Source organism: Phyllobates terribilis, unplaced genomic scaffold (genome assembly GCF_046119375.1).
Source record: "Phyllobates terribilis strain yellow unplaced genomic scaffold, ASM4611937v1 Scaffold_14__1_contigs__length_39327217, whole genome shotgun sequence".
NCBI lineage: Eukaryota > Metazoa > Chordata > Amphibia > Anura > Dendrobatidae > Phyllobates > Phyllobates terribilis.
Genome location: NW_027362774.1, coordinates 24,268,223 through 24,397,185, shown reverse-complemented (window position 1 = coordinate 24,397,185; position 128,963 = coordinate 24,268,223). Strand labels below are relative to the sequence as shown.

General features: G+C 46.1%; 1 protein-coding gene across 1 annotated transcript; it reads left to right on the top strand.

The window, feature by feature from the left end:
• Positions 1-18,039: 18,039 nt before the first annotated feature.
• LOC141175707 (DNA topoisomerase I, mitochondrial-like) lies at positions 18,040-122,145 on the top strand. The gene is made up of 19 exons (XM_073659628.1): positions 18,040-18,086; positions 32,818-33,031; positions 33,256-33,302; positions 34,022-34,138; positions 36,694-36,769; positions 47,857-47,984; positions 55,957-56,072; positions 61,163-61,284; positions 86,479-86,601; positions 89,938-90,125; positions 102,184-102,328; positions 111,022-111,165; positions 111,329-111,514; positions 117,341-117,409; positions 118,513-118,627; positions 119,415-119,542; positions 120,791-120,885; positions 121,200-121,349; positions 122,043-122,145. Exons 2-19 carry the CDS (start codon positions 32,822-32,824, stop codon positions 122,143-122,145), a joined length of 2,262 nt encoding a protein of 753 aa, XP_073515729.1. The 5' UTR covers positions 18,040-18,086; positions 32,818-32,821.
• The last annotated feature ends 6,818 nt before the right edge of the window (positions 122,146-128,963 follow it).

The following is a 128,963-nucleotide window of genomic DNA, read 5'->3' as shown; positions in this document are numbered from 1 at the left end:
CCAATGGGGACAGTGATGATAATGTATGTAAAGCACTGTGGAATATGTTTACAGTTGTTGTTTTTTTTTACCATTTGCCACTTGACCCATACAAAAAAAAGTCCTCTTACAGCTATGTTGAAGGAAAAAAAAAAAAAGTTATGGCTCCCTGAAAAAGGGAAGGACAAAAACAAAAAGCAAAGAAATGGAAAATGTCCCAGTTGTGAAGGGGCTAAATTCCCCCAAATATGAAGCCTTTTTAAAGTTCCCTAATGAAAACGTATGAAGATTTCTATGTTACATATGTTTTTTTTATGTTGTTTTTTTTTGTTCTTTTCTAGGTTGCTGCTGGTCGCCACCCTTCACCTACTTGGCAGAAATTACCACTAGGGTAAAAGTGATTACGAACTTCACAGTGAGATATTTTAGGCTGATGATTTATGGCCCCCAGCGCCTGATCTGAGGTTACGTGCTAATGTCATTAAAGTCGTAGCGACTGTTATTATAAGTGGAAAATTAGATTTTATAAAAAAATATTTTGATAAGAAAGCAAAGAATTGGCAGAGAATTAACAACCTAAGGGCCGGTTCACATGAGCGTATAAAAAGTCGTTCAGAGTTTCATCCAGAAATATCGGACAATTCTTTTTCTCACTTGTCATCTGTGTGCAATCTGTTCTATTAATCATTTACAGGACCATTTACAGTTTCCTATGTTACAGAATTGCAATGTATCTATAAAAAATAGACACTATACTGTGGCTCCATACAACATCTGATTTTTTGCGGGGGGAACCAGTGGTGTAACTAGAGTCTGATGGGCTCCGATGCAAGATTTGGATCGGGATCCCTCCCCTATCCTGGTATTTATGTCCCTCATCCTGGTATATATGTCCCCCATCCTGATATATACAGTATGTCTCCCATCCTGGTACATACAGTTATGCTCAAAAGTTTACATACCCCGCCAGAAATTTTTGCTTTCTTGGCCTTGTTTCAGAGAATATTAATGATAACAAAAAAGCTTTTTCTCCACTCATGGTTATTAGTTGGGTGAAGCCATTTATTGTCAAACTACTGTGTTTTCTCTTTTTAAATCTTAATGACAACCAAAAACATCCAAATGACCCTGATCAAAAGTTCACATACCCTGGTGATTTTAGCCTGATAACATGCACAGAATTTGACACAAATGGGTTTGAATGGCTACTAAAGGTAACATCCTCACCTGTGACCTGTTTGCTTGTAATCAGTGTGTGTGCATAAAAGTTGAGGAGTTTCTGGGATCCAGACAGACTCTTGCATCTTTCATCCAGCCTCTGACGTTTATGGATTGTGAGCCATGGGGAAAGCAAAAGAATGGTCAACGGATCTACAGGAAAAGGTAGTTGGACTGGAAAGGGATACAAAAAAATATCCAAGGAATTGATAATGCCAGTCAGCAGCGTTCAAACTGTGATTAACAAATGAAACATCAGGGGCTCTGTAAAAACCAAACCACGGTCAGGTAGACCAACAAAAATTTCGGCCACAACTGCCAGGAAAATTGTTCAGGAAGCAAAGAATAACCCACAAATAACATCAGCAGAAATTCAGGACTCTCTGAAAACTAGTGGTGTGGCTGTTTCAAGATGCACAATAAGGAGGCACTTGAAGAAAAATGGGCTGCATGGTCAAAGCGCCAAAAGAAAGCCATTACTGTGCAAATGCCACAAAGTATCTTGCCTACAATACGCCAAACAGCATAGAGACAAGACTCAAAACTTCTGGAACAAGGTAATTTGGAGTGATGAGACCAAAATTGAACTTTTTGGCCACAACCATAAACGTTACATTTGGAGAGAGGTCAACAAGGCCTATGATGAAAGAAACACCATTCCTACAGTAAAGCATGGAGGTGGATCGCTGATGTTTTGGGGATGTGTGAGCTACAAAGGCACAGGAAACTTGGTAAAAGTTGAAGGAAAGATAAATGCAGCACGTTATCAGCAAATACTGGAGGCAAATTTGCACTCATCAACCCGGAAGCTGCGCATGGGACGTGCTTGAACGTTCCAATATGACAACAATCTAAAACACAACACCAAGTCGACCTGTCATTGGCAACAGAAGAACAAAGTGAAGGTTCTGGAGTGGCCATCTCAGTCTCCTGACCTCAATATCATTGAGCCACTCAGTGGAGATCTCAAGTGCGTAGTTCATGCTAGACAGCCCAGGAATTTACAGGAACTGGAGGCTTTTTGCCAAGAAGAATGAACAGCTTTACCATCTGAGAAATTAAAGAACCTCATCCACAACTACCACAAAAGACTTCAAGCTGTCATTGATATTAGAGGGGGCAATACACGGTATTAAGAACTGGGGTATGTGAACTTTTGATCAGGGTCATTAAGATTTAAAAAGAGAAAGCATGGTAGTTTGACAATAAATGGCTTCACCCAACCAATAACCATGAGTGGAGAAAAAGTTTTTTGTTATCATTCAAATTCTTTCAAACAAGACCAAGAAAGCAAAAACTCTGCTGGGTATGTAATCTTTTGAGCACAACTGTATGTCCCTTATCCCCAGCCCCATCCTGGTATATATCCCTTATCCTTGCCCCATCCTGGTATATATCCCTTATCCTTGGCCCCATCCTCGTGTATATGTTCATTATCCTGGTATGTATGTTCCTTATATGTCCCCCGTATACTCACCTTCCCTCCGCTCCCCCGCCACCCGGCATCCTCTTCTGAAGCCGGAAGCTGACTTCAGTGTGCAAGCGACGGGAGCGCATGATGTCACTGCCATGTGACCCCTGTCATGTGCACACCGACCTCAGCTGCTAGATTCTGATTGGCCGGCAGCATGTGACTCGCCCCCTGGGCCGTGGGACACCCGGAACCGGGCTTCTATGCGATGATGGGGGTAGTAGTGGCAACCCGATTCCGTGGCTCAGGGTGGTCAGACCAAATGCTGTGGCAGTCTATTTGTAGACTTATGAATGTCCGACTACGCCACCCGTGGACTGGGTCAGGGATGACCGCCACTGCTAGGCAGACCGCTGAGGCTGATGTTGGTGTGCAGCACAGGGGTAGGATAACTCCCCACGGGAAGAGTGTAGCCTCAGGGCAGCGTATGTGAATGCTGGGGGTGATAGTGCAGGCCGCAGTAATAAGAGTGCAGAGTCCTCTTCAAACAGTCCAGGGTCTTTATTGTTGGTATTACTAATGACCCAACAGGAGTACTGGGTAGGAATGGGCCTGGGTGTCTGAGAGCATTCGGGTGAGCCCCACTGGTCAGGGTGAGTGTGAAGGCCTACCGTTCTCTCTCTGCCCTTGCTGACTATCCCCTGTTCGTGGTGTGATAGCCCACGTCCCTGAGCTGGCCGTGTACTTCGCCTGTATGGCTTGCGACTCGGGCCTTAGGTACCTTTTGCCTCTCCGTGCTGTACTGGTCCCTCTGTGTGGCGGAGCCTCCAGGCTTCTTAGGCCAAGGTACCTGAAATCCCTTGCGGGTTGGTTCTCTGCTGCTGGGCTTACAACCCTGACAGCCTCAAACCCCAATGTCCGGTAGTGTAGTTCTCTCAGCCAGGACCGGCTCTCGTCGCCTCTGTCCTTGGCTCGCAGCTTCTCCACTTCCTCACGGACTTCTTGGCTACAGCTGAACTGTCCCTCCTTCTCTGGGACTAGTCTCAGTCCTGAGCTAGGTCGTCCAGTTCTCTCTAACCCTGCCCCCAGTACCAGCTTTTATAGGGGCAGCCAGCTCCCCCTACTGGCCTGGGACAGGAGGTACTGTATGCTAATTGTCCCTGACCAGGGAACCTCCCTCCTGCTCTCAGACACAGCCTTTAATAATTTGTGGCATCCAGGCCTGGGGTGACGTGACACACATGCATTGCCGAGCACGGACCCGACAGGTCTCTGTGCTGCAATACACTTCAGCCGAATATACGTCAGAGAATGCACATCCAGTAGAAGTTTGCGCTGGCGTCAGTGGGCACCCACCCGCTTGGGCCAGGTCGCAGTTGTGACCGCTGCGACCGTGATTGTTACGCCCCTAGGGGGAACCCATAGTCTTAAATGGGCGAGTCTCATCTGATTTACAGAAAACTAGTGCAGACTGCAATTTTTTTCACACATAGATCGGGTCAGTGAAAACAAATCACTCATCTGCATTGCAGCATTGGTCTGTTTTTTTCACAGGTAGCACCGAAAACACTCTTGTGTGAACAAGCCCTAAGAGTGTATATGTGTGTGATCATCACCTCAATGAAGCATAGGTGTGTCATATAACATAACTTAAGAAAGGGCCCCCGGGCCATCATGGATGAATTCATCATAATGAATGTATCTATGTACTTCCACTGTCGCATGTAGCACTTAGACAACTATCCCACTTGGGAATAAGTACTGTTGCATTTTTCTCCATTGTGATTTTCACTTCTTATGACTATTAATCTTAACATATTTATACATGCTGCCCAATTTTTGATGCCGGGTTTTTCCTTGTTGTATGTATTGTGTCCTAAGTGTTTAATAAAATATTTGTCTACAAATTATTGCCAAAAAACTCCTGTTTTACGTGGTAGCATATACATTAGTTCCATGGAGTGGCATAAACTTCCACTTTTCCTATTTTTGGGACCTCACTTTGGTTAGAGTGGCTTTTCACAATGTTCCTTATGAATATATGGTTGTTTTTTCCCTCTTTTTTAGACCTAAAATACATTTTTTAAGGAGAAGCAGGGCGTGGATGTTCTCCCTGGGTTCCCAAGTTCTCTCCTCTGGGCCAAACCCCTTCCAATCCACCAGAAAAAAGTTTTTTCCTCTTACCCTCTTGGTGGCCAGAATGTTCTCTACCTCATAGACGTCCTCAGCGGAGACCGGAGCTGGGAAGGTATCTGGATCGTCGGAAAAAGAATTAAGAACAACTGGTTTGAGGAGAGATACTGTACGTGGAAGGAGGTGGGAATCTGTAAGGTGGCCGGGAGTCTTAACTTGTAGGCCACTGGATTGATTTGCTTGAGGACTTCAAATGGACCGATGAACCGAGGACCCAACTTATAGGAGGGTATTTTGAGACGAACATGTTTGGAGGAGAGCCAAATCTTGTCTCCCGGACGGAATTGAGGTGGGTCCAGACGTCTCTTGTCGGCATGTCTCTTCATCCGCTCGGAGGATTGAAGAAGTGCGGATCTAGTGTCCTCCCAAATGGTGGAAAATTCGCTGACCAGAGACTCCGCGGCAGGGTTGTCCACTGATGCGGAGATGGGAAACGGAATCCGGGGATGTTGACCGTAGACCACAAAGAACGGGGACTTGGAAGAAGATTCGCTCTCATGGTTGTTATAGGAGAACTCGGCCCATGGTAGGAGCTCTACCCAATCGGTATGGTGAGCTTTGACGAAGTGCCGGAGAAAGCTGGTAAGGATCTGGTTGATACGTTCCACTTGGCCATTGGACTGAGGATGATAAGCAGAGGAGAAATCCAGGGAGACATCTAGCAACTTACACGTAGCTTTCCAGAAGCGCAAAGTAAACTGCACCCCGCGATCAGACACAATGTGGAAGGGTAGGCCGTGGAGACGAAAGATGTGATGGATGAAGTCCTTTGCCAGCACAGATGCAGACGGGAGACCAGGCAGAGGGATGAAGTGGGCCATCTTAGAAAAGCGGTCAGCGACCACCCAAATGACAGTACAACCGGCAGAAACAGGGAGATCAGTAATAAAGTCCATAGCAATGTATTGCCACGGGGCAGCAGGTACGGGAAGAGGCAGGAGACGGCCGGCTGGAAGATGTCTGGGAACCTTGTTGCGGACACAGGATGAACAGGCTGTGACGAAGTCAACAACATCCTGCGCAGGGAAGACCACCAGTAATGCCGGGTAATGAGCAGGAAGGTCTTCCTCTGGCCAGCATGGCCGGCTAGTTTAGACGAATGACCCCAGTGAAGAACCTTCTTACGATCCGGAACCGCTACAAACGTCTTACTGGGTGGGAGACGAGACAGGTCCAAGGGAGCCACATTCATCACTTTGGATGGATCGATGATATGCATAGGCTCCTCCTCTTGATCGGAAGACAGGAAGGATCGGGACAAAGCGTCGGCTTTAACGTTCTTGTCCGCAGGGCGGTAATGTAGGGTAAAGTTGAAACGGGCGAAGAACAAAGACCACCGGTCCTGACGCGGATTGAGTCTTTGGGCATTTTGTAGATATGCCAGGTTTTTGTGGTCAGTGTAAATGACCACCGGGTGCAGAGCCCCCTCTAGCAGGTAACGCCACTCCTCCAGTGCCAATTTGATGGCTAGCAGTTCTCGGTCTCCTATGGAATAGTTGCGCTCAGACGAGGAGAAAGGCTTGGAGAGGAAGCAGCAGGTTACCCTTCTCCCGGATGGAGATTTCTGGGTGAGCACCGCTCGGGCTCTGGAAGAGGAAGCATCAACCTCCAGAAAGAACTGCAATCCGAACGGTGCAGCACCGGGGCAGAAGAGAAGGCTTGTTTTAAGGAGAGGAAGGCCTCCTCCGCTTCGGACGTCCATTCCTTAGGATTTGCTCCCTTACGGGTGAGCACAGAGATGGGTGCAGTCCGGGAAGAGAAATGTGGGATGAAGAGGCGGTAATAGTTAGCGAAGCCCAGGAATCGCTGAATCGCCTTCAACCCCTCCGGTCGGGGCCACTTTAAGACGGCAGAGACCTTCTAGGGGTCCATCTGTAGACCAGTCTTAGAGATAATATAGCCCTGGAACGGAAGAGAGGTCTGCTCGAAGAGGCATTTTTCAAATTTTGCGTATATGTGATTCTGTCTGAGCCTAAGCAGGACCTGATGAACATCCCTCCGGTGTGTGGGTAGATCTGGAGAGAAGACCAAGATGTCGTCCAGGTACACCACCACGCATGAATATAAGAGGTCACGGAAGATGTTGTTAACTTGTTCTTGGAAGACGGCTGGAGCATTACAGAGGCCGAAAGGGCATCACACGGTATTCATAGTGGCCGTCCCGGGTATTGAATGCCGTCTTCCACTCGTCTCCTTGGCGGATCCGGACCAAGTTATACGCCCCACGAAGATCGATCTTGGTGAAGATCTTCGCGCCTTTAAGGCAGTCGAATAGCTCAGAGATGAGCGGCAGGGTGTATTTATTCTTGATAGTAATCTGGTTGAGTCCCCTATAATCGATACAGGGGCGTAGTGAACCGTCTTTCTTTTTTACGAAGAAGAATCCAGCTCCAGCCGGGGAGGTAGATTTCTGGATGAATCCCCTAGCCAGATTTTCTTCGATGTACTCCGACATGGCCCGGGTTTCGGCCAACGACAAGGGGTAGATACGCTCACGGAGTGGAGTGGCACCGGGTACCAGGTCGATAGGGCAATCATATGGAGGTGGCAGTGTCTCTGCTTCCTTCTTGTCGAAGACATCTGCATAGGACCAGTAAGGTGCAGGTAGATCAGGTAAATTAGCCGGAGTAGACGGAGGTCGAGCAGGGCGAACCGGAACCAGGCAGGTCTCATGGCAATCCTGCCCCCAACGGAGCACCTCACCGGCTCGCCAATTCAGAATGGGTTCATGTCTCTGTAGCCAGGGTAGACCAAGCAAAAGGGAGTGAGAGAGTCCGGATAGCACATGGAAGGAGATCCTCTCCGAGTGCAGCATTCCCACCTGAAGGGTTACAGGCTCTGTGACGAGCAAGATGGTCACCGGAAGGAGTCTTCCATCCATGGAAGCGACTGCCAATGGTTCAGCCAGAGGTTTGCTGGGAATCTGATATTTCTCTACAAGGGACTGAGAAATGAGATTTCCAGCGGCTCCGGAATCCAGGTGGGCGGTTTCAAAGAAGCGGTTCTCTCCACAGGAAATAGAAATGGATAGAGTCAAGGACAGAGAGGATTTACTCTTGCCTAGGACGACCTCTCCGGGCGGTCCTAGACACTGGAGTTTCCCGGCTTCACCGGACAGAAACGGATCAGATGCTCCTTACTACCACAGTAGAAACAGCTCCCCTCGGCTCGGTGTGTTTCTTTGCGAGACTTGAGCATCTTGGTCTGGTCGAACTGCATGGACTCGGGCGAGCGTGCCCGGGCAGTTGCTGGTTGGGAGACAGGTTTCTGGAAAACAGGAGCAAGACGAGGAAATCTTCTCTCCCGGGTAGTCTCCTTAGCACGTTCCAGGAAACGGATGTCAATCCGGGTAGCTAGTGACACCAGGTCATCCAGGGTGGTAGGAATGTCCCGGCCGACTAGCTCGTCCTTGATCCGTCCGGAAAGACCCTCCCAGAAGGTGGACACCAGGGCCTCTTTGTTCCAGGCAAGCTCAGAAGCGAGGGTACGGAACTGTATGGCATACTGGCCCATGGTGAGACTCCCTTGGCGGAGACGGAGCAATGAGGAGGCAGTAGAAGTCTTTCGTCCGGGCTCATCGAAGACCTTCCAGAAGGCAGTGAGGAAAGCCGGAAGATTGGCCCCCTGAGAGGGTTTAGCCATGCTAATGCTTCCCCGGTGAGGTGAGACATGATGAACGCCACCTTGGCCCGGTCGGAGGGAAATTGATGTGCCAGTAGTTCAAAGTGCAGCGTGCACTGGTTCAGAAAACCCCGACATAAGACGGGGTCACCCCCAAAACGAGGAGGCGCAGAGAGCCGCGTTCCAGAGCAGGATGCCGTGGCACTGGTAGGCAAAGGCGCCGCCGGAGCGGGTGTCGCTCGGCTCGAGGCGGACACAGGTGGGACGGACAGCGTGTCCAGGCGAGAGTTGACAGACTGCAGGTAGGTCAGGATGGTTTCCTGTTGGGATCTCTGACGAGAAACCTCCTGGTACAGGTCAGCAAGCGAAGGAGCCTGGGGGCCACCGGGTTCCATGGCCCGTGCAAACTGTTACGGATCTGGGTGGTGGAATGACGCGCCCCCTGGGCCTGTGCTGCTGCTGCTGTGCAGGGGGAATACCCGGAGCCGGATCTGATAGGGGTAGTAGTCCTCGTGGCGGTGACCCGGTCCGTGCCCAGGGTGTCAAACCAAGTGGCAGAACTTAGAATAAGATGTTATATTGTTCGACTACGCCACCCGTTGATTGCGGCTATGAAGCCGCCGCTGCAGGGCAGACCGCTGAGGCCGGTGGTACGGGTGTGCAGCGTGGATAGTATAACCCCCAACGGGAGGGGTATGGCCTCAGGGCAGCGGACGTGGATGATGGGGATAGCAGAATTGCACGCAGGCACTAGGAACCACTCAGAGACGGTGCGGTGTAGTTCAGGGTCTTTACTGGTGGCAAAGGTAGACCCTCCCGGGAGTACTGGCTAGCGATCGGGGCCTGGTCAGTCTGTGAGCAGATAGGATCTCCCCCGGCCAGGCGGAGTTGTAGGCCTCCCCAACTTATTGTACTCTCCCTGGCTACCTTGCTAGAAGCGGGTAAAAGTAGCCCACGTCCCTGAGTGTACCGTGTGGTGCTCACCCGTATGGCCGGTGACTCGGGGCCTTCTGGTAGCCTCCGCTCCACAACGGAGGTGCTGGTCCCTTGCGTGTGACCGTGCCTTCGGGTTTCTTGGCCAGAGGACCTGAAATCCCCTGCCGGTCGGTTTCTGCTGCTGGGTATGGATCAGTCCCCACTGCCTCGGACTCCGTGTCCGGTGAGATCTCTTCAGTCAGGACGAGCTCTATAGCTTCCAGTCTCTGACCCCTTTTATCACTGCTCCCACATAGCTCCTGATCTTGCTCTCCCTGTATCTGCTCCACTCCAGACCAGACTGTGTCTCTGTCTGGGACTCCTCTTCTTCTCCTCTAACCCCGCCTCAGCCCCAGTTTATATAGGGGAAGTTCTTCCCCTCCCAGGACTGGGCAGGAAGTGTTGCATGCTTAGGGTTCCTGACCAGGAGACCTCCCACCTGCTCTCAGACGTAATATTGCTATTACTGTGGTAACCAGACCCCTGGGGTGCCACAGGAACATCTGTGCTGCGGTGCAAGGAAGGGCCAGAGGGGAGTAACTAGGTATCAACTCGGACTGAACAAGTTCGCACGGCGGCTCAATCGACTCCGTGAACCAGGGAAGGACCGAGCAGAGGGACCAGGTGCTACTCTGGACCAGTCCTTGTATGAGAGCAGGTGACTCCCACGGGTCAGAAGGCAGGGACTGACCGGTACAGCAGATGAGCACGGCAGGCAGGCTGACGGGTGATCCGGGTAGACAGAGTGGCAGACACCACAGGTAACTGGTAGGAGCCTCCAGGTAGGCTGGCTGGTAGGCACGGCAGGTAACTGGGACATTCTCCGGGTAGGCAGGCAAGCCTGGCCCATAGACAGAATAGCGGGTTTGGACCGTAGGCAGACCATCGGGCTGGAGAGTGTACTTGGCTGGTGGAGACAGGTAGACAGGCTGGCGGACTGGACTTGTAGTCAGGCTGGCGGACTGGACTTGTAGTCAGGCTGGCAGACTGGACTGCTAGTCAGGCTGGCGGACTGGACTGGTAGTCAGGCTGGCGGACTGGACTGGTAGTCAGGCTGGCGGACTGGACTAATAGTCAGGCTGGCGGACTGGACTGATAGTCAGGCTGGCGGACTGGACTGATAGTCAGACTAGCAGCGGGACCTGAGGGCTGAAGCAGAGTTAGAACACAGAGCTACAACCTTGCACGGGCACCTCCATTTTGGAGGACGTGCCTTATATATGAGAAGTCCTCCGGCCATTGGCCGGGGACTCCTTAGGACGGCGAGCGTGGCCCCTTTAAGAGGCAGGGAGCACACGCGCGCCCTAAGCAGAGTGTCCGGGAAGCTGTGTGCGCCGGCAGCAGCAGCAGGAGAGCCGGAAGACGCGGGGCCAGGAGCGCAGCGGTAAGGGGGACGGCGTCTCTGCCTGTCAGGGGGCAGAGACGCCGATGCTACACAACAAACCTGCAGAGAGAAGGAAAGTTATTTCCACCATGACTTTAGAAATACCTGTAAGTATTCTGAGGTTTTTTTTCCAGAGTTTGTCTCGGCATCTACTTTCCCGACTGTTCTTTTCACACTGGAACAACTTGTTTACAATAATTTTTCTTTAATTTCCAATAACTCCGCCGCATGTCCTTTGTTTTGATCATCCTGACATTTGTTAGGAACACAATTGTCAACAGGATCCAACAACCAGGGCAATTTACTGAGCGTTGTTCCCCTGCATACTCCTCAAACAACCGTCATTTTCGAAAATAGTCTTATTATTATACGTCGCTTTGCAATAAAGTGCCTGTCTTCGTGCATCCAGGAGAATGCCGCCCCATCTGCGCTCTGATGTTCCTTCTGTTGAAGATCTCCTTGGAAGAACGCTCAGACAGTATTAGGGGCAAAATGCTCAATAAAAGCAAAAGGAAAATGCTTTCTAATTTGCTGCAAATGTTTCCTTCTCTTAACAATCGAAATAACAGGGTTCGATATGGAAACTTATTTTCAGGACAAAGCGCCATGGGAAAAAAAAAATATTGAAAGTAACTCATATCAGCAAAACCAGAGACCCATCCATAGACAGGACAATCTTGAGGGTTCTGCCCCCTGGACTGGCCGGCAGGAGAACAGGAGAATCCTCCGGTGGGCCACCTTCCTCTTATATGAGCAGTACTTAGCACAATATACCAGTAGTAATGAATAGGAAAAGTTTTCCTTGAGTTTTGAAGCAGATTTTGTGGAGGATTTTGGAGTAGATCAGCTAAAAAAAACTATTTAAAAACTGTGTGTGAACATAGACGAATATAACATTTGGAAAATAAAAACTTCTCCATAAGCTGCCCAAAAATGAAACATTTATTGAAGCAATTTCGGCTGGAAAAACCTCATTATTTTTGAAGACTTCAAAAATTCCGGTGTTAATTTAAGTTTCCTGTACTTTTAAAAAACTTTTGCATCAGGCATATTCTAGAAGGCCCCCTTGTATTAGCCAGAGCATCTCCTTGACACATCGATGGTTTCACGCAAGGTGAGGGAAGGAACAAGTGTACAACGACAGGAAAAGGAGGAAGGGAGCCCAACAACTAGGAAAAGGGGGAGTGGAGACCCCTAGGCAGATCTAATAACACCCTGACTACCCTATCGTCCCTATATAGGTTCCACACCTATCACTGAGCAGGAAACCTAACCCCTGAATGTCCCTATAGCTAGGCCCTAGGTAGGGAGGGGACGGGGTGAGCGCTAGTCAGGCCCCACTGTAACTAAAGACAACAAGGTAAACAAACAAAGGGGATACACTTAGCTTGAGAAGACACCAGAGAGATCACCCCAACTGTCCTCCAAGGGCACCAAAGAAGAAACTGGTCGACTACTAGTGCTCCTAACCTGGACAGAGGAACATAAAACTATCACCGGCGACTCTCTGGAGAAACTGAGAGTTTTTAACTACCAAGCAAAGGTGTGTCAATTAGCAGCAGAAGGTGGAAGTCACTGCTACGTCCTAAAGGGAGAAGGATATCACTATACTACAGAGATGAGAGGATCAAGAAGGCATCTGTAATGCCAAGCGCAGTGACCTTCTACAGCCGAATAAAGTGCGACTGTCTGTCACCCTTGATACACCCGTGACAGATGGCCCATGTAATGCCTCCCTTGACCTGTAGTGTCACTAGTGAGTCTACTGCAGAGGAACAACCCCTTATTAAAGGTCCGGCAAGCAGCCCCTGATTACTGCAGTCATTGAATTTCTTGGTTTTGAGTAGAGTTGGACTGTAAATCAATGTTTATTCCAAAATCTGTTTTTCTTATAGTTTCTCCTTTAAGAATAATCTGCATTTTTGTGTATAGCTGATAATAGGATGCATCTTACAATATTCTTCCTGTCAAGACAACGAACACAAAGTCAGTTTGGGAGACAAGTCGTTTAATCACAAATTATAACTATTATTGGAAAGGCAGAAATGGTTGGAGACAGCGATGCATTAGCACAGCGGAATATCTTCATTGTATTAATCTGTCTAATTTGCAGGAGATTAGACTTTCACGCAATTTAAATTATAATGTGTGTCCCAATCATTCTTAACGACTATGAAATGCCATTATATTTCACCCTCTTCTGTGATATGGGACAGATTATTACAGACACTGAACGTGAAGGATTGTATTCTGCTAAGATCTCTGCTCAAGAGTGGACACAGACTGAAGAAGCCCCTGTGCAAGGACACGATACACTTGTGCTCAAAAGTTTACATACCCCGGCAGAATTTTTCCTTTCTTGGCCTTGTTTCAGAGAATATGAACGATAACAAAAAAAAAAATTCTCCACTCATGGTTATTGGATCAAAAGTTCACATACCCTGGTGATTTGGGCCTGATTAGATGCACAGAATTTCACACAAATGGGTTTGAATGGCTACTAAAGGTAACATCCTCACCTGTGACCTGTTTGCTTGTAATTGGTGTGTGTGCATAAAAGCTGAGTGAGTTTCTGGGATCCAGACAGACTCTTGCATCTTTCATCCAGCTACTGAAGTTTCTGGATTGTGAGTCATGGGGAAAGCAAAAGAATTGTCAACGGATCTACAGGAAAAGGTAGTTGAACTATGTAACACAGGGAAAGGGATGCAAAAAATATCCAAGGAATTGATAATGCCAGTCAGCAGCGTTCAAACTGATTAACAAATTGAAAATCAGGGGCTCTGTAAAAACCAAACCATGGTCAGATAGACCAACAAAAATTTCGGCCACAACTGCCAGGAAAATTGTTCGGGAAGCAAAGAAACCCACAGATAACATCAGCTGAAATTCAGGACTCTCTGAAAATTAGCGGTGTGGCTGTTTCGAGATGCATAATAAGGAGGCACTTGAAGAAAAATGGGCTGTATGGTCGAGTTGCCAGAAGAAAGCCATTACTGTGCAAATGCCACCAAGTATCTCGCCTACAATACGCCAAACACAGAGACCAGCCTCAAAACTTCTGGAACAAGGTAATTTGGAGTGATGAGACCAAAATTGAACTTTTTGGCCAAAACCATAAACGTTACATTTAGAGAGAGGTCAACAAGGCCTATGATGAAAGGAACACCATTCCTACAGTAAAACACGGAGGTGGATCGCTGATGTTTTGGGGATGTGTGAGCTACAAAGGCACAGGAAACTTGGTGAAAGTTGAAGGAAAGATGAATGCAGCATGTTATCAGCAGATACTGGAGGCAAATTTGCACTCATCAGCCCGGAAACTGCACATGGGACGTACTTGGACATTCCAACATGACAACGATCCAGAACACAAGGCCAAGTCGACCTGTCATTGGCTACAGAAGAACAAAGTGAATGTTCTGAAGTGGCCATCTCAGTCTCCTGACCTCAATATCATTGAGCCACTCTGGGGGGATCTCAAGCCGCAGTTCATGCTAGACAGCGCAGGAATTTACAGGAACTGGAGGCTTTTTGCCAAGAAGAATGGGCAGCTTTACCATCTAAGAAAATAAAGAACCTCATCCACAACTGTCACAAAAGACTTCAAGCTGTCATTGATGTTAGAGGGGGCAATACACTGTATTAAGAACTGGGGTATGTGAACTTTTGATCAGGGTCATTTGGATGTTTTTGGTTGTCATTAAGATTTAAAAAGAGAAAACACAGTAGTTTTCAATAAATGGCTTCACCCAACCAATAACCATAAGTGGAGAAAAAGTTTTTTTGTTATCATTCATATTCTCTGAAACAAGGCCAAGAAAGCAATCATTCTGCCAGGTTATGTAAACTTTTGAGCACAACTGTATGGGCCCTTTGCAGTCCAATCGCTCATCATAATGCACAATTCCCACTGCTTTGGAGGAACAAGTGGCCTCATTACCTCTGGTGTCCTTGTACGGCTGCACATGTTACACCGATGATATGTCCACCCCCTGTACAGTCTTGATCATTACAGTCTTTGAATACGTAGAGGTTATTCTCACACTTGCTGGGCACAGTCTATTAAATAACAAAACTGTTACTCGCCTGTCGCAGTTCGAGAGCCAAACTTTGCACCGCTTGCCCTTTATGCCTGGTCCTGTCTCTTCTTATGCACGTCGGGCTACAGCGGCAACCCAACGTTCACCAATTACATCATTCACTCGGGTCTTTTAAAAAGTATTCTGGTAGTGCTTTTCACTGCTGTTACGTTGAACAGATTCTTCATCTCTGCTACATCATAGTTCCACTATGCTACATCATAGTTCCATTCTGCTACATCATAGTTCCACTCTGCTACATCACACTTCCACTCTGCTACATCACACTTCCACTCTGCTACATCATAGTTCCAGTCTCCTACATCATAGTTCCACACTGATACATCATACTTTCTTTCTGCCAGATCATACTTCCACTCTGCTACATCATAGTTCCACTCTGCTATATCATAGTTCTGTTCTGGTGCACCATAGTTCTGTTCTGCTACATCACAGTTCCACTCTGCTACATCATAGTTCCACTCTGCTACATCATAGTTTCACTCTGCTACATCATACTTCCACTCTGCTACGTCATACTTCCACTCTGCTACATCATAGTTTCACTCTGCTACATCATACTTCCACTCTGCTACATCATTCTTCCACTCAGATACATCATAGTATCACTCTGCAACATCATACTTCCACTCTGCTACATCACAGTTCCACCCTTCTACATCATACTTCCACTCTGCTGCATCACAGTTCCACTCTGCTACATCAATGCTTTACTGCTGTAACTCTACTATACCAGTCATCGTTCCAGCACTTCTTCATCAGTCTCCACTGCTGCAACTCTGCTATACTGGTCATTTCTATCTTAGCGCAGTGCTATAATTCTACTACACTGTTATTTCAGCTCTCTGTTACCATGCTTCCAACTCTGCTGCATGTGTTGCCTTATTTCCAGCCCTGCAACATCATTTCCTGTGGTTCCAACTCTGCTACATCAGTTTCTATTGTTCCAACTCTGATACTGACAAAAAGCCGCACACTTTTTTTGCATATTTTTTCAACTTTAAGGTCATATTCACATGAAACAAATTTATTGCGGAAAATTTCTGCAACTTAAAATAATTTCCATTCATCTGCACGGCTTTGTTTCAGCAGTAAGAACATGGATTTCTGCAAACCCCAGTGAAATTGATGAAAATGAACAAATGTTTGCAATAAATCTAACGCATACCCCTTATGGCAGCACATGGAGCTGTTGGCATATTATACTTTTTACAGTGTCATATTATAGAGATATTCAACATCTGTTTTTCTTGTACAAGTGCTATTTGTGGTTTTCACTTAATACTTATTGTAGTCTATGGGGCCATATTCATGTCAATGATTTTTCGCGGGCCGAGCGTGTCCAATTTTGATCCAAATAGCAGATCAAAATTGACAATTCAAGTCTAAGGGTCAGTGAAAAAAATTGGACAGCAACTGGATGATGTGAAAAAACTGATGACAATCGGAACAAACTCTCATCAAACTCTAATCAAAGTCTGATTAAAAAAAATCAATCTATACTGACGTGTGAATGAGGCCTTACAAGTAACGGCAGGGAGAGGGCTGTACACAGATCTCCTATTGTGGAGAGAGGAGAAAGTATCTACAGTCTCAGAGAGGGCAGAAAGGATTAAAGCTGTGCTGATATATGAGCTAATGAAGACAGCAACACCCTAGTGACAAACAGACATCACATCCAGCCTATATTACTCGGAGTGAAACACAGAGCTCACAACCAGCCTATATTACTGGGAGAAACACAGAGCTTACATCCAGCCTATATTACTGGGAGAAACATACAGACCTCACATCCAGCCTATATTACTGAGAGAGACACAGACCTCACATCCAGCCTATATTACTGGGACAGACGTACAGATCTCACATGCAATCTATATTACTGGGAGAGACACACAGAACTCACATCCAACCTATATTACTGGGAGAGACACACAGATCTCACATCCAGCCTATATTACTAGGAGAGACAAGCAAAGCTCACATCCAGCCTATATTACTTGGAGAGACATACAGATCTCACATCCAGCCTATATTACTGAGAGAGACACAGAGCTCACATCCAGCCTATATTACTCAGAGTGACACACAGAACTCACATCCAGCCTATATTACTGAGAGAGACATACAGACCTCACATCAAGCCTATATTACTGGGAGAGACACACAGAGCTTACATCCAGCCGATATTACTGAGAGAGACATACAGACCTCACATCCAGCCTATATTACTGGGAGAGACACACAGAAGACCTTACATCCAGCCTATATTACTGGGAGAGGTACACAGAGCTTACATCCAGCCTATATTACTGGGAGAGGTACACAGAGCTCACATCCAGCCTATATTACTGGGGAAGACACAGACTTCACATCCAGCCTATATTACTGGGAGAGACACACAGAGCTCACATCCGACCTATGTTACTGGGAGAGACATACGGGCCTCCTTGGATTAGACGGAAAACTGCATATGAAGGGATCTAAAATAAATGAAGGAATGAAGATTGCACTAACTGAAACTTAGTACAATTGTATTAACTAAAAGTAGCTGCTAGTATACGTAAAAATATGTTTTTCCATGTCAAAGGTGTCCATAAGCTTTAAGGCTAGTGTTCTACATCCATTGATCATGCTCAACAATCACACGTGCGCATACCAGAAAAAAAACACATATTGTTTGCATGTAATTTATTCTTATGGCACCCCCATACAGATGTGTTATACAGCCGGCACCAGAGTCTAAGTTTAACCTGTTACCTTGTTCCCACTTGTGAAAATGCAGGGGTTTTTTTCCACTGCGCTTTTTCTGCAGTGTGCAACAGCAATTTGCTCTGATAATTGCATTTTGCTGCTTTTTTGTTTTTGGTGCAAATTTGTTGCAATATTTTTGGATGATTTTTTTTAAGTGAGAAACACTGGGATTCTGCATTTAAAAAGCCTACTGATGCCCATAACCCCCTCCAAATAATTATTGTCATGGCAGAAATTTCCATATAAAAATAAAACTTTTCATTCTAATATTATACAATTTATGGATGTGTTTGCTCTGAATTTAGATAATGATACAAGGAAATGGTTCAGTGAAATGGTTAAATAAGAGGCAAATTACCCAATGACTCAGGGCAGGAGGTTATAATAGGGCATCCTCCCACAAATACCCTCCTAATCAGTGACTCCAGGAGGGTCTTTGTTGGACCAGGTCAGTGAGAATTTGGAACTTTTTGTGAGTTTTTGAAGTTGCAGATTTTCTGCACCCATTAAGTAAAATTGGTTACTTGTATTTTTTCGAAAATACACAGCATACAAAAAACTCATAGTGGGAACATAGCCTTAAGGTATGTTGCTTTTTTTTACCATATAGGATTTATGTAAATGGGATTTATGTGAACACATATGCATTTGCTGCAGGAAATAGATATCTTGCATGTCGCTCTTTGCAGTTATTGATCATATAAAGCGCCATGGAATAAATGGCGCTATAATAATAATTAATAATAATTGTTCTCCTACTGTCCCATAATTGTGAGTCCTCCATGCACTAAGCATTTCTGTAGCATTTCTTAAAGTCTAGGGCTCTGTACACATTATACTTCGGCCATATGTGTAATATTTGTGCAAAAACTTTACAACTTTTTTAAAAAGTCGCAATTGATAAATCGGCTGAAAACTTACACAAACTCCAAACTTTGCCCAGAATGACGGACATGGTGAAAAAAAAAAAAAATTAAAAGCAAATATATATAAAATACTTGTACAAATTTAAAAGAAAAAGTCAAAAACTAGATAAAAAAGGGGGAAAATGCTATAATGAATCGTCCTTATGTGTCTTTAGTGTCTGATTCTGGCTGCTCGTGGCATAAATCTCACATCAAGTTCCCTTTAAAACAAAACTTTTCTCTTTGATTGACTTCTGGAACGCCTTGATTTTTGTAGGCTGAATTGGACGAGCCGATAATTCTACCGAATGGTCATTTCATTCGCGTCTGTTCCGAAAAAAAACAAGAAAATCCACTAACCTTTCTGACCGAATATGGATTTAATGAGAAAAATAGATTTTCTGTGCACTTCCAGGATATTACCGGTAATCAAGCGGCAGGAGCTCTGTTCTTAGGATGATTGCTGTAAAGTTAGACCGTTCTGATAATGCTATTTGGGATATTGCGGGGAGATCCGGGGTCATCACTCTGAAAGGATTGTGATTGGTGTCGGAAAGAAAAAAAATAACATATTTATATGAAAGGTTTATAAATGAAAGTCTCCGGCCTGCCGGGTCCTCTGACTGTCTTCGATCTCTGCATCGTCGTTCCTTTACTCCTGTGCAGTATTTTATCTGCAAAGCTAGTTTTCCAAATTTTTAGGGTTTTTTTCTTTACTTTTATTGTGCTCCTCAACTGCCAGTTCCAGTGGGGGGCGCCAGATGGACAGTTGAGCCAGCCATCAAAATATTGTTCCCCTCCCACCGCCACGGTCCATATTTCCCCTTAGTGTGAAGCAAGTATTCGCTTGATTCAGATTAAGGCGACTGCAGTACCTATGCAGAGCGCAGCAAAGATGAGTTTAATTTTATTTTGAGCGTTTCTGCCTATGCAGAGTTCAGCAAAGATGAGTTTAATTTTTATTCTGAGCGCTTTCAATTCAGTTTCTGCCTATGCAAAGCACAGCACAGATGAGCTTAATGATTATTCTGAACACTTTGTCATTTCAGTTGCTGCCTATGCAGAGTGCAGCAGCTGATTGCAAAGTCATCGCATACACTGTGTTGCATACGCTGCAACAGAGATACTGTATGACTGGCTGTGCATCTCTTAGTGAATAAACAATAAGGGATTGATACATTATTGCATTTGCTCCTTTTTGTGGTCTAGCTTTTGGTGTTTTTTGTATGTTTATCGCTTCTTTTTTTTTTATTTTCTCTTTTTTTGAAGTCTTTTGTGTTCACTGCTTCTTTATGGTCCAGCTGATTAAACAAAAAGTAGTTTTTTTTTTGTTCTTTTTTGCCATTTTGAAGAATCTGGTGTAAAACAAAAGAAGAAAAGACAACAAATTCCATAAGACAAAAAAAAGAAAAGTGACATTAGAAAGAACTGCATATGAGGAATGGGGTGCAAAGAGTGCAGATAGTAGAAAATATAGGATGGGCAGTGGGCACTATTCTCACACCAATCTGAGTATTCGTGTGATCTGCAGAAAGAGAGAGGCCATAATGCCTGGTGACAATACCAATAGTGGTTGTTCATTAGTATTTCCCACCTGCGCTGCCTCTGCCTGATGTCATTGGGGTCTGTCCAAATCCTGCAATATATCCATATTGTGACCAGGTATGTCGTCTTTCTTTGGGCTCGTGCACAGGACCCATTTCTTCGGACGAGTGCTATCCTTGGTTTTCACGGATGGCTCTCGTTCCTATGATATTCTATGGGTCTCTGCACATGTCTGTTTTTTTTTTCTTCTTCAGATTGAGTGGTCCCTGGAAAAAAATCAATCGGTGACATGTCCAATTTTGAACCGAAGGGCAAATCAAAATTATCAATGCAAGTCTATGGATCCGTGGAAAAAATCAAACCACACTCTGATATAGTAGCCCCACTGATGGGGTCCAAGTTCCATTTGTGCAAATGGATAAGGGTCCAAGTTCCATTTGTGCAAATGGATAAGGGTCCAAGTTCCATTTGTGCAAATGGATAAGGGTCCAAGTTCCATTTGTGCAAATGGATAAGGGTCCAAGTTCCGTTTGTGCAAATGGATAAGGGTCCAAGTTCCGTTTGTGCAAATGGATAAGGGTCCAAGTTCCGTTTGTGCAAATGGATAAGGGTCCAAGTTCCGTTTGTGCAAATGGATAAGGGTCCAAGTTCCGTTTGTGCAAATGGATAAGGGTCCAAGTTCCGTTTGTGCAAATGGATAAGGGTCCAAGTTCCGTTTGTGCAAATGGATAAGGGTCCAAGTTCCGTTTGTGCAAATGGATAAGGGTCCAAGTTCCGTTTGTGCAAATGGATAAGGGTCCAAGTTCCGTTTGTGCAAATGGATAAGGGTCCAAGTTCCGTTTGTGCAAATGGATAAGGGTCCAAGTTCCGTTTGTGCAAATGGATAAGGGTCCAAGTTCCGTTTGTGCAAATGGATAAGGGTCCAAGTTCCGTTTGTGCAAATGGATAAGGGTCCAAGTTCCGTTTGTGCAAATGGATAAGGGTCCAAGTTCCGTTTGTGCAAATGGATAAGGGTCCAAGTTCCGTTTGTGCAAATGGATAAGGGTCCAAGTTCCGTTTGTGCAAATGGATAAGGGTCCAAGTTCCGTTTGTGCAAATGGATAAGGGGCTAAGGGGTTCAATTAATGGACAGGTGAAAGAAGGGGTGGACATATCATTGGTGCAACTTGCACGGCCGCAAGAGGTAATGGTGCCACATCCACCTCCAAAACATCTGCAATTGTGCATTGTGATGAGCTATTGGACTGCAAAGGGCCCAAATATTGTTCTTGCACAGGGGCCTCTTCTGTCTGCCAGTGGGTGAAAGGGTCATGGTCCATGGATTAGAGGAAGTAAAATACTTTCCTTGCACCAGGCACTAGCCATGCACGCTACGCCACTGGCCATGTCACACGCGCACTTTGTATCACACGGACATTGAGCTTTCCTATCTGTGCTATAAAAACGGTTTTGTAAATGCGTCTTATCTCCAGATAATTTCCGCCTGGCATTTACACCATAATGACACCGCTTACTAAGCGACAGGTCTGTATGCCAGTGCTGGGCACTGTGCCAGCCCCAGGTGACATGAATAGCCCTGGTATTTGATTCCAGTATGCCATGTCTAATCTCCGAGATACAGTGAATAACAAATTTATTTTTTTGACCCTAAGCTAATTACCTTCAATTATGTTCCAGTTAATTCACCCTTTAATGATCGGCTCAGTTTCATTAATTTTTGGTTCAGGATCATAAGTGTGAGACTCCTGTATCACATGGCTGACTTGCGATGGCAAGTGAGGATTTCATTTGGACCCATTGAGTGTTTGCACCTGCATGGCTTTTTTTTTTCTTCATGTGGTTATATGGGCACTGCAGGATGGCTGTGATAAAGATGGACTATTCGGTCATTATTGTGTGGCTGGCATCAGAAAGCACTGTGACCGTAGGGTTAAATATTAATGGTGCTGTTGGGTAAGGGTCCTGCAACTAATTTTTCTTAACTCTTAAAAGCATTTAAAACATGTGGAGAACCTCCGGCCCGCAATGACCTTTTCTGTGGCCCCCAGGCAGATATATGGGAACCACAGTGCTCGAGCCGGTAGACGGGTTTTGCTGGGTGCCAGCCCTTTAAACCCTCACTAGCACTGCAAGCACGCGCATGCTCCGTTCACTACTGAGGACGTACTTTGTAGGTGGAGTTAGCAAGCGATGCGCTTCCGTCCCAGAGATGAAGAGGGCAGCTGTAGACACCCTGTCCCTAGGAATATCTATGCCCCACCAGTCCTCCCCAGTGATGTATAAACTGCAGTCCCAGCGTCTCCTAGGTGATGTATAAACTGCAGTCCCAGCGTCTCCTATGTGATGTATAGACTGCAGTCCCAGCGTCTCCTATGTGATGTATACATATGACATGCCCAGGGGATGGGGACGACTCGGCGCCCGGGCCTTGCTGTTAGTTATGGGGGATGCCGCGGTGGCCAGCTCCTGGGTCCGTACCCTGGGGTCACTCTTAAAAGCAAGGGATAATGGGGAAAATGTGTATGGGAAAGGGGAAAGTTCGTGACGCCACCCATGGTGTCTGGTGAGGATCACCAGCGCTGCTACAGTCCTCTGAGGCCGGTGATCAGGCAGCTTAGTTGGTGTGGCTCCGCACAGGTGGAGCGGGGCCTCAGGGCAGCGTAGGGAAAGGGATGCAGGACAGAGGGGACCCAGCCGGGTCAGAAGAAGAATAGGCACACTCACAACAGTTCACTTCAGTACTTTTTACTGGTGGTGTTTCAGGCACGATCCAGGGCACTGTAGGGTGAAGGGTGCATTTCAAGACTCTCCCCAATGAGCAGGTGTGGGGCCTCCTATTTCTTGCCATTTCCTGATAAGTTTATGACCTGCCTGAAGCTAGGCCTAACTCGGTCTCTGTCTTGCACCTGCTGACCTGGTGGTAGGGCCTTCCGTTGGAGATCACACTCCCTGGTCTCTTGGGCCTCTGTGATTCCTGACCCTGGTATAATGGTCAGATTCTGGTGTTCCTGGGACATGTAGTTTGCCAGGGGTTCCGGTTGTTTCTGCTGGTCCTAGAGATCCTTGCAGACACGGACCCGGTGTCCTGTATATGGTCTTGGGGTGAGCTGGCTAAGCTCCTCTGCCCCCTATGTAGCTAGCTTACTCCACTTGCCTTCGGACGCTCGGGGCCCTCACTTGGCTTCACACTGGCAGTCGGCCTCGCTACTCTTCACCGCTCTTATAGCGTCAGCACGCCGTTGGCTCACTAGTCTGAGCTTTGAGTCTGAACTCTCTCTAGAGTGACTGGGACTACCTCTGTCCCCTGAGGAAACTGTTCTCTAGACTGACTGCCTAGCTTCACCTTCCCTATTTATATCCCTAACGGGATCCCTCTGGTGTTCCGAGGTGGAAGGTGGAGGTGTGTGTATGCTGTGAGGGCCTCTTGTGGAGGAATCCGTCCATGCACCCCTCTAGGATCTGTGGCACCAATGTGCAGCAGGGTGCCACACATACAGCAGTCTCAGCGTCTCCTATGTGATGTGTATATACAGCAGTCCCAGCGTCTTTGTGATGTGTGTGTGTATATACAGCAGTCCCAGCGTCTCCTATGTGATGTGTGTGTATATAGCAGTCCCAGTGTCTCCTATGTGTGTGTATATACAGTGCCTGCAAGTAGTATTCAACCCCCTACAGATTTAGCTGGTTGACACATGCGGAATTAACTTGGCATTGTGACATTTGTACTGTAGATCAGCCTGGAAGTGGGAAATGCACTGCAGCAAATTTTGTTTTTGTTTTTTTTTTTTTTTTTTTTAAAAATGTTAAAAGTTAATTCAGAGTGTCATTTATTATTCAACCCCTCAAACCACAAGAATTCTGTTTGGTCCCCCTAAAGTATTAAGAAGTAGTTAAGGCACCAAGAATAATGAGCTTCACATGTGTGGATTAAAGATCTCTTTTGCCAGCCTTTTCTGACTATTTAAGACCCTCCCCAAACTTGTGAACAGCACTCAGACATGGTCAACATGGGAAAGACAAAGGAGCATTCCAAGGCCATCAGAGACAAGATCGTGGAGGGTCACAAGGCTGGCAAGGGGTACAAAACCCTTTCCAAGGAGTTGGGCCTACCTGTCTCCACTGTTGGGAGCATCATCCATAAGTGGAAGGCTTATGGAACTACTGTTAGCCTTCCACGGCCTGGACAGTCTTTGAAAGTGTCCTCCCGTGCCGAGGCCAGGCTTGTCCGAAGAGTCAAGGCTAACCCAAGGACAACAAGGAAGGAGCTCCGGGAAGATCTCATGGCAGTGGGGACATTGGTTTCAGTCAATACCATAAGTAACGTACTCCACCGCAATGGTCTCCGCTCCAGACGAGCCTGTATGGTACCTTTACTTTCAAAGCGTCATGTCAAGGCTCCTCTACAGTTTGCTCATGATCACTTGGAGGACTCTGAGACAGACTGGTTCAAGGTTCTATGGTCTGATGAGACCAAGATCGAGATCTTTGGTGCCAACCACACACGTGACGTTTGGAGACTGGATGGCACTGCATACGACCCCAAGAATACCATCCCTACAGTCAAGCATGGTGGTGGCAGCATCATGCTGTGGGGCTGTTTCTCAGCCAAGGGGCCTGGCCATCTGGTCCGCATCCATGGGAAGATGGATAGCATGGCCTACCTGGAGATTTTGGCCAAGAACCTCCGCTCCTCCATCAAGGATCTTAAGATGGGTCGTAATTTCATCTTCCAACAAGACAACGACCCAAAGCACACAGCCAAGAAAACAAAGGCCTGGTTCAAGAGGGAAAAAGTCAAGGTGTTGGAGTGGCCTAGTCAGTCTCCTGACCTTAACCCAATTGAAAACTTGTGGAAGGAGCTCAAGAATAAAGTCCACATGAGACACCCAAAGAACCTAGATAACTTGGAGAAGATCTGCATGGAGGAGTGGGCCAAGATAACTCCACAGACCTGTGCCGACCTGATCAGGTCTTATAAAAGACGATTATTAGCTGTAATTGCAAACAAGGGTTATTCCACAAAATATTAAACATAGGGGTTGTATAATAATTGACCCACACTTTTATGTTTAAAATTTAATAAAATTCAACTGAGCAACATAACTTTTTGGTTTGTAAGATTTATGCTTCTGTTCATAAAACCTACTCTCGTTTGCAGTTTGAAGGCTCTAACTTATTTGCATCTTATCAAACCAGCTAAATCTGCAGGGGGTTGAATACTACTTGTAGGCACTGTGTATGTGTGTGTGTATATAATATATATATATATATATATATATTATATAGCAGTCCAAGCATCTCCTATGTGATGTATATACAGCAGTCCCAGCATCTCCTAGGTGATGTATATTCAGCAGCCTGTGTCTCTTAGGTGATGTATATACAGCAGTCTGTGTATCCTAGGGGATGTACAGTATATACAGCAGTCCCAGCATCACATTTGTGATGTATATACAGCAGTCCCAGCGTCTTTTTTTGATGTATATACGGCAGTCCCAGTGTCTCCTATGTGATGTATATACAGCAGTCCCAGCATCTCCTAGGTGATGTATATTCAGCAGCCTGTGTCTCTTAGGTGATGTATATACAGCAGTCTGTGTATCCTAGGGGATGTACAGTATATACAGCAGTCCCAGCATCACATTTGTGATGTATATACAGCAGTCCCAGCGTCTCTTTTTTTGATGTATATACGGCAGTCCCAGTGTCTCCTATGTGATGTATATACAGCAGTCCCAGTGTTGCCTATGTGATGAATATACAACAGTCTTGGTGTCTCTTGTGTGATGTATATACAGCAGTCCCAGCATCTCCTATGTGATGTATATGCTTTACAAAACTTATTATCACAAAGAGTTGACTGTGCTCCAGTCCGACTAAAACCTGGAAAAGCAGTTGAGACTCAACATGCTCAATATCGCCTAACATCACAGCCACACCAAAGATAAGCAGCCCTAGCCGTCACATTGTGGGGGGTAATTAATTGTTTGACCACATATAGGTCATAATTTTGTGCAGCCCCCGAATGATGGTAGAAATTTCCAAATGTCCCTTTGCAAAAAATAAGGTTCCCCACCCCTGATTTAAAGTGACAAAGTATAGTCTGTTCCTTTACCTCATAGAAACAGTGCCACTCTTGTCCATTGGCTGCCTGTGGTATTGCAACTCCAAGCCAAAGTGAAATCTGTAGTGCTGATCTTTCTCTTTTTTTTTTTCCTCCGTCCCATTCTCTGTAGACAAGGCAGCGGCAATGGTTTCTAAAAGGACCAACAAGTTGTTTTACTCCCCGAAACTAAAGGTGGTGCTAGTTAAAGTGAATTGTTACCATTGTACCAGTGACAATCCAGGTAACTGTGGATGACGGATGTAATTGTAAAGGCTTTTAACGTATTGTCAATCTATATATGAAAATAGAAAATGGATTTCCTTTTAGCAACTGCATCAACGTCTAAAATAAGACACTGGAAGCTTTCAATATTGGACTTAATTCACGGGGAGCCGTATTTGCCATTATCTCTATATCTCGCTCATTCTTTACCCATTCATTTATTTTTTTTCTAATGTGAGGTAAGGAACGTTCATCCAGGAGGCTGAAGAGCAAACAATCCCCCCAATGCTCTGCCGGGATGATTAGATTATAATGCGGCTGTATGCTTTTAGCCATTGTGCACCAGTACAAATCATCCTGTACTGGGAGTGCTGGGTCACTGGCGATGGTGGTAGCTAATAGAAGAAAAGGAAAAATAACAGCTTGCCTTAGACTTGCCCTTTTTTTTATCGATTGAATAAATGGCTTCTGTGCTGTTTATATATTGTGAGACCTGAATGATAGCTCTTATTATTGTCCTAGATGGGACATTCTCAAAGAAGGAAGGGGTCTTCACCGTATTTAAAGGGTTTATTTCATCATTTTTTAAATTTGTAAAATTGCAAAGTGCTCGTAAAAACAAGTAACTTTGCAATATACATCTTGTTAAAAATTATTTCCGTTATCAAGAGCAGAGGCATTTATAAAGGGAATCTGGCAGCAAGTTTAACTCCCTTTAAATTGAATCTGTCAGCAAGTTTTTGCTATGTAATGTGAAGACAACATGCTGTAGGGATTAAAACACAGATTTCAGCCATTCCTCTCTTATCAAGCTCCTTGCAGTTTGGTTGCAATGATTGTTTTAGCACCAGGAGCTCCTGTGATAGGAACCTCACTGTCTATGGACGTTGTGCACTGAAAGCCTGGTGTGGGCGCGGTTAGCTTTCTCAGCTCTGCTTCATGCTAAATCTGAAAACTCTGTGCAAGAACGGCTGCACCCATTAATCGAAGTGATACATCATTGGATTCGGCTTCTCTTTGCCTACTTCAGATGAAGTAGCAAAAACCTGCTGACAGATTCCCTTTAACTGGCTATATAGCTCAATTGAAGTTGAATGCATTGATGCCTTTTCTATTTTTTTTTCGGTCTATTGCATTATTCCTGAGAAATCCACGGTTTTGTCAATATGCAAATGAGGCGTTGAGATCTTCATACCACCCAGAGCATTTAACAAAAGTCTCCGTTTATATCCTTAGCGCCTGCCTCCCTATATTGATAGAGGACATCAGGTGCTGGACAGGAAATCTTGCACCTGCTCTCATTTCCTCTGTCCTTGCTTCTGTGCCATAAGGTGCCCTTCTCATGGCAATGGCCTCAGAGTGCTCCTGCGCATGTGTCGGCTATGTATAAATGCAGGCACAAGATTTCCTGCCTGGTGCCTGATATCCGATCTCAATCAACATAAAGAGGCAGGCGCTAAGGATGTAAATGACCCGGGGAGGTCAACTTTCATTCAGTGCTTTGGGTGAGATGAAGCACCTAATGCCTCATTTGCATATTGTTAAAACTGTGGATTCCGCCGGAATAACAAAATGGTTAGCAAATATAAAGGTACTAATGCACCTACATGAGCTAATAAATGGTTAAGTGGGGGGTAGTAACATTGCTGACAGATTTCGTTTAAATCTGTTTTATCCAGTTTCCTTGGCATGGAGAGCGCTTACAAGCTTTTTGGTATACAGCCTACAATCGCTGCTCAACCAGTGGTTGGATTGCTGGATTTGGCCAACCTCAGTCCCCTTGTGCTTCTCCAATGCTAAAGAGGCCAAGCGGTTTCTGTTAGCAGCATCGTTAAATGCAGTCAATAAACAGGAGCATACTGCCCCCCTTGCAAGCAGGAAGCTGGGAGGCAGGGGAGCGATATGCTCCTGCAGACTGAAAGCAAGACAACCACTTGTAAAGAGACTCTGCGGAGACTCAAGTGAATGATGCCTACGGTACCTGAACAGCACAGCTCCATACACTGCTTAGTGGCCATTCTCAGGTACAGCAACTTAGCGCCTATTGAAATGAATGAGCTGAGCTTCAGTACCAGGGAACGGCCACTACGCAATGTACGGAGTTGGGCTGTTACAGGTTTGCACATCTGGCCACAACCGAAGCTGCAAAAAGCTCATCAGTGGGGTGCTGTTTTTTGGACTCCCACTGATTTTAACATTGAAGACCTTGTTTTTAGGCACCCTTTTTAACTTCAAAGTACTTTTTGTACAAGTTTCCCTAGAAGGATTGGCATTCTGATGCCATATTTAAATCCTATTATTAGGGATACAACATCCAGTCCTTCTATGGTTCTACTAAAGCAAATCTGAAGCTCAAAAAGTCTGGCAGGAGATCGAGGAGGTGGTGCCGCCACCCACAAGGTGCCGCCCTAGGCACTTGCACTCCAGTACCTAATGGTAAATACAGCCCTAACTAAAGGTTTGGATTAGTAGAAACTGGCGTTCAAGTGGTTAGATATGTAATATGGAAAGTTAAATACGGGTGCAATTAACCTGTCTGTAGTGAGGCAAATGTTTCAATGGGGATTTAAAGAAACCGACTGTCACAAGTGTGTCAGAGGTGACAGTCACCCTGCAGTTGGTTGCAGGAGATCTCTACGTTTGTCATTACAGACATCTTCTTAGAGGCTGGCTGTCTCCAGGACCCAGCGGCTACCTCCCTCTGGCTAATTAGCTCCCTGGCCTGGGTATATAAATACCTGGTGCGTCTGAGAGGGAGGTGCCGGCGATATTCATTACTACTTGTGAAGCTTTAGCAAGAGCAGTACTTCTTCCGCTCTGGAGCTTGAGGCCGTGTGCACATTTGTCTGGAGTCGTCTAAAGCTAAGCATTTCCCCCCTTGTTGTCTATAGAGTTTAGTGGAGATCAACTAATGCTCATCTCCTCCCTTCCCTAGCCTTAGCCATATGCTAGGGAAAGTCAGGGTGAGGCACGCGTGCGGTGATTGGTGAAAAGCCAATATAGGGATGGTAGTTGAGGCAGGGTGACACTAGACCAGACCAGGAGGTCTCCATTACCCCCTTTCCCTCTTCCCTCTGTGTTACATGAAGTCTTTCCCACACCTTGCATGACACTGACCCAGCTCTACAGGATTTATGGTCGCACTATATTCATAGGTATGATGAGCACCATGGAAAAGTGCATGAATCCAGGGTGGGCTCCAGATGCTGCGGTGGTATAAGGATATTGCACCATGCTGATATTGTGCCAAGCACATGCTGTGTAGTAGTGATTGACTGCGTTCTTCTTCAGTTCATCCCCTCTTTTCTTGTGAAGTCTGGAAGTGATTGGAATCAGGCAGATTAGGATCAAACACAATACAACTGTTCGCCTAATGACTTAATAATTGAGGCCAAATGGAAATTTGTTATGTATATATGAAAAGTGATAGCCGCCCAACCGCACCAACACCGCTTACTGCTCATGGTGAAGGGTGCCGGCCGGTGATACGCTAATCAATGCACAAGCTGCCCCCCCTCAAAAAAAAATATTGAGCTTTGATCTGAGAAATGCCACAGGGATGCGATCTGGGAACAAAGCCACAATCTGGAGCCGAAAATAATAAAAGATTGAGTTTAACGAGAGTATGACAGAGGAGCTGCGTCCGGATAGCAAAACCTTTGAAAAGCCTGACGATTTAATTAAAGTGCTCATCGGAATGGGACAATTATGTAAATTAATTTTTATGGTTGCAATTTGAAAAACAAGCCTTGTAATCAGTCTGGAAAGTGCTAGAATTAAGAGGGGAACACAACTTTTAAAATGCCCTTATGAATCTGAAATTGGTCCGTTTGTAGGCGTTGGACCTCGTGCACGTGGCTGATCCTTGGCTCTGTAGAAGCTTTGAGGCTAAATTCAGTGGGAATGACCAACTATCTTGTGTTTTGGGGTTATCCTGTCTTTCTCTGACTGCAGATACTGTCATAAAAAAGGGTCAGGCATATTTGTTTTTGACATACCCAATCTTTTATTCTCATGGTAGATAAGCCGATCCGCATCCTCGTCGATATATTATGGGCATGGAGGAGTATCAACGTAGTCGCTGAACCATGGTGCTGCTGTCACGTGTGTATCAAGTGTGACAGTCGTTCTGGATCCGGCTGTAGAAGGTCACTGCGCTTGGCATTGCAGACGCCTTCTTGATCCTCTCATCTCTGTAGTGTAGTGATATCCTTCTCCCTTTAGGACCCAGCAGTGACCTCCACCTTCCGCTGCTAATTGACACACCTTTGCTTGGTAGTTAAAAACTCTGTGTCTCCAGAGAGTTGCCGGTGATTGTTCTATGTTCCTCTGTCCAGGTTTGGAGTACTAGTAGTCAGCTAGTTTCTTCTTAGAATTCTCTTGGAGGACAGTTGGCATGATCTCTCTGGTGTCTTCGCAAGCTAAGTGTATTCCCTTTGTTTGTTTACCTTGTTGTCTTTAGTTACAGTGGGGCCTGACTAGTGCTCACCCCGTCCCCTCCCTACCTAGGGCCTAGCTCTAGGGACATTCAGGAATTAGGTTTCCTGCTCGGCGATACTTGCGAAACCTATTTAGGGATGATAGGGTAGTCAGGGTGACATTAGATCTGCCTAGGGGTCTCCACTCCCCCTTTCCCCAATTGTTGGGCTCCCTTCCCCTCTTCTCATCGTTGTACACTTGTTCCTTCCCTCACCTTCCAAGACAGCTGCAAATCTATTTGCTAATCTATAGGCCCCTTTATAAAGAAACATTTGATGCCCACAGAAGTCTATGAATCCATGGACTTTAGGGTCACACAGTCTTTTAAATGTTTTCCTTTATATTTATATGGGGCAAAAAAAGTGCATTCTTTGATTACAAATAAGGAGACTTTTGGGGACTTTAAGGGAACTGCTTGCATTTTTTGGCTTTAGAAATATATTCTCTTCTCCATATAACATTATTTTGGACCCTTTAAATTTATCTAAAAAGCTTGGTCTGCAATATGAATACTTTGCATTATTATTTTTTGTATTTCTGCAGATTAGTTGCATTACTTTGGGTCCTCCTGCACAACTCAAACGCTATCAACCTCGGAGACTGGATTCATTTTGTTCCATCCAGCAAATTGTAATTGCATATTGGAACCTTATCGACGTGCAATGTGTCGCCGGGCCGGCAAGGCTTGATAATATGATCTCCGTGCTACAATGCCAAAATGGTCGTTCACTAAATGGTTAGAAAATGAAAAGATTATAGTAGAGGATTATAGTGTGAAAACAAAGCATTACGGAAAGTCTGTAAAGTGGATCAGCGCAAAGGAATTAAAACTTGAAATCTAAAAATTGCATTGGTGCCAAGATAAATGACTTGGCTGAAAATGAAGCCAATATATGATGCAGGAAAATGTCAGATCTGCAGTAAAATGTATTGTGGGCATCATCCTTTAAGGGCTTGTCCACTACTCGGACAACCCCTTTTGAATCCCTATGTTTCATCCCCAAGTAAAATAACACTTATACTCCCCTCCGGTGCCGTTCCAGAAGTGTCTGCACTCGCTCTCCCAGGGCTCGCATGACATTGTGTCACACAATCCCTACCACCTTTCAGTGCTAGCTTCTCACTCCTATGGACGTAATTGACATCTGGAGGAAGTGCAAGCTCCAGGTGCCCTCACTTTCTCCAGATTTCTTTATTTATCTGAAAGAGGGGAGCGTAAAGTCAGCGCTGATTGACTATAGGGATTGCGTGATGTAACAATGTCAAGGAAGCCCCGGGAGAGCCAGTGCTGACACCACTGGAATGACACCGGAGGGGAGTATAGGTGTTATTATTTTACTGGCGGGGAAACCAAGAGATTCAGAAGGGGTTGCCTGAGTAGTGCACAACATTGAGTATTTGTAGCTGATTTCTCTACAGCAAATAAATAGTTTGGGCAGGAAAAAAGCTGCAAATTTTTTAAATGCATTTTTACGTGTGTTTTCCCCTTTTGTTTAAATGTTTGAAAAAAATCTGCAAAACCGCTGAGGTTAAAAAAATAAGCACCGTGTATATGAGATTTCAGAAATCTCATTCACTTTGCTGGTATTGTGAAATACAGTTTGTACTTTGTATACTGTGTAGTTGTTAACTCCAAAAAATGTTGCATAGGAAAAAAAAGTAGTAAAGAAAGTAAGACCTCATTCAGATGCACGTATTGTATGTGCGTCTTTACATCCATATTCCACATGTTTCACCTGGAACTGAAGTGACGGCATCATGGTTTCCTACTGCTTTATAGGGACAAGCTTCCGAATAACCACAGCCTATATAGTAGGTTGTTCCAAAATGGCATAAAGTTCCGCTAAGAACGTCTCTTGTGATTGTATCCAGCCTTGTATTAAAGTAGGTGACATTGTAACTTTTTACCGTTGCGTTCCCAGTGCAATGACTCAAGACACGACGAATCAGGATCTGAACCACCTTAAAGAAGTCTCTAAGAAAACCAAAGACAAGAAGAAAAAGAAAACCGCCCTGGAGCAGGAGGGAAAGGCAGCCAAAAAGAGAGCGAGAAAGGAAAAGGATGGAAATGGTGAAAACAGGAGCGATGAGGACAACAAAGACAAGACCAAGAAGGGCAAAGAGAAAAAGAACAAGGTCCGTGACCATCTTGAACTCATCCATAAAGGAGCCAGACAATTCTGCTATTTCTTTAGTGTCATTCACACTGGATAGATTAGATAGATGTGGAGACAACCCCAGAATTAATGTTTTTCGGTCATTGATGAACCGTTGATCGTAATCTCACGATGCTTCATTCTGACTCTGAAGATGTTGCCTTTCTCTAAGAAATTCATGACTTTTTATTTTTTGGTTTCTAGACAAAGAAGCAATCTGAATCCCAAAAACCTGATGATGGCTTCTCAAGGTACTGTGACATCTTTCTGTTCCCTGCTATTTATATAAATGTTGATGTGAAGGGGCTTCCAAGTCCACATCCCTACAGCTACCACTATAGCTTTATCTATGGCTGTTGTCGTCATAAACAGTCCATACTGTTAGGGTGTAGAAACTATTATCATGGGGTTGCCAGCAATTCCTAGTTGTATATAAGACCTCTTCATGCAGATTTGCTTTGCTGCTTTCCAAAAATTGTGTCCTCCAGTAAAGCCGTCACCTTATTAGGTGTAATCTACAATGGTGGAATACAGGAGCTCATAGTCCTCGCGACTGCAAATGAATAGGTAAACATTTAATATGTGAGCATGGCAAGTCAGAAGCCCAGATGGAGGGGTGAACCAAGTAGATTTTTAAGGAAACCCTTCTTTAGGTGCATATACCTTAATAGGCGTTTAATCTTCTTAGCACCTTTGTCAATCAGGATGTTACCTTCTTCAGGACTTTTAATAACAGTTTACTTTGCGGTTCTACTAACCTGATGCCATTTAAGGGCAAATGTTTTGGTAGCTTGTCATGGCATTCCCACCCAACACATGCACTTCCCGCCCTGACTTCCCGCCCTGACTTCCCGCCCTGACTTCCCGCCCTGACTTCCCGCCCTGACTTCCCGCCCTGACTTCCCGCCCTGACTTCCCGCCCTGACTTCCCGCCCTCACGTAATACTAGTATTGCCATTTTCATTCTTAGTTCCATTACTATAAAGATGGAGTATGAAGATGAAGACTTTGTGTCTGTAAAGAAAAATGTGGCTAAACACGGAAAAAAAAGGGCAAGAGAGGAGGCCAATCATGACTTCGCCATCAAGTAAGTGTAATCGGTGGTTTCCAGTAAAATCAATGTGGAATTTCAAAGTTTTTGTAAATGAAGCTCAAAGTTACCTGGCACCTTCTCCTCACTGGGACCTGAGTGTCCCTGATGAAGTCTCATTGACAGGCAGCTGGTAGCTTTGCAATTGTACTTGCAGGCACACGTCAGCAGAACGTCATCAGCGCCACACACCAGCCAATGCGAAAGTGAGCCGGCAGAGTGACCCTTTAATTACTAAGTGAAGACTGGTTATAGAGAGCACCTCCCATTCTGGAGGACCTTTCCTGTAGTGCATTATTCAATAGACAAGGTGTAATGTTACGCGCATGCCGCTAGGTTCAGATAGGGCGAGGCTGGTTTCATGAATTCTTTGGAATCCTGGGGGGAACAGTTACTCTAGGCGACCATAGACCATGTGCTGCAGCTTCTCTCAGGCACATGATAGATTCAGTTGCTGACCAGACACATCTGACAAGAGTCTTTTTCAACAGTTTAACAGTGGAATTTAATCTGAAGCACAGCAGTGCAATTCAGGGATATTACAGCACAATTTTCATTACAGTACAGTCTGAGTTTCTTGAGCAATCAGCTCCAGTAACAATACAGTAGTTTCTTCACAAGGCACAGTATTTGTCTCTTCAGTAGCATAATTCAGCATAGATTAGATCTCTTAGCAGCACACTTCTATGAATACACAACTACAGGATTTTCCTTCACAAGGACACAATAGTACACAGCATTCTTTATCCTGCATGGAGATGGAGGGGGGGGGGTTGATGAGGGAAATGATCCATGTGACACAATTACTTCCAGTCCTTATCTTCCTGTCCGATAATACTCTGCACTGTTAGTTCAGGGAGTTTATCTGACCTGTTTAGTTTCTCTCCTGATCTGAATCCTGTTCAGTTGTGTTCTGTCAGATCCAGATAACACACCACCTTTCTCTTCAGCTTCAGCCAGACTACAATAACAAGTTCCCCACAATCCCCCTGGGGCTCTGCTAAAACACTCCTTGTCTTCTATGACTGTGTTAACCCCTATAGTTGCTGGATGCTTCTGAAGCACAACACTTCCAGTTTTCCTGTGCTTTTGTTATTTGTAACAGTTGCTGGATGCTTTGGAAGCAACAGCACTACTTCTGCATGTCACAGTAATACCCAGGGTCAGACATACCATTGGTTCAACCTATGCTCAAGACTTGTGTGACCATTTACACCTCCAAAGCAATAAGCAGCTTCTGTCACAGATACATTATTGGATTGTTTTTGGAGAAGGGCCCTCTTCTTTTTTTTTTTATTTTTTTTTTATTTTGTTTTTCTGGTAATACCTCATTGCTCCTGTGGAGGTGCTGCAGAGAAACTGAGCACTTACTTCCAGGCTTCTTTACAGCTGATTGATGTGGTCCCTTAGTAAACCTCTCAATAACAAGTACATTTATGCAAGTAGGGATCGTGCAAAGTGCCCTTATCGTTTTGTGTACACAGCTCCAATGCAGACTTCTGGTTAAATTATGAACAAGCGCGGACTCTGCTGTAAACACTGAAAGCGGATTTGATTATGTGGCTATAGGCAGAGGTAAAGGCTGGCTTTCCTGCCTTAATTCTGTATCTAAATGCCCTGTGTAAGACCATATTTTGTGATCTGCATACGGACCACGATTTCCAGGCTGGTTGCGCCTGTGGGTTGGCCGGCCTGTGGGTTGGCCGGCCTGTGGGTTGGCCGGCCTGTGGGTTGGCCGGCCTGTGGGTTGGCCGGCCTGTGGGTTGGCCGGCCTGTGGGTTGGCCGGCCTGTGGGTTGGCCGGCCTGTGGGTTGGCCGGCCTCCGGGCTGGCCGGCCTCCGGGCTGGCTGGCCTCCGGGCTGGCCGGCCTTCGGGTCTTCTGACCCAAACTCTGCAGCCTCATGCGCTGCGGGTCGGGAAGAAACGTTCCGTACATGGATCCTGAAACTGACGCCTGGAGTCTGCCATAGGTTGCCCAATGGGCAACATTCCGAAGTATCAGAGCTACAATACGGACCCCTATAAGACTCATGGGTACAATATAGAAGATCCTTTCATTTGTAACATAACCCTGCAGGATAAAGTTGGGTTAATACACTAGCCCACACGGCTCGTATCGAAAAAAGTTTGTGTCTACTCTTTAAATCCACAGTTTTAATGACAAAAAGGCAATTGTAGTGATTGATTGCAATAACGCGGTATAAACACAGACTGGATTATCCGTCTAATAGCAGAAATATAATAATGTGAGATTGGAAAAAGAAAGGAAACAAGTGTCACCGCACAATACACAGCAAATCAATTCTAATATAACTTGGAAGTTCTGTTCGGAGAGAAATTCTGTCGTCAAACATCGGAAAACGGCTGAACGCGATTGAACGTCGCGCTCTGATTACAATTCACCCGATACATTCATCTTTTTAATTTAACAATATTACGGCGCGGGGTTTTTAATCCGTTCCATACGCTCTGCTAAAATGATATTGAACAGGAGAGAAAATATTACAAATTACCGACACAAAGAAAGAACACTTATTACATTTTCTCCACAGGTCGAAAAAGAAAAAAATAAAGACTGAGAAAGATGAAGAGCAGCCGGCGACGGAGGAGAGCGAACGAGACAGAAAGGTGGGAGGCTGCTTATTTCTGGAGTATATTCCCTACTAATAAAGATCTCAGAAGCTGGTGTTTACCCAACCTTTAAAGGGGTTTTCTGAGACTATATTATTCTATACCTGTACTGCAGGTGAATGGGGTCGCATTAGGGTCTGCAGGGCAGGTTGCACTGAGATCACATTCACTTGCATTATGCTACAATCCAGGGACCTGACGGCTCCCTGCAATGCAATACAAGTCACCGGCCAATCAGAGACTGGCAGAAGACGTCGGCTCGCCTAAGACGGGCGGTGCATGGCAGTGATGTCATGCGCTGCCTGTGTCGGCACACTGAAATGAACTGCCAGCTTCTGCTCCAGCTATAGCGGAGGACTTCGTGGGTAAGAATAAACTTTTGACTCTTTTTTTAAATGTGCTGGAAAATAAGAAAGGCGCCCAGGATGGGGGCGTTATACCAAGAAGGGGCCCTTAATGGGGGACAGTATACCAGGAAGGGGGCCCATGATGGGGGACAGTATACCAGGAAGGGGGCCCAGGATGCGGGACAGTATACCAGGAAGGGGGTCCAGGATGGGGGGACATTATACCAGGAAGGGGCCCAAGATGGGGGATGTTATACCGGGAAAGAGTCCACGATGGGGAGGGGCATTATACCAGGAAAGAGTCCACGATGTGGAGGGGCGTTATACCGGGAAAGAGTCCACGATGTGGAGGGGCGTTATACCTGGAGAGAGTCCACGATGGGGAGGGGCGTTATACCAGGAAAGAGTCCACGATGGGAAGGGGCGTTATACCGGGAAAGAGTCCACGATGGGGAGGGGCGTTATACCGGGAAAGAGTCCACGATGGGGAGGGGCGTTATACCGGGAAAGAGTCCACGATGGGGAGGGGCGTTATACCGGGAAAGAGTCCACGATGGGGAGGGGCGTTATACCGGGAAAGAGTCCAGGATGGGGAGGGGCGTTATACCGGGAAAGAGTCCAGGATGGGGAAGGTCGTTATACCGGGAAAGAGTCCAGGATGGGGAGGGGCGTTATACCGGGAAAGAGTCCAGGATGGGGAGGGGCGTTATACCGGGAAAGAGTCCAGGATGGGGAGGGGCGTTATACCGGGAAAGAGTCCAGGATGGGGAGGGGCGTTATACTGGGAAAGAGTCCAGGATGGGGAGGGGCGTTATACCGGGAAAGAGTCCAGGATGGGGAGGGGCGTTATACCGGGAAAGAGTCCAGGATGGGGAGGGGCGTTATACCGGGAAAGAGTCCAGGATGGGGAGGGGCGTTATACCGGGAAAGAGTCAAGGATGGGGAGGGGTGTTATACTGGGAAAGAGTCCTGGATGGGGAGGGGTGTTATACCGGGAAAGAGTCCAGGATGGGGAGGGGCGTTATACAGGGAAAGAGTCCAGGATGGAGAACATTATTACTGGAAGGGCCCAGGACGAGGATATTACTACAGGAAGGGATCAGGATGGGGGACTAACACATATATCGTTATAGGATCTAAATGCTAGAAGAGCCCAAACATTCAGGTTGGGGCCCAGGTCCAAATTTTGTATCAGGGCCCATGAGATCTAGTTAAGCCACTGGTTGTGTGGTTTTGCAGCTATGCTCCATTCACTCAACTAGAGCTTCAGCTGCAATACTACACACAACCTGTCTTCAAGGGTGGCGCTGTTTTTTGAAAGAAAGCAGCCATATTTTTCAATTCTTGTATGTTAGAATATTGATATTCTAAATTAAACACCCCCTTTTGTGCTTACCCTGGAACCTTGTAAGAATACTTACATTTACATCTTTCCAACTACTATAAATTACTTTTTTTTCTTTTAGTAGAAAAACTCTTCAATTCACACTGCAGTGTACGTGATTACCAATCTAACCCTATATCTATGTTCGTAACCCCTTTATAAAGCAGCGTTACAATTGTGCCCCAGGTAGAGCAATGCACAATTCGGGACGTTCAGTTAAATGGCTCCAAACCACATATTGTGTAAAGAGAAGGAAATGGTAAAGAGTCGCAGGTTAATGAAAGCGAACAATAGGCAAACAAGCGATTGTTTAGTGCCATCATGCGGAACAAAGGGAACGGACAAAAGACGAAAAATGGGAAGTTTGAAGGGTGATGAGAATTTACAAATACGGACATGTAATTGGGCGGGTGGCGGAGCACTTACCCCTTGCAAAAAGGCTTCCGTCCAGGGTAAATTGTGCATCTATTAACGCACAAGCTACGAGGCGCAGACATTACCGCTCTTGCATTGTTTGTTTGTGCAGAATATGCTTTATTTTTACCTTTTAAACTAATATTGTGTTTTGAGTTTTCAACACTTTCGATTTAATGGCGGAGTGTTTGCAGGTATTCATGTAACGAGTACAAGCCGGACCGGCTGCATTAGGGAAGCAATGTAGGGGAAAAAAAGATTGTAGCGCACAATAACTGTTTATACCCCCTAATGGATGGAAGCGTAGCGCTACAGGCGGGCGCTCGCCGTTTTTCCCCGTTTTAATGCTTTTCATTATTGAGCTCTTTAGCTGTTTGTTTCCGAGCTCTTAGACTGCAAAAAAAAAAAACATTTATGTTCACTAAAGCAGAATGTCTAAAGAACTCGTGTCTCCCGGGCAGAAATAGTTTTGTCATTTTTGATAATATTCCTATTAAAACAGACTGAGATTGGACCACAGCATACGGACTGGCCGGCTGCTCTCCTGACCCAGGCATGACCGTGTGCATTACAGTTCCCATAGACCCATAAATGATTGGGGTGGTCTCACATGTGCATTACTGCTCCCATAGATCCATAAATGATTGGGGAGGTCTCACATGTGCATTACTGCTCCCATAGATCCATAAATGATTGGGGTGGTCTCACATGTGCATTACAGCTCCCATAGACCCATAAATGATTGGGGTGGTCTCACATGTGCATTACCCCTCCCATAGACCCGTAAATGATTGGGGTGGTCTCACATGTGCATTACTGCTCCCGTAGACCCATAAATGATTGGGGTGGTCACACGTGTGCATTACCATTCCCATAGACCTGTAAATGATTGGGGTGGTCTCACATGTGCATTACCGCTCCCATAGACCCATAAATGATTGGGGTGGTCTCACATGTGCGTTACCGCTCCCATAGACCCATAGATGATTGGGGTGGTCACACGTGTGCATTACCGTTCCCATAGACCCATAAATGATTGGGATGGTCTCACGTGTGCATTACAGTTCCCATAGACCCATAAATGATTGGGGTGGTCTCACATGTGCATTACAGCTCCCATAGACCCATAAATGATTGGGGTGGTCTCACATGTGCATTACCCCTCCCATAGACCCGTAAATGATTGGGGTGGTCACACATGTGCACTACCGCTCCCATAGACCCATAAATGATTGGGGTGGTCTCACATGTGCATTACAGCTCCCATAGACCCATAAATGATTGGGGTGGTCTCACATGTGCATCACCCCTCTCATAGACCCGTAAATGATTGGGGTGGTCTCACATGTGCATTACTGCTCCCATAGACCCATAAATGATTGGGGTGGTCACACGTGTGCATTACCATTCCCATAGACCTGTAAATGATTGGGGTGGTCTCACATGTGCATTACCGCTCCCATAGACCCATAGATGATTGGGGTGGTCACACGTGTGCATTACCGTTCCCATAGACCCATAAATGATTGGGGAGGTCACACGTGTGCATTACCGTTCCCATAGACCCATAAATGATTGGGATGGTCTCACGTGTGCATTACAGTTCCCATAGACCCATAAATGATTGGGGTGGTCTCACATGTGCATTACAGCTCCCATAGACCCATAAATGATTGGGGTGGTCTCACATGTGCATTACCCCTCCCATAGACCCGTAAATGATTGGGGTGGTCTCACATGTGCATTACTGCTCCCATAGACCCATAAATGATTGGGGTGGTCTCACATGTGCGTTACCGCTCCCATAGACCCATAGATGATTGGGGTGGTCACACGTGTGCATTACCGTTCCCATAGACCCATAAATGATTGGGGTGGTCACACATGTGCACTACCGCTCCCATAGACCCATAAATGATTGGGGTGGTCTCACATGTGCATTACAGCTCCCATAGACCCATAAATGATTGGGGTGGTCTCACATGTGCATCACCCCTCCCATAGACCCGTAAATGATTGGGGTGGTCTCACATGTGCATTACTGCTCCCATAGACCCATAAATGATTGGGGTGGTCACACGTGTGCATTACCATTCCCATAGACCTGTAAATGATTGGGGTGGTCTCACATGTGCATTACCGCTCCCATAGACCCATAGATGATTGGGGTGGTCACACGTGTGCATTACCGTTCCCATAGACCCATAAATGATTGGGGAGGTCACACGTGTGCATTACCGCTCCCATAAATGATTGGGGTAGTCACACGTGTGCATTACCGTTCCCATAGACCCATAAATGATTGGGGTGGTCACACATGTGCACTACCGCTCCCATAGACCCATAAATGATTGGGGTGGTCACACATGTGCACTACCGCTCACATAGGCCTATAAATGATTGGGGTGGTCACACATGTGCACTACCGCCCCCATAGACCCATAAATGATTGGGGTGGTCACACATGAGCATTACCGCTCCGGACTCACCCCCTGGGCCGTGGGGCACTCTGAGCTGGGCAATAGGGAGACGCTGGGGGGTAGTGGTGGCGACCTGGTTCCGTGGCTCAGGGTGGTCAGACCAGTGGTAGTCTATGTGCTGTAGGTAATGTCCGACTATGCCACCCGTGGATTGCGGCTATTATGAACCGCCGCTGCAAGGCAGACCGCTGAGGCTGATGGTGTAGGCAGCTGAGGTAGTGTAACTCCCCATGGGAAGAGTGCAGCCCCAGGGCAGTGTAGTGGATGGTGGGGGTGATGGTGCAGGGAGTCCCAGTACGGTTAGTGCTGGCGAAGCAAAAAGCACAAAAACAACGTGTTGCAGTCCAGGGTCTTTTACTCACAGTTCGTATATTCCCAGTCACTTCTGTCAGCAATGACCGCCCAAGCCGTGCTGCGTCCACCAGGTGAGGGGCTTGGTCAACCCCATATTCAGGAATATGGCACAGGACCCCCTTCTATCCTTTCTCTGGCCTGCCCCACCAGTGACCAACTTTTGTCCAGCTACCGCGGATCTGCGCGGGTAAACGTGGGCCCCGTTCCCCTTCCTTTCTGTTTCTGTTCCTTTCTGTTTCTGTTCCTTCCATCTGGCTCCGGCCTTCACCCTAGGCCTGCCTCGTTGAGCTGGGCCCAGACTGAGCCATAGCCCCCTGTCAGCCCTCTCTGGCAGCCCTCTCTGGCTGAACTCCTTCTCTCACTCCACTGACTGAACTTCTCTCAGAACCAAGATGGTGCCCACCTTATATACCCTCCCCTAGTGTGTGAGCTCGGGTGACCAGCAACCAATGAGCTCCTATCTATGCTCAGAAACCGTCCCCTTCTGCTACTACATCACTGAGTATTCCTCCCCCCTCCCCACTCCAGCCAGGAACATGGTCTGTCGTGCCTGCATTACTGTACTAATGGGAGCACCGTTGAGCTGTCCCCCGGAAATGGGGTGTGTGTGATGCATGCAGCTAACTGGGCCCTGGTCCATACTCCATCCTTACCCGGGAGTGGAATACCACACCTCTGGCAGAGGTGCAATACCCCTGTAGCGGCCGAACCCTCGGGGCGCTACATTCCCCCTTGGAAAATCACAGCACGTCCTCGGGCTGGAAAAGAGCAAAGACATTTGATTACAAGACATGCAAAACTTTTTACAGTAGAAAACGGACGACATTGTTCAATTCCCTTTATGGGGAAACACTTTTCTTTGTCATAGTTAATACTACCGGAACTCTTTTGTCATATAAAACATCATATAAAACATTTGTATTATCACCTAGCAGCATATAAAACTTTTTCATATAAAACATTTTTTAAGTAAGACATATTCTTGTGTACTGGCCGCGGTGCAACTTGCGACCAGATGTTCATTCTTCTTAAAGGGACAACAGTCCAGCAAATTTGTCTTGAGGTAGACGTTGCAGTCTTTTTATAAAACCAGTAGGGGGCGCTTTAGGAAGCGCAACTATCTACAGGGACGGCCGTTCAGTCCTCGGCCAGTTTGGGAAGGAGATGGCTGTTCTCAGTCCCCAGCCAGATTAAGGAAGAGGGATGGCTGCTCTCAGTCCTCAGCCAGATTTAGGAAAGGGGGCAACCTTGACAGGTAACAGTTCCAACAGGGACCACACACTCAGTGGAAACAGTCCCACAACAGTTCCTTTTACCCTGACTGGTAACTATATACAGTCACACTCTACCGTTTACTGGTAACGGTGTACTCCTGATGCTACTTGCTCCTCCTGGTCGTCTTCAGGCCCGTCCGGGCCCTCTTGGTACTCTGGATCTGAGTAGTGCTGTTCCTCCTCCTCTACTACTCTATGGACGTGGGGGGCGTACCATCCCTTCACGCCCTGGTGTCGGGTGTAGGACACCACGTCGCCAGGATACAGATCCCACCCTCAATGACCTTCTGGCAGGTGGCTCTCGACGTCCCTCCGGGTCACAAAGACGTCGCTGATGGTCCCAGGATCTTTGAAGCCCCAGCCGCGCTCCATTTGAAATTTCACCACGGTCCCGGTGACTCTGGGACCGCTGGCGGCTCGGGGTTTCTGTCGGGCCATCCTTTTCTGCTCTGCACTTCACACCTGGAGCCGCTCTTGCCACGCCGTTCTCGCCGCTCTCTCTCAAACATCTCCAACTGCTGACGGCAGGACTCTCGTCGACGGGCTGCGTCCGCCCGGGTTTCTTGGGTGAACCCCATCAGACTTTCTCCGGTGGGGTCCCATTCGAACTGGGTATCCTCGAGCGGGGGCTGGACAATGTCCCTGGGCTCCGGAACCGATATCAGGGGTTCAGGTGCAGCTCTGGCCTCCGCAGACAGGTTTCTCTGGAGGCGGGGGTTGACATACTCGGGCAGCCAGATGAAGGGCTGCCCGTCCGGCCCGGTGTGCTGGGCGAACAAGTCCGCGCCCAGGGACGGTATGGCAGGGGGCACCGGTGGGGGAGCGGCGCCCGGGGGCACTCGGCCTTGCGACCAGGCCGGTGGTCGTCTTCCGGTCGTGCCCATGAGTGGCACAGCCGAGGCCAGGGGCGCTGGCGAGGTAGCGGCGCCCAGAGGTCTTAGGCCTTGCGTCCTGGCCTGTGGCGTCTGTTTCTTTATCGCGCCCGAGGTTAAAGGGCACGGCGCGGGGCGGAGCGTGACAGCAGCGCTTGCAGCCTGAGGCCTAGCTGGTAGCGGCGGAGGCGTGGTGACAGGTACGGTCCCCGGGGCTTCGGGCTTCGCAACGGGAGGCTGAGGCAGGCTCGTGGCTTCAGGGCTGGGGGTGGTGACGTCCCTGTTACCTGCCTCGGTCGTTGCAGCCTCCTCCGCGGCGTCGCCCCCGGACTCCGATCCTCCTTCACCGTCCTCTGAGACAGGCGTGCTGCTGGGCGGTGGTAGCGCCTCCTGCGGTCGGGCCACGGCTTGCCGGGCCAACTCCTCCTTCCACCCGGCGATCACATCCCGCTGCGCCCGGACCATCCTCCGGTCCAGTTCCTCTAGCGCAGCTTGTGCACGCTCCGGATCCCTGGGGAGCTGTGCTAGCAGCTCCGCGAAGCTGCAGGGTGGCTCGGCCTGCAGCAGGCCACGCGCCAGGGTACTGGTGCTGCTCTCTCCTTCCATTCCCGGGTGCGGTCCGTACAGACTGATCCAGACCGCACCCTGCCCCACAGTTTTCTTCTCTTTCCGCCCCCATTGGGGGTGGTCTTGGGGCAATCTGCTGACAATCACTTTCAGGGGCAGCCCCCCCCACCTTGATGGACATCTCCACAGCCGCGCTCATGGCTGTTGGGGGTGGGCTCCTTCTTTGGCGCCATTCTGGGACCTAGCCCACGATGGGAGGTGGCTTCCTCTGGTCTTTTGGCGCGCACATTATGGCGCTCGTTCTTCTGGGGCGGGCGCCATCTTTAGTACAGTGAAACAGTCTCTTTTCAGGCGTGCAATACCCGTTTGTGGCGGGTTGGTCATGATCCTGCCGACTACGCCAAAGCTGACTCGCCCCCTGGGCCGTGGGGCACTCAGAGCCGGGCAATAGGGAGACGCTGGGGGGTAGTGGTGGCAACCCGGTTCCGTGGCTCAGGGTGGTCAGACCAGTGGTAGTCTATGTGCTGTAGGTAATGTCCGACTACGCCACCCGTGGATTGCGGCTATTATGAACCGCCGCTGCAAGGCAGACCGCTGAGGCTGATGGTGTAGGCAGCTGAGGTAGTGTAACTCCCCACGGGAAGAGTGCAGCCCCAGGGCAGTGTAGTGGATGGTGGGGGTGATGGTGCAGGGAGTCCCAGTACCGTTAGTGCTGGCGAAGCAAAAAGCACAAAGACAACGTGTTGCAGTCCAGGGTCTTTTACTCACAGTTCGTATATTCCCAGTCACTTCTGTCAGCAATGACCGCCCAAGCCGTGCTGCGTCCACCAGGTGAGGGGCTCGGTCAACACCCAGGCAGTTCAGGAATATGGCACAGGACCCCCTTCTATCCTTTCTCTGGCCTGCCCCACCAGTGACCAACTTTTTGTCCAGCTGCCGCGGATCTGCGCAGGTAAACGTGGGCCCCGTTCCCCGCTGTCCTATATGGTGCCTTCCTAGCAGGTTTGGTGAGGTGTCGCACCAATAAATGATCACGACCTCCGGTCTTTGGCTGAGGGTAGATTCTCCTCCACCAACTTGGGATCCGGTACCCTTAATCTGCCTGACCCTTCACCCGGTATTCTCATGGGCTCTTAGGGTCCCTTCTGCCTTCTTGTTTCTGAGCCCTTCTACACTTTGGGTACTTCTCTTTTCTTTGCTGTTCCTTTCTGTTTCTGTTCCTTTCTGTTCCTTTCTGTTTCTGTTCCTTCCTTCTGGCTCCGGCCTTCACCCTAGGCCTGCCTCGTGGAGCTGGGCCCAGACTGAGCCATAGCCCCCTGGCAGCCCTCTCTGGCTGAACTCCTTCTCTCACTCCACTGACTGAACTTCTCCTCTCAGAACTAAGATGGTGCCCACCTTATATACCCTCCCCTAGTGTGTGAGCTCGGGTGACCAGCAACCAATGAGCTCCTATCTATGCTCAGAAACCGTCCCCTTCTGCTCCTATATCACTGGGTATTCCTCCCCCCTCCCCACTCCAGCCAGGGACATGGTCTGTCGTGCCTGCATTACTGTACTAATGGGAGCACCGTTGAGCTGTCCCCCGGAAATGGGGTGTGTGTGATGCATGCAGCTAACTGGGCCCTGGTCCATACTCCATCCTTACCTGGGAGTGGAATACCACACCTCTGTAGCGGCCGAACCCTCGGGGCGCTACACTCCCATAGCCCCATAAATGATTTGGGGAGGTCTCACATGTGCATTACCGCTCCCATAGACCCATAAATGATTTGGGGTGGTCTCACATGTGCATTACCGCTCCCATAGACCCATAAATGATTGCGGTGGTCACGCTTGTGCACTACCGCTCCCATAGACCAGTAAATGATTGGGGTGGTCACACGTGTGCATTACCGCTCCCATAGACCCATAAATGATTGGGGTGGTCACACATGTGCATTACCGCTCCCATAGACCCATAAATGATTGGGGTGGTCACACATGTGCATTACCGCTCCCATAGACCCATAAATGATTGGGGTGGTCTCACATGTGCGTTACCGCTCCTGTAGACCCATAGATGATTGGGGTGGTCACATGTGTGCATTACCGTTCCCATAGACCCATAAATGATTTGGGGTGGTCACACATGTGCACTTCCGCTCCCATAGACCCATAAATGATTGGGGTGGTCACACATGTGCACTACCGCTCCCATAAATGATTGGGGTAGTCACACGTGTGCATTACCGTTCCCATAGACCCAAAAATGATTTGGGGTGGTCACACATGTGCACTACCGCTCCCATAGACCCATAAATGATTGGGGTGGTCACACATGTGCACTACCGCTCCCATAGACCCATAAATGATTGGGCTGGTCACACATGTTCACTACCGCTCCCATAGACCCATAAATGATTGGGGTGGTCACACATGTGCACTGCCGCTCCCATAGACCCATAAATGATTGGGGTGGTCACAAGTGTGCATTACCGTTCCCATAGACCCATAAATGATTGGGGTGGTCACACGTGTGCATTACTGCTCCTAAATAAGTGAATTGAGTGATTTAAAAAAAATACTGCTCCTATAGAAGTGAACAGAGCGATGGTCACGCATGTGCACTGCCACTGCATACACATTGGACTGTGGGATCCCCGTTCTTGAAATTGATGGGGTCCCAATGGTTGGACCCCCACTGATCATACATTAAAGGGTGTGTACAGAATTAGTAAAGTATGGCTGCTTATTTAAAAAAAAAAAAAAAAAAACAGCACTGCGCCTCTACAGGATGAGTCTGGTATTGCGTCTCCGCTCTATCGAACTGACCGTAGCTGACGCGTAATATCACATTGCTCCGATTTCTTACCATGTAGAGTATTAGAGGATGGATATGCCTCTTCTCACGGTGCTTATTTCTATTGCTAAAATTGTGCAGGAAGCCTGTCGGAGATTTCCAAAAATATATCCGTAATACACCGTACTATGGTGTCGGAAATAAATATTACCCCACACACACACACACTGTCCGCTCTCGTAATTGCTCGTCGCTCCTTCGCCTTCTGTGTTCCCCGGCTGTCAGTCTCCCTTCCAGATCACCAAGTTGCTTTTTCCTTGTGAATAAAGATTGATGCCGGGAGTCTCCAGGGGCCGTCCAGCAGCCGAGACCCCGAGATCCCTCGCTTTAACCAGTCACCTTCAATTTTCCACTTTTCACAGATAAGGCGACCTGTGGGATTTCTATTCCTACCTCTATAAAAAATTTATGGCGGACGGCGGAGGATGGAGGGGAGGCTGAAAGTGACCCGATAACAGAACCATTAAGATACAGCAGTCGTAAAGTCTACCTTCTCCATCCATTACACTCCTTCTTCTTCTTCTTCTTACCTCTCTTTATTTTATTTTTTAAGAAAAAGATAAAGAAAGAAGTGAAGAACGAGGGTGAGAAAAAGCTGAAGAAAACCAAAGAGGAAAAGGAAGCCGCCATTGCTCTTAAGGTGAAGAAGAAGGAAGAGGAGGAGCAGGCGCGATGGAGATGGTAAAGACCACGCACCATAGTCCAATTGTGTAGGAAATGGGGAAATTGGAGCAAATTGTAGACTTCCCAAAGTTCCCATCTAGTCCTAGTGTAAGGAACGGACCTCGATTGGAGTAGTTGTATTGCAACCACTAGGGGCAACACCAGCAGGTTGCCTAGTCAAGATAAGCCTGGAATCGGTACACAGGAACAGCAGTATAGTCTTGAAGGATTGAGCAGGTTGCAAGGTAAGGAAAAGCCAGGAATCTGTACACAGGAACAGCAGTATAGTCTTGAAGGATTGAGCAGGTTGCAAGGTAAGGAAAAGCCAGGAATCTGTACACGGGAACAGCAGTATAGTCTTGAAGGATTGAGCAGGTTGCAAGGCAAGGAAAAGCCTGGAATCGGTACACAGGAACAGCAGTATAGTCTTGAAGGATTGAGCAGGTTGCAAGGTAAGGAAAAGCCTGGAATTGGGAACAGCAGTATAGTCTTGTATGAGGCAGCAGCTTGAAGGGAAAGCTTTACTAAAGGCTGGGAGCTCAATAACCTCGCAAGGAAGGAGGTGCCAGGCAAGGTTTAAAATAGGGTGTTCAATCAGGAACTCATAGGGTGGAGCTACTCAGGAACAGCACAGGTACTAGAATCTAGGTTAGCAGGAACTGTCCAGCAAGCTGAATAGCTCAGAGGGAAGAGCTGCCGCCTGGTGCACAAGAGCTGCTTGGATCGAGTCCTGACACCTAGAACTATTGTTGTTTTCACTTATCGCTTTATGGGCAAACTAAATTTGGGGCATACCTCCTTCCTACTCTGCCAAATGGGAGAACCGTCCAGATCCCAAGCCAGTCTACAACAGTCGTGCAGCATCCCACTGTCAGGGATGTAGCTACACTCCTAGGCTCTGGTGTCTGAGAGCCCCAAATAAGAAGACCCCAAAATTATAAATGGCACTTGGTAAATGGAGTCCTTTTAGAGATATTGCAAACTTAGAGAGTCTGTCAGTACTAAGTGACTGTTCAAACCAAGCACATGCGCTCAGTGCACCCTTGGTGTGACCAAACCATTGATCACAACTTTCCACCTGTGTATTCTCTATGTATCTTTGCCCTCCTCTTCCAGCTCTGGCTTTACAGGAGAAAAAGGCAAAGATAAATGGAAAACAAGTAGGTGGCAATGTGAATGGAGTGGCTCGGTCACACCAAGGGTGCACTGAGTGATTGTGCTTGGTTTGAACAGTCATTTTCTGCCGACAGTCCCTCTTTAAAGTTCTTTGGCTCAAGTGATAGATTTTTAAAACGCCCCATATATTACACATCGTTTAGGGCCCGATTCATCAAAAAAGTTTGTGTGTAAATGCAGCCTATTCATGTTGGATTTTTGCTAGCAAATTACAAGTGACTTTTCCAGTTTAATGTAAGTTATGCATAAAATGTCAATAATATATATTTTTTTGTTTTAAACATTTCTAAATCTCCTGCGACTCGTGGCCAAATCCTCAAATATGCGCTCAGGGCAACAGAAAAATCTTTTTTTGGGATGCGTGAGTTCAAAGTTTTTGAAGTTATTTTAGCCCTCCAGAAACAGAAGCAAACTGATGACCTTCTAGGAAGAATGACTCCTGTAACTGAACTTTTTTTTATTTTTTATTTTTTTTTTATTTTTATGCTTCCGAAATTGGTCATAGAACTGGAAATAAAATGGCCTTCTCATCGTGGTCACGTCACATGAAGCATAGTAACGACACCGCATTCTCAGTCATCACTTGCAATATTGCAGCGGGAACCTGCACAGTTGGTGTCATGTGGCCAAAGTCTCCTCCGCACAGCCCTGGTCTCAAACTTTCAAGGCTCCAGTCTCTCCCTGCAGAATAATTGACAGAAAATATCATCTCCAGGACCTGAAAAGTCTTCTGTTTGTTTCATAAGGAGAAGAATTGGTTTGCAAATGTCTGATAAGTGCACAGTAACATTTTCTTCTATGCTCTTAGGCCTTGTAAAACCAGGCAGAGAAATAACGAGAGCAATTGTTCCATTGTTCCCGTGATACTTCCCCTTTAACCGTTCGAATCAGCCGATCCCCCGGGTGCAGCGTCTGATGCACAATCAGCTGCCAGGTTTCCAGCATCGAAAATTGAACTGGCATTACCTGGCAAGTGAATGGCGCACACATCCAGAAATCCAGAAACTTGTCTGGCACCAGCCACTATTGTCTCACAGCTGAGTAAATCTCATCCAAGCAATGACTGCGGCTCAAGGATGTCTCAATGGCGGCTTCTTGTGGGATTTGTTTCCCTGATTAAATGTTTTATTGATGAGTTGGGAAAATGTTATGGTCAGGCTTTTACAATTCGCCTACCTGTTGGCATTTGGAAACTTAACTCTTACCTATGCAATTTATGCCCCTTGCTGATTTTGCTTTTTAGCATTTTTATTTTTTTTATTAGGTTCTGTTCACATCCGAGATGTGTTGGATTTATTGCATACTTTTCCCACAAGTCCAGGTACCTACCAAGCCTAAAATAAGTCAATGCCTTCTGGATGGTCTCCTGTGTGTGCCGCCAAAATGCTGGACCTCCCAGACAGAGCCAGTGTGTACAAATGCCAATCCAAAGGGTGTTCGGCAAGGTGTGGGAAAGACTAAGTGCAACACAAAGTAAATGGGGGAGGAAGCCCAAACACTAGGGAAAGGGGGAGTGGAGACCCCTATGTAAATTTAATAACACCCTGCCTACCCAACCGTCCCTATATTGGTTCCACACCAATTGCTGAGGAGGACTATAAACCCTGAATATCCCTAGAGCTTGACCCTAAATAGGGAGGGGGAGGGGTGAGCACAGGTCAGGCCCCACTACAAGCTAAAGACAACAAAATAGACAAACAAAGGGGATTAACTTAGCTTGAGCAGACACCAGAGGAGTAATGCCAACTGTCCTCCAAGGGCACCAGAGGAGAAGACAGCTAACAGCTAGTGCTGCAAAAAAGAACATAGAAGTATCACCGGCAATTGCCTGGAGCAAACTGAGTTTTTAACTCCCTTGCAAGGGTGTGTCAATCAGCAGCAGGAAGGAGGTCGCCGCTGAGTCTTAAAGGAAGAAGGATTAAGAAGGTGTCTGCAATGCCAAGTGCAAGGGGATGACTACCAAAAATTTCAAAGGCATGTGTCCGCTGCAGGAGTGCACAAAGAGGCGATTGATCGGCCATTGCTAATGGCTAGCTTAACAGAGCAGCGCTAACTTGAGGTACATGGATGGAGGACCAACTCTGATGGGGCATGTAGATGAAGGGGGGCTCAGGGCTGGTTTCAACACGCTGTGGGCCGGAACAGAGTTCTCTGCGCCCTGAAACCCCTCTTCTATAAAGGACGGAGAGTGGAGTGTTTTGTGTAGTGGAATCTGTTCTTTACTCACTGTTACTTCAGGAGTCCTCGTTACCTTCCCGTCCTCAGGACCGGTACCAGTTGCAAACAAGACAGGAGACTTGGAGTCCGGGTTAACAGGTTCATCTTTACTGTGCAATTCATTTACACACGGCTGCAGCATACAGATTGAGACAGAGTCTTTTTTTGGTGATTGTCAGGACGACACCGGCGTGATCATACAATATCCCACCGCTGCCACCAATTTGTCAGGGAATCCCACCAACACACAGTCAGGACGACACTGGGGAGATCACACAATATCTCACTGGGCCATCACGCTGTCCGTATTTCATCCGGAGTTGCGAGGACACGATCCAGACTACTCTCTACGTAGGTATCGGTAAGCGACCAGTGAGAGTATGGCTAAACACCCTGGGTTCCACAGCCTGGAAACCGTGTTTAACGCCCTCCGTACGGTCACTGTCAGCTTCACGATAGCCCAATTATTAATACTCTCTGCCACCACCGGCCTAGTTTGAAATATAACACAGGCCTGGCCGGACGCTTGCGTTTTGGTAGCGTATATGGCTTCGGGGAAGGGAACGATTACAGAACAAAAAAAACAAACTATTAAATTTTATATTTAATCCAAAAGGGAGGCAGTGTTTAGGAAAAATATATACAAGGATGTTACAAAGGGGACATTAAAATACATACGCAGTTACATAAAATAAACAGGGTAAAAAAAGAAGATAGCTTACTTACACTATACGATCGCGGAGACTATTCAATATAGTTGGAGGAGGGGCTCTCCAGATTATGCTGTTATTGAACAGGACCTGTTGCTTATAATTCTTATTTCCCCCCTGGCAATGAGTGCTCCTGTTTTCTCCATAGATTCTTTTATACCTAAGGGGAGATCTGGCCACACGCCCCTTGTGGTGACCTCATGTGGGCCGGTCTCCAGCCTGTACATTTTTATTAGAAACGCTAACTTCTGCGATAACTCATCGCTCGTTGATCGCAGAAGCTTGCAAACTACGCCATTTTTTCCCTTATGATTTTATCTTTATTTTGATATCACACTTCACATAGCTGCAGTCTGCTATTCTGGTGTTTTTGCGCTACAGCTCCCTGATTTTGGTTACAGCCCTGGAAAACTACCTACACATTCCTGGGCTGATTTGGTCACTACCCATTTGGGTATCGTTATTGACAGACGTATGGAACTCATACTATTTCATATCTAATATCGGAGCCGATCTGGCTATGGCTGGTGGCCAGGAATTGTCTGTGGGTCTCTTTGAACTTAATGAACCATTTCCTCTTTCCTCCAAACTCATTGCTTGGGAGAAGGTGTCAGTCTATCTCTGGTCTGTGTTAAGAGGAAATACATTTGCATTTTAGCTTGTGACACTTCATGTGTAAAGCCTTTTGGCTGTGGGGGATAATTTGCAGGAAGACACAGTATAATTGTCATCTCTGGACAAACACTACAGGAGAGGGCATGGGAGAAGGGCTAATATTCGGTTAATATGTCCCTGATATTAATATTTTCCTGACAGTGATCCCTTTGTTTTGTGTCCTGGCAGTCTTTGTCCCCATCCTGTCCTGAGATTCACTATCCACTTCTTCCCCTGTGACGTGGCTGACATCTTCCTCTTCTGGGAGACAGAGTCCTGATTGTCAGGCCCTCTTCCGGGCTGTGAGCCCAAGGCTGTCCCGGCGTCCAGTTGAAGCATTAGACGTGCCCCCATTCTTCTCAGGAAACGCACACTGACAGAACACTTTCCTTTCCCGCTGTATCTTCCTCTAGAACCTGTTTTCTTGCTTGTTTGTCTGCTTCCTCTCACTCCACTCTCTTTTACAGGACTTGCACCAGTCCTGTGCTGTAACGATCATGGACCCAGAGCTTACTGTGGTGTGTGAGTCACAAACTCCACACCCTGACTAACTGCCTGCAACCCGGAATATGTTTTCTATAGAACTCCTCTAACCCCTCCCAACTGGGAAATTGCCTTGTGCTGTGGGTGTATTGCATAACTACTTCTGTACTCAACCTAACTAACTTCCTGAATTAGTATCCTCCACTGTGCCTTTCCCATTTCTAACCTAAACTATGAACCCTATACTATACCTATGTCCTACACTTAACCCTATTCTTTCCCTATATGTTATACATAAGGAACACTATACATTCATTATATTACAATACATTGACTGAGCACATTAGTGCTCATAGAACTCTATGCAATTCCACATATTGAAGCAGCCACAAATCAGCACACATTTTGCACGAACACTGCTTACAGAGGGAGAGGCATATGACTGCTCCTGTCACACCCTTACATAGATATGGATTGTCTTCATGGTACAATCCTTTTAATCTGTGAGAGTTTTCCACAGGGTATAAGAGTAAAATAATTACTAAAGAAAAACATTGTGGTCAAAAGATAGAAGAACCGGTGTGAAGAGGAAGATCAAGAACCCAATGGCTTGATACTATCAAGATAACCGTGCAGAAGACCCTGGTGGACCTATCTAGAATTGCAGAAGATCGATCTTCCTACAGAGCGTTCATCCATCAAGTCTCTGAAGGCCTTTGAGTTAAATACATTTTCTGTTCAGGAAAGAGTTAAATTTGTCCTACAAATGATTAGTTTGCAGAATTCGTTGATTATTTCTTCATCAGTCCATTGTCTCCAGATTGTCTCCAGATTTTAAAGCAAATGCATGTTTTGTATCACGGACGAACAAGAGGTAAAAAGAATCGCGTCCTACAGATCTAATAAAAAAAATTAAAAAAAAATCTGACGAGGAAGAATCAGATGGACGTCGTACAGATCGGGAGGGATGGTTCACTGGTATATCCTCTAATGGGGAATGAGGATGAAGCCGAAACACAAGCTATTCATCCAGAACCGAATACTCGGGAGACCAAGGTCGGAAAATGTAATGCAACGAAAAGCGATGAGGAACATTTGTACTCGCGGTTTGATTGCATTTGTTTACAAAATCCAATTATACTGATGAGCTGATTCTAACATTTTTATTTTTACAAGTAGGACTGTACATGTAATGAGACCGCAAAGAAGCAAAAACACTTTTTTTTTTTTTTTTATGAAGTGGAATGAAACTTGCAGAAAATAATTTCTCATATCAGAGAGCTCTTCTCACACTTCTCACGCTCCGCACCACAAACGCTCAACTGGACGCCCTGGATGGAAATCAGCGGATTACTGTGGAGACCACTACTCCGACCCTGAGGTGTAATTCCCCGGGGGGGGGGGGGACAAGTAGTGCAACCATCGCTTTATTACATGGTGGTCTTCCACATCAACATGGGCGGTGTGGTGCATAATGGCACCAAGAGCACGAGCCGTCCTTTTGTCTTAACTCTCCAACTGGAGGAGAAGGTGGTTTTGAACACTCCCTTGGGGCTACGTAGAATTTTTGGATGCTACACAGGTTGCATGGCCAAAGGTCACCGCTACAGGTGTATGTCGATCTTATCCACAAGGTAACGTGACCACGACAAGCAAGTTGCCAAAAATTTGGCAAATGTTGGTTTTTTTGTGACTTGTGTGGTTCTTTGCAATGTGACCCCTTTAGCTTGCTATGTAGAGTAAAGTGATTTTTGGCCGCACAACCTGTTTTGCAGACATGTACCCCCAGCCCAAGGGTAGGACTACCCTGCAACGGGTGATGCACAACATTAAAATCTCAGCCAACTATTTTTCATGGTGTCGCGCTGCGACAGACCAGAACGGTCATGAATGTTTCCAAATATTTTCGAATGTCACAGCAACTTACTTGCCATAAACTCCAATGCAAGTTGCCTGCAATTTGCTGCAGTACTGTGGGCCAAGAGATGTTTAATGGGGCGGATGGTTGCTCATGCACCTTGTTGTTCCATTTCAAATCTATGGCACTGAAGTTGGCCGAATACATCGGCTATTTTCATGAGCGTAAAAAAAAAAGTGCATGCGCAACCAGCCGATTCCTTCGGCAAGTTCTGGCTGCCATCTTGAAGCTAGGAGAGAATGGGAAGCCTAAGTCCTTAGTTCTGGACATAGGAGGGGGTCTCAGCAGGGAGCTTTATCTAAACCGGACATGTCAAAAGTTCTGACAGATCCTCTCGCTAAATAATATGGCTTCACCGGGGAGCCGGCGCTGTCGACAGGGAGCGCAGAGGCTGCTATTTTATAGAGATGCATTTTACATTTTTGTAGATAAAGATAAATGCCTGTCAAAACAAGGATGATACTTCTGTATTGTATCTGGTAAATTAAAAATACAATGTCAGTGAATTCTTGCGATGACTGGCACCGGAGCCCTGGGTGACGCCATGGTTAATGGGTCGGGTCCTGTGTGAATACGGCTTTGGGAATTTTAGAAAATAAATAAAAATGATACGTATACGTAGGGAAAAAAAAGCTGCCCACTGGCCTGTACAGAAGCTGCCACTGATCTGAGACAATATCCCGCGGATGTGTCTGCAGAATGAAGGCTTTAGCACCGTCCAAATCTGTTTAGTCTATTTGCGAGAGGCTGTTTGTCTTCTAGATGTTTCCCAGCAGGTGGCCGGGAAAAAAAAAAAAAAGCAATAATGCTTTCCCCATATTATTCATTGCAGGTGGGAGGAAGAGAAGTATGAAGACGGTATCAAATGGAAATTTCTGGAACATAAGGGCCCCGTGTTCGCTCCACCGTATGATCCGCTGCCAAAGGATGTGAAGTTTTACTATGACGGTACGAGGCTTAAATTCCTTCCTTTCCGCATTTATCTGGGGATTTCATGCTCGGAGTAAAAGGTTTCACGGGTTTTCGTTTGTACAGATATAGATTTCTTGGTCCAGGCTCAAGTAACAGTCAAATTCCATTTATGTAACAAAACTCCATTGTGAATTTCCAACAGGTAGACTGTTTTCTAGGAGGGTTCAATGTTGGCAGATAACAGTCTGCACTTTAGTCTCTGGAGGTTAGACATGGGCAGGTAGCGCTGGCACTTATCGTTGGTAAGACATTTGCTTACCCTTGGATGAACTTTATGGGAAAAGAATTGTGCAAAGATGTTATCCAATGTAGGACAATCTTAATTATGGATTCAATGGAACGGAGATTGTGAGCATCCACTGCAAAGGAGGTAAAATAGAGCAGTGGTGACACGTGCACTTTGGTGCTTTTGCGCTCACGCGCCAGCACTTCTCCTTCCAAACTCCTCCAGGCAGGCAACTTTGCAAATGTTTTTTTACGGAAAATACTTTTATATTGTTTGCTTATGAGATGGCCATGTGTGCAGCGATCTCACATGCGAGAAAAAAAGCTCTAGGATAAGCAGAGGTGGCGCATGCGCACTGGATCACCATCCAAAAGTCTGTGGAGTCGGTTTTGCCTTTTTTCGGTTTTGCCTTTTTTCGGTTTTGCCTTTTTTCGGTTTTGCCTTTTTTCGGTTTTGCCTTTTTTCGGTTTTGCCTTTTTTCGGTTTTGCCTTTTTTCAGTTTTGCCTTTTTTCAGTTTTGCCTTTTTTCAGTTTTGCCTTTTTTCAGTTTTGCCTTTTTTCAGTTTTGCCTTTTTTCAGTTTTGCAGTTTGGTTTTTTCGTTGTCTCATTTTTTTGTTTTTTTTGTTTAATTTTTACGTCTTTTTTTTCTTCTGCAGCAGAGCTAAATGAGCAGTGTAACTGACTTGATATCTGTCAGTCCCAGTAGCCACCATTGTTCCCTTCATGCTTCTCCAGAAAGGCTATTTTATAAATGTTTTTTCGTTAATCGAAAAATAAATTATATATATATATATATATATATATATATATATATATATATATATATATATATATATATATACATACATACATACATACATACATACATACATACATACATACATACATACATACATACATACATACATACATACATACACACACTTATATACAGACCAGAGAAACCTGACCAGCACCTCCTAATGTGAACTGGTGCCAGCTGCTGTAACTATAAAATATATCAAAAGAATGCATCAGCACTCCATATGGCCAAGATATGTCTTTACAATGAAAATATTAGATCTAAACTGTTTTGCTCAGCAACAAGTACTTACAAACAATGAAGGTTTTTAGTGCATAAATTGGCCAATTCGTGTGTGCCCATCAACCACGGCAAGGTAACCTCCCCCTGATGGGTAACTACTCTGCCTTACATGCCTCTTTTGGGCTACAAGCCTACAACTAAACGGACAAACATGTCTTCTTCCGGGCTAAAAACACCTACATTTAAATTATATATATATATATATATATATATATATATATATATATATATATATATATATATATAATAAATAATATAGAGAGAGAGAGAGATTTCTATCCCACAGTTTTTTTTTGTGCATATGAGCTAGCTGAACACTATGGCTCTCTCAGTATACCATAGACTTGAATGGTGCTCTAAAGCGCATGCGCCATCTCTGCTGTTTTCAAATTCCTTCACATAAGAAACTTAGTAAATGGTTTTGATTATAAATATACCACCATTTTTTCTTTTTTTTGCACGTATGAGCTAGCGGAACACTGCATTTGGTGATCTCGTAAATTCCAAGGACCATGAATGGTTCTCCACTGCTCATGTGCCACCACTGCTCCTTTTTAAACTTTCAATTTTTTTTTTTCAATTAAAAAATATTTCCTACAGTGTGTTTTTTTTCTGATACAGAAATTGCTGAACACCGTTCTTGGCTATTTATCAGTCCTATAGACTTTGAATGGTGCGCTAGTGTGCATGCGCCACATCTGCTCTTTTCAAGCTTTCTGCATATTGTAATGATTTACCCTCTCAAGCATCAAGTAGTGTTCACACAGGCAATGCTGGTTGATTCAAACGTGCAGTTTTATTACTTTCCTTAAACTCCAAAGGATTCAAAACAAAAAAAAACTGCTCTTCTAGGCACAAAGGTATCACAGCAAAAAGTTCATTCAGCAGGCACATATGTCAGGGCAGGCTCACCTGAACAGATAACAGTCCTTTCCCGAGGAGCAAACTCAATATACAGAAGAGGCACAGTCCTACCAGCCAGTCTCTGTATCCCCTTCAGCCTGAGCTCCAACAGCTTCCAGCGCCAAACATAAGTGTTCAACTCTGGGCACAGTTCACATTGAACAGGGGGCAGCTTCCACACCATTCTCGGCAGCTCCAACACACAGACTGCTCAGCTTTCCTAGCTGGTCTTTGCAGTCTGCATTTAGAGAGAGCCTCCGGAACTTCTCTCTCTCTCAGCTACATCTCACATTTTGGATGGTCACTCACCAGCAGCACACTAGAATCTGCTTCATTCAGCAAACTTGCGCATCTAGTCAACACAAAAGTAAAAAGCCAGGCTGGTGCATCTAATCAAGACCTGCAGTGCTAGAATTTAACCCAGTCTCTCCTGGCTTTGCTACACAAGTAACCTCCTTGCAAATGACCTTGATTAAAGATATCCTACAATTTCCTTCTGCAGCCAAGATATAGTTGAGCATTGTACTTAACGGACCAAGCCCCGGGCAGCATGAATCAGAGTCTAGCTGCACAATTGCAGCCCAGTATATTTTGCTCGGAAATACTCCGACGTTCCAGAAAAATAAACTTTAAAGATCTTGCAAGGAATCACAGCCGGGCTCTTTCCAGCGCCATTGCAGGTGATTGACAGGTCTGTCCTGATGTCATCTGCAGCACCACTGGGAAGAGCCATCCATGTGTCCCCTCCCTTCAACCTGACCTTGGTAGACCCAAACCGACAAGATTTGATCATGACTATTTGTAAGATTATAACCAGTGTGTCATATAATATTTTGTTAAATTTATATATATTTTTAATTGCTAAATAGTTGAAGCAGAAAAGAAAATGGCGAACTGTGCACAAAAACACGCTCCTGACGCACAAGCGATTATAGCCTTAGTGCATTAACTGCCTGAAGTGCTGCCCTCCTTATAGACCCCGGAGTATACAGAGCCTGAGGCTTCCTTCAGCAGGCAATCTTCAATGTTGTTTTCCTTGCTGCGTAATTACTAGCCAGTGATCAGCGCAATTTACAGCCTCATTACGCAGATTAATATAAATTGACGTCTTTAGGGAGGAGGATTGCTGCACCTCCATCATTTAAAATGCTGATTTATGCAATCGCCGGTGACTGTAACTTCCAAAGCCGGAGGAATAGCTTGCGGTAAAATATTAAGCAGCCCCCAACCATTATTTATATTACTCCTAATAATGCCCTCTTGTGTGTCAGAAAGGCAGTAGAGACCCCTCGAGCGCTGGAGCCTCAGGGCTATTACACCCCCCCTAGAGCTAGGTCAACGAATTTCCTTATGCATGACGTTACTGTCATGAGAGTTCTGCAACGCCAGCCTCAAAGCAGACGATGTGCTTATAACTTCAGGCTTCTGAAAATGGCATTGGTTACATTGCACTGTATCCTTACAGGGGTATTCTCATCATCTCTTTGTTGTGCTGAATTGAGGCACCATAGAATATGGATCTGTACTGTGGTCGTAAGGTCTACTCTGCCCCGTTGACTTCAATGGGTTTTCCCACCTCATAACGTGATGGCACATGGCTAAGAGATGCCATAACTTAATGATCTGTGGTAGTCCAACCGCTGGGCCGTCCACTGATTTGGTTCCCCTGCTATCGTCCTGCGCAAAGAAATTGGTGGGTGACCCCATTCAAGGGAATAGGACCTACTGCAGTTCCCGGATTGGGAGGAAAATGTTGGCGTTGATGTGTCACTAAATTAGCATTGCGACCCCTTCATTCTTGGAATCAGTGGGGGTCTCCTATATTGGACCTCCTACCAATCATGATGACACAATCTGAAAGATCAGAATATGCCATCACTTTTATGATCTATGAGGTCATAACATCTAGGACCCCCATTGGTATAAATAAAAGGGGCTGCAACATTCGGTGGCTCCCCAGCCACCGAATTGGCAGTTCCTTGAACAGTCAACAGCTTGCGAGTAAAAATTAGAAGAGGGCGTATAACCAAATCGGCACTGTGGCCTCTTATTTTCAGGATTTGTGGGGTTCCCAAATGTTATCATTAAGTGGTGGCCTACCCTAGTCATTTAATCTGTACGTATAAGGGGAGTCTGTGTATGGAGACCTCTTGGGAGTTGGTCATGTTGACTTCCAACAAATAGCACCTATTTTTCCCATAGGAGCATGCATGACCTATGGGACCCCCAATGGTATAAATAAAAGGGGTTGCAATACTAGGTGACTCCTCTGTGCAGGGGACTGGCTGCATCCCTCTGAACAGTTAGCAGCAAAGAAGGAAAACTTAGAAGAGGACGTATCACAAAATCGGCACTATGGCCTCTTATTTTCAGGATTTGTGAGGCTCCCAGAGGTTCAACATCTACCCGTCATAAAGTGGTGACATATCCTAGTAATGCAAGTACCCTTTAAGCTGGCCATGCACTTGTGAAAAATGTCATTTCAATAAGGGGAGTCTGCATTTGGAGACCCCCTTAGCAGACACAGACAGGGGAGTTGGTCACGTTGACATCCAACACACCTGGTCCTTCATCTCATAGGAGCATGCGTGACTTTTCGGGTAGTCAAGACATGACGACAGCTGACAACTTTTTTTTAAATCTAGCAAATCTGGATATTCGAAAAATTCATTGGCAGATTTGATGATCTTGTTTTCAAGATCCAACTTGTTTTCGGTTCTTAATTTTTGTAATTTATTTGCAAAGTAGGAAAAAAAATTTTTACATGTTGCTTCTCTGTTTTTACCTTGCTCTTGTGTCTTTGAACCTGGCCATGTCTTCCATTTTATTGTGGTTTTTCCAATATGTTACAGGAAAACCTGTCCAGCTCGGCCTTCAGGCAGAAGAAGTGGCCAAGTTCTTTGCCAGCATGTTGGACCATGAATACACCACGGTGGAAATCTTCCGGAATAACTTCTTTATGGATTGGAGAAAGGTAATCATTGGGATTACAGGATGTAAGAGTTTGGGTGGACTGGACTTCGCCATCAATGAGATCTTTTGTTGGTCAAGGAGGATCCATTGACCATCTGATGTCTATGGTGACACCAGGAAAGGGCGGCATACTCGCCAATGGTCCCTTATTTTGGACAATTGCACCTCCGAGGCATGTGGCATTTCCCAGATGTTTTGGAAGTATTCCATGGTAGGAATTAATTTGGTATCTGAAAGGAACCACTTCGATTTTTACCTCCTTAGTTTGTTTCTCCAAAGATATTGTCATTAAAAGTAACATACATGCGAGACTGGAGCTACACAGTGATGTTGAGTGGTCAAATAACGCACCATGTCATTGTTACGTTGGACCATAACCTAAGTGAATGCGGTCACGTTTGTAAACGGAGAGTTGGTGCAATTGGAACACAAGTTACAAAAAAGCCAAATATTGGAAATTTGCTGGTAACGTTCTGGTGCAATATAGCAATATCCTAGTGCAATTTTTGGCCAGCTAGGGTGGGCTTTCGAACACTTCCTCAGACCATGTATGATATTTTTTACTGTACTATTTGTTCTACACACAAAAAAATAATCTTGTTTCTGGTAAATCAAAAGTTGTCAAACTCTAAATACCTTTCCTAAATACCAATGTAAAATTCTTCTGCGCTCCATATGTGAAGCTTCGTCGTACTTTGGAGAGACCTAAGCTGGCGAAGCAGCTGCGTGATTAATAATGAAATGGTAATTAGCTCAGGATGGCAGGAGCAAGCTGTTGCGGGTTTTGTGCTATATAGTAATTCTGTGCACTTAAAGGACCAGCGAACTCCTCACAAATGCTTGGTGTGGATTATCTGCAAGCGATGGGTAGGAAGGTTGGATACTTTTTTTTTTTTTAGTTCATGGAAACTGACCAGTGTTTCCATTAACTTCATCTAACGTTGGCTATCTCTCTGAAAGTCATTCAAGGCTTCACCTTTAATAATATTCCAATATTGGGGTTAACGGCTAGCCCATAGGATGGTGGGTCAGACAAGTAAAACTACAACCTGCTGGATCCTTGCTTTTCTCTGATGTCAGGTCGTGTTTTCAAACTGCATTGCATCTGACCATAAATGTTGGATCCTACAGATTCGGAATAGGCTGATGTCATGTGCATGGCCGGCTCAATTACACCCTTGGCTCTGGCTCATCTGCCATATTAACATGCCAGATCCTCCTGTTGGGGAACATGTTGGACACCCCCATGCACAATAGATTGTAGGCCTATATTGGCAGGCTTTCTTCCATGTTTATGGCCGTGTTAAGGTAGAGATAAAGAAAAACCACTCTGGACTCCCCAGCAGACGTACAACTTTTTATCTTTTGCCTTGGTGCCTCTCACTTTTGCATGAGGAGTGAGTGTTACCGATGATGGTGTATGTCATATTTATTATAATAAAGCATGTGTACAATACTTTCTGGTTCTGCACCTGTCTGGGAACCCACCATTCGTTTCAGCGCCTCTTTTCACATCCCCCCCTCCCCCCCATGGAGAAATGAGAGGTTCTGGAGACGCCCTTAAAGTTGGCCATTTACTCCAGCTCATTGCTGACACATCAGGTCATCATTTGAATCACCGGCAGGCAATTTACAGTCTTGTTTGGATCACAACCATTGATGGTTTTGTTTCTTTGTCTGTTTCTTTTCTTTTTTTCTTAACTTCTCTTCCTCTTTCTCTGGCTTGCTCCCTTTCTCTGGCTTGCCCCCTTTCTCTGGCTTGCCCCCTTTCTCTGGCTTGCCCCCTTTCTCTGGCTTGCCCCCTTTCTCTGGCTTGCTCCCTTTCTCTGGCTTGCTCCCTTTCTCTGGCTTGCTCCCTTTCTCTGGCTTGCCCCCTTTCTCTGGCTTGCCCCCTTTCTCTGGCTTGCCCCCTTTCTCTGGCTTGCCCCCTTTCTCTGGCTTGCCCCCTTTCTCTGGCTTGCCCCCTTTCACACTTGGTTCAGCTGGCGATGGCTTATCTCCTTTGAGAACCAAGGATCGGGCATATTGAAACCGAACACCCTAACATCTAGGGCAAGTCGCAACACCCCAATACCACTAGATAGTTAATAGGTTTTGCGAACAAGCATTGAGTTTAGCTGACGTTCGTCCATATAAAAGTAAAGACTTGGACTCCTCAAGGAACGAACCCTTTTCTCCAGCCATGAATGCCAAGTAATCTGTAAATTCCACAATGTTTTATAATGGCTCCTATTTCCATCCATGTCCATAATTGCCGGCTATATATATATATATATATATATTACATCATGATCCTGCGTGCAAAATCTCAGCCCGGGCAATTTACATTGGGAAAAGAAGGGCAGCAGAACGGTTATTATTCCAGTCCATTTGTACAGATCGCTATTGAAAAGGATAATTTTCTTATTTCTGAAGTGGAAGGAGTCTTTGATCTGAGCTTGAGGGACGGCTGGAATTAGCGAGCGCTCTCCCAACTGAGCTCTGAATGTCAAGATGCCATTTTCTTTTTACATCCCCGTAACATCTCAGCCTCAGTATCCTGACCTATGCCGGGGTCTCTGTCTTTGCTGTTGGAGTAGAGCTGATGCTTTTGTCAGCGCCAGGGCTGGATTTCACAGCACGCCCCTGGCCAGACATCTGCTTTGTTAAATCCTGCTCATGAAAAATGCATGTGCAGAGTTTCCTCGCTGCCTCTCCACTTCTGTACTCATATATTTTTTACATCTCCCCTTACATCTTAAAGGACGTAACACTTGCCAATTAGCACCACCATCAGCCAAGCAGCAAGGAGATGTATAATGCAGAGCTTTTAGAAGTTTTCTGAAAAGTCTCACTGCAGCAACAACTCTGTATCTGGTGGTGCGGGACCTTGGGCATCTAACCGTTCCCATGTAATGAAGATAGAAAGGAGCCTGTTCTGGAAGGATTCTTTTCATTACAGTAGTTATATTCTTGTACATAGGGGGCAGTATTATAGTAGTTATATTCTTGTACATAGTGAGCAGTATTATAGTAGTTATATTCTTGTACATAGGGGGCAGTATTATAGTAGTTATATTCTTGTACATAGGAGCAGTATTATAGTAGTTATATTCTTGTACATAGTGAGCAGTATTATAGTAGTTATATTCTTGTACATAGGAGCAGTATTATAGCAGTTATACTCTTGTACATAGGGGGCAGTATTATAGTAATTATATTCTTGTACATAAGGGGCAGTATTATGGTAGTTATATTCTTGTACATAGGGGCAGTATTATAGTAGTTATATTCTTGTACATAGGGGCAGTATTACAGTAGTTATATTCTTGTACATAGGGGCAGTATTATAGTAGTTATATTCTTGTACATAGGGGACTGTATTATAGTAGTTATATTCTTGTACATAGTGAACAGTATTATAGTAGTTATATTCTTGTACATAGGAGCAGTATTATAGTAGTTATATTCTTGTACATAGTGAGCAGTATTATAGTAGTTATATTCTTGTACATAGGGGACTGTATTATAGTAGTTATATTCTTCTACATAGGAGCAGTATTATAGTAGTTATATTCTTGTACATAGGAGCAGTATTATAGTAGTTATATTCTTGTACATAGGGGCAGTATTATAGTAGTTATATTCTTCTACATAGGAACAGTATTATAGTGGTTATATTCTTGTACATAGGGGCAGTATTATAGTAGTTATATTCTTGTACATAGGAGCAGTATTATAGTAGTTATATTCTTGTACATAGGAGCAGTATTATAGTAGTTATATTCTTGTACATAGGGGCAGTATTATAGTAGTTATATTCTTCTACATAGGAACAGTATTATAGTGGTTATATTCTTGTACATAGGGGCAGTATTATAGTAGTTATATTCTTGTACATAGGGGACTGTATTATAGTAGTTATATTCTTGTACATAGTGAACAGTATTATAGTAGTTATATTCTTGTACATAGGAGCAGTATTATAGTAGTTATATTCTTGTACATAGTGAGCAGTATTATAGTAGTTATATTCTTGTACATAGGGGACTGTATTATAGTAGTTATATTCTTCTACATAGGAGCAGTATTATAGTAGTTATATTCTTGTACATAGGAGCAGTATTATAGTAGTTATATTCTTGTACATAGGGGCAGTATTATAGTAGTTATATTCTTCTACATAGGAACAGTATTATAGTGGTTATATTCTTGTACATAGGGGCAGTATTATAGTAGTTATATTCTTGTACATAGGAGCAGTATTATAGTAGTTATATTCTTGTACATAGGAGCAGTATTATAGTAGTTATATTCTTGTACATAGGGGCAGTATTATAGTAGTTATATTCTTGTACATAGGGGGCAGTATTATAGTAGTTATATTCTTCTACATAGGAACAGTATTATAGTGGTTATATTCTTGTACATAGGGGCAGTATTATAGTAGTTATATTCTTGTACATAGGAGCAGTATTATAGTAGTTATATTCTTGTACATAGAAGCCGTATTATAGTAGTTATATTCTTGTACATAGGGGACTGTATTATAGTAGTTATATTCTTGTACATAGGGGGCAGTATTATAGTAGTTATATTCTTGTACATAGGGGCAGTATTATAGTAGTTATATTCTTGTACATAGGGGACTGTATTATAGTAGTTATATTCTTGTACATAGGCGCAGTATTATAGTAGTTATATTCTTGTACATAGGAGCAGTATTATAGGAGTTATATTCTTGTACATAGGGGACTGTATTATAGTAGTTATATTCTTGTACATAGGGGCAGTATTATAGTAGTTATATTCTTGTACATAGGAGCAGTATTATAGTAGTTATATTCTTGTACATAGGGGCAGTATTATAGTAGTTATATGCGTTTTACAAAGAGTTCAGGGACTTGTTGGCTCCGGACCTGGTGCAGGTCTATAATGATTGCCTCTCTGCAGGGAAGCTCCTACAGTCCCAGTATAGATCTGTTCTGGTTCTCTTAGCAAAGAAGAGAAATCTAAAAGATGTAAAGAACTGGCATCCACTGTCTTTGCTAAACACTGATTATAAAATCCTGGCCAAGATCTTGTATTATCGGCTGAGTGAGGTGGCGGGTGAGCTGATCATCGCCAACCAGACGTGTGGTGTGAAGGGTCGGACGATAGAGGACTCATTGCTGCTGGTGAGAGAAGCTGTGACGTACATTAAGCAGCACAATGTGGGGGCGTATATTGTGGGCTTAGACCAGAGTAAAGCCTTTGATAGAGTCCATCATGACTACCTGTGCCAGGTGTTGTTACACTATGGCCTCCCGGTGCGGTTTGTGCAGTGGCTGCAGGTTGTGTATAAGGAGGCTGCAAGCCTGCCGCTGATTAATGGTCACTTGGCTGAGCCCTTCAGGATCATGTCAGGGGTGAGGCAGGGCTGTCCTCTCAGCCCATTGTTGTATGTCTTTATTCTGGATCCTTTCCTCAGTAAAGTGCAGGATCATAGAGGTTTCACAGGGCTGAGGTGTTGCCTGCAGAGTACAGTGGAGGATGTAAAGTTCTGCGCCTATGCGGATGACGTGTCGGTGGTGGTGTCTTCTAGAGAAGACTGTACGGCTCTACAGCAGGAGATGACAGCCTTCTCCAACGTGTCTAACTCCTCTGTGAACATGGAGAAGAGCGAGGCGTTGTGGTTGGGGGGTGACAGTGATGTCTTCTCTGTGCCCTTCAGAACAGTTCAGGGTCAGATAAAGATTTTGGGAGTAGTGTTTGGAGCTGTAGATGATGGGAAGGTCAACTGGGAGGAGAAGCTGGTGGTGTGTGAGCAGAAGGTGCAGAGCTGGAGACACTGGAAGCTGATGTATCTGGAGAAGGTCCGCCTGCTGAAGACCTTCCTGCTCCCGCTCTTCCTCTATATCAGTGTGGTGTTCCCTGTGCCCGATGTGTTACTCCCCAGACTTACCAATGTCTTCTTTCACTTCTTGTGGGGTAACAGAGTGAATGTGGTCAGGAGAAACATTGTCTATCTCCCCCATAAGGAGGGTGGTCTCTCCATGCCCTGTCCTGAGCTCTTCTTTAATCTCATGTTTCTTATGAAGAATTTCTCTTTTTGTAAGAATTCAGAGAAGACACCATGGTCTTGTTTGTTTAAGAGCCAGATCCAGCAGTTTGTGTCCGTGTGGTCGGTAGGGGACCCCATCAAGAGAATCTCAGGCCGACTAAAGAATAATGTTTCTTGGTATGGTGTCCATGTAATAAGTAAGGTTATTAGATGGAGGATCCTGTATGAGGACGTCAGGCAGCTCAGTAGGAAGGAGTTGTATAAGAACGTGCTGTCATCTCACTTTAGTGTCCATGTTCAATTGAGGGGCGCCCCAAGTCTAGATTTAAAACAGGCTGCAAAAAAAGTACTAGATCCCAGAATTCCCACTCATATGAGAGATGTGGCGTGGCTGGGGCTCCATGGTAAGATGTACGTCAGAGATAACCTAAAGTGCAGGAATGTATCAGACAGATCCTGTCCTAGAGAAGAGTGTCCCCGTATACAGGAGACTATGGAGCATCTGCTTCTAGAGTGTCCCTTCAGTATGCAGGTATGGGAGTGTGTGTCCTTGTCCCTAAAGTTACCGCACCTGGTGGGACAGTCGTATGGTCAGCTGCTGTACGGAGACTTCCAGCCTGAGCTCAGGGCGTACAACCGAAGCTCACTATATGTAATAAATGTGGTGACCATCTATCATCTGTGGTGTGCACTGTGCTGCCTGCTCATCAATAAGGAGGTCCTGTCCTGTGATGGTGTCAGGTATAAGATCCTGGAAAGTCTCAAGTCAGTGTATAAGAAGGACATAAAGATTAACTCGGGTAATGTGAACTGGAGGAACATTCATGTGGCGGGATTTATCAATGTTATCTAATATTATTGTGTAAGTGATGTAACAACACAGTATTTATTTTCTTTAATATTTATTATTTTGTGATTTTAATGTAATTATTCTGTAATATTTGGTTGTCAGTTTTAAATAAAAAGATCATTATAGTAGTTATATTCTTGTACATAGGAGCAGTATTATAGTAGTTATATTCTTGTACATAGGGGGCAGTATTATAGTAGTTATATTCTTATACATAGGAGCAGTATTATAGTAGTTATATTCTTGTACATAGGAGCAGTATTATAGTAGTTATATTCTTGTACACAGGGGCAGTATTATAGTAGTTATATTCTTGTACATAGGGGCAGTATTATAGTAGTTATATTCTTGTACACAGGGGCAGTATTATAGTAGTTATATTCTTGTACATAGGGGCAGTATTATAGTAGTTATATTCTTGTACATAGGGAGCAGTATTATAGTAGTTATAGTCTTGTACATAGGGAGCAGTATTATAGTAGTTATAGTCTTGTACATAGGGGGCAGTATTATAGTAGTTATATTCTTGTACATAGGAGCAGTATTATAGTAGTTATATTCTTGTACATAGGGGGCAGTATTATAGTAGTTATATTCTTGTACATAGGAGCAGTATTATAGTAGTTATATTCTTGTACATAGGGGGCAGTATTATAGTAGTTATATTCTTGTACATAGGGGGCAGTATTATAGTAGTTATATTCTTGTACATAGGAGGCAGTATTATAGTAGTTATATTCTTGTACATAGGGGCAGTATTATAGTAGTTATATTCTTGTACATAGGAGCAGTATTATAGTAGTTATATTCTTGTACATAGGGGCAGTATTATAGTAGTTATATTCTTGTACATAGGGGCAGTATTATAGTAGTTATATTCTTGTACATAGGGGGCAGTATTATAGTAGTTATAGTCTTGTACATAGGGGGCAGTATTATAGTAGTTATATTCTTGTACATAGGAGCAGTATTATAGTTATATTCTTGTACATAGGGGGCAGTATTATAGTAGTTATATTCTTGTACATAGGAGCAGTATTATAGTAGTTATATTCTTGTACATAGGGGGCAGTATTATAGTAGTTATATTCTTGAATATAGGGGGCAGTATTATAGTAGTTATATTCTTGTACATAGGTGGCAGTATTATACTGGGGAGTCTCTGCTTAGCAGAAAAAAAGATGGCCACTGAGGTCCATTTGAAATTATCACAGTTATATCTTTTTTTGAAAATACATATAGAATATCAAAACAAATACATATCTATACACAAACGGTCCACATTGTGGGAACACGATACTGGGGACCAAGATTAGAATTAAAAAATTACACCGTATAAAAACATGTGACACAGCGGCCGCAAATAGCTAGCCTATTTCTCAAAGTATATATAGCTAGTAACTTAGGAGAAACTGGAAACAAAGTGTCTAATCCTCATTATGAATATCACATCATATAGAAAATATCATCTCGATGAAATGTCCTTCACCCTCACAAATAAATAGATCTAATCGTGCCATCCAGAATGCTCATAAATCACTATTATTTAAAACATGTGTCATGCATCAGATAAAATACATTTCTACATTGGCCACTGGCCGCTAAAGCTCCGCTGTATACGTCACCCCGACGCACGTTTCGGTTAAAACCTTTCTCAAGGGGTACTCATGCACACTGACCACCCACCTTAATATACCCTGTGCCAATATCAGAACTCCACAAAGTGCACGCACGCCACATCCCCGCACCGAAAGTGTCCAGTGGCGCGCTCAAACCAATCACCTTACCATTCATCCAGACGGCGTGCCCTAGTTGCTATAGAGAGGCGTCACATGACCGGAAATGTAAAACCTCCGTTGCCAAGGACGCCACCTCCGCTACATGCCCAACCACTATGTGACGCGGCCACACCGTCGCAACCAAGGCGCACAGCGGCGTCGGCATCAGAAAGATGCCAAGGGCCGATGGGCGCATCAGAGCAGCGGAGCAACCGCGTACTGGCAAGGCAGTAGTGATGTATGTCTGGGGAGATCTGAATAATATGTATTTGGTCACCTAGGTATACCCCTATTCAAGAGATCAAAACAGATAACGAATATATATATATATATATATATATATATATATGTATGTATGTATGTTTGTGTATGTATATATATATAATGTATAATATATAGCACTAGTAGGACGCCTATCTATGTTCTAAACACATCAGTTTAATATCATCTCACATCCCAACATAATGGTATTTTCCTACTAGGTACTCCATAGTTACTGATACCTATAGATATAAAAATTTCCACACAGGAGATATAATATTGACCTAGACCAACCAATAAAAATTAAGAATAGAAAATCATCCCCCAATGACACAAAACCATAGCAGTACATTGAATTAATAACCTGAAAGTACCATATTGATACACAAATAAATTGATATTACAGAATAGAGCATTAAACTAGTATATATATATTTTTTGGGGGTTTTTTGATGATGATTAAATTCCATTCTTTATTCTTTCACTCAGGTGATTCATATAGTTGCTCCACCCGTGGGACTCCAAGGTCCATATAGGTCATTTCTTGGTAGCAATTGTTGAAAAAATTCAATGTAGTGAGTCCAAATAGGTCAAGACCAAAACAGACCAAATGCTGCAAACCGATACTGGGTCAAAAGTAACCGCACCGATCTAATGAGGAGTCAATATGCATGAAGTTAGAACACAATAAATACACAAAAATTAAGATTAAAATGACATTAATATACTTATAATACTGGTCACGATATACCTGGGCACCACACACACAGTATAGAGACTACAAAAATGGGACGAAACTAATATTCTCATTAAGCCCCTTGGGGTGCAGGGTCTTTAGCGCCCAAATCCACTTAGATTCCAATTGGGCCAATTTCTGCGAGATGGGGTCACCACGGATACCCATCTCAATACCCTTTACTCTTAAAGTAGTGGAATCACAATTATGGTGCAGCTTAAAATGGCGTGGGATGGTTTTAAGCGTGGATGCATCCACGTGGCCCAGTGCCGCCTCAATCCCCCAACACATGCTCTTACCCGTGTTTTCAATTGGCGTGTGGTCATACCAATATAAATAAGTCCACATGGACAAGAAGCATGATATAGCACATGTAGTGTTTGGCATGTGATATACTTATTGATCACAAACCTTATACCGCCAGAATCACAAAAGTCCGTACTACGGTCTACGTTGGGACAGGCGACACAGTGACCACATGGACCGCAACCACGCCTCCTGCCACCTACTCCATCCATGAAAGTTTGTCCAGGTTTCCCCTCATAATGACTCCGCACCAAATGGTCCCGGAGATTTTTAGCACGTCGAAAAGTAATTGACTGCTTCTCGGAGATGTATCTAGTCCGAATCGGATCAGTCTTAAAGACTGGCCATGCCTTCTCAAGTGCCTTCCTCATTGCCGGGACCTGGGTGTGATATTTAGTGATGAATCTTACTGTCTCCTTATTTGTATTTTCCCTGGAACTATACAGGAGGTTATGACGTACAGAATGCCTGGCTCCATTAAATGCCTTTTTAACTGATCTGCGGCTGTAACCCCGTTCATAGAACCTTTAAATCACAAGACTGAATTTGAAAATCGCTGTCAGTAGAACAGATTCTCCTAAGGCGCAAAAATTGTCCCACTGGGACCGAGCGCATCATATGCTGTGGATGGGAGGACGATGCATGTAGCAAAGTATTAGTGGATGTGGGCTTTCGAAAAATACTTGTCTTGATGCCATGGTCCTCCTCTCTACTCAGTCACATCCAAAAATTCAGCATTATTGGGTTCACATTGATACGTCACATGGATGTTCATGTCATTATTGTTGAGTTTATCCATAAACTCAACTAAACAATGACGAGATCCCTGCCAGATCAGGAAAATGTCATCGATGTAACGTGCCCACAAAAGGACACACACGATCCATCGACATTCTTGTACATAGGGGGCAGTATTATAGTAGTTATATTCTTGTACATAGGGGGCAGTATTATAGTAGTTATATTCTTGTACATAAGGGCAGTATTATAGTAGTTATATTCTTGTACACAGTGGGCAGTATTATAGTAGTTATATTCTTGTACATAGGGGGCAGTATTATAGTAGTTATATTCTTGTACATAGGAGCTGTATTATAGTAGTTATATTCTTGTACATAGGAGCAGTATTATAGTAGTTATATTCTTGTATATAGGAGCTGTATTATAGTAGTTATATTCTTGTGCATAGGGGGCAGTATTATAGTAGTTATATTCTTGTACATAGGGGCAGTATTATAATAGTTATATTCTTGTACATAGGGAGCAGTATTATAGTAGTTATATTCTTGTACATAGGAGCAGTATTATAGTAGTTATATTCTTGTACATAGGAGCAGTATTATAGTAGTTATATTCTTGTATATAGGAGCTGTATTATAGTAGTTATATTCTTGTACATAGGGGGCAGTATTATAGTAGTTATATTCTTGTACATAGGGGGCAGTATTATAGTAGTTATATTCTTGTACATAAGGGCAGTATTATAGTAGTTATATTCTTGAACACAGTGGGCAGTATTATAGTAGTTATATTCTTGTACATAGGGGGCAGTATTATAGTAGTTATATTCTTGTACATAGGAGCAGTATTATAGTAGTTATATTCTTGTACATAGGGGGCAGTATTATAGTAGTTATATTCTTGTACATAGGGGGCAGTATTATAGTAGTTATATTCTTGTACATAGGGGGCAGTATTATAGTAGTTATATTCTTGTACATAGGAGCAGTATTATAGTAGTTATATTCTTGTACATAGGGGGCAGTATTATAGTAGTTATATTCTTGTACATAGGGGGCAGTATTATAGTGGTTATATTCTTGTACATAGGAGCAGTATTATAGTAGTTATATTCTTGTACATAGGAGCAGTATTATAGTAGTTATATTCTTGTACATAGGAGCAGTATTATAGTAGTTATATTCTTGTACATAGGGGGCAGTATTATAGTAGTTATATTCTTGTACATAGGGGGCAGTATTATAGTAGTTATATTCTTGTACATAGGGGCAGTATTATAGTAGTTATATTCTTGTACATAGGAGCAGTATTATAGTAGTTATATTCTTGTACATAGGGGGCAGTATTATAGTAGTTACATTCTTGTACATAGGGGGCAGTATTATAGTAGTTATATTCTTGTACATAGGAGCTGTATTATAGTAGTTATATTCTTGTACATAGGAGCAGTATTATAGTAGTTATATTCTTGTATATAGGAGCTGTATTATAGTAGTTATATTCTTGTGCATAGGGGGCAGTATTATAGTAGTTATATTCTTGTACATAGGGGCAGTATTATAATAGTTATATTCTTGTACATAGGGAGCAGTATTATAGTAGTTATATTCTTGTACATAGGAGCAGTATTATAGTAGTTATATTCTTGTACATAGGAGCAGTATTATAGTAGTTATATTCTTGTATATAGGAGCTGTATTATAGTAGTTATATTCTTGTACATAGGGGGCAGTATTATAGTAGTTATATTCTTGTACATAGGGGGCAGTATTATAGTAGTTATATTCTTGTACATAGGGGGCAGTATTATAGTAGTTATATTCTTGTACATAGGGGGCAGTATTATAGTAGTTATATTCTTGTACATAGGGGGCAGTATTATAGTAGTTATATTCTTGTACATTGGGGACAGTATTATAGTAGTTATATTCTTGTACATAGGAGCAGTATTATAGTAGTTATATTCTTGTACATAGGAGCAGTATTATAGTAATATTCTTGTACATATAGGCCGTATTATAGTAGTTATATTCTTGTACGTAGGAGCATTATTATAGTAGTTATATTCTTGTACATAGGAGCAGTATTATAGTAGTTATATTCTTGCACATAGGGGGCAGTATTATAGTAGTTCTTGCACATAGGGGGCAGTATTATAGTAGTTATATTCTTGTACATAGGAGGCAGTATTATAGTAGTTATTTTCTTGCACATAGGGGGCAGTATTATAGTAGTTATATTCTTGTACATAGGGGCAGTATTATAGTAGTTATATTCTTGTACATAGGAGGCAGTATTATAGTAGTTATTTTCTTGCACATAGGGGCAGTATTATAGTAGTTATATTCTTGTACATAGGAGGCAGTATTATAGTAGTTATTTTCTTGCTCATAGGGGGCAGTATTATAGCAGTTATATTCTTGTACATAGGAGGCAGTATTATAGTAGTTATTTTCTTGCTCATAGGGGGCAGTGTGCTGATACCGGTTAATGTAATTCTTTCCTTGCTTCCTGATATTTGAGCATTTTCAAACTTCATTTTAGGAATGCCTTGCAGGCTTTGAGTCTCTATCTTGATTGAACAATGTGTGGAGAATGGAATTGAGCAGCTTATAATTGGTTTCATCGAGCTACTCTTGATTTATGAAGAATTTTGGCAAATGTGGACAAAATGATGATGTATCTAATTGTATCCTGGCATTTTTGTGTATGCAGATAACGGATGTGCGCATTGTCTGGCCGTGAAGTAAGTACAGATCGTCAGTCGGGGGGGTGATGGCTGCTGAATACTGTAATCTTGCAGCAGAGTGATTGTGTGTTATTGCAAAACTACAACTCCCAGCATGCCCTGACAGCTTCCAGCTATAGCGGCATTTTCAGAGTAGATGGAGCCACAGGTTGGAGATCACATAAGGGGCATATAAACCAGTTTATTAGGGCATATGTACTTCGTACAACCTACTTTTAAGGGGTGCTGTCTTACCCCATAAATTGGGGTTACGCTAAATGGATGACCCCTTTTAATGGTGCATTCACCTGCTGCCTTCTCAATTCCTTTACAGTGCCAAAAATATGATCTGTTATCTATTCGGCACCATAAGTGCCAAATTTAAAGGAATTGAACAACATAGAGCGAAATTAGGATCATGAGAAAAAGCATTTTGCAGTTATAGGATCCATGGATGATCACTAGATTCCTAGCAGCTTTTTAGGCGGAGTTGTTCTTTAAACCTGAAAAACGAAACAAGTCGGTTGTGAGGTTATGGGGCAAGAATTAGAGATCCGTGGGGTAGGTAACAGTTTCTGGTGCTCTATTGAAGGCTACGGATGGTTTTATCTGGCTGAGACTTTGGGACGGACGACCCATCGACGTGCAGAATATTAGTGTAAAGGTTGGTACAAATGGCAACGATTATAAAACATTGGAAGGAACTAACAAAGGATGGTGTTTTATAGTCAAAGAAGTGGTTGCTGTTGGGCTTCCTGGCTGTCCGAATAGGGCCGAGCTACAAAAAATCTGTGCAAATCATTTCTATAACTGTCCATACGATAGCCGGCACTTGCATCTTCTTAAAAGAATTGCTTTATTCATCCAGTGGTATAAAAGGCACAAAAAATGGTTGAACACAACATCGCAAAAATTAAAGAGGCAGAAAAGAAATATCCGCTGCGCTCCCAGGCAACATGTTTCACACCTACATGCACCACAAAGGACTGTGTAGGTGTGAAACATGTTGCCTGGGAGCGCAGCAGATCTTCTTTTCTGCCTTTTTAATTTTTGCACTGTTGTGTTCAACCATTTTTCGTGCCTTTTATACTACTGGATCAATAAAGCAATTATTTTAAGATGTGATGCCGTTTATCGTTTGGACTGTTGGTATTACTGTATTTTGCCATGCATCGGGAATGGTGAGCGGATTGCTCCTAACATTTTAAACCAGCTCTATAGTAGATGTAGAATATTGCAGACATTTGTATTGGACTGGTCATTTCTATGATGGTTGGAGATCTTGAACTTTCCAGAAACTCACACTTCACCAATGATTTCCTCGCAGCCCAGACTACCTTGCCACTATGTTTCTTGGAGAGGTGTGTCTCTGCCACCACCTGCCTCGCTGGTGCACCATGCATGGGGTTGCTTCAGTCACAAGAAAAAATCATTGTGCTTCGGTGGGTCATGGTGATCTCTATGCTACTAGTGGATCCCTGCCTCCTATCCAGCAAGCACATTGCATGATACTCTACGAAACTCTAGTCACATGTCCCCCAAGCCAAACTGTGCCAGATACTATTCTAGTCCAAGTCCTGATTAATAGAATACTACCTCTTTAAAAAAAAATAAAAACTTGACTCTACTTTATTTTAATAATTTTGCATGTATGGAAAGTTATAAAACTTTGCAAAGTTTATAAGTGACTTCCAAACCCCTTCTCTACCTAGTCTATGTTCTTGCCTTCAGCTGTATTGACACAAGAAGGTACTACTTTGGAGTACAGCTGATGGCAGTGATGGGTCAGCTCCTGTCTCCTCCCCTGCTGTGTTGTGCTCCCTCAGAACAATCTCCTGCAGCAGCTTATTCCCAGAGCAAGTGATGACCCATCACTGCCATCATCTGTGCGCCCAAATGAGTACATTATGAAACCAATGCAACTGAAGGCAGCCAATAGACGGGGGGGAAACCGGAGTCTGGAAGCCACTTACATGCAGGTTTTTAAAGGAATTAAAACAAGTCACTTAATAAAAGTGATTTGCAAAGTTTCACACCTTTCCATTCTGGACAAAATTATATAAATAAGAGCTTAAAAGTTTAGTTACTTTTTAAAAAAGCCCTCACATTAACTTTTTTTACTCCTAAATTTGTGCATGGTGTGTAGTGTCAGTGTATTTAATATACTCACCTACAGATGTCTGATCCGGTATCCAGGTCCTCTTCTCGGGGCACGTCGCCGCTCTGCTCCTCTTCTCGGGGCACGTCGCCGCTCTGCTCCTCTTCTCGGGGCACGTCGCCGCTCTGCTCCTCTTCTCGGGGCACGTCGCCGCTCTGCTCCTCTTCTCGGGGCACGTCGCCGCTCTGCTCCTCTTCTCGGGGCACGTCGCCGCTCTGCTCCTCTTCTCGGGGCACGTCGCCGCTCTGCTCCTCTTCTCGGGGCACGTCGCCGCTCTGCTCCTCTTCTCGGGGCACGTCGCCGCTCTGCTCCTCTTCTCGGGGCACGTCGCCGCTCTGCTCCTCTTCTCGGGGCACGTCGCCGCTCTGCTCCTCTTCTCGGGGCACGTCGCCGCTCTGCTCCTCTTCTCGGGGCACGTCGCCGCTCTGCTCCTCTTCTCGGGGCACGTCGCCGCTCTGCTCCTCTTCTCGGGGCACGTCGCCGCTCTGCTCCTCTTCTCGGGGCACGTCGCCGCTCTGCTCCTCTTCTCGGGGCACGTCGCCGCTCTGCTCCTCTTCTCGGGGCACGTCGCCGCTCTGCTCCTCTTCTCGGGGCACGTCGCCGCTCTGCTCCTCTTCTCGGGGCACGTCGCCGCTCTGCTCCTCTTCTCGGGGCACGTCGCCGCTCTGCTCCTCTTCTCGGGGCACGTCGCCGCTCTGCTCCTCTTCTCGGGGCACGTCGCCGCTCTGCTCCTCTTCTCGGGGCACGTCGCCGCTCTATTCATGAGCCGGAAGTCTCTTTAGCCTATCTAGCCTCATTCTGTGCTCCATAGACTTATCCTGTAACAGTTTACAGCAGAACTAAGAGAGTCTGCAGAATAGTGATGTCACTGAGAAGAGGAGCAGAACGGCCAGAGAAGACAGCAGGAGGTGAGTATATTAGCACGTTGACCCTACACTACATCCACATATTCACAGATATAGGGAAAAATAATGTTCATGGAAGGCTTCCTTAGAGGGAGTCGGTACAATCTGTCTGGATAATTGAAGCCCATAGCCCCTCTAAACATTGCACCTTTAGTGCTCGAATCGCAGTCTCCATTCTGCAGAAACTGAAGTTTAATAACTTGGCAGCTCGGTGCACCCCGAGTGTGGCTAAACTGCTCAGTGCACCGTTCTGACCATTGGTTTTGCATGTTCCTGCCTCCCTCACTGGGTCATTGACAGCACTAACTTCCCTGGAGTGGGCAGGGCTTGCAACATCCGTGGGTACAAAGGTGCCCTGTGAGTAGTTTAGCCACACCCAGGGTGCACCTAGCACCCTAGTAATTTAACTTCAGTTCCTGCAGAACGGAGGCAGCAATTAGAATACTAAACAGTTTTGTCTTTTTTTGCTGCATTGATCAACCATAACTCTATGAACTTTGGTTTCGTACCGTACTTACATGTCCCGTGAAGTACCATGAGCCCTTTCCTTTCTTGGGGTTTACAACTTTTTGAGGCTATTTCCAAAATTTGTTCTGCATGTCCTCCAAGGACTGACTTACAATTTTTCCCCAGCTGGGCCCAGATAATGTAATGCACAGCAGAAAATTCTTAAGTTTCATTCATCTGTGAGGTTCCCTCCTCTGCAGCGTTTATCAGGTTTTGCTGCCAGAGTCATTCTGATTGTGGAGCAAATTCAAATTTGTGTCCAGGTATAGGGAAAACACTAATGACCCCCGGTCCGGCTGTCCAGAAGCCATCACTCTTGTGGGTAACGTGGACAGCTGCATTCAGGAGTGTGAGATTGAGTTCAGGTCCGCAGAGACCCCGGAGATGGACCTTCAGATGAGGCGACGGATCACCTCTGGCACAAAAACCCGTGTTCAACACAAATGCACAAACTTTCATTTTTTTATTTTTTCTTCCCCTCTGTCAGCCGCAGGAATGTTCGGTACAAAGTGGAAGATTTGTAATTGCAGACATCGCTGCGCGGCTTTTTCCTTGGGAAATCATAAAATGGTGAACACAAGACGATTTATGCTGCTCATCTCAGCCAGGCCACCAGAGTCTCAATGCTCCTGACTCTGCAGACATAGATCTCGCTGCTTTGCCTTTTTACGTAATTATGAAGTTTCTTAACGCTGTAAGCAATCATTATAAAGGATGAACTGAGCAGGTTGTATCATCGCTTCTTTTATGGGGAAACATATGTCAGAATGTATCAGACGGGAGGATGGGAAAATGAGACCGAACGAGAGATAATGTCTCTGATCTTGCATTCCTTCTCTAATTTGCACCTCCCCCTCCTTTTCTGTTGAACTTCCTCCCCGCGCTTTGGCGCGTCTGTTGCGCCATTTTTCCGCGCGCTTTGGCGCATCTGTTGCACCATTTTCCCGCGCGCTTTGGCATGTCTGTTGTGCCGTTTCCTTGCACGCTTTGTCGCGTCTGTTGTGCCATTTCCCCGTGCTAATGCTCCCTCTCTTGCGCCTCACCGCGCTTTTGCGCTCCATCTCCTGGTCTAGCATTTTAAGAATACCTTAGCGCACCTCTGCCCCAAAGTGTTCACTTTGCCAAAAGCTGCTTTCTGTCCCAAGCTTTTGCGGATCAGCGGCATCATACGTCAGATAGTATTTGTCCCAGTTTATCATGTCCACGGCACCAGTCCTCTTCCATCCAATGTTCCGCAGTTCTTAATGGCATTCTTTAAAAAATATGGTCTCTTTTGGGGAGGGCATTTTTTTTTTCTTAAATGCCTCGCTTTGTGCACCTGTCCTTTCTTTTTCTTTTGCCTCCCCGTGCTTTCACTCATTTGTGCACCTGTCCTTTCTTTTTCTTTTGCCTCCCCGTGCTTTTTGCACGCCCTCTTGCGCTTTCATGGTCACTCTTATGTCTCCCCGTGTTTTCACTCTATTGCGCTTTCCTATTCTTTTGCATTGTCTTGTGCTTCCCCGCTCTCTTGTGCCTACCGAAGCTTTCGAATATTCTGAATATTGCATCCTATCTTTCGGCAGCATCTTATTAGTCAGTAGAATCATAAACTATTGATTTATATAAATTTGTGGGGATTTAAAAATTAGGATAAATTAATTGTATTCTTTTAGATTATTCTAGTCCAGTGGGCGGTGTCTCCCAGTGATGGACAGCCTCTTTTGTATCATCATGCCCCGCCCACTGGACTCCTAGGCTCAGAATGAGCATGAATATAAATGAATAAACCACGGGTCATACAGAATTTGTTGGCACAAAGCTATATATCAATCTGCTCGTCTCCTCCTGCTCCACGACGCGGTGCAGGAAACCTTTCCGCATGTTCAACATGAAAACATTTTATTAAAACTTTTCTCCACGACTTCCTCACAACTGAAGGTCCTTTATGGACGTCTTACTGTCCCGTTTGCACCACTTTAAAAGATTTACCGTATGGCGTTAAGTGTTGTCTCCAGCTATCATCAGGGCTCCGTCCTATTGCTTAATCCCTACCTAAACCTTATTTACAGCGCAGCACGGGCGCCGGCCACACAAATTCACATATTTATAGGTCACCCTGTTTAAAGACAACTGAAGAGCGATTGCTTAAATAGCGGGAATCCTAAAAAGGCAAAACCTTTTTAAAGATTAAAGGCAGCTAAATCGTTGTGGACGGCCGTGGTGGAGAACATGCGGTCTCTACGTGGCGCAATCCTCTTATCACAGCTTGTTCCCCTTAGTAAAGCCTTTCAGAATACATTAAACTCTACCTGGTACAAGGCGTATTCTCCCCCCGTGTGTTTCTCGCTGCTCGCTTTCCTTTTCTTAATTTTCTCTGCTTTTCATACCTTCTGAAGCTCCAGGATGCCCTATATGAGTGAGAGAAAAAGCAATTGCCAACAGCGCCTACTAGTGGACAATAATGGTGGCACAAACTGACCACTGATGGCGAGGTTCTTAAAGATATGGATCCTTTTGGGGACTTTTTTTTTTCTTAAATGGTTAAAAATAAATTTCGCAATTGGGCTTCATTTAAAAAAAAAATCCTTCTGGCTACAGAATGAGTTAACGGAGAATCCAGTAGCGAGCTCGTTCAAACAAAAGCTTTCATGTCTTCTGAGCTTTTCTCGGATGATTTATAACGATAATAAGCTGAACTTTGTAGTGCTAAATCGGCAGTGAGGAGCTTTAAAAGGGAAAGTTAAACTCTCCCATCAAAAAGAGCTCGCTGATGGATTTTCAGTTGACTCGTTGTGAGCAATAAAAAGTGTGACACAGAGCCTTTAAAAGGCAAACTGAATGGCCACTATATTAGACACGCTTGTCTTTTTCACAACCGGAGCTTGCTTTGCATGTAAGAGAGTCGTGCCCATGGAGTGCAATGCAAAACAAATTAAAAAGGGTTGTTTTTTTTTTTTTTTTGTGGATCAATTTTGTGAATCCTCATTAGCAAGTCAGACGGGAAGTCATAGGGAAGAGACAGGCGGCCGTATACCTCAGACGAGGATCGCAACACAACTCTAGGACTGGCCGGCAGCTCTCCCTACCAGAAAGTGACAGCATGTATCTCTATGCAGCTGCCACCCTCGGGCCGGGAAAGCCGCTGGCCAGTCAAAGCATTGCATTGCGATCCTCATCCGAGTTATACAGCCGTCTGACTCTTTTCTAAGACTGAATTGTGTCTCCTGTCCAAACGCACAACTTGTCGGGTGGACTACAACTTTGAGTGCCGTTGTTGTTTAAGGGAAATGAGAAGGTAAGACTCCAATGGGGACAAGAGTGGGAAAATTGGATCACTGAGCAAGTGAAAAAACATTGACCGGTCAGATGGATCCGCACGTGTGTTGCACCATACTGACGGGAGGGCACAATCGGCAGGACTGGATGAACTCTTCTCGGTAGATGTCCACAGATCAGTCTGGTGGCGTCATGGTGCTGGGAATGTTTTCCTGGTACACTTGTAACGTGGCACGGGGTGGTAGTAGTCTTCCATGCCCGGCACGCTACATAAAAATAAGGGTTTTGGCTGGGTGTATGGACTTGTACTGTCATGGCAATACGCCTCTGCAGACCGCATGGTGCCGTTGTACTTGACTGGCCAGGACCAGATGTTAGAGTTTAGTGAGGGAGACCACAGTTCAAAAATAAACTTTTTTACTGAAGAATAACTTGGTACGAGCTATACACAGCAGCTAGCAGGCATTTATCTTCAAGGATGTTGCTTTAACAACAAGCAACATCATTGCACACATTTCCTTCTTTCCTGGAAACTCTTGATCTTCCTCGCTTACTACTTCTACTCTCCGCACAGCCCAGCACACTACTGCAGAATCTTCCCTCATTCTCGATAACGTCTCTACAGTCCAGTAACGAGAGTCCTAAAGTCCAACTCGTGGTTCTATGTCCATTTCTCCGTAGGATAATTTTCTGTGCCAATATGGCTGCTGCTCATCTTCCTTTTCTACTGACTCCTCTGGACTACAATGTGGGACATTTTCCCTTTTGTATCGCTTCACTTTCCCTTTTTCTTTTGTTGCCTTTCTGGCAGATAACGCCGTACTGTCCCGCTAGTCTTTCTGCCCCAGTCCTTAACACTTCTTCCTTTTGCTTTCTCATTATTTCTGTCCCGACTCCAGACTGTTACTCACTTTTCTTCCAATTGTCTCTTCTCTACAGGGTCTTACTATCTGGCTCCTTTGTCTCCCTCTTGCCACAGGTACACCCACTCCATGTTTTTCTGCTAACTTGCCAGAACTGAGGTCTGCTATAGCTTCAAGCTGGGCCCTATCTGACCTTCTACCAGGAAGTCTTCCCCTGTCTTTTCGCATAACCCATCCCATACAGGGCTAGTCCCAGCTGCTATCTATGTTGATGCCTACTCACTACCTGTTGCTGGGCACAGCACAGCTTCATCACATGACAATGCAAAACAGGAAATGTACAAATAAATGCATTATATCAACACAGATTCGACAAGGGGTGTGGGCAGCATGTCCACCTCCTTACACACCATGGGTCCTCTTTACCTATGAACACATGTTTAGACAGTAGGACATACCCAAGTATTGTGGCTAATCAAGTTCCTCCTTGAATGACAGCAATTTGCCCAATGCACCAGCCCACCAGGGTCATATAGTCCAAGATTGCTGATGGATGGTGAGTTTTGGTCGCTTACTTGGCCTTCAGTGCCCAGCTCTTAAGAAATAGCCATTCGGAGTATGTCACTACTTCCATCTCTTCATGGAAACTGCGATAAGCTATCCTGTCCACGTAGGTCGATATTCCTGCACACCAAATTCATGGCAAATTCGATGACTTGCTGCAGTTTTCAAAGCCAGAGGAGGTCCAACCCGTAGCTAATAAGTTGACCCATCCGTAAACAACCTTCAGAGATTTGGACCCAGTTCAGTTCTTGAGGATCTGTATATCTTGGTGCTCTTCTATGGGTAGCCCAAAGAGTTTAGTGGTTGGGTACCTGTTTAATTTTTGGAGACCCCAGAGAAGTCCTGCATGGCCGCCTCTCCATTCTCTGCCCGGATGTGGCAGCCAGTAGACTGGGCAAGATGGGAACTGCCATGCTGGGTGAGAGAAAGAACAAGTGTACAACAAAGGGAAGTGGGGAAAGGAAGAACAACAACTAGGGAAAGGAAGAGTGGAGACCCCTAGGCAGATCTGACTCCGCTAACATCCCTAAATAGTTTCCACACCTATCGCTGAGCAGGAAACCTAATCCCTGACTGCCCCTAGCGATAGGCCCTAGGTAGGGAGGGGACTAGGTGAGCACTAGTCAGGTCCCACTGTAACTAAAGACAAACAGGTAAACAGACAGGGGAAACACTTAGCTTGAGAAGACACCAGAGAGATCACGCCAACTATCCTCCAAGGGAACTCCAAGAAGAAACTAGCCAACTACTAGTACTTCAGACCTGGACAGAGGAACATAGAGCCGTCACCAGCGACTCTCTGGAGAGACTGAGTTTTTAACTACCAAGCAATGGTATGTCAATTAGCAGGTGGAGGTCACTGCTGGGTCCTAGAAGGAGAAGGATATCACTACACTACAGAGATAAAAGGATCAAGAAGGTGCCTGCAGAGCCAAGCGCAATGACCTTCTACAGCTGGATCCAGAACGACTGTCTGTCACACTTGATGCACCCGTGACCTGAACGACCAATATCTGTTGATGTATTGGACGGATCCTTTTTTATTTTTTATATAATTATATTATATGAAAAAGTTTATTTTCCAATAAAGCACCAACTCCGATCTGTGGTATGTCTGGTATTAGTCTGACCCCAATGGAGCTGTCCAAAAAAGCCAGGTGGTAACTCCTGTAGGAGCAGACATGACTTAAAATGCCGTGAAAGCAATGAACTTTTGGAAGTGCTAATAAAAGTCCACATCTTCCTAGTTCAGCATAAATTATGACACTATGCAAAGCGCTTGGATGTGATAAATTAGCATTAGTTGGTATTGACAAAGGAAATTAACCAACGGCTGGTGAAGAAGAAAAACCTGCGAAAATCCTAGAGCCTGAAGAAATCAGAACAATTACAAATCATAAGCGGAGATCAGACTGGCTCAGTCAAAGGTCTTGTCCTCTATAAAGGTTTTAAAGGGTGCATAATTCCATTTATTTCACATTATTCCTCTTGGCTTGGCTATAATGAGATTATAATTCTGAGCCAATGACTATTGTTAGGGCCAATTGATTAAGAAATGTAAAAGAGTGCAAGGGGAATTAATGGGGCATTCGACACATGGATGCAGCCCGAGGATTTTTCTTAGGCTGCCACACACATGGCTTCAAGTGAAATATTGAGATTTGCGTTCCAGACTAGTTCAGTGTCAGACTGAAGAACATTGGGCCCACCAGAGGATTTGATTCTGAGGGCCCACTTTTCTCCTCCACTCACGAGCCCCATAGCAGCTGCTAGGTTTGCACTAAGGAGTCTCCTGAAGGAGAAGCCAGGGCCTACCGGAGTCCAACCCTGGACTAGTTGATCCGTCTTCTAAAAGGGTCTTGGTGATGCTCTATGGAGGGATTGTCCCCACTCTGCAATGGCTGGGTTGTATGTTCCAACTCAAGACAACGTTTTTTGGAACTCTTACCCAAAAAAGAGCGCTAGTATGTACAGATCCTCAAGTTTCCTGGAAGCCAATTTTCAACACAAAGCCAGGCAGCAGATTTTCTCCTGCTGCTGTGAGCAGCTAAATGTGCCACCATGACCTGCAGCATCTCCGGACTCGTCTACCATCGAGGACGTTATTGCTCGGCAATTGCAAAGGTAGCTGCCAGCAGCGGATCTTGATGACTTGCTCAGACAACCATTAATAGCCTCAGTGATGGTGACGCGCCCCCAGGGCCATGGGGTACTCGGCAGCTGGGCCTCTGGGATATCACGGTGGCTGGCCCGGTCCGTGACCCAGGGCGGTCAGTGAAATGGGGAAACTTCTATTATTTTGGGTTTTTTTAATTATTCGTGACGCCACCTGTGGTGTCTGGTGAGGATCACCAGCGCTGCAACAGTCCTCTGAGGCAGGTGTTAGGGCAGCTGGAGATGGAACGGCTCCCCACAGGTGGAGCAGGCCTCAGGGCAGTGTAGGGGATGTACTGGATGGTGGTGCAGGGGAGAGACGGCAGTTCGGTCCCGGAGGAAGGATGGACACTCACACAGGGGTAAGCTTCAGTACCTTTACTGGTGATGCTGCAGGCACGGTCCAGGGTACTCCAGGTGAAGGGCGCACTTCTGGACTCTCCCCAGTGAGCGGGTATAGGGCCTCCTGATCCGTTTCTTTACTCTCTAGGCTTCTGGCCTGCCTGGAGCTGGGCCTAGCTTGGTTACTGTCTCTCTCTGCACCTGCTGACCTGGTGGTAGGGCCTTCTCTTTGGAGATCACTCTCCCTGGACGCTGGGACCTCTGTGACTCCTAGCCCTGGTACTACAATCAGCGTTCGGTGTATCTGGGACCTGTAGTTCTCCAGGGGTTTCGGTGGTTCCTACTGGGTGTAGAGAGTCCCTGTAGGCACGGACCCGGTGTCCAGTATATATATATATATTTCGGGGTGAGCTTACTATGCTCCTCTGCCCCTTAAGTTCCACTCTCTCTTTCTCCTCGCCGTCGACCACACTCGGGGACTACTTGGCAGCTGGCGTGCTGCTTCTTCACCACTCTCTGAGCTGGGTTCCTCTCTGAACACTGAACTGATACTGGACTGAGCTGCCTAGCTCCACCTTCCCTTTATATATCCCTATCAGGGCTCCCTCTGGTGGTCTGAGGTGGAAGGTGGAGGTGTATGAATGTAGTGAGGGCCTCTTGTGGAGAAGTCCATCTGTGCACCCTTCTGGGTTCTGTGGCACCAATGCGCAGCAGGGGCGCCACAATGGCAGCTGAGACCTTACGTGCTGGGATTTCTGCAAAAATTTAGACATTTTGAAAGTTTTGTTTTTAATAATTTGCAAAGCACAAGAGCATGTTTCCAGTGGGTGATTTCCAGGAATTCCATCACTTTTCCTTCTTGAAGTTACAATTTCAATGTTGTGCATTTTTGAAAACCTCTTTTGAAGACTTTACTCTTGAGATCTTAGGGGAGTTTCTAGACTCAAACCTAATAGACGCCCAAGTAGATGGTTACTCTGCTCTGTTCCCTGCGAAATCAGATAATTGTATGTTATTTCTTCTAGGAAATGACCCTGGAGGAGCGGATGGTGATTACCGATCTGGCAAAGTGCGATTTTACAGAAATCTATAATTACCATAAAGTTAAAACAGAGGAATGGAAAAATCGCAGCAAAGAAGAAAAACTGGTAAAAATACATTTACGGTATAAACAGCTGATAAAAAGACCGTAAACTTTATAAAGAAAGTTCTAGGAGTTTCTGGGGTTTCCTCAAGATTTGTGGGCTTGGTTACCATTATTCACATCTTTTTAGTTTATTTATCCTTTGCAACTTTTCTAAATGTTGCAAGTTTTTCCCATTGAAAAATTTTGTGAAAACGCTGAAAGAATTGACACGTTGCAGATTTTTTAAAAAAAGCTTTAAAGCTACGATCTCCTGGTGAGTTTTTGATGTTGCAGATTTTCTGCACTCCTTAATTAAAATAGGTTACTTTCATTTTTTCGAAAATAGCATAAAAAAAATCAACAAAAACTAATCGTGGAAATGTAGCCTAAAAGATCAAATCTGCAAGAAAAAATAAGCAGCGTGTGCATGAGATTTCAGAAATGTTGTTCATTTTGCTGGTACTGAAAAACATTGCTTTTTTTTTTTCCAGTGTGAACAAGTCGTAGCAGTTCATGCAAAGTGGATGGGATTTCATAACTCATATGTAGCAGGAAAAAATGTGTGTGCTTTTTTTTGTGTGCTTTTTTTTGTGTGCTTTTTTTTTGTGTGCTTTTTTGTGTGTGCTTTTTTTTTGTGTGCTTTTTTTGTTATGCATGGATTATTTTTTTTTTGCCTGAAAAATCCACATCAGAAAAAAGGGTGAAAATTCCCTGGGTAGTCAAATTTGGAACTTTTTTTTTTCTAGCAGAAACTCTTCCAGCTTTTCCCACAGCACCGTATGCATTATAAGAGTTTCCCCATTAAAGCGAAAACGCATTTTTTTACATAGATTTTAGCACAGAATCTGTTCCAAAATCCCCGTAAAAAAAAGTGTGAACACACCCATCCTCTAACCTTGCATAACCTCTGCTATCAGAGTCGCTGTGATACCATCTTCGCATGTAGTCAGAATATAGAAGAATGGTCTTTGTGTGATCTGAAGCATCTTGTAGATATGTGCAGCAAAAAGTTGAGTTTTTTGGGGCTTTTTTTATGATTATTTCTCTCCCTGAAGATAAATGAGGCCCAGTTTTAAAGCTCCTGGCATCTGTGAATTTCAGTTTGGATGATTAATGGCCGAGATCTCGGGCAGAGCAGATACCGGCAGCCTCTGTGCGGTTTCTTGCCAGCTTTGCTAAAACTTGATGAACAGTAACACCTGTCACTTAAGTCCTCCGTACTCCGCCACGAGTCTTAGATGGGGATAAATGTCTGCAGAGGACGCTTTCCAAAGGAGCGCGGGGATTAAAGAGCAGCGCCACCCATTATAACACCGACGCTGCTCTATAGGTGCAATAAGGGTGTGTATATCGACTGGCTGAATGTTTCCGATGGCTAATACATTTTCTTTTTAGTTCATTACCATGGAGACACATAGCTATGCATAGGAGCTGCATGCACAAAACTGCTTTTTCTTTATAGTCGATGTACCAAAACAATTGTCGTAAATGTGGCTGTAGTGTTCTGTGTTCAAAATCCATCACGTAGCTTTGCGATATGGCGCCCAGTACATTTTTTTTTTTATCCAAATTTTGGGCTTTGGAATAGCTAATAATTCTGAAAATCTTAATCCATCATCTTGAAAGTCTAATAAATGTTGGAATTTTTGAGATTTTTTTTTTAAATTATTCCTCCTCGTCCATGTAAAAATGTTTCACAACATTTTAGTAACTTACTGTATAATCTGGCATGGAAGAATCACTGTTGCACGCTGACTGGGTCGGTTGCAGAGGTAACCGTCTAATGTCTAGCCGGTACAGAGGACATGTTATATTCTAATTAATGGGGTACGTGCATCATACCTCCAGATTTTGGACTTTTGCATCTGCGACCTGTCCTCCTGGCATGCACCAAGGGTCTTCGCTCCCTGGGTCAGATGAGAGGCGGTGCTCAGCTCCTTTATTTTATTAATGTTCTTCTGTATCTTCTACTCTAGTCACATCCAGAGCTGCTTTATCAATTTTTCTTGGCTTTGAAAACCCCCGTACATTATTGTTTTGGTGATATTTTATCTCTGAAGTTACAGTAACCCAATATTAGATGTGACGCCCTTATGAGGATTCGGATAATCAGACCCCCATTTACTTCCTGAATAATCAGGGGCATATTTGGCTATTTTATAGAACAGAACTTAAATCCCTTCTACCGGATGCTGAAGCTTCGAGACAATGTTTAGTGTAACAGCGAAGAGGGTTTTACTTCAAAACCAGAGATTTAATTCTAATAATGGCAACAAGTTGCAGCAGAAAAGAAGCTACTAATTAGTAAGAGAATGGCTTTTTAATGACAAAATAAAGAATTATATCAGAATGCTCAGGTTTTAAAAGAGGTTCTGCAGCAGGTGGAGGTTTAATTAGAAGACCGTTCAGTACAGAACTGGAAGTTGCGGGGATTCGTCTCATGCATGGGTGTATACAGTAATGTGCAGAGGTTGCTCCTGGTCGGGGGCAGAAACACATAGAACAGGGTCCCTGTCAAAAACAGTACATGGGGCATGAGGTCCATATTCCATGCTGGATAACCAGACATGCTACGTGTGGTGGTGACTACTGAAGTTTTTGCATCAGGGCCAGAAATTTACCACTTGCACCTGCAAGGTTTGAAGTGATACCCAAGTCTATACCTCACAACTATTCAAGTGGGACAATCCCAGTGTTGAGGAGCTGTCCCAGGAGGTCAATAGTAAGTTTTGTTTTCAACTCTTTCAGCATTCTCGGGATGCAGATAAAGTTGAATAGAATAGTGGAGGAGGGAGCCGGCAGCTCCCAGCTCCACCATTCAGTCTGAGGCTCGGCACAGCAGGCGCGATGACATCATTAGATTGCACCTTCTGTCTGGAGCCTCGGACAGCACAGACCAGAGCAGCTCAGCATTGTTAATGGGGCTACGTGAGTAGTGGGAAGGGGAGGCATCGTAAATTGTGGTGGACATAATTTGTGGGGGCTCAGACTGTGTGTTTGGGGCACTGTGGGGAACCCATCATACTGTGCATGTGGGGGGCCCATCATACTGTGCCTGTGTGTGTCTGGGGTGTTGTGGGGTTCCATAATACTGTGTGTTTGGGGTGCTGTGGGGGCATCATACTGCATCTGTTTGAGGTGCTGTGGGGTCACCACAATCGGAGGGACCTCTAACAGACTCCACTAGGAGCAATACTTTTGTGCGGATATATCTGGGCCCGGATGTTTATGCGGCTCCATGATGTATTAGCAGAGTTGTGCCGCAGATCACTCAGGTGGTGAAGGGGGGGGGGGTGTTATCTTTAGATATTAAAGTTACAAATCTTCCTCTTATCTGATTTCTTTCATCACTCGTCAGAAACTTAAGGAAGAGAATGCGAAGCTGGTGGAGGAATACGGCTTCAGTATAATGGATCACCACCGGGAGCGGATCGGGAACTTCAAAATTGAGCCCCCGTCGTTGTTCCGAGGGAGAGGCGACCACCCTAAGCAGGGGATGCTGAAAAAGCGGATCCTCCCGGAAGATGTGATCATCAACTGCAGCAAGTAAGTGTCGTCTGCTGGAGGATATCCATCCAGGGTTGGTGTCTTCCCATGCAGGGATTTTTATGGTCGCACCGAGTCCTCCAGAGAGGAAGCCACTGTTTATAGAAACACTCTGACAAAAACGTGAGCTGGATGAAGCTGCAATGAGCTATGAAACCAAGCACAGCCGCCAATAAAAATGCAGAACTGTGCCAGGTAAGCAATGAAGAGGACATGGCACTCTCCAGAGTAATGCAGTCCTTGTCAAAAAAGGGCTCAGTAGAGGCGCCGAGAGTTGGGACGCCACCGATCTAATATTGATGGCCTGTCATAACGATAGGTCATCAATTTTACATCTTGTGATAGATTTGGTTTAACGCTTTATACCTCTTGACTCCATTGCCACGAAAGTTTAAAGGGTTTATCTCCCAATATTTGTTCAGGAGCGCACTGCTCCCCTCCCTCCCGACTTCCTGCTTGCCGGAGCACAGTGCGCTCCTGATAATTGATAGTTTGGGACAGCAGTATGGCTGCATTTGCTGCCAAAATAACCATATTCACTTAATTAAAAAGTATTTGAGGTGTTCTCAAGTTCCTATGTTCAAGAGCACATCGCTTTCCTGCCTCCTGATTTCCTGCTTGCTGGGGCACAGTGTGCTCCTGATGATTGACAGGTCATGACAGCAGTATGGCTGCATTTGATACCAAAATAACCATATTCAATATGTTATTGGTAATAAAAATAATATTGGGTTTTTAGTTGCTATCTTCAGGAGCGCACCGCTCCCCTCCCTCCCGACTTCCTGCTTGCTGAAGCATAGTGCGCTCCTGATAATTGATAGTTCAGGACAACAGTATGGCTTCACTTGCTGCCAAAATAACCATATTCAATTAATTAAAAAGTATCGGGGTCTTCTCAAGTTTCTATGTTCCGGAGCACACCGCTCCCCTGCCTCCTGATTTCCTGCTTGCCGGAGCACAGTGCGATACTCATGATTGACAGTTAGGGACAGCAGTATGGCTGCATTTGCTGCCAAAAGAAGCGTATTCAATATGTAATTAGTAGTTAAATAAAATTGAGGTGTTCTTAAGTCTCTACATTCAGGAGCACACCGCTCCCCTGCCTCTTAATTTCCTGCTTGCCGGGGTGCAGTGTGCTCCTGATGACTGACAGTTCGGGAGAACAGAATGGCTGCACTTGCTGCCAAAATAACCATATTCAATTAATTAAAAAGTCTTGGGGTGTTCTCATGTTTCTGTGTTCAGGAGCACACTGTTCCCCTGCCTCCTGATTTCCTGCTTGCCAGAGCATAGTGCGCTACTGATGATTGGTAGTTCGGAACAGCAGTATGGCTGCATTTGCTGCCAAAATAACCATATTCAATGTTGCTGGTAATTTAATAATATTGGGGTATTGAGTTTCTATTTTCAGGAGCACACCGCTCCCCTGCCTCCGAGTTTCCTGCTCCTGAAGATTGGCAGTTCTGGCTGGCAACCTGGCTAAGCTTCTGGCCTGAGAATAGCCACTCTATATGAGGCAGCATCGGACTAACACAGCGGCACTAAACTGAATCCAGCGGTCTGGCTAGCTGCAGAGTGGCACTTTCAAGCTGTATAGAAAACTGCATGCAAGCGCTCGCTCCTCGCCTTGGAAACCGGCCACCTCAGTGGCTTAACCTAAGCAACAAAAAACAAACTATGAAATTAAAAATCCCACCCATCTTGAGAACTGAGATAAATTGCAAAGTTGCTTGGTCATACAATTTTTTTACATTATTTTTTCAATTTTACTTATATAAATAAGATGAGACCATTCTTCCCAGTCCCGTCCCCCCACCACGACCACTAACCCTTTTAGATCTCTGCAGCACATTTGACCCTTACAAGATAGCCGTACGAGCCGGATCAATATGCAAACACAATGACGTAGTTGTCTGCAGAACGCCTGACTGTCCTCATGCAGGTAGATGGGTTCTGTCTCGAGTACCATATTAATAACCCGCGCGGACCCCAGGTGTACGATACGTCTTCCGAGGCGCTTTTCATGGAAACTTGGCTCTTCCTAATAAACTTTGCACAACTTTTTTTTTATTTTGAAGAGTGAATTTTAAGTAATGTTTTTCTACTGCGGGTGGAAAGCAGTCATCGAGGTCAGTCTGAAAAAGTACTATTAAAAAAATAAGGGGGGATGCCGCCATTTATCAGAGAGGAGGAAGTGCAATTAAATAAGACTACAAAGAAAGCGGAGTCTGTGACCTCCGAATACGAGATCCCAGCTGGATCCTATAGTAATCCTGGAAGCCACTTAAGTGGGTCAGTAATTATTATCAATGCGGCTACAATAGTTAGAAAATTAGCTTGCACCCCCCGGCCCCAATAGACCCTCAGATCTGACGATTTCATGTTGGCATAATCCTACAAAAAGCTGCAGCGAGTCAAGGAAGGAGGATGGCAGATTCAGGACCAAGGACGGCTCCTAGATCAGGTTATCACATATCCACGGGATGGGGACCCCCATGGATCTCCAGAATAGAGCTCCGCAGCGCTCTGCTTGAAAGGAGCAAGTTATGGGACCACCGGAGATGGCCAAGTACAGTGCTAGGCTTTCTCCATCAGACCCACAGTCCATTCAAACAAAGTCCTTTTTTCGGCATCAATGGGGACCCCCCAGGTAATTGGACCCTCACCCATCCCAGCTTGTGCAAAATGGAGATTTTATAGAATTTTCTGGGATTTTTGAAAAATTGACTAAAAGCAGAAAATATGCTAAAATAATAAAATAACCATAACTTCCCTACTCCATCCTCTGCCGATCCAGTGCTGCGGTTCTCTAACAAGGACGTCACCTCATTACTCATGTCATCGCCGCAGCCAGTTACATGCTCCAACAGTGACTTTCACATACAAAAAGGGACAGCGGAGTCCAGTGATTGACTGCAGCGGTCGTGTGAATGACAGTGATGTCATCACTGCAGGATCGGTGGGAATAGAGATGTTATTAAAATAACTATTAGAATTTTCCAAGTATTTATTAACAGAAGACTGTGAAAAAATCCAATTTTTAATAGTTTCCAAAAGTATACGACTGTAGGGTGCAATGTCTGTTAAGAAGTGTTTCAGGTCCCCCATGACAACTCTCCTTGTCCATGTGGGTGTTTTTACATAGGAATCCTCTGCATTGTAGAAATGAATCTGACTCTAGCTTCCATACATCTAATAGAAGATTTGACTGTTTTACCTTGCTGGGTCCCGGTAATAACATGTTGGAGCAGGAATAGTTGTCATAGTGGCATTCTCAGAGGCTTTTACATCAGCTGCCCTACAACTTTAACTTCTGATTATATATATATATATTACATAATACATTTTTTTATTTCATATTTTTATTTTTTTTTTATTTTTTCCTAACTTTAACATTTTTTTACTTAAAGATAGCGCCTGATTATTAAGTTCATTCCCATCTTCATAAATTGGGTATTGTTGAATTGTGCTTATAAAAACCAGCACTTTTGCAGTTTACTACTTATTAAAATTTGCAGCCGTTCTTGAGATATGAACACTTTTCTTTTGTTTACAGCGTGTTGCCTAAGAAACCGACCACCGGTGCTTCAAAATTGTAAGCAGTGCGCTAAAGTTGCCCGGGGATTAGAAGGTAACAGCGCACTGCTGCGATCCTGGCCAGCTTCAAAATAGTACTTACAAGCTCGATAGGAAAGGGCCTGTAAGCGCTGCACATGTTCTGCTGTCTAGCAGCGGTGGTCGGTCTCCAAGGCGAGAAACTGTAAACAAAAGAAAAATGTTAATATCTCAAGAACAGCTGGGAATTTTAATAAGCAGTAAATTGCAAAATTGCTTGTATTTACAAGCTCTATCCAACAATATCCCATTTACGATGATGGGGAATAACCCTTTATTACAGCCTCAGAAAAAAATGTCATGGTATAGCTGCTATTCCAGCTCTGGTCATTGCGGAAAGGCCAAAAATTGTTTGTGCCAGTGCAGCTTTTCAAGTAGATGCCCTTTGACGTACAATAAATAGGGGGGACAGTTGCTTGTGTTGCAATAGAGGGCAAACTTTTTGGGACCCCCAGCTGATCTTAAAGAAAAAAATTGGCAAGCAGCACTGTGGTAGTGCGGTGTCCCCATTTTGCTGCCCAAGTAAATTCAAGAGGGTCAGTCCCCTGCACGGTCAAGTGGCCGGGAGTGCTGCCCTTAAGGAAGAAATGGGAAGGGGGTGCAGCACTACCTTTCAGTCTCGGATTGAAAGGAAGTCCTAAAAATTGGACGCCTCCTGATCATAAAGTGACGACACGTCCTATCAATATGAGATCGGAGAACCCCTTTAATATTAATTGAAGCATAAAACTAATTGAAATCTAGGACTCTGCCACACGTCTGGTGACGTGGTCTACAGTGACTCGCAAGGACAGGGTCTGTGTGTGATTTGCAGGGCTTTGTGCTCTCCGCGTGCTGTGCTCTGCCTGCTGAGAAGCGTCTTATATGGGATTAGTGCACCGCTCGTCTCTCTGACCTGCAATGTCAAAACACCTCGCACGGAAGACGGGACAGTTAGGCAAATTGGAAAGCTTTTACGACACATTGAGATCAGCAGGGAGTAGGTGCGGAAACCGCAGCCAAAGGGATTACATTGGCAGTGATGTGGCCACTAAACCAGGGTCCTGCGAAACGATTTGCTCATCTTTAATGAATATCTTCTCACTGGCTGCCTGCTACACTTATGCTTCATTCATTTATGCCACAATGTGAATTCAAATTATTAGGAAATTAGAGAAAAATGACTGCTTACTTCCAGTAAAGGCGCTACTTTCCCCTATTGGCTGGCTGTGGTATTGCAACTTAGCCCTATTAAAGTGAACTGCAATACCAGACAAGTCCTATGGGCAAGAGTGGCGCTGTTTCTAGAAGAAAAAAAAATTACCTAAATTTGCACACAACTCCAATAGGGCGTCTGGATTGATTAAAAGTTATTAAAAGTCAAAATAAATGTCTGTTCAGTGCTGGTGAGCTTGGTCTCCCAGTGGAATAGATGGCACAAAATGTTTTGTTTCCATTCAACATTATTATATTTGCTCTGCAGTTATCACTAAGCAAGAACAGTTGATTGATCCATACTGTAAGATTCTTTGTTTCCCCCACAATGACACAAGGGTTAATTTCTTAATATGAGCACATCTACTCTTTCATAGATCAGTCAGATTTTGGATTATTTGGGTCAGCATATTCCTCAAGTGAGATTTATTTTTCACATTCAGAGCACCTTGTATTCGGTGGGAGTGTAACCGGGGGACACCAATAGGAGAGCAGGAATGCCTTATGTAGAGCATGTTCAGAAGCAGCAGCATGGAGGACATTATACCGTAGCACTGAGCAGTGTAACTGTGAATCCAGCACTGGGAAGTGAGAAACATTTACTAGAAAGCAGCAGAATCATTTCTCTGTATTTTTCGCTCCTCTCCATAGACTGAGAGGCATCTGTAATGGTCCCCAAGTCCCCACCTGTTTTGATTATGATTTTTGGCTGTTTTTTCCAGCGTTAAGGAGAGAGAAGTGGTTCATAAGTGGAGAAAGAAGTAGATTTCTCTAATAAGATATATTACAAAATTGATTTTATTCACTTGTAATTATTGATTGATAAAAAGTATGTTGAACGGACGGGAGTGTAGCGCTGGGGGTGGGACGTGAGTGTAGCAGGGGAATGTGTGTCATGGCCAATATCCCAGTGTAGCCTCAGCCTTAAATCTTGTTTCAAAATACTTTTTATAAATCAATAGTACAAGTGAATAAAATAAACTTTGCAATATATCTTATTAGAGAAATCTGCTTCTTTCTCCACTTATGATCCCCTTCTTCTCTTTTGAACAGCCAAAAATCCATCTTAATCAAAACAAGGGAGACTTGGGGACCATTACAGATGTCTATCATATTCTATGGATAGGAGCGAAAAATAAAGACAAATTATTCTGCTGCTTTCTAGTAAACGTTTCACCCCTCCAGAGCTGGATTCACAGTTACACTGCTCAGTACTGCTGTATAATGTCTTCCATGCTGCTGCTTCTAAATATATGCTACATAGAGACAGGAGAGCAGGAATCCCTCATGTCTGTGTGCATGACATTAAAGCAGCCAGTCTATACCCACCAGCTCAGAGACGACTGAAACTTGAGAGAGAAGCTGCAAAATAATAATTGGTGAAAAATACAGGTGACGGCTACATTGGAATACAATGTAACAATGATGCAATGTATTATGGATTTTGCACTTATCACTTCCCATCCCATTTAAAGCAGTCATATTTTTGGGGGTACGTTTGGTAGTAGTGCCGCTTAATTGTTTGGGGAATTAATGATTTCTGATCGATGCTGCAATGATCTGATCCATAGACAGGAGCGGCTTGACACAAGGTATCAGGAACCATTCGGCCGTAGTGTTAGTCTCCCCGTCCTGCAGATTGCAGCATCATTACGCTTGTATTGCTTTGATACTAGAAATGCAGAGAGGAGGAGAACAGAGAATCTTCAGGAAAGTATTGATGGTGGAGATTAACAAGACCGATACATCTGAAAGCTTTCTATGCAGGATTAATCTCCGTGCAGCCGGGATGTGTGAATTGTAATATTAACCAGGGGGTCTGTGGTCTGGGGGACATGAGGGGGGGGATCAGGAGTGAAGATCCCTGCACTGTAATCCTAGGTAATGTGCAAAAATCTTGTCTTTCAAGGAATGAAGGATGCTACGTTGTGTTCTGATCGTACATGTGGATAAGATTTGGCTCCAACAACTGGAACCCAGGGGGGTCCGAAAAATGCATTAAATGTCTGTCTAGGATTAAAAAATATGGTTGCTTCCTACGAGAAATGGCACCACCAGATCTATAGATTGGTATTAACATGAAGGCAGATATCCTGCAATACCACATACAACCTGTAGACAGGGGTGGCGCTGTTACAGGAGAAAGTAGCCCTTTAACAAGCCAAAAGTGTGTTATCAGAAATGGGTTAATTGGGAACCCCACAGTCATTAGAACAAAGTGTTCATCCTGGCACAGCAACCTTTCTTTGGTAAGTGCGGTAACCCCTTTCTTCTGACTCTGGGGCTTGAAAAACCCCTTTAACTCATCCCTCCAGCCAAAAATGTCATGTCTGTTCCACAAACCTTATATATAGGAGTTTTCTTTTCTCAGCTCTACAGTTTGTTCTCTAAACATCTCCTGCCTTCAGTTTCTGGATCTGGAAGTATCTGTCTGTCAGGTACCATCGTCGGTCATATTGGCTCTGATGGAGCTTTGTCACCCGGCCACTTATTCATTCTCCTCCCTTTCTCTGGCTGTCATGGAGCTTTGTCCCCCGGTCACTTATTCATTCTTCTCCCTTTCTCTGGCTGTCGTGGAGCTTTGTCTCCCGGTCACTTATTCATTCTTCTCCCTTTCTCTGGCTGTCGTGGAGCTTTGTCACCCGGTCACTTATTCATTCTCCTCCCTTTCTCTGGCTGTCGTGGAGCTTTGTCCCCTGGTCACTTATTCATTCTTCTCCCTTTCTCTGGCTGTTGTGGAGCTTTGTCACCCGGTCACTTATTCATTCTTCTCCCTTTCTCTGGCTGTCATGGAGCTTTGTCACCCGGTCACTTATTCATTCTTCTCCCTTTCTCTGGTTGTCGTGGAGCTTTGTCACCCGGTCACTTATTCATTCTTCTCCCTTTCTCTGGCTGTCGTGGAGCTTTGTCACCCGGTCACTTATTCATTCTTCTCCCTTTCTCTGGCTGTCGTGGAGCTTTGTCCCCTGGTCACTTATTCATTCTTCTCCCTTTCTCTGGCTGTCGTGGAGCTTTGTCACCCGGTCACTTATTCATTCTTCTCCCTTTCTCTGGCTGTCATGGAGCTTTGTCACCCGGTCACTTATTCATTCTTCTCCCTTTCTCTGGTTGTTGTGGAGCTTTGTCACCCGGTCACTTATTCATTCTTCTCCCTTTCTCTGGCTGTCGTGGAGCTTTGTCACCCGGTCACTTATTCATTCTTCTCCCTTTCTCTGGCTGTCATGGAGCTTTGTCCCCTGGTCACTTATTCATTCTTCTCCCTTTCTCTGGCTGTCGTGGAGCTTTGTCACCCGGTCACTTATTCATTCTTCTCCCTTTCTCTGGTTGTCATGGAGCTTTGTCACCCGGTCACTTATTCATTCTTCTCCCTTTCTCTGGCTGTCGTGGAGCTTTGTCACCCGGTCACTTATTCATTCTTCTCCCTTTCTCTGGCTGTCGTGGAGCTTTGTCCCCTGGTCACTTATTCATTCTTCTCCCGTTCTCTGGCTGTCGTGGAGCTTTGTCACCCGGTCACTTATTCATTCTTCTCCCTTTCTCTGGTTGTCGTGGAGCTTTGTCACCCGGTCACTTATTCATTCTTCTCCCTTTCTCTGGCTGTCGTGGAGCTTTGTCACCCGGTCACTTATTAATTCTTCTCCCTTTCTTTGGCTGTCGTGGAGCTTTGTCACCCGGTCACTTATTCATTCTTCTCCCTTTCTCTGGCTGTCGTGGAGCTTTGTCACCCGGTCACTTATTCATTCTTCTCCCTTTCTCTGGCTGTCATGGAGCTTTGTCTCCCAGTCACTTATTCATTCTTCTCCCTTTCTCTGGCTGTCGTGGAGCTTTGTCACCCGGTCACTTATTCATTCTTCTCCCTTTCTCTGGCTGTCATGGAGCTTTGTCCCCTGGTCACTTATTCATTCTTCTCCCTTTCTCTGGCTGTCGTGGAGCTTTGTCACCCGGTCACTTATTCATTCTTCTCCCTTTCTCTGGCTGTCATGGAGCTTTGTCACCGGTCACTTATTCATTCTTCTCCCTTTCTCTGGCTGTCGTGGAGCTTTGTCACCCGGTCACTTATTCATTCTTCTCCCTTTCTCTGGCTGTCGTGGAGCTTTGTCACCCGGTCACTTATTCATTCTTCTCCCTTTCTCTGGCTGTCGTGGAGCTTTGTCACCCGGTCACTTATTCATTCTTCTCCCTTTCTCTGGCTGTCGTGGAGCTTTGTCACCCGGTCACTTATTCATTCTTCTCCCTTTCTCTGGCTGTCATGGAGCTTTGTCCCCTGGTCACTTATTCATTCTTCTCCCTTTCTCTGGCTGTCGTGGAGCTTTGTCACCCGGTCACTTATTCATTCTTCTCCCTTTCTCTGGCTGTCATGGAGCTTTGTCACCGGTCACTTATTCATTCTTCTCCCTTTCTCTGGCTGTCGTGGAGCTTTGTCACCCAGTCACTTATTCATTCTTCTCCCTTGCTCTGGTTTTCCTGAAAGAAAATTGTTAACAGTTTCCTGTTTTTGCCAAAGAAGGTAGTGATTCACACATGCTACGGAAATGTCGATGCCGAACTGTGTGAGTAAAATCTGCAACAGTTTACAGTAGCAGACATTTGGATGAGAAGGAAATAGATCCTTGGTGCGGATTTTGCAATCTGCGGCCTGTCTATTGCTTTTATGGAAAGAGCATATATATTTTTTATTTTTTGCAGATTTCCATGCAATGTGTCATCTTTCTTTAAAGGAGACCTATCACCAAGCCAAATGTCTCCAGTTTGTGTCCTTATTTTATTCCCATTGTTCCCCTGAGCATTCCGTTGTTTGTTTTATTTAAATCCACCATACGGTTCCAGAGTCATGAGCCTTTTTATTTAGTGCTACCTTTTATGCTCTTTACAAGGGGGTGTGGCTTTGAATTCTCAGGGGCGTGTTTTAGACTGCTCTGCATTAAACCATGCCCCGTTATCAAAATTGGCTCTAAATAAAAAGGCCCATATCTCTGGAACCCTATAGCGGATTTAAAAAAAAAAAAAAAGCGGTATAATCGGGGAAACAGCGAAAATAAAATTAGAGTAAAAGCTGGTCACTTAGGGGTTTCAATCCCAATCTCAGTAATGCTTGGAGTTCCGGCAGTCGCACCCCCAGCATTCAGCAAATTATCACCTACTTTTTTTTTTTTTTTTTTGCAGGGTGTGAGGGTGGGACTGTCCCTCTAATTTCTCAATACATATTTTTCCTACAGAATATTGCCTATACTCCGTTATTAAACCCTTGCTTTCCCCGTGCTTTGTATTTTCCATTTTAATTTCTCTCTGCCTGAAACAATCAGAACTGTAGTCCGCAGCGATCGCAATAAAGCGTAAAAATCGATCATCGAGCCATTTTATATCCAACAGCGCCACCTGCAGGGGAACTCGTTTACCATTAAAATGCCCATAAAGTCTAATACAATAGAGCAAATCATTTTTTTTTTCTCCTTTTATATAACTCATTTCTTACTCCTTCATCCAGATCGTGAACTTGTGACCCGCCAGGTAATTCGCAATTCACTCGCTCCTCGCTCTGAACTTCCGACACGTTGCTCTGAGCCGCGAGGTTGAATTTGTTTGAAATTGCGGCTCTTGTGTTCTGTGGAGATTTAATAACCTGTGATACGACTGAGAGATTACATTATGGACTGTGAAGCGCCGGTCCTGTTTCATTTAGATAAAGGGAATGTTTATCTTTACGGTTAAGGTGAACATTTGGCAAATTCTCCCGGCTCCCGGTGTATATTACCTTCCCCGCGCGCTCAATAAGCGAGCTTTATGGGGAGAACCGTATATCATGCGCTGAGCACCTCCTAACGCAAGCCACTAGTGATTGTACAGCTTGCTGGGACTTCTAGTTCCACTACAGCTGATGTTTCGAATGCCTGGGCCAGCACGGTTCCAAGGACATTCGCTCTTTTGCATTAGGACGCCCTATAGTGCCGCCATATAGCTGCTTTTTGACTCCAACCGGTGATGATAGAGCATGCTGAGACTTCTAGTTCCACTACAGCTGAGGTCTTTGATGCCGACATCAAATGTTAAATGCACGGCTCCAGTGACATTCGCGCTTTTGTATTAGTACACCTTATAGTGCCGCCATATAGCTGCTTTTCGACTCCAACCGATGATATTGGAGCATGCTGAGACTTCTAGTTCCACTGTAGCTGATGTTTCGAATGCCAACATCAAATGTTAAATGCACGGCTCCAGGAACATTCGCGCTTTTGTAGTAGTACACCTTATAGTGCCGCCATATAGCTGCTTTTCGACTCCAACCGATATTGGAGCATGCTGTGACTTATAGTTCCACTATAGCTGATGTCTCTAATGCCTACACCAGATGTTAAATGCACCGCTCAAGGGACATTCACGCTTTTACATTAACACCCTATAGTGCTGCCATATAGGTGCTTTTCGACTCCAGCCAATGATATTAGGGCATGCTGAGACACATAGTTCCACTGTAGCTCATGTTTTGAATGCCTGCACCAAATATTGAATGCACTGCTCCAGGGTCATTCTCGCTTTTACATAAACACCCTATAGTGCCGCCATATAGCTGCATATTACACAGGTGTTCTCCATAATAACCATTCCTTATCTTGTCCAGTCCATATAAATCTAATACAGTCATGTATGGGATCACTGACCGTACGGCTCCATAGACTTTATGGGTGCGGTGTTTGGTCTCCATCCGATGCTCCGTATAATATTTGCTGGTGCAAATTATGGCAGATCGGACTTGTGATTACCTAAGGATCCGCGTGAGGGTTGGCTGCATTGAATGGGGTTTGGGGTTTTTTGAGCAATGCAGGACCGCTTTCAATTTTACTGTGGCCCTGGGCATTGGTTCAGTCTGACAATGTGGCCCTCGGACCAGGAAAATCTGCAGGTCCCTGCCCAAAGTCCTTGTTCCCATTGATGCAGAATTGTGCAAAAGTCCCTGGGGCTGCGCAAAACTTTGCATCTATTGCACGGCATTAAATCTCCCCAGACCCATCCAGTGCAGGTCGATTGGGTATTTTTTCCCATCTGCAGTGTCACCAATTACCCCACTGACAACGGGGATGATCCTCATATGGATCCGCAGCACAAGTCCAAGTATCCGCCTCCGATTTCTGCACCATAGGCGAATACCCAACGCTTGAGCTTAACTGAAAAGGACCCCGTATATATTGTATCGACTGGGGTGGTCTCTTGTTTAATTTTTTTTTTTTTTTCGTCCCCCCCCCTCCTTTTGATCCAGAGACTCAAAAATTCCTGTGCCCCCTAGTGGCCATCGATGGAAAGAAGTTCGGCACGACCATACGGTCACCTGGTTGGCTTCATGGACGGAGAACGTGCAGGGAAGCGTGAAATACGTGATGCTGAATGCAAATTCCAAGTTAAAGGTACAAAACGATATTTTACTGCCCAACATGTTCCAAAATGGCTCATAAATGTCCAAATCCTGCATGTCCTACTATCTCGTTACATGGGCTCAGTCAGTAATTGCCCTCCGCTCGCTGATAAATCCGTCCCCTTGGGCATCTATAGCCATTAGCAGCACAGAGAGAAGGAGGTTGTGTGCTGGGCGGGATAGAGGCGTCCGAGAAAGCCAACATCTCAAAGTCTTAATAGATCGCATATTAAAGGATATTGCCCTATTCAGGGACTTTTTTGTTTGTATTTTTGGCTAAAAATAATTTTTGCAATTGGGTTTCATTAAACCTTTTGCACCGTTTGGCTCTTATGGTTTTCATTCCACTGCAATTTGCTGGCTGCTGAATGAGTTTACTGAGAACCAGTCAGTAAGCTCGCTCCAATGGGGAGTTAGAATACTTCTATCTATCTTATTCTTAACTCCTTTGTGCAGTTTTGCTCCTTGACCACTTTGCGGTGCAAGGAATTGCAGCTGACCCCTTGAAAGAAAAGCTTAGGGCCCATAGCCCTGAAGCAGCACTGCTGCCCTTCATCCAGAGGATGATGATGAAGTGGCGGGTGGGCCTTAAGCAACTTTTTAAAGGGATTGTCTATCTTTCTGTGTTTTTTTTTTTTTTTTTCTTTTTTACTTAAATGTATGTGTTTGGGGGGGCCACACTCGGGGGGCATCGTATGTTTTTCGGGCCATTCTGGGGGGCACCGAATGTGTGGCGGGGCCACTCTGGGGGGGCACCCTATTTTTGGAGGGGGCCACTCTGGGGGGCACCCTATTTTTGGAGGGGGCCACTCTGGGGGGCACCCTGTGTTTGGAGGGGGCCACTCTGGGGGGCACCCTGTGTTTGGAGGGGGCCACTCTGGGGGGCACTCTGTGTTTGGAGGGGGCCACCCTGGGGGGAGCACCCTGTGTTTGGAGGGGGCCACCCTGGGGGGAGCACCCTGTGTTTGGAGGGGAGCACCCTGTGTTTGGAGGGGGCCACTCTGGGGGGAGCACCCTGTGTTTGGAGGGGGCCACTCTGGGGGGGCACCCTGTGTTTGGAGGGGGGCACCCTGTGTTTGGAGGGGGTCCCTACTGAAGGTACTTTGTTTTGATGAGCAGCTCTGCAGTAAATGGTGCAGAGCTGAGTGGTATTACTAGCTTGGAGAAAGTGGGGCTGTATGGTTTTTAGTTGTTTTGCTAGCAGCGTTCCCATTAACTCTTACGGTTCCCCATAAATCTAATCCCAGGTGAAATCCTTCAATCTTCTTTTTATATCCTCCTAGAAATGAGATTTTACTATCCCGAGCTGTGCGGTGCCCCCGCTGCACACATCGGTGCTTCCCATGCTCCGCAGAGCACATGCTGTTCATTTCTGGGCCCGTTGGGACCTATAGATTGATAATGAAGCCATATTTCCAATCTGCAGCCAAACACTAACATTAGCGGAGAAGGGATCACATATTCCCTAGTCAAATAAGTGCAACGAGCGCCTGGTGTACGGGGAGAGCGGCGGCGCCCGCGTGTGTGACCTCATCAGCAGGTATCTATAGGTATCTAAAGTGTGGAGATATCATATGAAATTAGGTTAATGGTATGGTATCCATTCAGCCTGTTATACCGGGGCCCTTACTCTTGGGGCCCCTCTGTCATAGGAGATTGGCAAGGAGGGAGTGATGGTGCAACTACTGTAAGCGCCAGATGGGGCGACTCCATAGGGGAAGGATTTATTGGCTGTTTTGAAATGCTGACTATAAAGGGTTGATCCTGACCCGCCCCCTTGGGCCGTGGGGTACCCGGTGCCGGGCTGGGGAATGTCACAGTGGCAGTGACCCGGTCCGTGACCCAGGGCGGTCAATAAAAGGGGGATTATTTATAGGGGATTTATAGTCTTTGTATACAGTTCGTGACGCCACCTGTGGTATGCGGCTAAAGGGAGCCGCCGCTGCGGAGCAGTCCTCTGAAGCTGATGTTACTGCAGCAGGGATGGTGTGGCTCTCCACAGGAAGAGCTAGCTCCAGGGCCGTGTAGTTGATGTTGGTTGTGCTGGGCGTTGTAGTGCAGGGGTTGATGGCGCAGCAAGAAACACAGAGACAAGGAAGTGCAGTCCCAGGGTCCTTACTCACAGTTGTTGCAGTCCAGATTACAGAGATCCATGTAGCTGCCCTCGTCGTCCTGTGTTTACTCAGGGAAGGATTCGGTCTACCCCCAGGTAGCTCCGGAGTACTTAGCAGGACCCCCTTCTGTGTGTCCTCGCTCTCTGGCCTTCTTCCTGCACCTCACACCTAGTATCTCCAATCCAGTACCCGCGGGCCTTGGTGGGCGACGTATGTTCCGTCCCCTGGGTCCTATGTGGCTACCTTCTCGGTGAGACTGGCGTGGACTTGTGGCTACAGGACTTAAAGTACTGCAGCCTCCAGCTTCTAGTTGAGACGTGCAGTCTTCTGCTAGTTGAGGGACCGGTTCCCTTTGTGTGGCCTGACCCCTCCACCTCCCGGTAGATCCGGGCGTACGGGTGGCCTTCTGCACGGCCCGTACCCCTGGGGTCCTTTCTTGGTTCCTGGAGCATTTCTCCTGCTCCCTATCCTCTCTTCTCTCCTTCTCTTCAGACTTGGCCTCACTGGCTAGGCCGCCTCTGGAGCAGAGCTCCTGCAGAGCCTCTGCTCCCCTCACTTTCCTCCCCTGACTGGCCTGTCTTTCTAAGATGGCTTCCCAATTTATACCTCCTTCTCCTGTGCTCCCCTGAGCTACTTCCTCCACCTACACCCACTACATGGTTCCCCCTCTCTATGTTCCCCTCCACTCCAGCCAGGGACCAGGGACTGTGCTCTCCCTTAGGAGCAATTTCGCCCTGCCTTGCTGAAGTGGACGTGTTGGATGCAGGTGTTAGGGTCCTGAGCTGTACTCCTTCCTTAGCTGAGAGTGAGATGCCACATCTCTGGCTGAGATGCAACACCTCTGTGGCGACTGAACCCTCAGGGGCGCCACAATCCCATCTCATACATTGGTGGCATCGCCCCGTACATACAGGCCGCCATTGATGGTGCCCACATTGTTCTTAAGAACAGGGGACCCATCACGCTCCACCTTCAGTGCCGAGGGGCGCGGACATGCAAGGCGCTCAATCTATATTGGGGTCCTGACCACTGACTGTCACACAACTAGTCACTGTTTTCAAAGCATACGATGATCCCACCAATGAGACCCGCTCCTATCATACATTTATGGCTAGTGGCGTAACATGGATTGCCAGCTCCTGGGGCAATGCAAGCAAGGCACTCCTTAAAACAAATAATGCCCCTTGAGCAACAGCTTTAACCAGATAGTGCCCTCAGTGCCCCCTTTAACCAGATAGTGCCCTCCGAGTGCCTCCTTTAACCAAATAATGCCCTCAGTGCCCCCTTTAACCAGATAGTGCCCTCCGAGTGCCCCCTTTAACCAAATCATGTCCCTTGAGTGCCCCCTTTAACCAAATCATGTCCCTTGAGTGCCCCCTTTAACCAAATCATGTCCCTTGAGTGCCCCCTTTAACCAAATCATGTCCCTTGAGTGCCCCCTTTAACCAAATCATGTCCCTTGAGTGCCCCCTTTAACCAAATCATGTCCCTTGAGTGCCCCCTTTAACCAAATCATGTCCCTTGAGTGCCCCCTTTAACCAAATCATGTCCCTTGAGTGCCCCCTTTAACCAAATCATGTCCCTTGAGTGCCCCCTTTAACCAAATCATGTCCCTTGAGTGCCCCCTTTAACCAAATCATGTCCCTTGAGTGCCCCCTTTAACCAAATCATGTCCCTTGAGTGCCCCCTTTAACCAAATCATGTCCCTTGAGTGCCCCCTTTAACCAAATCATGTCCCTTGAGTGCCCCCTTTAACCAAATCATGTCCCTTGAGTGCCCCCTTTAACCAAATCATGTCCCTTGAGTGCCCCCTTTAACCAAATCATGTCCCTTGAGTGCCCCCTTTAACCAAATCATGTCCCTTGAGTGCCCCCTTTAACCAAATCATGCCCCTTGAGTGCCCCCTTTAACCAAATCATGCCCTCAGAGTGCCCCCTTTAACCAAATAATGCCCCCTTTAAACATTAAGACAAATAGTACCTTCATTCAAATACACCTCCTGAAAAAGAAATGATGCCCCACAGTGCCCCCTCGAGGATGTTATACTTTAGAATATGGTAGGGACAAACGTGATCTTCTCTCCTCCTTACTAAAACGGATGCGTTTTGTGCATTTTAAGTTTATTGAACGATGTAATATAAATTAATTGGGGTGTACAGTTTTATAACTATTTTATATGTGGATGACCTGCATGTATTTTGATAATGCTTTACTGTGTGTTAAGATGGGGACAGCATAGGAAAAAGACTAAGAAATAGCTAATGCGACATGCAGAAGTAGTGCTGCAGCCACAAGAGACAGGAAGTGTTGTGCAGCAGAAGCATCCAGCAACTAGAGGGGTTAACAGTCACAGGAGACAGGGAGTGTTTTAGCAGAGCCCCAGGGGGATTGTGGGGAACTTGTTGTTGTAGTCTGGTTGAAGCCGAAGAGAAAGGTGGTGTGTTATCTGGATCTGACAGAAGGCAACTGAACAGGATTCAGATCAGGAGAGAAACTAAACACATGTCAGATAGTTCAGGGAGTTTAACAGTGCAGAGTATTATCGGGCAGCGAGATAAGGACTGGAAGGAATTGTGTCACATGGATCATCTCCCTCATGAAACCCTCACCCCCCTCCATCTCCATGCAGGATAAAGAATGTTGTGTACTATTGAGTCCTTATGATGCAAAAGCCTGTGGTTGTGTATGTATTAAAACTGTGCTGTACTGTGCTACTGGATAGACTGTGCTGCGAAGGAGATTGTACTGTTGTTACTAGAGCCTGTTGCTCAAAGAGACACTTAAATTGCACTGGCTGTGCCGCATTAAATTTTACTGTTCTTCCATTTCTGAGGACTCTTGTCAAATGTGTCTGGTCAGCAATTGAATCTATCCTGTGCCTGAGAGAAGCTGCAGCCTATGGTCGCCCTGAGTAACGGTTCCCCCAGGATTCCAACTAATGCATGTAACCGGTCTCGCCCCTATCTGAACTTAGGCGGCATACGTGTAACACTAATATAGCTGGGAATGGGAAGTGCAGTGGTGGACACGGTAGTTCAGGAAGTTGGATAGGTTCAGTACAGAAGTAGTTAAGTGTTGATGGTACTCATTGAAGTTGGAAGGAGTAGGAGTAGATACAAGAGGGACACTTCCCAGTTTTAGTCAGAGATAGATGCAGAGCTGAGATAGAAAGAGATTAAAGGCAGATTGGGCCAGTGGGCTGATTAGCCCCCGAAGAGTACTCACTGAGGTGAGAGGGCCAGCACCATTGTCGGTGAGGCAGCAGAAGCGAGAGAACGTGCCGATGGAGAAGTACGACATCCCAATTGAACATGACAGCCGGTTTCTATGGCTTTGTCCTCCGTGGTGGACCCAGACGGATCGAATGGAAGCACATTATGGAGCAGGTGGATGAAGGAATGCGGCCAGGAGGTCTAAAGGCAGTGGAGAGTCCAGCAGCTTTCAAACTTGCAGAAGAGGGCCTCAAGGAGAAGATCCTGCCGAATTTTCCAAAAGTGGAACTGAAGGACCAGATGGAGGCAGAAGTGCCTCAGCGGTCAAAGCCTAGCAGCAGCGGAGAGCGGCTAATAGCAAGAGTCTTTCCGTGAGTCCACCACAGCCACCTACCCCTGAGCACCTGCCCAATCCCCACCCGTGAAGAGGCGAGATGGATAGCGGGGGTGATTGACCAAAAGAAGTGGCGGGAAAGATGGGTAGGGGATGAATTGGGACATCCTGGGGGAGGAGCAGTTGCCAGCCGGATGACACGCAGCCTCATCCTGTTCTTTGATTCAAGTAAGCTGTACGGCTTCATTCATGAGGTCGGAACTGGGGACCGGGTCTGTTAATGCTGGTTCTGTCCGATTTCTACGTACCCCCCCAGCCCTGTGACCCTGTGACCTTCATCAAGGAAGAAGGGCCTAGGGACTGGTACACGGTGGCTGTCGCCCTGGTTTCCCCAGACGAGGACACTCCTCAAGCAGGAGGCCATACCCATAACCATAACTATTTTTTTTCTTTTTGATCTCTTGTGTCTCTAAGAATTTTGTGCCCAGCGCAATCGCCTCCAAGTCTCCCACCAACACTACCACGCTACTGTTCATGTCATATTCTGTGGCTATCCCACCAATGTACGAGATGGGGCAGTCCATTACTTAATTGTTGACCAATGTATCTATAGCTGTGGTTGTGTTTTATTTGGACGACAGTGGGGATATGCGGTTCTGGTCTCCATAATGCGGAAGGCTAACTATACACAGTCGTTTCTGGGTGGAAACCAACATTTGATGGAGAATACGGGCACAGGGGTATTGGGATGAGAATGGGAAGGATAGATGACACCAAGACTCAGTGGGACGAATACCCTGTGCTGGAGTCAGGTTCAAAGTGCGACACCAGAAGAAGAGAGAAGTGTAATTGATGGATTGTAGCACAGTTCATTGTTCCATGTTATCAACCATGCAGACTCTGTAGAAGCTAACTGCAGCAGAATCACTGCTTTATTGTATTCTTAGCAAGTGCACAGAAGTTCTTGTGTCTGAACTTGTCTGCACAGCTAAATGCCAGGGTGATATGTGTTGGCATGCTGGTGCCTTGGGCACGGTCTCCTCTGAATGTGATGAATGGCTTCGCCCTCTGTACACGGGTGCCATACATTTGACACTCCACCGTGCCACGGCTGCAGCTGATGGACATTGTACCCATTTAAGGAGCAATGTGCGGTCATTTTATCACCACTCATGAATGCCCATGGCTCATAATTAGAGGAAATCTCGGCCAAAGGAAGAGCAGTGAATTAAGTCTGGGAGTGAGCAGATCTGGCTTCAGATGCTGGCGGCCATGGTGAAGCTTTCATTTTGCTTCGCCGCAGGTAATAAAAATGGAAAAACATTTTATAATTTTGTTCATTTGTGAAGATCATCCAGAACAGAGATCAAATGAGATTGAGCGTGGATTGTAGCTCCAGTCTTCCAGGATGGGTCATTAGATAATGTTTCCGCACAGACCGAAAGATAACTCATCTGCAGAATCTAGGTTGCAGCTATATGTTCTTCAGACGACTCCTTAAGTTTTGTGTGATGAGGGCATTATCCTGCTGAAATAGTCACTGCCATTAGAATATCAGCCGTGGAGGGATGTACTGGGTCCTGGCCTCATGTGGAATCCCGCACGTACCACCTACCTGACATTGTGCAGACCAAGGTTTCCTACAAAACATTGCCCATCACACTGCCCCTTCCATCTTGTCTTCTTGCCATAGTGCATCCTTCTCTTCCCCTAGTAAGTGATTCCACCCGGCCGTCCCCTTGATCAAGCCAACTTCTTCTCGTGATGGATACCTGGCCATTGAAGACACTTTCAATGATGGAAATGGGTCATCATATTTGTACTGATCGGTTGACCGCAACACATCCCTATACAAGCTCCGATGCTCTGCATCTTCAACTTTCTATTACGGTATATCCAGCATGGACTTTTTTAGAAATTTTTACTAGTCGCTATTCTACGGGATTGAATCAGATGTGCTAGATCTTCACAGGAGCATTATTGAACCTTGGGCGCCTATGAGGCAGCTGCCACTTGTCTGTCCGTAGATCACTGTTTTGAGGTACTTACCACTACACACCTGAACAACCCCCACAAGACCTGCCATTACCGTGTACTACCGTGTACTGAGAACCTCCCCCACAGGACCCACCATGTACTAGGAACACCCCACAAGTCCCACCATGTACAAAAACCACCCCATAAAACTCGCCATATACCAGGTCCAGCCCACAAGACCCATGTGTACTGGGAACGCCCCACAAGACCTGCCATATACCAGGTCCAGCCCACAGGACCCACCGTGTACTGGGAACACCCCACAGGACCCACCGTGTACTGGGAACACCCCACAGGACCCACCGTGTACTGGGAACACCCCACAGGACCCACCGTGTACTGGGAACACCCCACAGGACCCACCGTGTACTGGGAACACCCCACAGGACCCACCGTGTACTGGGAACACCCCACAGGACCCACCGTGTACTGGGAACACCCCACAGGACCCACCGTGTACTGGGAACACCCCACAGGACCCACCGTGTACTGGGAACACCCCACAGGACCCACCGTGTACTGGGAACACCCCACAGGACCCACCGTGTACTGGGAACACCCCACAGGACCCACCGTGTACTGGGAACACCCCACAGGACCCACCGTGTACTGGGAACACCCCACAGGACCCACTGTGTATCAAAAACACCCCACAGGACCCACTGTGTATCAAAAACACCCCACAGGACCCACTATATACCAGGTCCATCCCACTTTTTACCGAGAACAACCCACAAAACCTGCTGTGTACCGGGAGCACCCAACGAGACCCACCATTTGGAGAGATTCATACCCACTCGTCTAGACATCACAATTTGGTCATTTTTCCTGCTTCCAACACAAGTTCAGGAACTGACTGTTCACTTGCTGCCTGCTAGATCTCATCCCTTGACAGGTGGGAAATGCATGAAAGCCCCTTAGTGAAGTTTTCTACCCGTTGGACTTTAATTTTTGGAACATTTCTTTATAAATTTCTTTTATTCCCAAGGGTGAGAAAGATTGGGAGAAATACGAAGTGGCCAGAAAGCTGAAGAACCATGTCGACGCAATTAGGAGAACGTATCGAGACGACTTCAAGTCCAAAGAGATGCGGATACGACAGAGGGCAGTGGCTCTGTACTTCATTGACAAGGTAATGTGATTGTAGCCAGATTTGCTGCTCACTTTCCAACCCCATCTTAGTAGGGGGCACAGAAGCCCCACCGAGATGTAGCCTTAAAAAATACCCTATGAAAGATATATAAAGACCAAATTGAAGCCCCCTAAAATTTCCTGTCCATGACTTTCCATTTCAGCTGGCTCTGAGAGCGGGTAATGAGAAGGAAGAAGGGGAGACAGCCGACACTGTGGGTTGCTGCTCATTGAGGGTCGAGCACATTAAACTTTACCCAGAACTTGATGGAGAGAAACATGTGGTCGAGTTCGACTTCCTGGGTAAAGACTCCATCCGCTATTACAACAAGGTTCCAGTGGAAAAAAAGGTAAAGGATTCCCTCTAACCAAACCTCATCCACATTGTTACTGTAGATTAGTGTATCACTCCTGTAACGTGACCCCATACCAGCGCCTACACTACAATCTGTGGTATAAGGGGAGTGTCAAACGGCGACAGGTTTCACTAAGAAGTTCCCAAAGACTGGACCCGAAGAGCAGATGGGAAAAGGGGCCTGAATATTAACCCTTTTTTATTTAGGCATTGAATGGCGATATTATTTAGAAGCTGACCATGAATTGATGGCTTGGTTGTAGCCACTAAGGCTGGGTTTGTGGTGTTTGTATCTGATGGTGGCGTTGTGGGTGCGTGTCTGTGTGGGAGCGCCAGATGGCAATGTTGCTGTGTATGGGGGCGCTAAATGACAGCAATGGTGTGTGCTGATTGGTGGTGTTGGTGTGCTTGTGTGGGTGCCAGATGGTGCCAATCATGTGGTGGCACTCTAGATGGCGATGTGTGTGTGTGTGTGCACACATGCACTCACTGGGGTCCAGTGGCGGCACGGTGTGTCTTTGGGGTCCAGTGGGGGCGACACTGGGTGGGTGTGTCTTTGGGGTCCAGTGGGGGGGCGACACTGGGTGGGTGTGTCTTTGGGGTCCAGTGGGGGGCGACACTGGGTGGGTGTGTCTTTGGGGTCCAGTGGGGGGGGCGACACTGGGTGGGGGTGTCTTTGGGGTCCAGTGGGGGGGGCGACACTGGGTGGGGGTGTCTTTGGGGTCCAGTGGGGGGGCGACACTGGGTGGGGGTGTCTTTGGGGTCCAGTGGGGGGGCGACACTGGGTGGGGGTGTCTTTGGGGTCCAGTGGGGGGCGACACTGGGTGGGGGTGTCTTTGGGGTCCAGTGGTGGGGCGACACTGGGTGGGGGTGTCTTTGGGGTCCAGTGGGGGGCGACACTGGGTGGGTGTGTCTTTGGGGGCCGACACTGGGTGGGTGTGTCTTTGGGGTCCAGTGGGGGGGCGACACTGGGTGGGGGTGTCTTTGGGGTCCAGTGGGGGGGCGACACTGGGTGGGGGTGTCTTTGGGGTCCAGTGGGGGGGCGACACTGGGTGGGGGTGTCTTTGGGGTCCAGTGGTGGGGCGACACTGGGTGGGGGTGTCTTTGGGGTCCAGTGGGGGGCGACACTGGGTGGGTGTGTCTTTGGGGGCCGACACTGGGTGGGTGTGTCTTTGGGGTCCAGTGGGGGCCGACACTGGGTGGGTGTGTCTTTGGGGTCCAGTGTGGGGTGACACTGGGTGGGTGTGTCTTTGGGGTCCAGTGGGGGGGCGACACTGGGTGGGGGTGTCTTTGGGGTCCAGTGGTGGGGCGACACTGGGTGGGTGTGTCTTTGGGGTCCAGTGGGGGCCGACACTGGGTGGGTGTGTCTTTGGGGGCCGACACTGGGTGGGTGTGTCTTTGGGGGCCGACACTGGGTGGGTGTGTCTTTGGGGGCCGACACTGGGTGGGTGTGTCTTTGGGGGCCGACACTGGGTGGGTGTGTCTTTGGGGTCCAGTGGGGGCCGACACTGGGTGGGTGTGTCTTTGGGGGCCGACACTGGGTGGGTGTGTCTTTGGGGTCCAGTGGGGGCCGACACTGGGTGGGTGTGTCTTTGGGGTCCAGTGGGGGGGCGACACTGGGTGGGGGTGTCTTTGGGGTCCAGTGGTGGGGCGACACTGGGTGGGTGTGTCTTTGGGGTCCAGTGGGGGCCGACACTGGGTGGGTGTGTCTTTGGGGGCCGACACTGGGTGGGTGTGTCTTTGGGGGCCGACACTGGGTGGGTGTGTCTTTGGGGGCCGACACTGGGTGGGTGTGTCTTTGGGGTCCAGTGGGGGCCGACACTGGGTGGGTGTGTCTTTGGGGTCCAGTGTAGGGTGACACTGGGTGGGTGTGTCTTTGGGGTCCAGTGTGGGGCGACACTGGGTGGGTGTGTCTTTGGGGTCCAGTGTAGGGTGACACTGGGTGGGTGTGTCTTTGGGGTCCAGTGGGGGGTGTCACTGGGTGGGTGTGTCTTTGGGGTCCAGTGGGGGCGACACTGGGTGAGTGTGTCTTTGGGGTCCAGTGGGGGGGCGACACTGGGTGGGTGTGTCTTTGGGGTCCAGTGGTGGGGTGACACTGGGTGGGTGTGTCTTTGGGGGCCGACACTGAGTGGGTGTGTCTTTGGGGTCCAGTGGGGGGTGACACTGGATGGGTGTGTCTTTGGGGTCCAGTGGGGGCGACACTGGGTGGGTGTGTCTTTGGGGTCCAGTGGTGGGGCGACACTGGGTGGGTGTGTCTTTGGGGTCCAGTGGGGGGGCGACACTGGGTGGGTGTGTCTTTGGGGGCCGACACTGGGTGGGTGTGTCTTTGGGGTCCAGTGGGGGCCGACACTGGGTGGGTGTGTCTTTGGGGTCCAGTGTAGGTTGACACTGGGTGGGTGTGTCTTTGGGGTCCAGTGTGGGGCGACACTGGGTGGGTGCGTCTTTGGGGTCCAGTGTGGGGCGACACTGGGTGGGTGCGTCTTTGGGGTCCAGTGGGGGGCGACACTGGGTGGGTGCGTCTTTGGGGTCCAGTGGGGGGCGACACTGGGTGGGTGCGTCTTTGGGGTCCAGTGGGGGGCGACACTGGGTGGGTGCGTCTTTGGGGTCCAGTGGGGGGCGACACTGGGTGGGTGCGTCTTTGGGGTCCAGTGGAGGGTGACACTGGGTGGGTGTGTCTTTGGGGTCCAGTGGGGGGTGACACTGGGTGGGTGTGTCTTTGGGGTCCAGTGGGGGGCGACACTGGGTGGGTGTGTCTTTGGGGTCCAGTGGGGGGCGACACTGGGGTCCAGTGGGGGGCGACACTGGGTGGGTGTGTCTTTGGGGTCCAGTGTAGGGTGACACTGGGTGGGTGTGTCTTTGGGGTCCAGTGGGGGGTGACACTGGGTGGGTGGGTCTTTGGGGTCCAGTGGGGGCGACACTGGGTGGGTGTGTCTTTGGGGTCCAGTGGGGGGCGACACTGGGTGGGTGTGTCTTTGGGGTCCAGTGGAGGGTGAAACTGGGTGGGTGTGTCTTTGGGGTCCAGTGGGGGGCGACACTGGGTGGGTGTGTCTTTGGGGTCCAGTGGGGGGCGACACTGGGTGGGTGTGTCTTTGGGGTCCAGTGGGGGGTGACACTGGGGTCCAGTGGGGGGCGACACTGGGTTGGTGTGTCTTTGGGGTCCAGTGTAGGGTGACACTGGGTGGGTGTGTCTTTGGGGTCCAGTGGGGGGCGACACTGGATGGGTGTGTCTTTGGGGTCCAGTGGGGGGCGACACTGGGTGGGTGTGTCTTTGGGGTCCAGTGGGGGGGCGACACTGGGTGGGTGTGTATTTGGTGTCCAGTGGGGGGGCAACACTGGGTGGGTGTGTCTTTGGGGTCCAGTGGTGGGGTGACACTGGGTGGGTGTGTCTTTGGGGGCCGACACTGGGTGGGTGTGTCTTTGGGGTCCAGTGGGGGCGACACTGGGTGGGTGTGTCTTTGGGGTCCAGTGGGGGGGCGACACTGAGTGGGTGTGTCTTTGGGGTCCAGTGGGGGGGCGACACTGAGTGGGTGTGTCTTTGGGGTCCAGTGGTGGGGCGACACTGGGTGGGTGTGTCTTTGGGGGCCAACACTGGGTGGGTGTGTCTTTGGGGTCCAGTGGGGGCCGACACTGGGTGGGTGTGTCTTTGGGGTTCAGTGTAGGGTGACACTGGGTGGGTGTGTCTTTGGGGTCCAGTGGTGGGGCGACACTGGGTGGGTGTGTCTTTGGGGTCCAGTGGGGGGGCGACACTGGGTGGGTGTGTCTTTGGGGTCCAGTGGGGGCCGACACTGGGTGGGTGTGTCTTTGGGGTCCAGTGTGGGGCGACACTGGGTGGGTGCATCTTTGGGGTCCAGTGTGGAGCGACACTGGGTGGGTGCGTCTTTGGGGTCCAGTGGGGGGCGACACTGGGTGGGTGCGTCTTTGGGGTCCAGTGGGGGGGCGACACTGGGTGGGTGTGTCTTTGGGGTCCAGTGGGGGGCGACACTGGGTGGGTGTGTCTTTGGGGTCCAGTGGAGGGTGACACTGGGTGGGTGTGTCTTTGGGGTCCAGTGGGGGTGACACTGGGTGGGTGTGTCTTTGGGGTCCAGTGGGGGGCGACACTGGGTGGGTGTGTCTTTGGGGTCCAGTGGGGGGCGACACTGGGTGGGTGTGTCTTTGGGGTCCAGTGGGGGGCGACACTGGGTGGGTGTGTCTTTGGGGTCCAGTGGGGGGGCGACACTGGGTGGGTGTGTCTTTGGGGTCCAGTGGGGGGGCGACACTGGGTGGGTGTGTCTTTGGGGGCCGACACTGAGTGGGTGTGTCTTTGGGGTCCAGTGGGGGGTGACACTGGGTGGGTGTGTCTTTGGGGTCCAGTGGGGGCGACACTGGGTGGGTGTGTCTTTGGGGTCCAGTGGTGGGGCGACACTGGGTGGGTGTGTCTTTGGGGTCCAGTGGGGGGTGACACTGGGTGGGTGTGTCTTTGGGGTCCAGTGGGGGCGACACTGGGTGGGTGTGTCTTTGGGGTCCAGTGGTGGGGCGACACTGGGTGGGTGTGTCTTTGGGGGCCGACACTGGGTGGGTGTGTCTTTGGGGTCCAATGGGGGCCGACACTGGGTGGGTGTGTCTTTGGGGTTCAGTGTAGGGTGACACTGGGTGGGTGTGTCTTTGGGGTCCAGTGGTGGGGCGACACTGGGTGGGTGTGTCTTTGGGGTCCAGTGGGGGGGCGACACTGGGTGGGTGTGTCTTTGGGGGCCGACACTGGGTGGGTGTGTCTTTGGGGTCCAGTGGGGGCCGACACAGGGTGGGTGTGTCTTTGGGGTCCAGTGTAGGGTGACACTGGGTGGGTGTGTCTTTGGGGTCCAGTGTAGGGCGACACTGGGTGGGTACGTCTTTGGGGTCCAGTGTGGGGCGACACTGGGTGGGTGCGTCTTTGGGGTCCAGTGTGGGGCGACACTGGGTGGGTGCGTCTTTGGGGTCCAGTGTGGGGCGACACTGGGTGGGTGCGTCTTTGAGGTCCAGTGGGGGGCGACACTGGGTGGGTGCGTCTTTGGGGTCCAGTGGGGGGTGACACTGGGTGGGTGCGTCTTTGGGGTCCAGTGGGGGGGCGACACTGGGTGGGTGTGTCTTTGGGGTCCAGTGGGGGGCGACACTGGGTGGGTGTGTCTTTGGGGTCCAGTGGGGGGTGACACTGGGTGGGTGTGTCTTTGGGGTCCAGTGGGGGGCGACACTGGGTGGGTGTGTCTTTGGGGTCCAGTGGGGGGGCGACACTGGGTGGGTGTGTCTTTGGGGTCCAGTGGGGGGGCGACACTGGGTGGGTGTGTCTTTGGGGTCCAGTGGGGGGCGACACTGGGTGGGTGTGTCTATGGGGTCCAGTGGGGGGCGACACTGGGTGGGTGTGTCTATGGGGTCCAGTGGGGGGCGACACTGGGTGGGTGTGTCTATGGGGTCCAGTGGGGGGCGACACTGGGTGGGTGTGTGTATTTTGGGGTCCAGTGGGGGGCGACACTGGGTGGGTGTGTGTATTTTGGGGTCCAGTGGGGGGCGACACTGGGTGGGTGGGTGTGTTTTTGGGTCCAGTGGGGGCGACACTGGGTGGGTGGGTGTGTTTTGGGGTCCAGTGGGGGCGACACTGGGTGGGTGTGTTTTGGGGGCTCGGTGGCGACACTGGGTGTTATAAATATCTCGGTAAATTTGTGTGTATATTTTAGACTGAGACCTTTCTGAATCCACAGCGTCTGGGGACCCAATTTCTTTACTGCCCAGGCCCCCGTTTTGTTTCGCTGGTCTTGGGTACGGTCCACCCCGGGGCTCGTTCTTTGATTCCTTGCCTTATTCTGTCTTTCAGGTGTTTAAGAACCTGCAGCTGTTCATGGAGAATAAGCAGGACGGAGATGATCTATTTGACAGACTGAACGTGAGTGTATTAACCCTTCTAGATCTCGCTGGGGACGCCCATTACCAGAGATCTATTGGAGCTGGCAGCTCCTGGCCGCTCTATTGTCTCCAGCTGGAGGAAGAAGTCCCAGAGAGGAAGGAGCTTGTCACCACCTTGTGCCATTGTCTCGCCTCCTGGAAGAGTTAGCGGACACAGAAGCCAATGCCATGCCAAGGATAAAACCTAAAGAGACTACAGAATGGCAGCGGCTGCTTATAACTCCGAGCCAGAATATCCATGAGAGCAAGGAGCGCTGTCATGGCTGCTCAGAGATAATCGCGCGTGGCATTCCTCCAGATCCTGGGAAACATGCTTTGTTCTGCAAATTAATTTAGTCGTTGTCCTGGTGTGCGAGAAATATACAATTGGCACAAACCGGATAAGATGGAGCGAAGTGTAGAATGGACCTTGTTATACTGTGCTGCATACCTCTCTGCCTTCTCGGTCACTTGCCATAAATGTAATTTCTTTACCCTGGTGTAAATGCCGCTGTTCTCCTGAATCCAGCGATGTTTTTCTTTTGTTCCTGCGCTTCTCCGTTCCCGAGATACAGCCCTATCTTCCTTTTATAGAAATCTACTCTTGTTAGCCAAGTGGGTGTTTTCTTTTTAGTACCACACCTACTTGACTAGCAAGACTAGATTTGCATACAGGTAAGAGGGGGCCATATCTCAGGAACGGAGAGTCGCAGGAAGAAAAGAAAAACATCGCCGGACTCAGAAGAACAGCGGCATTTGCACCAGGTAAAATATTGCATATTTATGGAAATTGACCGATCAGCTTTAAATGGCTGGAAACCAGAAATATTTCTGTTCTCGGAGGATAAACTAAAAGGAGAGGAGTAGGGTGATGAGAATGTCAGAAAAAGAGGGATGTAAAGACGACCTATGGCTGTCACTTTTGCAAATTATGAGTCTCAGCATGGAGGCAAGCTGTCAGGGATGCTGGGAGTTGTAGTACTGAAGAAGGCGGTGAGCCACGGTCTGTTTTGGTTCTGATGCCATGTGTTTAATAAAAGTGGTCGTCGCATATGTCGCCAATTCATAGGATTGGAAATTTAATGTACGATTGTCTCTTTACAGACACCAATGCTGAACAAACACTTGCAGTCCCTGATGGAAGGACTGACGGCCAAGGTTTTCAGGACGTACAACGCCTCGGTCACGCTGCAACAGCAGCTGCAGGAACTGACAGATAGTAAGATGCCATCACTCGATCTGTAGCCGATCCGTCCGCTATTCTATTCTGTTCCTGCCTAAAATCCTTCAAATAATGACAATTTTTTTTTGGGGGTGGGGGGGGGGGGTGTTAAATACAAATATTTTTTCCTAAAAAGGATTTTTGCCATAGGGAACAATTTTGGCTTCTACAGCCTCAATGTATCAGTGTACATTTCAGAATGAGTTACCCCTATATATCTTCTCCTAACCCCCCTGATTTATGACGACATGAAAGGTGAGGACTGATGAGGGTTAAAGACTCAGTAGTCACCATGAGCTCACTGATTGATTCACTGGTAACTCATTCTGCAGCCTCCTATGTACTATGATACATATAGGATGTAGAAGCCTCATTAGCTCATCTTAGCCCTTTCCATACAATCTCCTGGATGGATGGAAGGTGTTACCGACGCATATGCTATGTGCACCCCTTGGATAGGCATTATCTTTTTAATAAACCCTCACGACCTTCAATAAGAAACTCCCAACTTTTTGGCTGCTCAGAAAGACCCTTACAGCTCGATCCATTGGATTCATGGATAGTTTTGTGCTTCAATAGTTTTGTTACTGGGTAAATAAGTCATCAGGCTTCTGCCTTTTCACTTTATCAGTTGATGGGGGTGTCAGCAAGACTTCTGAAGTATCAAAAGTAATGTAAAAGTTCAGTAAAGTCCATCGAGGTTCACACCAGGTCTGACAGCGGGTCAGCGTTGCTTTTACCTTATCAGTTCTAACCACTGGTAATTTTGTGTTTTTCCCCCCAGCGGAGGACACAGTCCCGGGAAAGATCCTGTCCTATAACAGAGCAAATAGGGCGGTTGCTATACTTTGCAACCATCAACGGGCCCCACCGAAAACATTCGATCAGTCCATGGCTAATCTGAGATCCAAGGTGAGAATTACAAGGAAGCACGAGTCCCTCATGGCACCCAACGCTGGATGGTCATCCTTATCATGTCTTCTATAGGCGTATTAGGCTTTAGCCTCTAATCACTGATTGCCATCATTAAAGGGAAATGGTCAGCAGATTTTCAATGAATAAACCACCGCGCTGATGCTCCGGGGCTTCTCAGTAGTGCTGTAAACCCAACTACAAGCACTGGTTGCAAAATCGCTCCCTTGGTGCGTCCCTGGTCACCCCTTGTCCTGGAGGCTGTGCCTGAACCTCTCGAGAGGGGGGGCCCTTGTCCTGGAGCTTGTCCTTAAGGCCGTGCCTGAGCCTCTCGGTCGGGGGGGGCCCTTGTCCTGGAGGCCGTGCCTAAGCCTCTTGGGTGGGGACCCCTTGTCCTGTAAGGCGTCTGGTACCTTGTGTGCCCCCTTGTCCTGTAAGGCGTCTGGTACCTTGTGTGCCCCCTTGTCCTGTAAGGCGTCTGGTACCTTGTGTGCCCCCTTGTCCTGTAAGGCGTCTGGTACCTTGTGTGCCCCCTTGTCCTGTAAGGCGTCTGGTACCTTGTGTGCCCCCTTGTCCTGTAAGGCGTCTGGTACCTTGTGTGCCCCCTTGTCCTGTAAGGCGTCTGATACCTTGTGTGCCCCCTTGTCCTGGAGGCCGTGCCTGAGCCTCTTGGGCAGGGGGGCACCTTGTCCTGGAGGCCGTGCCTGAGCCTCTTGGGGGGGACGGGGGATCCCTTGTCCTGGGGGCCGTGCCTAAGCCTCTTGGGGGGGACGGGGGATCCCTTGTCCTGGAGGCCGTGCCTAAGCCTCTCAGGGGTGACCCCTTGTCCTGTAAGGCATCTGGTGCCTTGTGTGCCCCTTTGTCCCAGAGGCCGTGCCTGAACCTCTGGGGGGGTGGGGGCCTTGCTTTTGAGGGTGCATAGATAAGTGCACATAACAATTGTTGCTACCGTCTAGTGTATATGTATACATAGATATCTGCACGGCAGACATTTTTGTACTGTATACCTTTATATATTAAAGCTCCGTCTGCTGTGATGTCAGATATAGCAAAATAAATGTCACGAAGACCCTCCGGCCTGACCCACATTGTGCACGGAGCTGCTCTCCCCTCCAGCGCCGCCAGCAAGACTCCAAGCAGCGATGGCGGTCTACACGTTGATGATCTGCTGACGGATTCCTTTTAGAGACGCTTTTTCCCATTTTATGTAAAAAAAACAAAACAAAACTTTAAATTCTATTTCACCAGATTGAAGCCAAAAAAGAACAGATTTTATTGGCAAAGACTGAGTTGAAAGAAGCCAAGAAAGAAGCTAAAGAAAATGACACAGAGAAGCTGCACAAGTAAGACGTGCACCCCCGGTGGTCTGAATGGTCATCGTCATAGGATCAGGGTTTAATCCGTTAATTCAGGAATGTGTCCTGTTCCCCCCCTAGAATATTATCTCCCCTGCAGTCGCTGTGACCCCTTTCAGGGGAATTGTAGCATCGCATGGCAATGTTTTAAATAGGAGGGTTCCTCAGGGGCGGGGCTAGGACATGGTCAGGGGTGGTCACAAATCTTATTGGCTATTTAACCCTCTCCTCCAGACCCGCTCCGTCCTCCATACACGTGTGCTGGGTTTTAGTGACCGCCATATCTTCCTTGTATCCCATAGAGTTGTGGAAAGCAAGAAAAAAGCCATCATGAGGGGCGAGGAGCAGCTGATGAAGATGGAGGTGCAGGCGACGGACCGAGAAGAGAACAAGCAGATCGCCCTGAGCACCTCCAAGCTAAACTATCTGGATCCCAGGATTTCAGTGGCCTGGTGAGTGGCAGAGTAACACTCATGGGTCACATGTGAATTCTGCATTTTGGACTATGTTCACACATGGTGTTTTTTACAGCATTTTTTTTCGGCAGGAAACCGCTACTTAAAATACACACTTTTTTCATGGTGTTTTTTTTGTGCATTTTTAATGTTTTTTCCATTTATTAGGAAAAATCTGCAAAAACGCTGAAAAAGTTTACATGCTGCAAGAAAAAAAAGTGCTCATGAGATTTTAGAAATCTCATTCACTTTGCTGGTTCTGTAAAATGCACCATTTTGGCTGCAGAAAGGTGCAGCAAAAATAAAGCTGTAAAAACACCACGTGTGAACATACCATAACACTCGGGCTACGTTCACTTTTTTTTTTTTTTTTACTGCAGATTCTCTACAAGAAAAAAAAAACTTGCAAAAATGAACTGCAAAGTAGATTTCTTCTAGAAATTTAAAGGATTTTTTTCTATTTTTAAATAGTTTTGAAGTTTTTAAAAAACTCAATAAAAAAAAAAGAGCATTTCCTGAATTAGTTTCCGCTTGAAAAACTAATTTGCGTCCTTGCATTATACACACCCCATTACCTGGAATAGGGACTGCAATACCTCAGTTCCCCTCTGGGGGCGCTGTAGGGAAACTAAACACTGCTGGATATAACCATATACACTCTATATAATGCATTGCTTTATTTTCTTATAGGTGTAAGAAATGGGACATCGGTCTGGAGAAAATCTACAACAAGACCCATCGGGACAAGTTTGCTTGGGCCGTTCATATGACGGACGCCGACTTCGTCTTTTAGCCGCCGACTGTTCAGACTTTTATTTTGCACTTATAAAGCTGATTTTAATGGCACCGAACACGACCTCGAGACTTTTTGTGAGGATTTATTTATCTGCAATTTTAATTAATATCTGTATTAAATTTTTTTTTTTTTTACAAATGTCTTATTCTTTATGATCAGCGCTCCAAATGTTCTGTGGCCTTTATATACTGATACTGGCTGTTATCTGCCACTTCTGTTTGTAGAGAGGCAGGTTGTCCAGGGGATAGAAAAACATGACAAATTTCAGTAACGGCGCCACCCTGGTCTACAGGTCGTGTCTGGTATTGCAGCATTTCAGTGGAGCTGCGAAAGTGGTTGTATTAAGATTACAACTGATCCACAGGTGGTAATTGCTAGGGGTCCCAGCAATCATAACAGTGGGGGTCCCAAGTCCCCAATTTAAATACAGCGACGGTGTCATTTTTTTATATATGGAAAAACAGTGAAAACTTTTTCAGACAAGAGCCGAACTTTTTTTTTTTTTTTTTTTTTTTTTCCACCCTTCAAATCTGACTATTGTCATTTGCAGATATATCCAGCAGAGGGCAGTGTGCACTGAAGTAATAACTATGGGGCGTTTCATATCTCCTAACTTCTGTAAAGTAACTCCAACTATAGTAGTTTTACTTTCCCCTTTGAGTTTTTTTCTTTTTTACATTTCCCCATAGTCGATTAAAAAAAAAAAAGCGGTTTATATGAGATCAGGCAATCACATCCACTTTGCTTGAACTGTTCAACTCTATGGAAAAAATACTGCATTTATGCTAGGTGTGCACATGACCACAAAAAAGGAAGGAAAAAAAAAATACTTTTTTTCAATGCCAAACATTAAGGCTCGGTTCACATGTAGTGTAGCCCATGAAAAAAAAACACTAATTTTCACATATAAATGAAAAAATGTATATAGTAATATATCTTAGGCAAAATACTTCCCTACTACCTTCCCTACCAAACCTTCCCTTACTGTTGTATGATGAATTGAGGGTGGGGTATAGCAATTGATAATGAATTGGGGGTGTGGGACGGGGGGACAGCAAATAATGAATTGAGGCTGCGGGGGGTGGGCAAATAATGATGAATTGAGGGTGGGATACAGCAAATGATACTGAATTGAGGGTTGAGGTGGGAGAGAGAGGATGACAATGTATTGAGGCAGAGGGGGACATGTAAATATAATGAATCGGGGGAGCAGAAAGTACAGAGTAGAGGGTGTTGAGGATGCAGGAGTGTGACAGGTAAAGAATTGGGGGAAAGGGTACTGGTTCTAATTAATTTATTAGGTGGGGAAAGTGGCTAATTATAGTTAGTGGAGGTGCAGGGGTGGATTACAATTTTATATTTGGAATGGTGGGTTACATAATAACTATATTAATGGTGGGTGCACGTCTGTATTCAACTGCGTTGTGTAGAAGTTGGAAGGAAAATTGGGGAATGTGCTCTAGATAACTCTTATTTTCTACATAGACGAGTCCTGGCTGTAAGAAGTGATGGCGGTCTGTGCTGGATGAAGAGGAAAAGCGAAGATGAAGGACTTCAACTAGAGACGTCACCTGTGAGTCAGTGTATTACATGTACACTGACACTATACACAGGAGCTCTGTACATAATGTATAGTGTAACTAATGATAATTGTATTACCTATATACTATATACAGAGCTCTTGTGTATAATGTCACTGGTGATCACTATATTACCTGTACACCAACACAATATACAGAGTTCCTGTGTATAATGTCACTGGTGATCTCTGTATTACCTGTACACTGACACTATTCACTGTATACTATATGTAGAGCTCCAATGTATAATGCCACTGGTGATCACTCTATTACCTGTACACTATATACAGAGCTCTTGTGTATAATGTCACTGGTGATCTCTGTATTACCTGTACATTATACACAGAGCTCTTGTGTATAAATGTCACTGGTGATCTCTGTATTACCTGTACACTGACACTCTATAGAGTTCCTGTGTATAATGGCACTTATGGTAATATTAGTATTTTTTTTTTTTTTTCATTAATCAGTATTTTAGTATTCAGTCATTATGTGGTGGCAATATGTGGTCCAGTCACGGTGTGGCGGTATTGGTCTCTTGTACGTGGTTTTATTCGGTCACTATGTTGTGGTGATATGTGGTCTGGTCATGGTGTGGCTGTATTTGTCCCTTGTATGTGGTATGATTGGTCATTTTAAAAAAATGTATGTGACACATTCCCTTAAGGAAAAATAAATAAAAATATACCTAAAAAGAGTACTGGATATTATAAGAAATATTTAATAGGTTAGAGTAGAGTAGGGCCTGGCCAAAAGAGTCTGCTTGTCGTGGTGGTGACTTTAAAAAAAATCTTTTGGCCAAAAATAAAGCTGCTGGCTATGTAGGTGATCTGGTGTTCGATGGGAACTGTTAATGTGTGATTGGTGAGGACGGGGTGCAGAAGTGGAGTTTTTCCAAGAGTGGGTGGTGGGACATGGAAGGTTTGAGGGGTGGAGTCTCAAAGGGGCCCGAAAATTTTGCCAGTGTGGGGCCCTGACATTCCTGGTGGCGGCCCTGGTCGTGGGTTCAGGAAAATAAAATTATACCATTAATTATAATTTTTCCCATCCCCACGACCGCACTGAAGAGGGGCACAGGGCCGGTTTCAACAGGCTGTGGGCCGGAACCGAGTTCTTTGCGCCCTGAAACCCCTCTTCTATAAAGGACGGGGAGTGGAGTGTTTTGTGTGGTGGAATCTGTTCTTTACTCACTGTTACTTCAGGAGTCCTCGTTACCTTCCCGTCCTCAGGACGGGTACCAGCTGCAAACAAGTCAGGAGACTTGGAGTCCGGGTTAACGGATTCATCTTTACGGTGCAATTCATTTACACATGGCTGCAGCATACAGATTAATAAATATACGGTTGGCACTGCAGCCTTGCAGCGCTGGGGTCCTGGGTTCAAATCCCATCAAGGACAACATCTGCAAGGAGTTTGTTCTCCCAGTGTTTGTGTGGATTTCCTCCGGGTTCCTCCCCCACTCCAAAGATTGATAGGGAATTTAGATTGTGAGCCCCAATGGGGACAGTGCACATAATGTCTGTAAAGCGCTGCGGAATTAATGGCGCTATATAAGTGAGTAAAATAAATATACACCTAATCTATCCCGATTAAGAGGACATAAAGCAAACACATGGCATACATGTAAAGCTCTTTTTTTGGAGTAGCTAAGTCCATATTTAAAAGATACATTTTTACTTTTGACAGAAAGATGATAATACCCAATGGATTATTAGTGATATTATGTTAATTAGATATATTGAGTACAGACCTTTCTAGACCTTATCCGGGTGTACCCACCTTGTGTATTATATGTGGTTTGTCTCACTTTTTTATGTTATGCTTTTATCTTTCTGTCAATAATAAAAATGTATCTTTTAAATATGGACTTGGCCTACATGTAAAGCTCTCTTTTTTTTTTTTTGGAGTAGTATACAAATTAAGACAGAGTCTTTTTGTGGTGATGTTCCCTTTGTTTTGGGTCCTGGCAGTCTTTGTCCCCATCCTGTCCTGAAGTTCACTATCCTTCTCTTCCCCATCCTGTCCTGAAGTTCACTATCCTTCTCTTCCCCATCCTGTCCTGAAGTTCACTATCCTTCTCTTCCCCATCCTGTCCTGAAGTTCACTATCCTTCTCTTCCCCATCCTGTCCTGAAGTTCACTATCCTTCTCTTCCCCATCCTGTCCTGAAGTTCACTATCCTTCTCTTCCCCATCCTGTCCTGAAGTTCACTATCCTTCTCTTCCCCATCCTGTCCTGAAGTTCACTATCCTTCTCTTCCCCATCCTGTCCTGAAGTTCACTATCCTTCTCTTCCCCATCTTGTCCTGAAGTTCACCATCCTTATCTTCCTCTTCTGGGTGACATTGTCAGGCCCTCTTCCGGGCTGTGAGCCCAAGGCTGTCCCGGCGTCCAGATGAAGCATTAGACGTGCCCTCATTGTTCCCAGAAAACACCCACTGACAAAACAGTTTCCTTTCCTGCTGTATCTGCTTCTGGAAACTGTTTTCCTGCTTGTTCAGCCGTCTTTCTCCTACTCCACTCTTTTCTACAGGGCAAACACTAGTCCTGTGCAATATGAGCCATAGACTCAGAACTCTGGTGTGAGTGTCATGGACTCCACACCCTCACCGACTGCAACCCAGAAACCTTTTCTGTATCTAAACTACTCTCAACCCCTCCCAACTAGTGAGCTAATCCCTGTGTTAACTATCTAGTGTCCTGTGCAGTATAGTGCAAAAGATGTCCCTATCTACTGTATGGTTCCCCTAGCGGGCAGACCTGTCACAGAGCCTGTAGGAGAACTGGCATACAATAACGGCTATAGGGACAAAATTCAACTCAACTATATCACACAAAGTAATATACACAGCACACATACAAAACATATCTTGCAACACAATTAACCCCTATGTTGCCACGGCGTCATCTTCAGTCCACCACGCTCCTTCAGAACCATAGAGAGAGAACATAGAAATCCTTAGTGAGGGACCACCGCTTGAAAACCTTTTCTCCCAAAGGAAAGATCAGAAGAACCCTAATCCAAATGGTGGTGGTTAAAAAAAGGTGGATGGTAAAGACCAAGTTGCCACCCTACAAATTTGTTCGAGAGGCATTGGACCTGTCTGCCCATGAGGTAGATACTGCTCTTGTAGAGTGAGCTTCTAAAGTCTCAGGAGTGGGGTGTCCGACTGAAGAATAGGCTGGAGAAATTGTCAATCTAACCAGGGTCCCTTTAGATGCCATCTGGACCCTGGAAAGGAACAAAAAGAAAGGTAGTCTTTCACCACCCAGATGTGTTTTCTAAGTATTGAATTAAACACCTCCTGATGTCTAAAGAATGGAATCCAACTTTCTGCTCATTCTTGGGATTGTTACAGAAAGAGGGTAATATGATCTCTTGAGACCTATGAAAGGATGAGGACACCTTAGGGAGAAAATCTTGGGCTAATGACCACTGTCAGGAAGAATATTGGTAAATGGTTGGTTGGTTTACTGATGGCTAGAAGGATAGAGGAATTACAGGCTCTGAGGTAATGGCCACCAGTAGGATAGTTTTATATGCTTTAAGCTGTATTTCAGCTAACAACTCAAATGGGGATCTAATTAGGGCATCCAGAACTAAATTGAGGTCCCACGGTGGAACCTGAGGTGGTCTAGATCTGCCCACCGACCGTATAAACCTCACTACACATGGTCCGACAGAATCTTCCTTAAAGCTAGTGGGATCAGGGAAATTGGCGGGAAGGTGTAAGTCAACTCCTGAGACCATTCGTGGAGCAATGCATTCACCCCACAGGGAGATTCCCTGGGATCTAGGGGGGAAAAAAAAAAACTGCACCTTCCTGTTGACTCTGGTCGTAAAATGGTCCATCATAGGCCGATCCCCCTAATAAGATGATCTTCTGAAAGATGACCAATCGTCCTGAGTCAACTGGTGGTGACTTAGTCTGCTTTGATATTGTCCTTTCCCTTTAGATAATGACATATGATTTTCCTCCGCCATCAGTTTTCTATTTCGGTCATGAGTGACCTACTGCTTCTGCCCCCTTGATTGTTTATTTAGAACACTGCTGTCCAGTTCGCCAAAAGAATTTTCAGGTTTCGGCCTTCTAATCCAGGTAGGACTTCTACCAGAGACAACCTGACTGCTGTCAGTTCCTTCAGATTTCAGGACGCTTGTCTCAGATCTAGAGGCCACTGCCCCTGAAAGGCTGTCCTCTAGATGTGCTCCCAACGGAAGGGACACCCAGGGAACTTCCTATAAAAGATTCTCCTGGCAGAGCCACCAAACTTGAGACTCCCAAGCAGTTTTCTAAACCCAAAGTGCTTTTATCTAGGTGTCCTCAGAATCTTTTGTTTATGCCTCCAGAACCTCCCCATTGAAGCGTTCTGAAATGACTCAGTGCCCATGCAACTGCCGGAACGCATGACGACAGGGACCCTAGGATGTACATAACATCCCTCAGTTCGGATTCCTGATCAGGTTAGAAACCATTCCAGGGATTTTGGCTTATTTTTCTTCTGGAGGAAAACATTGTTTGCACGAATCCAGAATTCCAAGAAAAACGTGCCTCTGTTCGGGAATCACCCTTGATTTCTTCATTCACCAGGAAGCTGGATACATGTTTTATTGCCCGACTGCAGTCTAACCTAGTCTTTCAGGAAGACGTCTAAATATAGGATGAATGTCTTTCTCTGATATGGACCAACATCGCTATACTTTGTGAACATTCTCAGGGCCATGACCAACCCGAAGTTAGAGACTGAAAATGATGCCGGTTCACCTGGATGTTTTCTGCCATCGTTAGACATTTGAGGTTTCTAAAGGATAGGAGATCCAATATTGCCATGCAGCATTTCAGAAAAAGGTTTTACAGACGTTCCTACAGTTTCCATTTTGAAATGTTTGACCTTTAAAAGAGCGATTTAAAATCTTCCAAGTTCCCAATAGTTCTGGAGGAGAGGTCTGGTTTTCTCCATAGAAAGAGGGCTGTAGAATCTTCTTTTTTCGGATTCTGGAACCTGAAGACGGACCCCATAGTGCACCAAGGACAAGACTTCCTGTTCTAAGGCCCATTCTGCTTTCGTGGACTGGATTTTTGTAACTAAGAATCTTTCTGGCGGCCGGGACCAGAATTCTAGATTTAAACCCGGACCTATAGTAATTCAAATTGATTTGTTCCTTGAGATTTTTAGCCAGGCAGGAAGAAACCTTCTGAGCCTTCCACCTACCTGGGGCCTGGCGTCATTGTCTT

Bases quoted from the DNA above. Each gene is read 5' to 3' on its own strand.
- LOC141175707 (XM_073659628.1), top strand. From the start codon at position 32,822: ATGACTCAAGACACGACGAATCAGGATCTGAACCACCTTAAAGAAGTC. The intron at 47,985-55,956 runs GTAAAGACCACG...TATTCATTGCAG, and splicing joins GAGCAGGCGCGATGGAGATG to GTGGGAGGAAGAGAAGTATG. The intron at 111,515-117,340 runs GTAAAGGATTCC...TCTGTCTTTCAG, and splicing joins AGGTTCCAGTGGAAAAAAAG to GTGTTTAAGAACCTGCAGCT.